The sequence below is a fragment of the Saccopteryx leptura genome, chromosome 5 (assembly GCF_036850995.1).
Source record: "Saccopteryx leptura isolate mSacLep1 chromosome 5, mSacLep1_pri_phased_curated, whole genome shotgun sequence".
In the NCBI taxonomy this organism is placed as follows: Eukaryota; Metazoa; Chordata; class Mammalia; order Chiroptera; family Emballonuridae; genus Saccopteryx; species Saccopteryx leptura.
The window spans coordinates 195,370,404-195,513,281 of record NC_089507.1 but is presented as its reverse complement, the minus strand read 5'-3'; the positions used below and the strand labels follow the sequence as shown (position 1 = coordinate 195,513,281).

Sequence of the window (142,878 nt, the reverse complement as noted above, 5' to 3'; positions counted from 1 at the left end):
CGGGAGTGTCCCGCTCCCCACTGTCCAGAGGGCGCCCTTCACTGCTCGTTTCTAATAGCCCCAATGCCATGCGGTGACAAGCGTCAGGCATCTGCCTGCCTCTTTGCCATATCCTTGTGTGAAATGACAGGCATTTTTGTAGAAAATGGGCCCATTTTAGGGCTACCTGGTCTAACCAGCCCCCGAGCCTCTGCAGGGCTGTGCTCTAGGCAATTGTTAATGCTCCCATTTACTAGAAAAAAGCTGCACCCACAACTGCCCCATGTTTTCTCTCCCTCATGTACTGAGATCATCTAAATAAATCGGTGGGTTTTACCATCCCAGACCAGGTCATGGTCATTCAAAATAGGGACTACCACTTATTTGTCTGTTGGAGAAATTTGAATCAGCTCATTGAGTCTACAGCCATGCCACCCTGAAAGCACCTGATCTCGTCTGAATCGACTCATTGAATATTTATTAACTCCCCTGCCCACCTTACAAAATTACTTATTAGACAAATTAATTAGTGCAATTAAAATTTGAAACGGAAATGTATAAACAACTTAAACTAATATGTTTTCAAGCGTGTGCCAATCTGGCAGGCTCGTCTTTTCTCTGCTTCAGGAAGATTCCATGGGGGACATCACCAGGCAATACTTTGGAAGAACAGTTCTAATGGTTTCATGGACTTGAAAGTACTGAAATGGAATATCTTTTCTTAAAAGCACCATAACTCAGTCTTATCACTAATTCAGACAGCATGTCCCCCAATTAGGAAGGTTAAACCATATATCACAGGCTGCATATAAATTGCCAGATTAAACAGAATCATCTTAGTGGTTGGTAGCCAAGGAATGACATTATTTTCTCCAACTTTTTCAACCGAAAGAAAGAAAAATCCAGTCCAATTTAAAAGTAACAACTTCAGGAACATATTTTATTTATTTCGTGACCAGTAAAAAATGAAACATCTTTCTTCTTTATCCACCTACCCCTTTGGGGAAGTCATGTTTTGTGCAAAATCTCAAAACCAAAAAGCAGAAAATGCTATTGAAGGAATCCATGAATTTCCAGAGGACCAGGGCCCAGTCAGAAAGAATGCTTCCTGACCAACGGTGTTTTTATTTTGCAGATGGGGAGGGGTCCTTTCTGTGACTTCAGTTGGGTTCAGAATTTCGCCTCAATTCCAAGTCTAAGCTCTTTAGTTGCATCTGACAAAAAGGCGCTTCTATATTTTACCACAGTTTTGAAGGGAGAAATCCATATTCTTGTGAGCTCCCGGAATGGCTTGGGGGTAGCTGACCGGCCGGCTGGCGGTAGAGGGTATCAGTTTAATGTCCCTGTTTTCAGACCATCGGGGGCAGGTTATGTCCACACGCCATGTAGCCACAGCGCACCTTTGATGCGGGCCCTTGCAGCCTCCCGTCTGGGCAAGCAGCTCACGCTCACGCTCAGGGCCAAGTCGTCAGGACTCCTGCCGGCTATCTGCAGAGCAGCAATTTTCTTTTGCTGTGCTTTGATTTTCTCCATCCTGGCAATTGAAGACAAACAGAAAACCGTTTTTTCTTCTTACCAGTTAGGACACCTTTGCCGTATTGTTGGTTTCTATTATTGCCTGTTTCCCTGGACCCAAGCAGAGGAAGAGATGCCCAAACTTTTCCCAGTAGTCCTTGGTTCAGAGGGGCCACATCAGCCAACACCTCATGCACCCGTCAGACAAGGTCTTGTTCTGGGTGCTGCATGGGGTCAATGGGGAGAGGGATAGAGGTTGACCCTCTTTGCTGTCTGTCCCAGAAGACGAGGCACACGGTGCCAGTGGGGCATGCTAACCTCAAAAGACAGCAGTGCAGAGGAGGGTCTGGGGTTGGGAAGTCTCGGTGGGCTCTGGATTTTGGGAATTCAGACTTGAGCAGGCAAGAAAATAGGGTTCCACCAACTTCATTTATGTGCATACCATGATTTCTCTGCTAGTATTTCATTTTATAATTAATTAAAGTCAATTCACTTATTAGACTTAGCCTCACCCTAGGCAGTAATCTCCTTGAAGTCATTCAGTAGATGATCTAGACATCTTCCCCCAAAGTGCATTAAATAAGTTCTATAACTTTAAGCAAAAAATACCTTTGTGTATTTATCATCTAAAACCTCCCTGGATACCACCTGGGTGCATGCATTACGGTGCTTTGAAGGATGAAGCACCCTTCAAAGTGCTGGCTAACCAGAGTAGCGGGTAGCTCCTCTTAGCAAGGGAGAGCTTGAATGAGGCTTAGACCCAGAAAAGCAAGTGGCTCTTTGAGGGAAAATGAGTTGACCCAAAGCAGAGTCTGAGCCATTAAGAGTTGAAAGCATCAACCTCCTCATGTAAGAACTCATGAGGTGATGGGACATCCCAGGGAGCCTCACGTTTCCATCACTCTCAAGAGCACTGCCTTTGTTTTCTGAGTGAGAAGAATCAGTTTATAATTTCTGCCGCCTCCTTCCACTGATTGACCCACATTTATAGCTTTATAGCTTGTTAGTGCCCTATACTCCTAACACTGACACATTTCCAGTCTTACTCTTTTCTTAGTGAAATTCAAAAAGAAAAAAGAAAAGAAAAGGGGAGAGGTCTGTATCAAACACAGGAGTAAACAACAGGAAGATGGCAGGTCCTTTGGAACGGCTACGCGTCCGGGGGGAAAAGAAAGGCCAGCTCAATTATTTCATGGTGCCCAGTTGGGACTTTGTCTCATCATCTTCACAGTGCTCCAGCAGCTGGCTTAAAGACAGCTTTGACAACTCAACATCCCTAGGTGTGCAAAAAAGTAAATTTAAGGAATCTTCGTAAGCCTAGGTAGCATTTCTTTGTTGGTAAAACGTCACTGTCAATTTTTACACCAAAAGCCAAGACGAGTTGTATCAATCATTCATATAACAAGACTTCTAACTGACTGCTCAAAAGGAACCCCTTTTTCTTATCTTCCCAAAGAGCATAATCCTGAAGAGCATACAGACCAAGTTTAGTTCAACAGGTGGAGGACGGGATACTCAACAAACCGTGGAAATTGCAAATGGGAACGGATGCTCACAGCGTGCTGAAGGAATGTCTGTGCAGGGTGAGAAGTTGCGCAGGGTGAGACGTCATTGAGTTTGAGGGGACAGTTTCCTTGGTGACATATCTAGTTCTGGAGGATTGGTCTACACTACTGTGATAGAAGGTGTGACACCCTCCCCACCTTGACACCGAATCTGTCCCTTTAGCACAGATTGTTGCTCCCATCAGTGAAGGAGCAGACCAGGGCCGTTAGATGATCAGTTTGGTACCAGATGAGGACTCTGTCCCTTGGAGGGATTATCAGGTAAACTGGGCAAGCACACATTTCAGCAAGGACTGAAGCTGAAGAGGTCCAGGAGCTCAGAGAGGTTCCTGAGCTGATGCTGGCCTGGCTGATGCTGCATAGAAGTTAGCATCCTTCGCTTCGACTCCGAACTGAACTAGGTCCCTCACATGTGATTATTAGTACTCACCCAAAGGCTGGCAGAGAGAGAAGCTGGTCCTTTGTACTTGCCCTTTCTCTGTGCTTACAAGTCAGTATCTCCTAAGATCTCACCGCCCTGCATAATAGAACCCCTAAGGAGATGACCAGAACTGAGTCCCAGGCTTGGGAGGAAGCAGCATGTGGTGGAAGGCACTGGGAGGAGGGGCAGGAGCCAGCCCTGCTCTGCGCCTAGCTCGATGAGTCACTCCAGGCGGGTGACTCACTCAGCCCAGCTCACTCTGCTCAGGGGAAGGCTGAGATAAGGTGGTCTGAGGCTTTTCTGATTTCTCAAATATCATGATTCTTTAACTACAGCTTCCTTCATGTCCAATTGAACCTCTGAAATTGGATGTCTTTATTCTGGGTTTCCTGGTACCTGCATACTAATGCTTTGGTGTCCTCCAGATGAGCTGCCATGTCAAGGTGCTGATAGTCAGGAAGATCCGTCTCTGGATCAGAGAAAGGTGCAGCACTGCATCCCGAAGTATCTGGGGGCTCCCAGGCTGTGTCCTCAGTGGTGGCTGCATGGAAGACAGGAGGAGCCAGGCGTCTCGTGGCCAGTGTCTGGGGAGGCCCCCACTCTCAGTGGGAAAAGCCAGGTCTCATTTGTGTAAACCCTGCCTGCTTCCTTTTGGGCTCCTCTTTGCTCCACTTCCCACCAACATGGTGATTTTCTAGGGGAACAAAGAAATGAAGCCCTCCATTGGCACTGTCCCCTCTCTAGAGCCTTAGCCCACCCCCCCCCTTTCCTGTTCTCTGAGGTGACTCATGCCAACAGCCACCCTGGCCTTCCCTTTGGGGTAAACAGTGGGTTGATTGACAGGGGTGGGACAGGTAATCCATGGGGCTTGAGAGCCTTCCATCTCAGCACCGCAATGGGGGGTTTAGAAACTTACTCCCCGTGGCCACAGCACTAAGCCCTGGAGCTCCGGGCTTGTCTGTGAAAGATGAGAGATGTGTTCTCACATATTTTCTTGACAGAGAGAGAGAGAGAGAGAGAGAGAGAGACTGAGAGAGAGAGCGCTTAACCCAGGATGTCAGTCAGAGGCAAGAGTTAAAATAAACACATTGCTGCTTTCCCTCATTCATAAAAGGAAGCCAGTTACAGCTGCAGTCAGGCGGAACCCAGGGTTCCTCCCTCTCCTAACAAGCCAGTAGTGAGTGGCGTGGCTGGACTTTCACAGACTCCATGGAAGTGTTGTTGGCACAGACTGGGAATATCCCCAAGCCCAGAGGCCATTGACTGGAAGTCACCACTGCCCTTGACATTACCTTGGGTCTTAAGGAAGAGCCTCTGATGTCTCACGCCCTCTCTCTCCTTTTCGCTTGGTTCTGGATTTTCCTCAGAGAGAATGGATGTTTTCCAGTTTCTGCTTGGGCTTTCCTCACTGTCCCTTCAAAGAGATGTCTGGCAAAACAACCCAGTGCAGCACACGAACTTTGATGGAATCCTGAGTCCTAATAATAGTAGCAGTACGAGTAGTAGTAGCTGCCACCCATGATACAGGAGCAACTGGGGGCATCAGAATGTAGATTGGGTATTAGAGGGTTTGGGGGAGTTAGAACATGATTATGTAGGTGACTTCTTGGTGTCTGCATCTTCTAGTGATTTCAAAAAGTACACACACACACAAATATGGATAAAGCAATGATGCCCCCCCAAAGTAGCTCTAAATCTAGGGATGGGAATATGGGTGACCACTGTACTATTCTTTCTACTTTGCTGTGCATTTGACCATTATTTCCTAATAAACCATGTGGACTCTGCACCAGCTGTGCCCAGGTCCACTCCTGGGCTGAGCTGGTCAACGTCCTGGGGACTAAGCAGATTGGTACCCCTTTACTGTGCAGTACATGCTGAAACTGCGGACCAGGCAGCAGTGGGGACAAGTAATGCATCTAGGGACATACCCATGCCAACCTGCAGTAGAGAAACCTGGGGAGGCCTCAGCATGCTTTTTGTCCGCACTGTTCCCCATCTTGGCCTCACTAACCAGTGTCACCTTTCATTTGACTTCGTAGTGGTGGTGATTGTGAGTATGGTCATCAACCAGAAGAGTAGCATTTGGCTGTTCAGCCAAAGAGGTCTAATCATCCTCTTCCCGAAGAATGTATTTTGGGGGTGTGTGTAATGCAGAGGCTATGGAAGAATCTTCTGTGCTAATAAGGACTGAGTGTAAGAAAATGTGTGGCCACAAGCTATTGTGTATCCAAGAGTGGGGCACTGCCCTTCTCCTCTCTCATTCCCAGCGTTCCCATCTGCAGAGTCAACAAATCATCTCTGAAGACTCCTTCCCGATGTCATGATCTGTGATTTTTTCTAAAAGAAGACCTACTGGCCATTAGAAGGATGAAGTCCTAAGAAGTAGTACCCTAAAGGACACTGTAGTATCTGCACTCACGGAGATACAGTAAGATGAATTGGCAATACGAATGTCACCATCCCAGTAAAGGCTCGTTTCTCTGACAGGCAGTAAAGTCTCAGGCAGTGAGGACCAGTACTCTGAACAATGACCTGATGCTTTGAGATCTCCAAAGAATGACTCCACTACGCTGGGTGGAGTTCTGCTATGCAGCTGAGTCGAAAGTTGCACGTGGGGCATGGCAGATCAGACCCGGACCAGCACTGGGGGTCTGGAGATGATAGTCCGGTGTGTCCTCAACTGGCTGATGGTCCTGGGCTGTCCTCTTACTTCTCGGCCTTCATCCCTCACGTGGAAGGAAATCCCAAGTCTCACTAACGCGAGAGGGCAGCAGGGAAGAATGCACCAGATCATCTCTTGAGACTCCTGACAGTTTTCAGACCCACGACTTCTCTAGCCTTCAGATTACTCGAGTAATCCACTTTGCTCCATATTCATTCAAATGCAACTACATTTTGAAATGTACCAGGCCAGTAGGGCACGTTGTATTACAATGAGCAAACTCTATGTCATTAGCCAGATCATAAAGCATGCTTTCTATTGTACTTCCTCCCCTTTGCCTCTTGATTTCCTTTAAGTTCAGAACTCTTCAGCATCAGAAGCTACCCCAGAAAGCACAGGCTGCATGGTGCACGGCATGTGGAGGGTCATGTTACATCTTCCGCCTTTGGTAAGCATGTCTTTGAAAAAGGCCTTTCAAGATGACTGTTGGTTCTGGCAGTACCTTTTTTCAGGGTATTAAGACAGTTAGGCTAGGAAAACAAAGAGCAGCCTTGAAAGAAGGACTATCCCAGCCTGGCAGGAAAGTGTGCACAGCAACCACCAACACCAAGCAGGCGATCGGGCGGTCCTGAGGCCCGAGGAGGAGCTCAGAGGAGGCGGCTTCCATGCAGCAGGAGGTGTCAGGGAGCTGCCAGGTACACAGCACCCGTGACATTGCTCCGTGTCATTCCCACAGGAAATACCAGGGAAAGCACACACTAGAAATGATACTGAAAAAACAGCTTTCACCATATCCGAATAGGACCTGGAAGATCGAAGAGGTGAGTAAAAAGCAAAGATGATGTCACTTGAGAGACACAAACATACCACCCACAGATCATCTTAAAATAGAACGCAAAATATTATAGGTTGGGGAGAGAAACCCAGTGTGCAGGAGACCTTCAGAGACTCGTGACGGTGCCCAGGAGACAGGACACTCCTGTGGCGGGCTCCTTTGTGAAGTCAGGCTCAGCAGGGTACAATGTTCAGTCAGTAAAACTCCCTCTTCTCAAGTGTGTAGTTCTGTAAGTTTGAACAAATGCATATCCTATAACCTCCACCACAGTTAAGATACAGAATACTTCCGTCATCCTCAACGTTTCCTGTGTCATTTGTATTCACTCCCATCCCTTTAAGGAACTATAGATCTATTTTCTGTCCCTATAGCTTTGCCTTTTCCAAAATACATAAAGGGCACCAGATACCGTGTCCCCTTTGTGTCTGGCACAATGCTTCTGAGAGTCATCCATGTTATTGCACACATCAGCAGTTCATTGCGGAGTGATATTCCATTGCATGGATGTGCCACAGTTTATCCGGTCACCAGTTAATGGACATTTGGGTTTCCAGCTCAGCGATTATGAGTAAAGCTGCCATAAACATTGGTGTACAGAGTTTTTGTGGAACTGTTTCCATTTCACTTGGGTTAATACCCGGTAAGTAATGGCTGGGTCCTATAGTAAGTGTATATTTGACAGTATAAGAAACTGCCTTCCAAATTGTCTGCACCATTTTGCATTCCCACCAACAAGGAATGCGAGTTCCTGTTGCGCTGCCTCCCTTCCAGCACTTGGTATTGTCAGGTTTATGGTGTCTTTTTTTTTTTTTTAATCTTAGCCATTCTACTAAGTGTGTAATGGCACCTCATTTTAATTTAATTTCCCTAATGACTAATGATGTTGAGCATCTTCTCAAAATGCGCTTATTATCTTTTTTGATTAAATGTTTGTTCAAATCTGTTGCCTATTAAAAATTGTGTTGTTTTCTTCTTATTGAACTATAAAAGTTATTTATGTATTCTGGATACAAGTCCTTTATCAGATGTGTATTTGCAAATCTTTTCTTCCAGTCTGGGGCTTATCTTTTCATGATCTTAACGGAGTCTTTTGAGGAGCAGAATTTTTTATATTTTGATGAAGTCCAGTTTATCAACTTTTTTCTATTATGGCTTATAGTTTATGCGTCCTATTTAAGAAATCTCTCTGCAATCCAAGGTCACAGAGTTTCTCTTATTTTTTAATAGAAGTTTAAAAATTTGGGGTTTTGCATTTAGATTTATAATCCATTTCAAGCCCACTTTTGTATATGATATGAAGTGTAACTAAAGGTTTTTTTTATACTTTAGGGTTTAAGGGTTGTATTTTTATTTTGGTATGGACATATCCAAAAATGTTCCAGCACTGTTTGTTGAAAAGACTATTCTTTCTGTTAAGTGAAATAAACCAGAGAGAGAAACAAATACCATATGATTTCACTTATATGTGAAATCTAATGAACAAAACAAACAAAATAGAAACAGATTGATATTTACAGAAAACAGATAGCTATTAGAGGGAGGGGAATTGGGGGATGGGTGAAAAGTAAAAGGATTAAGCAAAAATCATAATAATAAAAAAATAAAACCTCATAGACAAAAAAGAAGAAAAGACTATTTGCCTAACTGGTGGTGGCACAGTGGATAGAGCGCCGACCTGGGATTCTGAGGTCCCAAGCTCAAAACCCCGAGGTCTCCAGCTTGAGCACAGTCTCATTCAGCTTGAGTGCAGGGTTGCTGGCATGAGCATGAGATCATCGACATGACCCCATGGTCACTGGCTTGCACCTGGCTTGAGCCAGGGGTCACTGGCTCAGCTGGCACGTATGAGAACCAATCAGTAAACAACTAAAAGTGATGCAACTACCATGTTTCCCCGAAAATAAGACAGTGTCTTATGTTAATCTTTGCTCCTAAAGACATGCTAGGTCTTATTTTCAGAGAATGTCTTATTTTTCCATGAACAGGAATTCACATTTATTGTTAAACAAAAAGCCAACATTTATTAATATACTGTAGTCATGTCATCACAAACATCAGCATAACCAACCAAATTCTGAATTCCATCAAGATTTTTTGTTTGTTTGTTTGTTTTCTGAAGTGAGAAGCAGGGAGGCAGTCAGATGAACTCCCACATGCACCTGACCGGGATCCACCAGGCCTGCCCACCATGGGGCGATGCTCTGCCCATCAGGGACGTTGCTCCAGAGCCACTCTAGCACCTGGGGCAGAGGCCAAGGAGCCATCCCCAGCGCCCGGGCCAACGTTGCTCCAATGGAGCCTTGGCTGCAGGAGGGGAAGAGAGAGACAGAGAGGAAGGAGAGCGGGAATGGTGGAGAAGCAAATGGGCGCTTCTCCTGTGTGCCCTGGCCAGGAATCGAACCCAGGACTTCCACATGCGGGATGACGCTCTACCGCTGAGCCAACTGGCCAGGGCCCATCAAGAATTTCTTGTGACTCTATTTCTGTGTACAACAATCTACCCTGTTTCCCCGAAAATAAGACAGTGTCTTATATTAATTTTTGCTCCTAAAGACGCGCTAGGTCTTATTTTCAGGGGAGGCCTTATACTTCTAAGCTTGAAAAAAATTGCACTAGGTCTTATTTTGGGGGGATGTCTTATTTTCAGGGAAACAGGGTATGAGTTGATGCTTCTCATCTCTCTCCTTTCTGTCTGTCTGTCTGTCTGTCTCTCTCTCTCACAAAAAACAAACAAAAATACTATTCTTTCTGAACTGTTTCACCAGTAGCACACATGATCTTAATGACTGTACTTTATAGTAAATCTTGAAATCAGCAAGTATTAGTTCTTTCAACTCTTTTCCTCTTTTTATTCAAAATGTTTTTGGATATTCTAGGTCCTTTGCTTCTCTGTATAAATTCATCAATTTATTTTTTTGAAGAAGAGCTTCCTGGGGTAAGATAAGGGTCTTTTTTTCCTGCTGAGTTTCTCTGGTGCCTTGAACAGTGCCTGGCACATAACAGGTGCTCAGTATTTTTGATTGCAAGAATAAGAGGGTACAGACAGCCGACACCCAGTTAACATACGATACATGACTTGAGGGAGGCTTTGAGAAAGTCACAGAAGACAGCATGACTGCCTGAAAGCCATTTGGCAGTTTCTTAAAATACTAGATGTTCATTTACCGCATGACCCAGCAATTCTACCCCTCAGTATTTTGTTGTTGTTGTTGTTGTTGGTTTTACAGAGACAGAGAGTGAGTCAGAGAGAGGGATAGACAGGGACAGACAGACAGGAACGGAGAGAAACGAGAAGCATCAATCATTAGTTTTTCATTGTGCATTGCAACACCTTAGTTGTTCATTGATTGCTTTCTCATATGTGCCTTGACCGTGGGCCTTCAGCAGACCGAGTAGCCCCTTGTGGGAGCCAGCGACCTTGGATCCAAGCTGGTGGGCTTTTGCTCAAACCAGATGAGCCTGCGCTCAAGCTGACGACCTCAGGGTCTCGAACCTGGGTCCTCTGCATCCCAGTTCGATGCTCTTTCCACTGCGCCACCACCTGGTCAGGCTCTACTCCTCAGTATTTATCCAGAGAAATAAAAATATGCGTTCACAGAAACCCTGGGCAAAATGTTCATGGGAGCACTATTCATATTGTCTCTAAATTGGAAACAACCCAGATGTTCATCAGCTTATCAGTTATAATCAGATGTGGAATATTCCTACAGTGGAATAATACTCGGCAATAAAAAAGAATGATCTACTAAAACATGCTGCAACCTGGAAGGACCTCAACAATACTATGATGAACAGAGGACGCCAGACGCATAAAAATCACATACCATATGATTCCACTTAGATGAAAATCTAGAGTAGGTAACACTAGGCTGTGATGCAGAAATCAGGTCAGTGGTTGCCTGGGTGAGAACTGACTAGTGAGAGGGATAAGGAACGTTTCCAGGATGATGGAAGTGCACCCACCAACACTGGTTGAGTGTAATAATTAAGATTTGAATGTTTCACTGTATGGAAATTGTCAATTTTTTTTTTAATTAAAAAAAAGTCATAGTATTTCTTCTTCAAAGGGAGCAATTCTTGGGCCCGTGATGATGCTGAGAGGAATTGAAGACTCACAAGAGTGCGTAGGGCAGGATCTCAGTTCTTTTTTTTTTTTTTTTTTTTGTATTTTTCTAAAGCTGGAAACAGGGAGAGACAGTCAGACAGACTCCCGCATGCGCCCAACTGCCCGACCGGGATCCACCCAGCACGCCCACCAGGGGCGAAGCTCTGCCCACCAGGGGGCGATGCTCTGCCCCTCCGGGGCGTCGCTCTGCCGCAACCAGAGCCACTCTAGTGCCTGGGGCAGAGGCCAAGGAGCCATCCCCAGTGCCCGGGCCATCTTTGCTCCAATGGAGCCTTGGCTGTGGGAGGGGAAGAGAGAGACAGAGAGGAAGGAGGGGGAGGGAATGGAGAAGCAAATGGGCGCTTCTCCTATGTGCCCTGGCCGGGAATCGAACCCGGGTCCCCCGCACGCCAGGCCGACGCTCTACCACTGAGCCAACCGGCCAGGGCCCAGGATCTCAGTTCTTACCAGCAGAAAATAAAGTTGGGGACAGGGCTGAGCTGGGCAACATCTTCAGGCTTTAGCACTCGGCTGATCTCCACATGGTCCCCTGCTCGTATTCTCAATGAGACTGTTCTCATCGACAAATACTTGCCATTGCAGGGAGGCCACAAGGTGAAGCAGGAAGTCACCTGTGAAAATGAAGGAAGGGGTCATGGCTCTTGGCAGTGATGCCCTCCCCCCAGGGGTCGTGGGTGCCAGAAGGTCCGTCTTGTGAGCACCCTGCACCATGAGAAGCCACCAGGCCTGCAGTGTGTTCAGGAGGCTGACTTCATCCTCTTCCCCTACATGGGAGTGTCCCCTGTCACCTTCTCCTTGGCAGGGGACGTAGGACAGGAATGCTGTTGTGTGTGACTTTCCAGGAGTCACCAGGAACCCTGAAAGGTCACAGAGCATGCTGCACCTCCTGGAACCCCTGACTTCGCTCACAATGTGACTGCAGAGCCATAGGCCTGTTGTTCCATGAGGGGCACATATTGGATGGATGGGTGAAGAAATGACGACATGGATTTTTCATAGAACCGAACTCGGGAAAAGCTAAGAAGCAAGTAAAGATAATGAAAACTTTGACATTCTGCAGTTCACATGTACGATGATGCAGCCTGTTTTCAAGAAGATGGATGTTTTCTAGACTAAATGAGAAGGACATACCCCTCCCCCCAAAAATGCAAACGGGTAAGTGCTAACTTACAAAATCCAAATTTTGGAGAGAGTCTTTCTTTGAGAAGACATTTGGAAATCTTATTTGCAAGTCAGCCTGTCCGCTTTTTATTTAGTATCTAACTAAACCTCTGGATTTTAAATCATCTGTTGAAAGTCCCATTCCACCCCCATCCCATCAGAATAATGCTTATGAATTAAAATTCTCTGCGATGCAAGCATTTTTTAATTAGATTGAGACCTTGGAACCTGGTAACTATATTTCTTCGCTGAGTACTGTCTGGGTGATTACAAGAAGATGAAATGAAGAAATAGCAGAAAGAAGATTGGCAAAGAAGAAAGACTGAAATGGCACTTGGCATGTCCTAGGTTCTCAATTGCGGGCCCAGTCTGAAGTTCCTGACGTGAAGAGGCAGGCACTCAGACACCATCGGTGCTCACAGAGTTACAAATTGGCATCCGGCAGCTTGGCAAAGTCTGGGAGATACAACCACTTAATGAGATTTGAATGTATTTCTGTACTTGTAGTTCTCCATGGGTAATCTGTAAAGGAATGAGCAATTTTCTTTTTGTCTTCATTATTTTTCTAAAGATCATTGAGTCTATGTTCTATTAATGCTTCTTTCAAATTATATGGAATGACTAAGATATTGGATATGATTTCAGGGTCAGGAGAAGGACTTAAAAAAAATTGAGAAGATGCTGGGATGTGCTTCAATACCCTGGCAATGACTTACCTGGGAACTCTGGTCAGGTGTGCTCGTGGTGTCTGGGGGTGCTTGCTGAGACCAGCGCTGGCCCGCGCTCCGCGCCGGGGCGAGGTGGTCACTGTGAGGTGCGTGTGGCCAGCCCGCGTGGCACTCCCCACGCTGGAGTTGGGGAGCAAGGGTTGGTTGGGCAAGGCTGGAGAGTGGAAGACAAGTGTAGGAAGGGGTAAAGGCCTCAGCACCAACCTGGGAGAGAAAGAGGGGGTGCAAAGGCCGGAGTGGAGGAATGCCCGTGCGGAGGAGAAGACAGAAGGGGAGACGTGAGGAAAACGAGAGAGTAAGGGCAGGCCGGAGAGGAAGGGCGCAGGTGAGAGAAAGGATGGAAGAGAGAAAGGTAAGAAGAATAGAACGGGGGGTGGAGAGGAAGGGAGGAGGGGAGAGGGGATGGAAAGCCACAGGGACTCAATGGAGAACTGTGACGAAGACAGTAGAAGTGTTTTTAGGGAAACTCGTTAATGAACCAAAATTGTATGTGCTAGGGGGATAGTATCTATGAAGAGAACAGAGGTTTTCAATTTGACTCCGGGCAAGAGCTTTGAAATTTTACTCTATTGGGACAAGACAGCCCAAGGAGAGGACTGCCCAGGTTCAGGCCGACAGCCCAGGTCCTCCTTGGCCTGTGCCACCGAGAGTGTTCACCACAATCAGCACTCCAGCACGGCGCCTGCGGCGCAGCCTACCTTCCTTTCCTTTCCAGCCTCAGCTTCCTCATCTGTGCAGTGGGAGTACTGGCGTCGGACCGACTTAACCTGCTGGATCTCTGTGAGCCAGGGAGGTGGGAAACGCACGGGGATTGCAGAGCGCGCACGGTCCTGTCTCCTGCTCTTCTCCTTTTCATTTGCCTTATAGAGAAGTTGCCGCAGCTCTTCCTCTCAAGGCCAGCCTGGGTGAGCTGGAGGCCCTGATTCTCCGACGCAGCAGTGCCAGTCAGTCAGCCCCTAGCACAAGATGCCCCAGGGATCAGGCAGATCGTTCCCGAGGCCCTGCTGCCCGCAGTGCAGGCTGCTCTGCTGAAGGGCTGGAGGCCTGGAGACCCTGTCCCCCACCTGGGGACACCAGCACATCGAGGGGCAAGTCGGCTTTCGCCAGAACTCTGCATTTCCACTACAGAGTCCAGGGAAGGCTTGGCTTACCTTTGCAGAAAGCAGGAGGTAGCCTGAGGCACAAAAAAATGCTGAAAGATAATAAGACTGACAAGAAAATCACAGGATCTGAGCCAGACCTTGGCAGTTGCTTTTCTCTGCTGAAGATGCAGCAAATAAATCACCCGATACATTGGATGAGGGAGTAGAAGCCATGTGCTGCCCGGTGACACGGAGGATGGCCACCAAAAACTGAAATGCCGGGTGAAAGGTGCCATGAACCTGATGTCAGGGGCAGGATGAGCATCTCAGTCCTTGGGGCCAGAAGGCCGCTGGGGTTGGGGACGGCTCGGGTCTTGGGTCCACTGATTGGGTTTAGCTTCAGTGCTTTTACATAGCACATAGCACCCCCATAGCCCAGAAGTTCATTGCAACCATTTGATGTGTTAGCAAATTGCATAAACACAAGGCCCAGTTTGTTAGAGACGGTCCAGAGAAAAAAATGGAGCTGAGCCTGTCAACCACAGGTGATGAATCGCAGCTCCTCAGCCTTGCAGTGTGTGGGAGATTTAAAAAGAAGGGCAGGCAAAGGGCAGAGCCCACTGAAAAGGTCCTGGCAGTGAAAGCAAGGGGTTCTCACTGGCCAAAGCTGACGAAGTCTGAGCGAGCGCCAGTGATGGAGGCAATGGATCGAAACATTGAAAACTCACTGGGTGCCCTGGGAGGGTCCTACAAAAACCAACTCCTTATTTTGAAAAATAAAGCATTTTTCTTGCCTTTTTATTTTTAACATAAAGGCTGTATCTCAGGGAAATTGAAAAGTTGATGAGAAGATACTTCTCTTCATAGAAATTTTCCAGTTAATGAAGAAGATACAATAGAACCAGAATATCACCATTTGAAATAAAATTGTGGGGATGCAATCAGCAAAATCTAGACTGAAAAAATCTACAGCATTTGATCCGGTTCCTTCAGTAAATTGCAGGGACAGAAAGAATCTATATAGATTGAGAGCTTGGAAGATACATCAACCAAGTAGCCAGTTATAATATGTGAACTTATTTGGGTCCGAAATTAAACACTTTTCCTTTTAAAGTTATGAGCCAATCAGGAAAATCTGGACACGGATTGCATATTTGATTTTGAGGAATTGTTCCCTTTTTTAAGTGTCAAAATGGTATTTTTATGGTTTTTCTGAAGAGTGAGCATTTTTTAGAGATATACACATAAATATTTAGCATGTTGGCATTTCCTTCAAAATAACCCATGGGTGGGGAATAGGGTGTGGGGGTGGGTAAAAAAATTGGCCATGCATTGAGAATTGCTGGAAATGATGAGGGACACACGGGTGTTTACAATACCATTCTCTCTACTTCTGTATATGTTTGCTGTTTTCCTTGTTAAAAATTTAAGAGTAACAATGTAGGAAGTGGGAGTGTATGTAGAGATGTCACCTGAAACCCAAACTTGTAAAATCCATAGTTGATGAAATAGCCCGTTGACAACCTCAAAGCATTCCATAGCCCGTTGTCAAGATGTGCTTGAGTGACGGTGTTGGAGACAGTCCCGGTGAGGGGTTCTGGCAGCCCATTGCAAATCCAGTGGAATCTCTGATGTCAGTTCACTGTCACATCCAACGTCATGAGGAGCAAGATGGCGAACTGGCTCTACTAAGCAAAGCAGACCTTGAGTCAGCGCTCCTCGGGACAGGAGCCTTGTTTCTCAGGGCTGTCCGTTAGGCAGACAGTGGAGATTTTCACCTGTACTGTCCATCCTCAGTTCTCCAATACAGAGTGGTGTGGGTGATCAAAGCCATTCACCCTCCCAGCCACCTGCCCACTCCCAAGAAAAGGTCACGTTTCAGCATCAGCTCTTAGGAAGAAGAGTGACTGCTTCAAGACCCAGGCTGTTGGAAGGACTAAATAATATCCCCCATGCTTCCCAAACCTCTCCTTTCATTTCCTCCTATCAGAGAGGCTTTCCACAACCACCAAGGCATTGATTTTCCAATTGATCGAGGTGGAGAATACTTCCTACAGTTATATGACTCTTGACAAGTGGGGAATAAAAAGCCGATCATAATGAGTTCATTTACTTTGCTTGATTATATTACTTTATAACACAATATGTATACGAACACACCCTTTCAAGGACAGATCTCTCTCTCAGCTGCCAGCTCTTAACAAGGCTGCCCGTTAATGTTGAAATCCATCTTGCCGCATGATGTGTGAATTTAAAAATCATCCTTAGCGGGCTTCTTCTTCTTCTTCTTTTTTTTAACACCATGCTATGGAATCTTTCCTGCAACCAGGAAGACTTGATTGATGAAGTAAGAGCCACTCAGATTTGGGGATGGGATTTATAGAGGGTGCTTGTTGATGAGCGATGGGGGGAAAATGCAGTGAAAGCCTAATTGTTGGTTATAAATATGCTGTATTTTCCCTATTGATTATCTGACACTGAAATGAAAAGGATCACCTTATTAGCTCATATTTAGCCATAAGTATGCCCTGTGTGCTTCAACCCAGGGCGCTTGCAAGAGACTAATTCTTTGAGATGAAGAGCAAGGTCTGTTCAGCGCTTCAGACAGTTCGAGTGCCGTCCCTCCGCCTATGCAGATGCCCTTGGACTCTTCACCGCCTTTCATGGACCTTATAGAGATGCTCTGTTCGGACCGGCCTCCCGTGGCTATGCAGAGGCCTCCTGTGCATCCCCTCGGCAAATTAGGAGATGGAGACTAAATAGGACTTCTGTTTGAGGAGCTGGATGGCTGGCCCGTCCTTTTCCATAAGCTTCTGGGGACAAGGTCTGGAGTTGAGTGGTAATCAACCAAAGCTGACACTTCTTAAAATAAAGTAAAATGTCTTACAATGAAATCCCAGCTCTCCAGAACTCCCAGGAAATGAATCATGGGGGCTTGCCCATGGTGACTCAGAAGAGAGCAGAGCATTTGCCCCCTAGAGCACTATAGAGCCTTGTTGTTAGTCTTCTTGAAAACTTGTTTAAAAAAAAAAAAGTATCCTGCCCTTCCCTTTCTTCTCAACAGTGTGTATGGGACACAATTAGTTCTTTGGTGACGAGTGAGGTCACCCTTCCCTCGCCTTCTGAGGTGCAGCCTGATTGGTCACAGGGCTCATCGCCCATGGTCGGCTTGTGTGTCACTATGAGAATAAGCTCTAGAGCTGGACCAACATGGTCTGCCTCTTTCTGTGTGACTGCGGCCGAGCCTCCGAGCCGTCTGGATCTCACGGTCTCCTGTGAGAAAACCCTTCTTATAGACAGACTGAGAATTTGGTGAGCAAACTTAGCGGTCATCTTGGGAGGATACAAGGAAGCAGCGTTCCGGGCACACAAGTACTAGCCACTCTGTCATTACCATCTGAATTCTCTGCCAGAGAATCTTGTCCGGCCGCTTTTGCTCCATGCATGCTTAGACAGTGGTGGTGAGGGTGTCCTTTTATTTGCTGTGTGTTTTCTCTTTGTTCTACTAGACCGAGGCCTGGAAAGGCTCAGGCAGCTGAAGTGAGGGCAGTCGGTGTGCATGCTCTACTCTCTCCTGCCGCTGTGGGCGGGACCTTCTGTGCTTGCTCTGTGCTCCTCAAGTGTGATCTGGCAGGGTGAGATGCTCCGCCAGCCAAGTGTGGCCCTTCCATTCCTTTTCTGAGTGACCTTGGACAAGTCATTCCACCTCTCTGAACCTCACTGTCCTCCTCTGGAAAGTGGGGCTACAACTCTTCAGCTACAGAGAATTAGGATCTCAAGAGACAATCACTGTAAAACTCCCAGCACTTGGAAGAGGCTCCCAGAAGGTAGCAATTAATCACCCCATTTGTACAGGCAAGGCGCCACCAGGCTTCGATTTTGGCTGTGTTGTTTAATTTTCACTTCTGCTAACAGCCCGCCTTTAATGTCACCTCTGTCCTTATTCATTCCTGGCTTTCTGAGCTGCCACGGAAACCTCTCTAGGCAAAACAGTAAAAGTGAATAAGTTGCAGCCGGGTTCATTCTCGGTAATACATAACTTGGCCACTAAAGCAATTACTTAATGGAATGTTCCCTGGGAGGGGAAGGGGACGCTGGGCTCGTTGAGTGGGTGTCCACCATGTGCCAGGCCTGAGCCAAGCACCTCATCTCACCTGATCCTCCCTGACACGTGGGTCCCGCAGATTTGCACTTCTCTGACATCCCCATTTGTCTATATCCACTGACTGTGGCCATATTTCACCCCTACCTTGAGACAAGGCCACACCCTGCCATCACATTTCTTTAATACTTCGAGCCACTCTGCTGGGTCCATAGGCTGCAGGGAGAGTATAGAGTTTTGGGCAAGCTTGGCCATTGAGTGCGTTCTGTTACCTTGCCACACCTGAGGGGAGACAGAAATGATGCCAGGGGTACTTGGTGGTGTGTCTGTCCCAACTGTGGACCCCAGTGACTCAAGCTGTAGGGCTGCTGAGGAAGGCTCTTTGGCCGAAAGACTCTGAGCAGAGCCCTGCCTCTCTGTTTCCCCATCTGTAAAAGACCAGGATAGAGCAGAGACCTTGATTCTTCTTTGTAAGTCTTCAAGGTGGACTACTCTCTTCCTCCCAAACTAAAACCAGGAGGCCCAAGGGTGGGAGCTCCCCATTAAAAACAGGATCACGCTTTTTGGTGAGAAGAGGGAGATAGTGAGGCAAACTTTCTTATGTGCCATGACCAGAATCCACCTGGTGACCCCTATCTGGGGCCAATGCTCGAGGACCAAACTATTTTTAGCACCTGAGGCTGATGCGCTCCAGTGGAGCTATCCTTAGTGCCCAAGGCCATGCTGGGACCAATTGAGCCACTGGCTATGAGAGGGGAAGCAGATGGTTGTTTCTCCTGTGTGCCCTGACAGAGAATTGAACCCAGGGTGTCCATATGCTGGGGCAACGCTCTATCTACTGAGTTATCAGCCAGAGCCAGGGTCACCTTTTCAAACTCCCAGTTCCATCACCCCCATGGGGCTCATTAGGCCTCAGACTAGCCTGGTAAGCCCAGGGTTGGAGAGGAGTAGCAGGCACCATGGAACAGAGCTCACCTCTGTGCAGTCTGAAGAATAGGTAGAGGGCACAACCCACTGGAGTTGGTACGCCATCTCGCAGACCAGCACTGCATGTGCCAAAACAGTAGACATGCATGATGCCGATGGATGTAACTTGGAATGGGAGCAGGGAAATCACCCCCGGGATGTACAACAGAGCATTCATCAAAAAAGCCTAAAAGTAAACTGTTGAAGCCTGTGGTGCCTTAGCTTGTTTTTAGTCCCTGTCTGTGATCAGAGCATTTCAGATTAGGGGGGAAATGGGAGTTAAAAATACACCCACTGGACCTTCATTAAGAAGTCAACGCCGTGCAGAACAAGGGGGAAAGTTCTCACAGTCTGACTCTAATGCCCCAAAACATGAGAGCGCCTGGTCCGGAAAGGCCACTGCCCTCCCGCAGTGTGAACCAGATAGCCACAGGGACACAGCATAACGATGCGGATTTCCAGGACGCGCCACAGAAACACTCGAGTTCCATTAACCATTTCCAGAAGCTTCAGAAAACCAGCAGTCAGCTCGTCAACTGCCGAGTCCCAATCACTCGTTTCCTTCTCTGAGGGGAAGAGAAAGGCTTTAACTGGCTACCCCCCACGATTTTATGGGTCTAGTTTCTTGTTGAAAACAACGTGAAGACCTCTGCATTTAAGAAGAAATCAGAAAAACAGAAAACTAGGAGGTGCTAGCTATTTTTTTTTTTTGGCTTTTTTTTTTTTTTTTTCAAACAATGCTGTTTCCCAATAATACCCAGCCCTTGCAGCAAGGCCTGTGCATCCCCAGAGTGACTCCCCACCCCCTGCTCCCGGAGTTGCTGTATTGCCACCCTTCGTTAACAGAGTTCTCCCTGTATTCCAAATACCTGTTAATATTGCTGTTTCCCCCTTAGGCCAGCGTTGGCAAACTGTTTCTATAAAGGACCACAGAGTAAATATTTCAGACTTTGCAGGCTGCATGGTGTCTGTCACATTGCTCAGCTCTACTCTTGTAGCACAAAAGCACCTTCAGGCAGCACCTGGGTGGGTTGCTTTATCTACAAAACCAGGAGGGTTGGGTTGGACCCAGGGCCACCGTTTGCTGGCCCTGCTCTAGACCGGGAGTTCCTTGAGGGAAAAGACACCAATTATTTCTCTTTATCTCCTCAATGCTTGGCACAGTGCCTCGCACATAAAAAGGTACTCACTATGTAGTCAGTGCTGGGTGAGTGAACGAATAAGAAACTGCCCAGGAGGAGTTTCAGTTTAACTCCCAAGAGTTAAACTGAATGACTTACCCAAGAGAAGTCATTCTACATTTGAGACTTAATAATGTCTTTGAGAAAGATGACAATTTGGTAGAATGAAAGAAACTAGCACTCAGAATATGTCAGGCGCTAGATGCCCAACGTTTATTTCCCTCCCAACCACAAGCTGAATCAAACATAAGAAGGATCCCAGTCAGTTGTAACCAGTTGGCTCCCCAAATTAGCAAAACAGACTCCAGGAACCTTTGTCACTTTTAACTTGCAGGCTATGCTTTAATTAAAAGTGCAATGGCAACTGTCAGCCCAGCTGTTAGCAGAGTTGTCATGGAATTCTGTATCCAAGGGTCCAACTTGCATGAACGGGCTTCCCATTTGGCGTGGGAATAATGACTTGGTTGTTGCAAGAACAAGCAGGCAGGTGGAGGGGGATGACATCCTGGCCACCGTACTTCTGGAAGAGTCTGCAAACTAAGCTGAATAAACTGGGGAGAGTAGGCCGAGGTTGTGTTGTTGAATCAGGGAATTAAGTCTGCAACCTTTCTGGACTTTTTGTTTTAATAAATCAACTGTTTGCCTGAATGCGCAGGATTCGTGGCAACACCAGAGGGCAAGCGACCCCAGCCAGTGTCAGTATCATGCAGACTTTTTGGGGAAAGGGGCATCTCAAACATGCTGTTGCCTTCTGCCCCGTGCCATTCTTCTGTGGTTCCCACTCATTCTGCAAAAGATGGCTGGCTTTGTCTGCAAAGTTCTGAGTTGCCTCCTTTTCCACACTGGGTCCTAGGCTAAAAACCAAAGGCAGAATACTCATCGGCATTTAAATATAAACAACCAAGTACCAACTTGCTAGCCTGCTTCATTAAAGCATATAAGTGAATGTGTTCAAGACACAGGAAATACAGGTAAGGGACAGAGCCAAACAGAGACTTGGTCATTAGAAAAAAGTCTGTTTGGCCTGGTTTGCGCCGCACTGTTGGGAATCATCTCTGTGCTTTTTGCACATTTTGGGGGCACAATTGACTCCAGAGATCAAGCTGGAAGAATACATTTTCCTTCACTATTTAGTTCTTACCTTATCTGAAGTTTCCAAAGTGAAACTTTAAGCCTGAATCGAAGGACGGGGGGAGATCTCTCCTCTGTTTATAAAAGTATTCCTTTTTTATTAAATTTCTTTAAACAGCAAACTCTGATAGATTTGTAAGCATATATCCATTTATTATATTGACTGGAGAGTGCATGTGCTTATTTAAAAAACAATACAAAAGGTACGAAAGGAGTACAGTGAAAGTGACTCTCCCTCTTGCCTCTGTCACCTTCCCCCACGGCAGGCACCACTGCCGGAGTCTCCTGCATTCTTCCAGGGCTATGCTTGCCGTGTGAGTGCGTGTGTACGTATCTGTGTGCAGCGCCCTGCGCCTTCTCTCCTCACTTGGCAGTCTGTCTTTAAGCCTGTTCCATTCACTAGCCACGGAGCTGCCTCGTTCTCTTTATGTCTGAAGAGCTCTGTACTGCTGAGATCCCGTCATTAGTTTGGCCAGCCCCCCCACCCCCCCAGCGATGGGCATTCATTCCTTCTCTGCTGGATTGTTGCTCAGGGCGAGGAACAGGGTGACCGAGCAAGGTGTGTCTTAGCAGATGCGCTGAGCGCAGAGGCGGAGGCCCTCAGAGGAGAACCCCCCACAGGAGAGATTTTTAAGAGACTCGCAGATCTGACAGGAGATACAAGTCTGTTTCCTTCGTGTTGCTGGGGATACAGATCACAGGGCACTTAGGTTGGAAACACAGTGGGGGCTGGTGCTCATGTTACGTTACCATGGCAACTCAGTCCCCAAACATAGTCAACCACCTCTGAAAATCTTCCCCCTTCACACCCTTGCAGGAGTTGACCCCATGGGGCCCAGGAGGCCTCAAAAAGACATTTCTCCCCGAGCTTGTCCTCTGTGCTCCATCACCCGTCTCCCAGTACGTGAGCTCCCAGGTGCAGCTGCCCACCTCCCGGGGGACCCGTGAGCTTGCAGCACCCTCCCTCTGCCTTCAGCGCTCTGAGTTCCCACACTGGAGACGAACAAAGCAGAGTAAAAGCCAAAAACAAACCATATGATGTTGACAAAAAAAAGAGAGTATTTTACAACCCCTGGGGAAAAAAAAGAATCAAGCTGTGGTATTTTGCGTAATTTTTCATGGAACGTGTTAGGAGTGTCGCTCGGTTTGATCTGAAAAACAGGTTTGGGCCTTAAGAAGACGGCGGCCTCTGCTTAATTTTTCTTAGTAAGAAAATGAATTGCTTTGGCAACATACCACCTTTAAAAATAAGAATTCTGCGAAATATTCTAACATATTAGTGACTCAGTCTAAAAATTAGGAAACTTTTAAAAGCCAAGTTTCACAGCCAGTGTCTTAATTTAGAGTACAGAATGGTAAAAACGAAAATAAAACAAACCCTCGGGCATGTAGAACATCAACTAAGCAGCTGCTCTGCACGTGAGCCACTCTGGACCCTCCTTAAAGGAGGCCTAGCAGAAGGAGGCCCAGCCAGAAAAGGCACCAAGTCAGCCAGGGTCTGGTCCCTTCTGCAGCTAGAGGCTCCTGTCCTGTCCCCTGACCCAGCAGAGACCCATGAGGTCTAACTTCCCCCAACCTCTAGAGAACACCTACAAATGGATGACTCAGCAAATAGAAAGTAAATGAATTCCCATGCCCTGACCAGAGTCCATCTCTGAGTCTATTAGCAGGGTCTCCAAATGCTCCCTTGGGGACAGCAGTACCTGTCCGATGTGCCCTTGCATTTAGTGGGAATATTATGCAGGTAGTGGGCTTCAGCAAGTCTTCATCAGAGTAATTAACTTGAAGGGTGCATGCCAGCAAGGAAGCAGGAGGCAGCAGGTAGCAGAGTCTCAGCAACAGTTCCAGCGACTCAGACTGCTCCAGGCCTTGGTCTTGGAACCCTTCCAGGGGGACAGCCTCCAAGGGGGAGAAGCAGACCCCTGCCTGAGTCCCACCTGACAAGAAAACCATTATTGAGAGGCCCTACAGCCCTTTCTATTCATAACCAAATGGTATTTCATTGTGAGGGACCCAGGAGGGGCTTAGGTGGGCTGGCTTTGGGTCCACAGGGGTTCTTCTTCACGTGGGCTCATATGACCTGAGGAAGCCCGGCACTCTTTCAGTAAACCGTCTGGGGCATGTGCTCTTGATATGAACTCAGACTCACAGCTGAAATTGAGGGTGTGAGCTGTAGATGGTGTTTGTGAGAGTCTAGAGAAAGCCCAAGGGGATGGGTCAGACACCCTGTGGTTTCCAGTGCATGGGCTCGGGATCCCAGTAGAGCAGGAGCAGTCCGGCAGCAAAGTCTGGATGGATCCCCACCCATCCCTGGCCTCCGGGTACTGACCTTGAAGCCTTGGAGCTGCCAGAGTCACCTCCACAGACCTGGAGGAGGAGCTGCGAGCTTTGCAGAGGTGCCCAGATAGCGCAGGACCAACTAGAAAAGCCCCTTCTCCCCACTGGCCCAAGGTCCCAGACCACCCCCTTCTCAGGCTCCCTGGGACCCCCACGAGCAGCTCTGTTGGCAGACACAAGTCCTGGTGAGTCACTGCTCTATCTCTCCTGCAAGTTTCTAAGAAGGAAGCCTTGGGGCTGCTCTCCATCCAACAGCACATCTGCTGCTGATCCCAGAAGCCATGATTTCTGGCAGAACTGGGCCTGTTAGCAAATCGACCGCAGGAGCTATGCGTACCAGCTTCAGAAACCCAGTTCTCACCCCTCTTCGGACAGCCCCAGGGCGTAGTTGAAAAATCCAGCAATGATGAAACTGATAAGTGTAGATAGCGATAAGGACCACCATTGAATAAGAGACCATGACCATCCAAAATATGTACTTCAGGATCCTTCTCCCTGAATTATAGCCCATCAGCAATTCAGACGTGTCCCCAGTGAAATGCACTACAGGTTGTTAGAGAAACGGATAGGCAGTAGAGCCAGCCAGGGAGGACCTGGCTACAACCAGAGGGCCAAGGGAGAGTTTGGAAATAAGAATTCCTGGTACAAAATCTTTTTTCTCACAGAAATGTTTGCTGGCTGGAGCTCAAGCTCATAGTTATATGAGGGTCTAAGCAGGTGTTTATGAGACACCGAAGTGAAGTCAGGTGTCTGCGCCTTCAGCTAAGTTATCTGCAGAGAAGCAAAGCTCAGAGCTTGGGAAGCGCCCACCTGGACAGCCTGGAAGCCACTGGGTTGAGGTTCTGTCTGTTGAGCGGTCTGGATGGTACTGGAAATCCATCTCTCCCTCTTTCTGTCTCTCGTACACACACTCTCTCCCCCTACCTGTGTGTTGGGACAGCTGGCTTATCCGGAGCAAAGTGTTGACATATATAGTTGTTAATAACGCCGTCTCACCTTATTGGTAAATGCTAATGGGCCGCGCTGGTGGCTCTCCAGGCCTCCACAGTCCTGTCTCACTGTGAGAGCCGCTGGATTTGCCACTGGGCCATCCGAACGAGGTGGAGGAGGTGTGGGGGCCAGCCGCACGAGTCCAGTCCCTTGGACCTGCTTAACTTGGCGTGTTCCTGGGCCTTGCTCACTGGGAACGCTGGGTTGCAAATGCCAAGGCTGCTCGGGCAACCAGAGTGTCAGGGTGGGAAGGGCGTGAAGTCAATGGGCCTCGCCTTCTGTCCGGTCCCTGGGGGTTGCTGGGGGCCGCTGGGCTTGTTCCGTCTCTCTGCAGACTTCATTCTCTCCCCTTCCTGACTGTGCTGCTGCTACTGGAACCATCAGCCAACCCTGCCTGACATGCGTCCCATGACTTGCTTGATTTGGGGTCAGACCCTTAGCTGAGCGACTGCAGGCATGAAACGGGAGCAGCAGCCACACTCCCCCCATGGGCACAGCGCTGGCAATCTCACATTGCACGGCCAGGGGTGGGGCCAGAAGGCCGAGTGCGGGTGGCAGGGCCAGCAGCGTGTAGGGGACAGGGACTGGAACGCAAGGGCCTGGAGCTCCACCATGTTCCTTGGTGCAGAGCCACCCAGACAGGACAGGGAAGACGTGGAAGCTCTTGTATACCACCACTTTGCCTTCACAGCTGATGACAGAGAACATGGCCCCACAGGTGCAGATCCAGCTCTTGCCCAGGAGCGCCCTGAGGAAGGAGCCCAGAACACCCACCAGGACACCGTCAAGCCCAGTGCCGGGGGAGGGTGGGGAGGAGTCAGGCAGGGCACCCAGTCGGCCCTCTTGCTCTCTCCCTAACCCCTAAAGATGGGCCAGTGTCCTAGGGCCACCAGCCATAGTGTTCCTGTCTTTGGGATTTCTACCATGTTCCCAACAGAAGCTGGCATGGCCTGCAGGTTTAACTTCTCTTGTAGATAAGAACAAGAGAGCTCCGGGAGTTCAGATGCTGAGAGAACTGGGCCGCAGGCAGCTGAGGCCAGCTGGAGCCCTCCCTGCCACCTCTGGCCCTGCCCGATGGCTCAGAAGGTAATGGACTCTCAGAACCGCAGAGGGTCAGAGGGTCTCCTCCTGGGCCCCTGCTCCTCCCCACAGCCGGGGTCTCCTCCTGGGCCCCTGTTCCTCCCCACAGCCGGGGTCTCCTCCTGGGCCCCTGTTCCTCCCCACAGCCGGGGTCTCCTCCTGGGCCCCTGTTCCTCCCCACAGCCGGGGTCTCCTCCTGGGCCCCTGCTCCTCCCCACAGCCGGGGTCTCCTCCTGGGCCCCTGTTCCTCCCCACAGCCGGGGTCTCCTCCTGGGCCCCTGTTCCTCCCCACAGCTGGGGTCTCCTCCTGGGCCCCTGCTCCTCCCCACAGCCGGGGTCTCCTCCTGGGCCCCTGCTCCTCCCCACAGCCGGGGGAGTTACTCTTTCCAGTATGGAAGCCATGGCTCAGACCCCATCCAGACCCGGGAATTCTAGACCCAAAGCCTTGAAGGACAAAGCCCAGTGCCAGAAGAGCTCTTGACCGACGTGGCACTTCCCAGACAGTGGGCTGTCCTGGGGTCCGGCCCCAAGCTTTAGGGAGTGATCTGAGCTTCCTGGAACCACTCTCTGTGAGTTTATGGGAAGCTACCAGGGGCCAGCTGGAGACAGACCAAGAGCATGGGTCTGGGGCTTCCTACCTCTCCTGGTAAAGGATGGGATGCCCGGGAGGAATGGTTAACTTCAATATATGCACAGAAGTGTCCGGCAAAGCTACTGGGACAGGAGGCAGGCCATCCCCAGGCCTCACCCTCACCACTGGTTTCTCCACATTCTTCCCTCCGAGCCTCTTCCCTTCTGCCAGCCTCTGCCTCTCCAGGACCTGCTGCCGCAGCAGCCACCAGAATAAAAATGCATAGAGACTCTGCAGTGGAAAACAAACGATAACTTTATTGCTTACACGCAGCCTCCCTGGGACATGAATCATGACTTTCCATTCTGTCACTGGGGCCAGGAGCGGAAACAGGCTTCTGTTCCCTTCAGTGGCCTTGTCGTCGAGGGTACGTGGGCCGCAGAGGCCCAGGGGGAGGGCCGTTGGGGCATGGCGGGACAAGTCCATCCCTGTCCTGGGCACCTGGTTCTCACCCCCTGCGCTGCACCCACAGCACGCACAGTATCAGAGTGGAGGGGTTCATGTGGTCCATCTGCCCCCACATTTTGCAGAGGAGGAATTTGAAGCCTAGAGTGAAGACAGACGTACACAGGTCCCACTGAGCTCTGGTAGAGCTGTGGGTCTTTTCTACAGGTCCTTTCCTTCCTTCTGTCCGGCCCCGAGAATGTGATCTTACTACAAGTATTGCAGGGGCCCCTTAGATACTCCTGTTGCCTCCAACCTGGTCTCCTGTCTCACTTGTTCTTTGCTGTGCTTCTGGACAAATCACCCTAGGATTTTACATTCTATTACCTCCCCACAACCACCCGCAACACCAACAGCCACCACCAGTACCCCCAGAGCACTGGGTTCGGGGCGCTCCGTAGCCTACACAGTCGTGTTTAAACTCCCGGGCACTTCAAGGTCTCACGTGCCCATCTACTCAGGGTCCTGTGATGTGCCATGCTTACAATGATGAACAAAGACAACCTCTGTTCTTGCATCCACTCTGCATCCGGTCTTGTAGCAGAGACCGTGGAGAACCACACACACACACACACACACACACACACACACACACACACACACACGCATGCGCGCACACACACACGCATGCGCACACACAGTTATAGCTAGGGTCAGAGCCCCAGGAGGTGCACAGAGGTCAGAGCGGTCAGGGCAGCTTCCAGGAGGAGGTGAGGACCGAGGTGAAGGAAGAAATAGTGAAGGCTAACTGAGCTGGGGGTAAGGAGCAAGATGTGAGCCTAAACAATCCTCCGTGAGGGAAGTTGAGGAAGGAAGCCAGGAGGCTGGAACCCCACAAGCCCAGTGAGTGGGGGTTATGCTGTAAGATCGGGGGTCCTGGAGGCCAAGTGGAGTGTGTTAGTCTTTACCCTAAGAGCAATGGGGAGCCATTGAAGGCTCTCTGTTGGGGATGGAGGTGGGAGGGAGAGTCCGATTTACTGAGAAGAATGTTTATAGATGCTCTGTATAGAATAGACAGGAGGGGACAAGACTGGGCAGACCAGGCCCAGGGCGAGCTAGGGGACATGTGCTCTAGGGTCAGGAGAAGGAGGGAAGAAGGCAATGGGCAAGTCCAGAGGAATTTAGGACAATGCAAGAGCATCCTGTGGTGCATTAAGATATTGGTTGAAGGTGGGCGACAACTTGCTTGTAGAATGTGGCTGGACAGAGACACCATTCACTGAGGCAGGACATTCAGGGAGGAGACCAGACTGGGGGGACACCCTGAGTCTGGTTTGGGGCAGGCAAGGCTGGAGGGCCTTGAGGGCGTCTGGTTTCAATCCCCACTTTAGCTGATGCTCCTTTTTAGCCCAGAGCTACTGACTTCACACCAAAAAATATATACTTAGCCTGGGATATTTCTGCAGCCAGAACGAACTTTCTACCACCTCCCTGCTACAGAGGCCTCAGCCTGTCCTTCCGTCCGGCTCTTCCTACAGGAGGCCTTGCCAGATGAACCAGCTTGCCCCTGCCATCCCTTGTTGAGGCAGTCAGGTGAGACCTAGACACCCAGCTCCCATCTTCCAAGACAAAAGCCAGCAAGAAACACCTCCCCTCATAGAAGGGGTTCCAAGTCTACTTCTCGCCCTACACCTGACCTATTTATTCACACACACATCGTAGCGCCTGGCCTGGATGCTAAGTTCTGGAGGACAGAAATCCAGTCTTTGTAAGCTCGGTAGCATCCACAGCCCCACGGCCTAGGGACTTGCTGGAGCTGTCACTCAGCCCCAGTGTTAAGGATAGCCTCAGAGCCTCATAACACCTCAGTATATGCATTCCAAATAGGCCACAGGAGGCACACGCTAAAACACCATTCCATCTCACGCTCCGCGCCGAGGTCGAGCAAATGGATCTGTGCAGAAATGCTCTTTAAAATGCATTATGTGCATGCGTTTAAAGAGATGCCCGCTGCTAGGTGAATTTCAAAAAGGAGCAAGTGGGTGATGAACAACCTCGAGTTGTTAGCAGGCTGAGGAACAAGGGGCTGTCTGTCTGCTGGTAAATAAAGCGTGGACACGTATCACCTGCAGGGCTGTGCGGGGAGGGGTCCCTAACCCGTTGGACAGGAAAGTGCAGATTCCCGTCCTGAAGATGGTAAGGTGCTCATCTGCGTGGAATGTGAAAGGAGTCGGGGTCAGGAGTTCCCCTTCCATCATGGGGTGGGTCTCAGCTTCGTGGCTGCTATGCAGAGAGGAAACTTCGGGGAGACCACTTCAAGGTGTGGACAAGCAGGTGTGATTGGCTTTGGGGTTTGTGTTTCTTGAGCTAATCCAGCAGATTCTGTTTCTGAATTCTGGTGTTCTGGGTGGCACCGTGAGGCAGATGTGAGGCAGTTCTCTCCTAGCCCGCCCGAGTCGGGGACGGACTCAGTGAGGGTCCTCTGTAGCGTAGTAATTCCACCCCGTTTCCTCTCTTCCCGGAGCTCTGTCCGGAGCTCTGTCCGAAATGAAAACTGGGACAAGCTCGTGGCAAGCCCTTATTAATACTCTCTCTGTCCCGAACGCTATGGTGGGCCCTGTGGGAAGAGATCAAAGAACCCCTGAGGCCATTCTCACACCCCCGAAGCTATCACGGAGCCGTGCATTAAGTCCAAAGTGGAGACTCAACACCGAGCAGATGAAGACAGGAAGGCGCTGGGCTCAAGGAGGGACAGATTTAGTGAGGGGTTTGCTGGGCCAGCCACACCCACGGTTTCTCTCTTTGGGGGACACAGTTGGCTGGAGGCAGGTTTCCCTGTCTGTGCATTACAGATCTGAGCCGAGATGCCATTGGGCCTGGGCACACAGTTGTCCTGGGGTCTACACAGAAGCAGATAGAAGATAAAGGCTAGGCCTGTCCCGCTAAGGTGAGTGGAAGTGTGCTCACCGTGGAGCGAGTGGTGTGGGAATTATTCATACAGATGATTTCTTCCAAGATGGATGGCTTCTCATCTGGCCTTGGGAAACTGGGTTTGTGACCTCAGGCAAGTTCTTTGCTTCCTGCCTGACCCCACCCCTTGTGAAGATGAGCAGCACCTGCCAGACAGTCTCCCTGTGTCTGTGAGTGCTCACCACACCTCCCACTTCACTGTTCCAACCCAGGAAACAGCCAGACCCGCAGAGCGCTCGCGAGGGGCCGCGGGGCAGGTCTGGTGTGCTGCCCGCTGGCGCCACCCTGGCTTGCTGAGCTTGGGATTTCCCTAGAGGTCTGTTTTAACTCAATGTCAGGCACATTTTCCCAGCAAACTTCCTAGCTCTTCCTGCTAAGGAGGCAACAGAGCACGTCGTTATGACAGACGCACTTGGGCCGCACTGCCTGGGTGGGAGTTCCGGCTTTACTACCCGATCCTGGTGTAACCTGTGTGGGTGACACTCCCCTCGGCCCCAGTTCCCTGGTCTGGAAAACAAGGATGATGATCATGTAAAACACTTGAGTCTTATTGTTGCTGTTACTGTCATCACGATGACGTTTCAACTGCAGAGTAAAGTGCGCGGTTGCTGGACGTGTACGTCCCCGCCATGTCTTACTTGGTCGTCTTTGCTGCTCAAGGTCCAGAACACAGCCGGCTCCATGCTCTCGCTTTGGCTGGTGACCTCACGGGGAGCGCCGCCAGCTCTTCTCGCTTTCGGAAAACACAGCTTTCAAGGCCTAGCCACTGATAGGATCCCACCTATTAGCCTGCTCAGAGGAAGCAGTCCATGGGAAGAAGAGACTGTGAGCTGGACTGTTTAAAACTGAGGCTGCTTGTCCCCAGGAAATCCTGCCTCTGAGAGCTCTAGATCAGTGGTCCCCAACCCCCGGGCTGCAGACCGGTACCGGTCCATGGGCCATTTGGTACCGGTCACAGAGAAAGAATAAATAACTTACATTATTTCCGTTTTATTTATATTTAAGTCTGAATGATGTTTTATTTTTTAAAAATGACCAGATTCCCTCTGTTACATCCGTCTAAGACTCACTCTTGACACTTGTTTCTGTCACGTGATACATTTATCCGTCCCACCCTAAAGGCTGGTCGGTGAAAATATTTTCTGACATTAAACCAGTCCATGGCCCAAAAAAGGTTGGGGACCACTGCTCTAGACCATTGAGTAGGAATCCCTTCCCTGACACCCCAGCTCCGCTCAACCCCCCGGGGCGGGGGCTGCTGCTCTCTGATTTGGGGTAGGGCCATAAGCCACCAGTGACCATTTAAAACACCCAGACATTATTATTTAATACAGGGGTCCCCAAACTTTTTACACAGGGGGCCAGTTCACTGTCCCTCAGACCACTGGAGGGCCGGACTATAAAAAAACTATGAACAAATCCCTATGCACACTGCACATATTTTATTTTAAAGTAAAAAAACAAAACGGGAACAAATATAATATTTAAAATAAAGAAAAAGTAAATTTAAATCAACAAACTGACCAGTATTTCAATGGGAACTATGCTCCTTTCACTGACCACCAATGAAAGAGGTGCCCCTTCCGGAAGTGCGGTGGGGGCCGGATAAATGGCCTCAGGGGGCCACATGCGGCCCTCGGGCCGTAGTTTGGGGACCCCTGATTTAATAGGTAAGCAATATGAAATCTGTTGTGATATCTTACATTCTTTGGGCCATATAGCAAGTGTTCAACCTGGTGTGTTTTGCTCTTGTGGCACTGCAATTTGAATGTTAAATTTTCATAAGAAGTACTTGGCCTGGATTTCGATTTCATAAAATTTAGAGTGGAAAACAGATCCACACACCCAAGTTGTTCTAAAATTTCAAGTTTTCCAATAACTGAGTCAAGTGTTAGGTTTTGAAATTCCATTTTAATTCAGTAAAATGAAACATCCGTTTCTCAGTTGCATGAGCCACATTTCAACGGCTCAAAAGCCACTTGTGGCAGGTGGCTGTTGCCCTGGGTGGTGCTGATGGAGGATATATATTTTTTTAATGTTTATTTTTTTATTGACTTTAGAGAGAAGAAGGGAGAGAGCAGGAGAGAGACAGGAACATTTGTTCCTGTATGTGCCCTGACAGGGATCGAACTGGCAACCTCTGTGCTTTGGGACAATGCTCTAATTACCCGAGCTACCCAGCCAGGGCAAATGGAAGACATATCTGCTGTCACAGAAAGTGCTGCTTCCTGGGCTGTTCTCCAACATCGCCCGAGGGGCCCTGGAAAGTTGAAGAGCCTGATTGGCGGATGAAAAGAGGGGGCTGAGGACAAGGAGGGTGGGGGACCCCTAAGGAGTGAAGTGCTGCCCTCTTTGAAGGAGTTCAGCCGATAAAGTCCCAAACAGGGAATTCAGAAACAGCTACAGAAGCAGGTTTGTTAGAAGCATGTGGAGATGGCTGAAGGAGCAGAGTAGCGACCGAGAGCAAGCAAAGGACAGTCTTGTCCCATCGCAAGCACTCGGAACTCTTTGGCTTGAAAAGAATGTGTATGCGTTACTTCAAGGAAAAGAGAAAGAGCAATACTAGCTTCCTTAACTCATATAATCAGAGTAAGATGTTCCAAGATGCAGTAACACGGGAATGGATTACGTCAGGTTCATCTGTAGGTCATGACTTAAATGATGGTGCAGCTATCAATTGAGTAGTATGCAGCAGTTAAAAAGAATGAGGTAAATCTAATGTACTGAGGTGGGAAGATGTCCACAGTATATCACTATGCGGAAAAGATAACAGCAGCTGTACTGAGGATGACCTCACGCTTGGTACAAACATGGAGGAAACTTGGGAGACTCTGCCTCAAACAGCTGTGGGAGGCAGGCTGTACTAGCAGCTGGATCATGGATACTTTCCCTTCATTTATAAGCTATTTATTCCAGGATTTAATTTTTTTTTAATAAGCATGGATTTCTATTGTATAATCAGAAAAGAGCTTATGCTATAAAATATATGAAAATCAATTTAGAGGAAATAAATGTAACTTTGTTTCCTAGAGACCACCACTTAGCTCAGGAAACTAGAGGGAGGGGGCCTGGGTGGAGTCAGAGGAAGAAGGGGCGGGTCCATCATCCTCTTGAAGGAGGTCAGCTTGGGAGTAAGAGTGGGGCCATGAGAGGGGACAGTTAGGAGCTGGTTTATCTCACTCTTCTGGTTGGGTTGCAGATAAAATACAACACACCCAATGACACTGGAATTTCAGATAAATGATGGGTAATTTTTTTTGTACAAGTCTGTCCTGTGAAATATTTGGAACAGACTTACACTGAAAAAGTGTTTTCCGTTTCTCTGAAATGCGACGTGACTGGGAATCCTGTATTTGCTCACCCTGGCAGCCCTGTGTTCTGGGGATCTGGGCCCTTTGAGAACTTAATGAACAAAACTGGCCCTCTTCTTAAAAAGTACCCAGTCCCTGATTGCAAATAATTCCAGGGATTTCGTGGAACCTTCTGAAAGTTCATCTGTGAGTTTGGACCAGGGTTCAACAAACTTTGGCTGCATAGCGCCAGCCAGATAGTAAATACCTTCAGGACAAGCAGCCGTGGACGATGCACACAGCCGGGTGTGGCCACGTGCCAATAAAACATTACAGGAAATTCAGATTGCAGTTCCCATAAATAATTTCTGTGTGTCAAGAAAAATCTTCTTCTTTTGATGTTATTATCCAACCATTTTAACATGTAAAAACTGTTCGTATCCGGCTGGCCAGACCCGGCTCCCAGGCTTGCCAACCCTGGTCTAGAGCCCCAAGAAGGACGCCCGCTGGTCCTCCTCCTGACCCCCGTGTTCTGTCTGTCCCTCCTGCTTCTGCAGCCCAGGGGCCTCCTTTAGAATGGGCGGGCCGCGCGTGGTGTCATGTCAGCTCTTCAGAAGGTGTTGCTGGGGTGCTTTGTAAGGAGACAGTTGTCATGGAAGGTTACAGAAGGGCTGATCCCAGTGTGGTCTTTCTCTGGTGATTAGAGCACAAGCGGACCCTGTTCTCAGGGCTCCTGGCAGCATCACAACTGCTGGAGAGGAACATGAAAGTGGTCTTTGCCGTTGGGTGGCCAGAGGAAAGATGGTCTGCAGGGCCCTTGCAGCAAGAAGAAGAGGACACCGGTGCGTCCCTGGGGTGGGGGTGGTCGGGTCCACGCAGCATGGGCACAGGCAGTTCTTTCTGTTTTGCCCTTGGCACTAGTGGGTCACTGGGGATATGTCCCCAGCTGGAGGGTGGCTTTCATGGGGTGTTTAGGAGAAACAAAGTGAGCTGCCTCTCCTGTCTGTTTCCCTCACCTCTCCTTGAACCACTTACTTGCTCATTGCTGCCGATCTGCTTTTCGGTAGAACTCACCAGCCATCCTCTGTCCGGCTTGGCTGTGTCAGACCCTGGGCAGGTCATGTTGGATTTGTGGCATGGGAGCACCACAGGCTAGAGAATGTGTGATTCCCAGTGAGGGGAGCACAGGCGTGGTGGACAGCGTGCTGGTGAGCACAGCAAGGCATCTCTGAGGCAGGTCCTACTGCGCGGGCCAGTGAGCCAGCAGGGCAAAGAGCGGCCTTTGCCCCAGGCTGGATGGACTCAAGTCAAAGATCTGACCCCTCGGGCAGCAGGGCCTCCTTCACCCTGGAGCTCGAGTGCCTGGGCTGCAGCCAGCCCCGAGGAGGGCTCAGCATGCACGGTGGAGCGACTCATTGTTTCATCAGTCTGGAGACTCGGACCTTATTCACGTTGTTCTTAAGGCGTCCAGACGCTCTTCCTTTACGAGAAGGGGCCTTTGAAGGTGGCTGCTTTTTAGTGCCCTTTCTTGATAGAAGAAAAAGTGATAATCTCCCCTCTAATTGTTTTTACTCTTTTACTGGTCTATAAATCCCCGAGCTGGGGATCCGGTCTTTCAAAAAGTAGTAAAACCTATCAATGTGTTAACCGACTGGAAAGAAGAGTCCCTATGTGTCTGAACATTGTTTATATTTATCCAGCTCCCTGTTTACACACAGGGTTTTCTGACACAGGATGTCTCTGGTCTTCCATAGCTTTGCAAAACAAGGCAGTACAAAGTATTTACTATTGATCCCTAGCAAGATACTAAAGAGACGCTCTCTGGCTCGAACCAACAGACGTAAAAAGGCTATTTTTTTTTAAAGGCTGGACAATGGGATCTACAGGTTCAGTGGGTGACTCTGCTTACTTCCTGCTGCACTTGTCAGAGGCTGGCATACTGGCCTACCTCTCATGGAGCCAGCCATAGGTGTGGGGAAGAGTGTAACCAGCCACAGAAACACCAGGCAGCCAGTGGAGAAGCATGGTACCCGAATAAAGCAGGGAAGGGGAAAGGAGGCATTTGGGGCTAAGGTACTAGATAGGTCGTCCCGAGGTCAACATAGAGCCAAAGCAGGAAAATGAGTAGGGGAACAGACATGCTGAAATTTCATTAAGGGGGGTCTTGAAAAATCAACCCGTCAGGATTGGATGCTTGTTCTTTCTAAGTGGTTTTTGAATTTCCAGGGATTTTTTAAAGGAAATAAATAATTCTATAGGTTCTTTTCCCAATCACTGGGCTGCCTTTAAAATTAACCATTTATCTGGCTCTCCTCTGATTGGGATCACGTCCCTCCTCAGTCATTCTGAAGTGCTATTATGTCGGCTCTTACTTACGTAGCCACACACAATGTAACTTTGAAAGGTGAAGGGAAAAAAAATTAGCATTTCCAGTGAACTGGGAAGAATGCATCTGATTTCAAAATATGTGCTTAAAAAAGAAAAGGTGCCCCTAAATGGATTCTACCAACGAGAGGGCTTCCTATGCCAAGCCCAATCTGTAACGCATGTCTGGAAAGGGACAGCTTCACGTATGGTTTCCTAGAGCAGAAGGAAGTAGAAGACCCAGGCGTGGGCAGAAAAGCTTCTCGGGGATTCCGTCTAGCTTCAGTTTATCAAGCCACCCACTTTTAAGCCGTGCGCCCCCACAGAGGAGTGAATTAATGAGCAATTTATGCAATGAATATATATTTTTATTTAATTATCTAGGTATTTCAGACGGACGTGCTTCTTCTGACTTGAACCCTCCAGATACTTCTCCGAAATTTTAGCTTCACTTTGCATGTATAATTAGAGCCTCAAGTTGTTCGGAGAACAAGTCTCAGGTGCTGGGATGTTTCTCCGCCCTCCCACCCTCATGCAAATCAAGGTGGTTTCTCACTGCTCAACCTCCACTGTCCTCTGAATCCTTTTGAAAGAAGAACCCATTCTGGAATTATCCTTAGACTCCTGTCTCCAAGGCTGGTTTGGGGGAGATTTAATAAGAATGCCAACCCTGAACCCCATTCCTGGAGACTCAGAGTCAGCAGGCCTGAGGGCCTGGGAACCAGTGGTTTTAAAGGTCCATGTAGCAGAGTGGCCAAGCCACCCCCTCCCTCAAATCACCCACAGTGTGAAGAAAGCGCTTGGTTAGGGAAGTTGGCTCATCTGCTGCCTTCAAGGTGATCTGTAGCCCACAGGTGGTCCTGAAAGCTGACAGGTGTGAGCAATGAGAAGGTGGGTTTTCCTATCTCACAGAGCAAATTCAGCTACAATTTAGATCTCCAAGAATGTGGGGGATGGAGCAGCATGCAGGAAACAACCTGAGCTAGCAGTTTTCAGCCCACAGGTCCCTAACCACACCGGTCTCATGCTTAGGCTCCCATAATTATCCTGGCCTCCAGGAAACAGGGGCTGGGGCACTAGATGGTGTCATTCCCAGGCCAGGGCTTAGCAGCGTGGCAAGGTCAAGCTTATCTCCCCCTACCTTTATCAAAATGGATGGTCAGGTAGCAAGAAACCGTATGTGGGGACCACCAAGAAGACTGAAACTATTGACAATTCTAGGCAGCAGATGCTGGTTGTTGGAATGTCTTTTCCTCTCTCAAAAGTAATCAAGTGATTCTACCTGAGAGCAAGGAGCATGGCAGGGGAATCGGAAGAGGAGCACAGACATCATCTCTATGGCCATGGCCACCAGACCACCTGGCTAATGGCCCTCAGGTTGTTTCAAGATAGTGCTGGGGTCTTTTGCAACTGCCTCCTGCCTGTTCTCTTCTGGGCACCCTCCCCAACCAAGCCTTTTAAAAAGCCAGAGGAAGGGAATTGGAGGGGTCTGTTCAGCCTAATCTAAAAATGCCTGATCAGTAAGAAAAAATGGACCCTTTCCCTGTCCTTCAGCCTCTGATCCAGCCCCTCCTGGTCTGCTGAGTCAGGAGCCCAGCATTGATTCCCAGATCCCCTTTCCACTCTGCCCCTGCTTAGGAGTAAAGGAGGAGAGCCTCGTTCTGAGACTAAGATGGACTTCCTGGCAGGCCTCTCATCTCCCCCACCCGAGAACCTTTCAGAACTCGAAACTTCAAGAAAGTACAATAGTGGCTGCTTCTTCCAGCCTTTGCCACATTTCCATTAGCACCAAAATCACCGCCTTTAGAGCCCCGGCAGTGCCCAGGCCAGGATAATTATTTTCTCATTAGTTCCATTCACATTTACCTGCGACCTTCATTAGACACTGGTGTATAAAATGGTCATCTCTCCGTACACCCAGCCAACTGGACCCACAGCCCTGCAGGAGCATGCCTCCCACCTTCCGCCCACGCCCACTCCTTCCAACATAGTGAACAGGCAACCAGTTCTGTCTCTCACGTGTATTAGGATAAAGCGGTCCCCAAAGGGCCCTGGAGAAGGTAGCTTTACACCCTCCCTGGAACCCTTCCTCTGTTGCCTGAAAGTCTCACTAGCACGGTGTTTATCTGGGTTAAGAACTGCCTTCTTCCTGTGCTGGGCACATGCATGGGGAGGGTCACACAGGAATAGGGAAGGGGCTGCCCCTGCAACCCTGGAGGACAGCCAGAGGAAGGACCTTTTGAGTCCTCATGGTTCTGCACAGACTCCACCTGTCCCTGGATCCAATTCCCAGGGAGTCGGCATCTGAATGTCCACTTGTACATACCCATTCCACAGCGTTTACTGAGGCCTGCCTTGTGCCAGGCACTGTCCTACTTCCTGGGCTTCAATAGGGAACCAAGGAAAGCCCCACCCCCATAGGTGACAACTTGTGAAGTTGCCAGCATTTGGCTGTCTTTGACCTTCGAGGCCACCGCTGATGGCCCCTTGGCCGCACGCATCCTTAGGCGCCCATTCAGGGAGCATCTGGACGGTGTGCCCCCTCGCCCTCATCAGGACGTCCAGTCAGACTGCACCGAGTCCTGTCTCCAGCATTCTGTCTGTGTCACCACGGGCACGGAGCCCAGCTTCTCCAGGCCACCACAGGCATCACACCAGCCTTTTCCTCATTAGGGCAGGGTGGGTGGGGTTACGCAGTCAGCAGTTGGCCGTGCTGTTGAGTTTGGGTTCTGTGTTCTCCATAGTAGAGCCGTGGTGGCTCTTTGAAACAGTCTACAGTACTCATGTCTGTTTCATGCCTTGAGCCTCCAGTGCCATTTTCAGGATTGTCTTAAAACCTCAAAAACCTTCCAGAAACATTTCCAGACCAGCTAGAAACTCTTAATTCCCAAGAACTTGCCTTTCCCAAGCTCAATCCTAAATCAAAGTTGGACAGAAGGATTAACTAGGCTTTCTAGCAGAAAATAGCTAATAAAAAGGTCTCCCAAGAGCTCATACACAAGAGAGCAGGCTGTAACTGCTCCAAGTCAGCAGGCACACATGAGAGTCGGGGTCTGGGAGATGCTCCCTCTACTTAGGAGTGACTACACGTGTGGCTGTCAGTCCACTCTGCTGGAATTCTTTGTCCCAAAGAGGACAAACCACTATGCTGTCCACTGGAGCCCCTCCCATGTGTCTCCACCACATAATCTGCATCTCATTGGCATTTAAGTCCCCCCTTAAAGCAATATGGCCATCTCATCTGTTAAACAGCTTTTAGACCATAGGTGTTCTGTGGGGTGCTTTATCACAGGACCCTGAGAATGGGCTATAGGCAAGTGTTGAGCCAGCCAGCCCTGACACTCACTAAGCCTGCCTTATCAGCTTAGGATTTGTGGCACTTAAAGCATAATTGACATCAGAGAATGGACAATACATTCTAAACGGGAATGGAAAACACATTCTAAAATGGAATGGAAAGTGAAGGTCATCTCTGTATGGAGGCGGACAGACCCAGCAAAGGAGCACAGTGTACTTTGGGGAGCCGTCCCCCACCCACCTAATTACAGGACACCTGGCTTTGCAGCTCGGCACAGTCATTGAAAGCTCATTGCAAATGCCTTTTTTTTTCTTTCTCTCTTTTCTTGATCATATTGAGTCAGGGAGCCCAAAAGCCAGGTCATTGGGTAAAGTAGAATTGCTAGGGCGAGAGGGTGATGCTTTGCAGAGCTGTGTGTCCCAGATTTCAGCCACCAGGTCCCAGCTCTGTGGTCTGTGCATATCTGCAGGCTTAGCTGTGCCGTTATTTACTTAATATTGTTTTGCTCTTGCATTACTTAAATAAATGATTTGGAAAGGAACTTTACACTGCCACAGTGAATGGAAAAATCTGCATCCCTTGCCACAAAAAAGGGAACTATCCAGAAAAACAAGTCCATGCTTATCAGCACGACAACCACCGGGAACGGCTTCAACCCTCACATCCTCATCGAGGGACGTGGTGGTAGGGATGACACGAGCACTGGAATCCGCTGTGGCCCAGACTAGAGAGTGTTGAGGGCCACACTGTAATCTGGAAGGCACCAAATTGTTACAGAGTATTAGCAAAGCAAAGAATCCTTAGAAAACAACTGCCAGATGAAAAACTTTGAGACCCAGAGAGGGGCCTGGGTCTCCCCACGGCGACACACTTGGGTTTTGTTTCATAGGAACTCATCATCCCTTCCCCATGACGTGTTTTTCATAACAAATCAGCACTGTATTTTTTTCTTAAAGGAAATTTAATTTTATATAGTTATTTCTGAGCACTTATTTCGGGTTCAAAAATCAAAACATACAAAGGGTGGGGAGGGAGGTGTCCTGTGGCCTCCCGTTCCCCTCCTGGGAGGCAGCCAGCCTGGGGGGACACTGAGTATTTACAAGCCAGTGCATACGTGTGTGTTTTTTCCTTTTTTTATAAACACAGATGGTAGCACAGTATAAACACTGTTCCCCGCAGTGCTCCAACAATGCAATGACGCACCTCCCTTCACTATACAATGAGCCTCCTGCTTCTGTTTTTAGCGCTACATGGCCATTCCATTGCAAGGGAGGACTGGGTTATTTAACCAGTTCTGTATGGCAAGTAGCTATGTTGTTCCCAGTCTGTTGCTATTACCAACTGCTCTGCAGTGAATCAACCTGTGTATCCATCACCGCCGGCCTGGGAGGAGACAGCACAGGACAAATTCCTAGCAGTGCGATTAGCATCATGTGTTTTAGAATGTTGTTTCGAATGTGTTTTGTCACGTTCCCAGCTCTATGGGACGGAGGTCTGGGCCAAGGAGGTCAAGATCAGGGAACATGAGCTCTGAAGACTTGCCTTTTATTTTCTGTATTTCAAGAAAATACCTTTCCCAGCTTCAGTCTTTACAAAGAAGGATAATTCATTTTGAGCTGCATACCCCCTGACTGGGTTATCTATGAATTATGGATTTTTAAAAAGACAGGAAGGGATGTGAGATATTAAATTTCCAGACTGGTTTTATTTCGTCTTACTCAATTTCAGGTTCATCTTCTGGTCCTGACTTAGGCGCTGGTGTGCAAAGTGGCTGCAGTAGCACCTCTCCAGCCTGCCTGCAAATACTTCCTGGGTTTATGTGCTCCCAGGACACTCCCGCGCCTTCTGCCTGCCTGTCACTCCTTGTAGGAAAATCTCATGGGACTTGTCTAAAGGACACAGGGCATAAAGGACCCCTCGAGGGGCTGTCTCGAATCGGGTAGCCACAAGGGAAGATGAAAAACATGGGCAGTGATGAAGCAGAATGAAGCAAATGAGCATTCTCATTCAGGAGCCTGTACAGTTCCCGTGAGGCTCTCTGTTCAAACACTGAGCACGACCAGCCAGTGGTTCTGCCCCAGCCGTGGCCTTGGCACTCCTGCACCAGTCCATTTGGCCTTGACTAAAGACATTTTGGGTTGTCATGACTTGGGAGAGGACAGATGCTCTTATCATCTTGTGGGTACAGGCCAAGGATGCTGCTGAACAACCTACAATGCCAGGATCCTCCCGCCCCAAAAGTAGCAGAAAATTACCCCATCCAAAATGTCAATAGTGCCCGAACTGAGAAAGCCAGCCCTAGCCTGGCCTTGAGATAAAATAAAAATGGCCTAGGGACTAAAGGCTACCTTTGAAAGGGGGAGCACCCAGTCCTTCCACCCTAAGGGAGGATGCATGCCGGACCCAACCTATTTCTAGTCTCAGCACATACAGGACCCTCGAGGAATTCCTGTCTCCTAAATCTCTATGCTGCAAAATGTATGCATTATCCCAGGGGGCAATGTGTGCAAGAGCAGTATCTCAGTATCTCAACCATTTTTCTCTTCTGAGCCTAGCTTTTACAGGACAGTGTTACCTTCTATTCCTATAATATAATGCAAGAAGGACTGCTGTCCTCACTGTCCAGATAGATACATTTCCCAAGAGCTGTTCCTGACAGCTGGTAGTGAGGGAGCAGGATCAGAATCACTAAGTCTTGAGGCCCTTCTTCATTTTTACAAAATGAAAACAGCTCCTTTTCCTTTCTTATTTTAAAAATGATACATGCACATTGTTCCTTAAAAAAAATTCAAACAGTACAGAAAAACATAGGGAAGAAAAATACCCCCCCCCCCCCCAATCCTTTCACCAAGAGATAACCAAATGGAGATATTTTGGTGCTTGTCTTTCCAGCCCTTTTCCTGCCCATGGGCACGCACATATTTTTTCCTGTCTAATTACATAGGTCAGGGGTTCCCAATCCCGGCACTTTGTGGGCCAGATCATTCTTTGCTCTGGGGGCATCCTGGGCATTGCAGGATGTTTAGCAACATCCTTGGCTTCTACCCACTAGATCAGGGGTCGGGAACCTGTTTGGCTGAGAAAGCCATGAACACCATCTATTTTAAAATGTAATTCTGTGAGAGCCATACAATATGTTTAACACTAAATACAAGTAAATGTGTGCATTTAATGTAAGACCAACACTTTTAAAGTACAATAAGTCTCTGAATTCTTTTTAATAACGTTGTTATGCTGTTGCTAACCAATGATGAATGAAGTACTTCTTACTATTAATGTGACTTCTGGTGCAGCATGGTTTTGCTGATGGCTTTGTAGTCTGGTTGATATGTGGTGAGGTTAAGCTTCATGCAGGCGTTGAGACTTCCATCCGTTAAACATGATCGTGGGTTGGTCTTAATGTTCTTTAGATGTGAGAAAGACTGCTCACATGCATACGTAGAGCCAAACATTGTCAGTACAGCAATACTCACATGCTGCAGTGTGTAGTATGTGACCAGAAGCGCATTCCAAGTTTTGACAATCAGCTGGTCCGCGGGTTGAAGTTTTTTCATTTCTCCCCACTTGTGTTTGCTCACCAATTCTGCTTGCTGTCGTGCAAGTCTTTCCAAATCTTCATTCAGACTTGAACTTATTCACCCACATGTCTGAGGCCTTCAGGTCAGCAGCTTGTAGCTCAAAATCTCTGACAGAGACACCGGGGATGTAACTCAGGTCGGTGCTGTCCACTGCACACTCGTGTAGATGGGTCATGAACTTAAAAAGACGAGTGCGCTCACGAAATTCTCCAAAGCGCGCTTTGAAGGACTGCAGGAGATTAGATGTGAAGCCCGCTAGCTGCTGGAGATCAAGATGTTGAGCAGGGTCACTTGCTGTGCATGCAACTTTAAACTCTCCCAATTTTTCAAAGTGTAGTAAACAACCTGTTTCAATGTCAGCGATGAAGAGTTACAGCTTGTTTTCAAATGCAAACACTGCTTGTTGAAGGGATAAGACTGCATTTCCAATGCCTTGCATTTTCACATTGAGGTGGTTCAGATGTTCAGTCATGTCCACGAGATAGTAGAACTTCAGGATCCACTCAGTGTTAGCTAACTCAGGATGCTCGATGTTTTTCATTTCAAGAAAAGTCCGGATTTCGTTCACACAAGCCGCAAAACGGCTGAGCACCTTCCCTCTTGACAATCAACGCACATTGCTGTGCAGAAGCAGACCAGGATAATTATTCCCAACTTCATCCAGCAGTGTTTTAAACTGGCGATCATTTAAAGCTTGGGCAACAATGAAGTTGACCACCTGAATGACCAGCAACATCACCTCACCAAGCTGCTCGCCACACATCTGAGCACAAAGCGCCTCCTGATGTAAGATGCAGTGAAAATTTAGGATGGGTCTCTTTTCATGTTCACGAAGAAGTGGTAAGAATCCTGTTTTTCCCCACCATGCACGGAGCACTATCAGTACACACCAAAGTAAGTTTATCCATCGGTAGATTTTTTTCTTTAGCGAACTCAATGAAAGACTTGAATAAATCCTCCCCTCTTGTTGTCTCTTTCATAGGCAAAACAGCAAGACTTTCCTCATGTAGTGTGTCACCAATAGCATACCTTGCAATCACGCTGAACTGGGATAAATGGCTTACATCTGTTGACTCATCCAAAGCGAGAGAAAAGAATGGTGCTGCATTTATGTCCTTCACTTGTGTTGCCTCAATTTTTGTTTTCTTTTTGGTATTTTTCTGAAGTTGGAAATGGGGAGGCAGTCAGACAAACTCCCGCATGCACCCGACCGGGATCCACCCGGCATGCCCACCAGGGGGCGATGCTTTGCCAATCTGGGGTGTTGCTCTATGGCAACCAGGGCCATTCTAGTGCCTAAGGCAGAGGCCCACAGAGCCATCCTCAGCACCCGGGCCAACTTTGCTCCAATGGAGCCTTGGCTGCGGGAGGGGAAGACAGAGACAGAGAGGAAGGAGAGGGGGAGGAGTGGAAAAGCAGATTGGCGCTTCTCCTGTGTGCCCTGGCTGGGAATCGAACCCGGGACTCCTTCATGCCAGGCCGATGCTCTACCACTGAGCCAACCAGCCAGGGCCATGTTGCCTCAATTTGATTTGCCATCATGATGGTATGATCGTGAACAGTTCTTGCCGACAGAGGCATGTCTTTTATTCATTTGATTATCTTGTTTTTATCCGAAAAGTCATCAAAAAGTTCATTGGCAACATCAAGCATGAATATTTTGGCATACTCCCCATCTGTGAATGGCTTTCCGTTTCTCACAATTGCTAAAGCACCAGCAAAGCTAGCTGAATTCCACTTACCTTGTTGGGTCCAAACACGGAATTGCTGCTGACTAGCTTGCACTCTGCATAGTAGCTCTTGACATGCTTTCTTCTTGCTGTCTCCCCCAATGGATATTTCAATGCAAATGTAGTACGGCGTGTGTTGAAGTGCTGCTTTGTATTTGACCGTTTCATTGATGCAATTTTATCATTGCATATTAGACACACTGCAGAACCTGCTCTCTCCACAAAGGCCAATTCCTCTGTCCATTCCTGCTATAAAGTACAATACTCCTCATCTTCTTTTCTTTTAGCCATCTTCTTCATCAAAAGGGTTTCTGCAATTAACTAGCCGACTACTTGATTAAAAGGAGGAAAGTTTACTTCCTGACCTCACAACCACCCATGTACGTTATACATTATCCAATAAAAATTTGGTGTTGTCCCAGAGGACAGCTGTGATTGGCTCCAGCCACCCGCAACCATGACCATGAACGGTAGGAAATGGATTGTAATACATGAGAATGTTTTATATTTTTAACGTTATTATTTTTTTTTATTAAAGATTTGTCTGCGAGCCAGATGCAGCCATTAAAAGAGCCACATCTGGGTCGTGAGCCATGGGTTCCCAACCCCTGCACTAGATGCTAATAACATCTCCCTTCCCCTAAGCAGTGACAACCAAAAATGTCCCCAGGTATTGCCAAATGTCCCTGGGGAGCAAAACTGTCCCTAGTTGAGAACCACTGAGATAAATGGTATATACTTACTGTCCTATATATACCCAATGTTTAGAGAGAGTTGGAGAGAGAGAAAAAAATAAGGTTTATAACTTTTTGAGTCCTTTGGTTTTTTGTGGCAGAGTTGAGGTCAAGGCTAAACTCTGGTATTTACAAGGTAAGAGATTTAAGTAAATTATGTGACTCTTCTGAGCCTCAGTTTCCCCATCGGCAGACTAGGACAATGATGGGACATCTGTGCCAGGAATGATTCCATGGGGCTTATACAAAAGCTGAGCCTGGCTGGTCTCACTGAGCCTCCCTGGCGTTTCCTGCAGTGGGGTCCCGGGACAGGAAGGAGGCTGGCCCCTGCACAGGGTGGGGGAGGCCTAAACGCGATTTATTCTGGGCACCCAGGCCAGAGGAGCAGTGAGGGGGCTGGCACAGACAGTGTCATGAGGGTCTGTGTGTGGGCTTTGTTTTTTAACTCAGTTCTTCTGGAAAACAGATAAGAACATGTCTACTTCAATCTAGTATCTAGGTTTTTCTTTTCATGTAAATTTTGGTATCGAGCTTCCGATATTTATAAAAAAAGAAAGACAAATGCACTAGATCAGGTGGAGGTTGAAGTAAACTGGTTTATTCCATTGTGGGGCAGACTGTCAGACTTTCCCAAGCAGTGTATGGGTTCGATGCTGGTGATGAAGAGGGCACATGGCTTCTTGTTCCTGGCTGTCCCCACCTGTTTCTTTATGGACTCCTCTATCCCCTGGGCCTCCCGGCCTGTTTGGACCAAGGTCTGCATGTAGAAGGGACTCTGCCTTCATGGATCCTCAGTGGTTTTGGCTGAGCCTCAACTCCATAAAATGATCCCCCAACACACAGATCCGATTATGTCAACAAGTCAGCGCACCCAGATTCTCAAGACAGTAAGCACAGTTCTTTCTGTCCTGTCCCCTCAGTTGGCCTGGCCTTCCTCAGTTGCTCCTGCTCCCAGGCTCTCTCCCACAGGGCCTTTGCACATGACTTACCACCCCTTCATCTGGACCTGCCTCCTTCTTCCTCCTCCTTCCTCCTTGGGATCTCAGCCCATCACCTATTGGGGCAGGGCTCCGCACATCTTCCTTTCAACAGCCTGACATGTGATTATCCAATTAACATCTGTTCCCATTGGGCTATAAGCAGCCTGAGGGCCAGGGCCATGTCCAGTTCTGTTCACTGTTGTATCATCAGTGTTTTACCAATACCAGGGCAAGTCAATAGATGTTTGAAAGGATGGAGGGAGGGAAGAAGGAAGAAAGACCCTTACCTCTTCAAGAGTGTGATTTCTCTTTACCTTCCATATTCACGTGGTATACAAACCTAAGATCTTTCTGCCTCCTCCCCTTCTTTCCTCCTGGGCTGAGGTGAGCATCTCTCATTAGTGGATGGGGAGATGCATCCATTCTAGCCACCTGTGATGGCCCCTCCACTGCCAGCCAGCAAGGGGGAGAAGCGATGACTCAGCGCTTCCGCAATATGAGTGACCAAGTGGCCCGCTCCAGCCTTCCTGAGGAGCTGTCCTCCGCCTGTGATGGAGAAATTATGTGAGGTGTAATTTATAGTAGAAATCAAATGAACATTAATTCTAGTGAGTCAGCCATGCAGAAAGGGCACGGCAGCTGTGGGCGTGGGCTGTGGCTGAGGATGGCTAAATGCTTAATCAAAGGGAGAGTGCACTGCCTGCCTGCTATTCCTGAAGTTCGGGGCAGTGGGCTGGTGCCCAAGCCCTTCTTGGTGGCTGCAGTGGCTGCAATCACACATCCACACCATCTTGGGACTCCCAAGCTCGGAGGACACTTGGCTAATAACTGTTCAAGCTCCCTCCCTTTACAGATGGGGCCGTGAAGACCAGAGGTGACACCACACTGATTGCTTGTCCAACCTCAGTTCCCCCTGCAGTACTCACCCATCCAGCAAAACTTGGGGCTGCAAAGGTTTATGTATATACACCTATTTCAGGCAAACTTTTCATGTTAGACCAGTTTTAGATTGCACTAAGGTTGCCAAGTGGCAGTGTCTCCCATTGTATTGCCATGGTGATTAGTCACAACTCAGAAACCAGTATCAATCCATCGTATTCACTGGCCTCCCCACAGTATTTGGATTTCCCTGGTTTCTCCCTGACATGCTTTTTCTCCCCCAGGATCCCAGCCAGGCTTCTGGTTGTCCTGTCTTCTTAGCCTCCTGACTGTGTCTCTCACATTTCCCTTGGTTTGATGGCCACCTGAGGAGTGCTGGTAGATATTCCATAGGATGTCCTGGTAACACTTATCACATCCAGTCAGGATGTGATACCTGCAATGACCTACCCTGCTGTCTACCCAACTCCTTGCCGATGGTGTCACCTTTGCCCCTGGCTCGGGTGCAGCTCCCATTCCCCGACGGCCACGTTCTGTGCTGTGCCCTGAAGTGTGCCCAGGCTGACCGAGGGCTCGTGTCCACTCCTCGCTGTGCTGTGCCCTGAAGTGTGCCCAGGCTGACCGAGGGCTTGTGTCCACTCCTCGCTGTGCTGTGCCCTGAAGTGTGCCCAGGCTGACTGAGGGCTCGTGTCCACTCCTCGCTGTGCTGTGCCCTGAAGTGTGCCCAGGCTGACCGAGGGCTCGTGTCTACTCCTCGCTGTGCTGTGCCCTGAAGTGTGCCCAGGCTGACTGAGGGCCTGTGTCCACTCCGCGCTGTGCTGTGCCCTGAAGTGTGCCCAGGCTGACCGAGGGCCTGTGTCCACTCCTCGCTGTGCTGTGCCCTGAAGTGTGCCCAGGCTGACCGAGGGCCTGTGTCCACTCCGCGCTGTGCTGTGCCCTGAAGTGTGCCCAGGCTGACCGAGGGCCTGTGTCCACTCCTCGCTGTGCTGTGCCCTGAAGTGTGCCCAGGCTGACCGAGGGCTTGTGTCCACTCCTCGCTGTGCTGTGCCCTGAAGTGTGCCCAGGCTGACCGAGGGCTTGTGTCCACTCCTCGCTGTGCTGTGCCCTGAAGTGTGCCCAGGCTGACTGAGGGCTCGTGTCCACTCCTCGCTGTGCTGTGCCCTGAAGTGTGCCCAGGCTGACTGAGGGCCTGTGTCCACTCCTCGCTGTGCTGTGCCCTGAAGTGTGCCCAGGCTGACTGAGGGCCTGTGTCCCCTCCTCGCTGTGCTGTGCTCTGAAGTGTGCCCAGGCTGACTGAGAGCTCGTGTCCACTCCTCGCTGTGCTGTGCCCTGAAGTGTGCCCAGGCTGACTGAGGGCTTGTGTCCACTCCTCGCTGTGCTGTGCCCTGAAGTGTGCCCAGGCTGACTGAGGGCCTGTGTCCACTCCTCGCTGTGCTATGCTCTGAAGTGTGCCCAGGCTGACTGAGGGCCTGTGTCCACTCCTCGACGGCCTTTCTCCACAAATTGTGTCGAACCCTCTATATCAGAAATTTGTCTCTTCTATCCATTTACTTAATTATTGAGAGTGGGCTGGTCTCATGGATATGGATTTGACACACTGCATTCTAACCCTGGACAACCTTGTCACATTTTTGCCGGAGCCACTGGAAGCTCTTGGTGGCTCCTGTGTCCCTTGCCATGCCCCACTGGAGTTTCAAGCACTGCCTGAATTGTGGCCACTGCACTGTGCTGCAGACTCATCTTGCAAGCCTGGCCTGGCCCAGGAATAAGCAGTTTACACAGAGCCTGGTGCCTTTCATTGGAAAATAGAGAAACCAGAATCTGAGTGCAGGGAATGCTGTTGTTACTGGGGTGTCATTGCTTCTAGGCCTCCTCAGAGCCTTGGACGAAGCTTGGAAGTGTATGTGTGCATACTAGCCACGTACACTGATCTAGAACCCTCTCCCTTTCCTCAGCAACCTGCCCCACTCTGTAGGTCATCAGAACCCTTGGGAGGGCAGACATTCTTTACCTCTCAGCTGCCCTGGGGCAGTAGAAGTCAGGTTTAAAGAGGGCAACAGGTGATGTGCTAAATCTCTTACTGCTTATGCAAGTCAAGGTAAAACTTCTTAGCTAATTGTGTACCAGTAGTTCTCTGCTGGGGGGTGAATTTCCCCCATAAGACATTGGGCGATGTCTGGTGACATTTCTGGTCATTAAAACTTGAGGGGGATGGAGGCAGGGGATGCTGCCAAACATTCTACAATGCCACGGGCCCCACAGAGAATGACCCAGCCCCAAATGCCACTATTGCCGAAGGTGGAGAAGCCTTTGCGTGTCAGTCTGTCTTTTTGCTCGGCCCATCCACCCTGCAATGACCTAAATGCCTACTCTGTACTCAGTGCACGAGAAAGACAGGCTCTGCTCCTTGGGGTTTACTCTGGTGTGGAAGACAGGCGGTAAGAAAACAAGCATATAATTCTATACGCTAAGTGCCATGAAGTAGGGAGCAAACTGTAATGAGAGAAATGACAATGGGGACCTGACTGGATCCAGGGTGAAGGGGGAGTGTCAGACCTTCTATGGAACACCAGACCCACAGCAACAACCATGTGTCAAAACCAGTGATGGGGAAGTGAGCAAGACCCGCACGCGTAGAGCTGGGCCCCATGCAGAATGAACAGACACCCACCACGCATCCTCCCTGGGTTTATCAGGCACTCACTGTGTGTCCTGCATGGAGACAGGAGCGGGACAACCTGAAGTCAGCAGGGCAGCTCTGGCCCATGGCCTCGGAGCTCAGTCTAGGAGGGTCCGGTACAGGTACGGGATGTAGGGGCTGGGGCTTCTGGGAGGTGAGTGGGCTGGCCAGGCCACAGTAGGAAAGCCCCCTCGAAGGGCAGGAGCATGCTTGGTGCAGTCTGCAGGCCGCTGTGGTCCAGAACGTCGGGACTCGATGGAGAATCAGGGGCTCCAGGCCAAGGTTGCGGGATGGGTTGTAGTTCAGGTTGTAGGAGCCACTGTGGGCTTTTCTCTTGTCCAATATTCCAGGTCTTGCCTCCGAACCACACAGCCAGTGGGTGCAGCACTGCTCAGAGCCTTCAGGAAAGCCTCCACCCAACCCTCTGAACCAAGCACAACAGGATTGGGGGGGGCCCTCCGGAAGAGTCCACCATCACCCCACACAGGCTGTGTCAGTGTGCCCCCTTCCTTGATTTCCTGCTGTGGCTCAGGGCCACCCAGCCCCCCCAGCCCCACCTCACACGGGGACCTCTGGTGGTCCTGAATGGACACATATGTCACAGAACACTGATAGGGTACGCCAAGGTCTTACATGATCAGAAACCAAGGACCCCGTGGCACCTTCCCTGTGGACCCCCATTCAAACATCACATTGAAATCTGCCTCCCACCTGACCTGTGGTGGTGCAGTGGATAAAGCATCAACCTGGAAACGCTGAGGTTGCCGGTTCGGATCCCTGGGCTTGCCTGGTCAAGGCACATTTGGGAGTTGATGCTTCCTGCTCCTCCCCCCTTCTCTCTCTCTCTCTCTCTTTCTCTCTCTCCCCCCTCTCTATAATGAATAAATAAAATCTTAAAAAAAACAAAAAACAAAAAAAAGAAAAAAAAAAAAAAGAAACCTGCCTCCCAACCACCTGCTCCCCTTCCCAGTTCAAAGACAGCACTCTTTACTGAAGAAGCAGCTTTGGAAAGCATTTACCAGGGCCTTGGCAGCAGTCTTGGGCACCGTGAACTTCATCCCAGCTCTGGCACAGCCTCAGCGCTGACAGCTGGCTTCCTCGTCTCACCTTCCAAAGGCTTCTCTCGAAAGGTTCTGTCACTACCTTGATTTCAGTGGTGGTGGTAGGCACGTGGTTCTGTGTGGGCCTGGGGGAAGAGTCTATGGACAACTTTCTAACCTGAGCACTACGACCAGGGAGAACTCTTGCTCGATTCTGGACAAAAGCTGCCAATGAAAAAGGTGCTACCAGCTCACTCCGAAGCAAGTGGCTGGTTGTTCCTGGTCACAGAACACCCCTGGCTGCCCTAGGCCCGCGCTTGCGGTGTCCCCAGCTCTCAGGGGCCGCAACGCCGACTCTGGAGATCTTAGGCTCAGGAGAAGTGTCCTCACGGGCCTGGCGAGTCTGCCAGGAACCCTCGCTGGGAGTGCAGTAGGGAGTTAGAAACGGGTGCATGCAGCTGGAGCTGGGAGAGGAAGCCTGAGGTGGCCAGGACAGCAGCGTGGAGAGCTTAGGAAGCCCTCACCCTCCGGCACTGTCCTCAGGGGCCACACATCTAAGCACCCTTGTGTCCTAGACAAGTAGCCAGGGGGTGGACGAGTCCAGAGCTACATCAGCCCAGGTCACTGCCTTCAGTGGGCTCACTTATTAGGTAGCAGTACAAAGGTCATCTGAACTGTGCATATGCTGTTCATTTATTTACTTATTTTGTCACAACAGATGGCCTGATAGAGCTTGGTGATTAAATGGTACAGTAAATACTTTACTTCAGGTGGCTTTGGTGCTATGGCAGCCACCATGAAGTAGTCAGGTCATCTTAAAGAAGCCCAGTGGTAAACCCAAAGTAAGTTTGGACAAGGTATTTCTGATAGGCCACCTGGCTGGGCCTATTCAAAGCCAGACATAACTCAACTCTAACTGGTATTTGCAGATAACATGATGTGGAAGCCCTCCAGAACAGCTGGGTTCTGGTGAAGGGTGAAGATCAGTCCTTCCCTTCCAAGACCTTGTTCACAAAACTCTATTTTCTTAGCAAACCTTTCCTTCAGAGGGAAGGTTAAGTCTCCATCAAGAAGAGGCTGAAGTATTAAGATCTCAAATCAAGGAGGCTGCGTCAGTGGGTCTCAGCGGTGCGGACTAGTGCCATGGCTTTACAGGGGACCCAGCTGCAGCAGGCACCAAGGACGCTTGCAAGCAGAAAGGCTTGGAGTAGAGAGAAAGAGAAAAGGGGGAGGAAAGGGTTAACAGGATAAACAAAACCACACGCAGCAACACCCCAGGTCATTCCCAGGTGGCTCTTCCATGTGATGTCTTTCTTCCAATGGCCAAATAGCTATTAATGCAACTTATATTTATGGGCAGTCTTTAGGCTATTGTCTGTTGTTGATTTAAGAGAGCAGTCATGGTTTTGAAAACGTAGCCCCTTTACTGATGAAGGAGAGAGGGCAGTTAATGAAAAGGGTTGAGTCGCAATCTCCAAAGCCTTCCTACGTGATCTTAGACAAATCACCTGCCCAGAGTCAACTTCTTCAGGGCCCCCAGCCAGGCAAGGGTAAAGTGTAAGAAGTCAAGCTTAGAGGAGCCTTTTCTGAACCCCTTCCCGTTGCCCAGAGGAAGGCAGTGGAGCCGTGGCACTCCTGTTGACCCTGTAGAGCCGGCACAGGGAATGCGGGACAGAAGAAGGCATGGGGCAGCTGAATTTATGGCCTTGTTATTGATAAAATGATAGAGCTGGTGGAAACCCATTATATTTGTACCCAATGCATTACAGACAAGAAAACCCATACACCTGTGACCACAAGGCCAGACCCAAGAGTAGCTCCAACAGGGGCCAAAGGGGCAGTAGGAATCCCCACCCCAGGCATTCTCTGGAGAAAGGGGCCCTTGAAAGTACCATCAGGATCATTACTGCAGCTGCGCCATCTGGTGGTGAGGGTCTGGGGCACTTTGTGCCACCACTGGAGCCCCAGGAATATCAGTCGCCCAAAGAGTAAGACCATGGGGTACTGGGGACCTCCAGGATACCTCTTTCTGGTGCACCCTCAGTGAGCACAGACTACCGCCACCTACCTACCTGGCTGACACCACTGGCTTGCCATTTTTGTTAGGGGACTGGAGAAATGGCTCCAGGCACTGACCTCTCAAAGTTTACTTTCCTCACCTGTCTGAAAAAAAAACAAAAAACCTAAAAATCTGTAACACCTTGTTAAGAAGATGAAGATGGCTGTTCCCTTCAGAGCGCCGAGTGGGAGGGACAGGGCTGGGGGAGGCTGGGTCACTGCGCACACGCTCACCGCTGTTGGTCTTCCCGGTACCAACATGGACGCTCATGGTCTTCCCGGCTGTTACAGCCCCTCTCCCACCCAGACCTCTCTCCAAGGCGGCCTCGCCCTAAGGCCCTGTGTGCTCCAGGCTGAGTCCCAAAGGGCTGAGGAAGATTCCAGAAGTACCAGAGAACTTCTTCTACATTGTCAAGAAAGAGACCTCAAGAGGAAAGCCCCCACCCACCTAGAGTGGACCACCTCAAAAGCAGACCCCAGGTACCCCAGCTCAAACTCATCAAATCAGTCAACTTTGACCCCCTCTAACATGTCACCAGAGTGCCGGGAGGCTCCAGAATATTGTCTCAAACATACTCTTTGTCACCAGGCCAGCTGGCCCCCAGTAGCTCCTCCCATCTCTGACAGTTCCTCCTCCACACAGGAGCAGAGAAGATTCTAAAAACCGGGTTCAGAGCAGAGCTGAGAGCTGTCAGTGCTCCCACTGCCCTCCCTGTCCACCTTGTCTCCTCACCGGCTTCCCACTGTCCCTGGGGCCCACAGCCAGCTCTTCCCACCCCAGGGCCTCTCTGAAGCCTGCCCCATGGCGGGACCTGACTCAGCCGAGTGTCATCTCAGGCCCTCCCTGGAGCCCTCTCATCCGCCAAGCAGCATTCGAGGGGAGTGGTCTGGAAGAGGGGCTCTAGAGCCCACCGACCACCTGAATTCAAATCCAGACCCTAACACTGTCCAGCTAGGTGGCCTTGGACGAGGCACTGGAGTTCCCTGTGCCTCAGTCTCCCTGTAAGGCAAAGATTAATGAGTTCATATATTCCTCTAATGCCTAGGATATGGCAGGTGCCACAAAACATGTCAAATAAAGAAGGAACAAACAAGAAGGGTTCTCTGGGCCAAGAGTAAGTTGGGGGCAGGCTGTGTGTGAACCCCTAACCCCAGTGTTCCTCCACAGGCTTTTCAAGAGGAAGGGTCCCCTCAGCCTTCAAGCAGGTACCAGGAGGCCCAGCCACAGGTACCGCTGCCGTGGTTTCCTCCCCATGGCCTAGACAAGAAAGTCGGAAGTCTGAACCGCAGAAGACCAGGAAGAGCTGCGCTGGAGTAGGAATGAACTCAGGAGCTGCCGGACCCCAGGCACGGCACCGGGAGAACCTGCAGCTCCCTCCTTCCTGTGCTGAGAAGTCATGCCCAGGTTCCAGACCGCTCTGGTCCCCTTGGAGCCTTCCTGTGCCCCCACCTAGCAGCGACTGAGAGGGTCAGAGATGCAAAGATGTTGGCATTGCCACAGTAAATTGCCCAAACCCTACTGTGTTTCTGTCCAGGTTAAAGGGCCAAAGAGAGGAAAGTGGCAGCTGCACTAGCTCCTCAGCTAGGCCAAGGCCTCGTGCAAGCTTGTTCTCCCCCTTCCTTCACCCCTTGCCCCCAGCCCAGGCCCCCAGTTCTATGAGCCCGTGAGCCCAGATCTCCCAGACCAATGTCAGAGCAAAGTCAAGGAGGCCCAGCCAGCACCTCAGTGTTCATTCTGATGGCCCTTGTTCCTTCTGAGATAATAATAGCTCCACTTGACTGCAGGGGAACAAGTGAAAATGCCGGCAGAGGCCAGGCCCCACTCAGGGATGAGTGACAGGCCAGGTGGCTGCGGGCCCCACAGTGGTGGGTTTGTGGCTTGCCGACAGGGGGCAGCCGCCCCTTGGCTATGGCAGCCTGCGGACAGGCAGATGGTAGTCCCGGGTGAGAAGTCCAATCTCTTGGTAAAATCTTCTAATAGCTAAATATTGGTGGCACCATAATTCAAACTTTTTAAAAAGTCCTGTGCTATTGAAACACAAGTGTCTCTGCATGGGATTAGGTCTGGAGTTTCCAACTCCATCCATCATGGCAGTTTTTCACAAACTTGCTGTTAACAGCGGCTGCCATTTAAGGTTGCCTTTCTGAGTGTCAGGTGCTACCTGTCTGATCTAATTATCCAGGAACCCGGATCCTTTCCTTATAACTCAGCAAGTCAGGGAGTTGCCCCAGGCTGTGGGGTAGACAGTGGGGGCTGAGGTTGGTGCTCAGTCCTGTTTGACATCAAAACCAGGGACCTTAATTACAGGCTTTAGTCCCCAACCTGTACTTCTGGGCTTGGGGGCTGGGCCCCTCTGACCTCTCCTTGGTGTTTCTATACATGTCCACAGCCCCTACCCTCTCGCTTACTCAGGGGACCTTCCTCCACCTCGTCACAAGACCTCATGTGCGGCGTCTCCCAAGCACTAACCCTACACCAGGGGTCCCCAAACTACAGCTCGCAGGCCGCATGCGGCCCCTTGAAGCCATTTATCTGGCCCCCGCCGCAATTCCAGAAGGGGCACCTCTTTCATTGGTGGTCAGTGAGAGGAGCACATTGACCATGTCATTAGCCAAAAGCAGGCCCATATTTCCCATTGAAATACTGGTCAGTTTGTTGATTTAAATTTACTTGTTCTTTATTTTAAATATATTCCCATTTTGTTTTTTTACTTTAAAATAAGATATGTGCAGTGTGCATAAGGATTTGTTCATAGTTTTTTTTTATAGTCCGGCCCTCCAATGGTCTGAGGGACAGTGAACTGGCCCCCTGTGTAAAAAGTTTGAGGACCCCTGCCCTGCACAGTCTCCTGACCGGATCAGGCCAGGACGAGGCAGTGTCCTCCAGCCCCCTCCCCTCTAGCCGCTGCCAACTGGGCTTCCATTCGGCCTGTGACATTTAAAACTATCTGTGCACCCATGGCACGGAGAACCCAACACCCCAGCTGTTGACAGAGCACTGCCTCATTTGGTCCGCACATGCCCGCGCTTCCAGTAAAAGCGTAAGCTGACCCAGAGCTCGGGGCCATCCGAACCCTCCGTCCCAATCACGCCAGCCCTTATTTGGCTCCCTTGTCAAGTGTATTGTCAGCTCGAGCCCATTCCTGACCCTACAAGGAGAAGGCAGGCACAGGCTTGGGGGGCTTGAGCAGCAGGGGAAGGTATGGGCCATCTGTGTGCCATGAGAGGAGCACATGCCTGGAGCGTGGTGTGATGTCCACCACAGCTGTCCCTCTCCCTGGCTTCCCATCCTTTGGGCCCCAAGGCCCTGCTATTAATATAGTGCAAAGAGGCCTGCAGCTGCCGTGGCAAAACCTTTCCACACAGACGGCGACAACTGACATCATACCGATTTGGGCTCCGTATGTTCCAAACGTGCATTCTTTTAAAAAGCACAGCTGAGATTTGCCTGGTCACTAAAAATGTGTCTGCTTTGCTTTGGGCATTGGGGAAACCTCTACTGGTCACTTTGGGCCTGTTAAAGGGGGCCTAAGAGCTGAGTGGTGGTTTTGGAGACTCCGGGGCTCCCAGGAACAAGGACGCACTGGATCTGTGCAGTGATTTCGGGAGAGGAGAGAAGAGGGGTCAGGATCCTGGCGCGTGCCCCATGGAAGGAAGAGGGCATCGAACACATGAAAGAGGCACTTGGAAGGTTGGGGCAGCCGGGAGCAAGAGTGGCAGGGCTGGTGGCTCCACAGCTGTGCTGGGGCTTCCAGGCCTCGTCGCCACTTCAGTGTGCTTCGAAGTTTCCACAAGTTTAAAAATATACATGTGAAAAAATATTCAACAAATGTCTGAAGAGGGCCTAGTGTGTGCCAGCAGTTCTGGGCACCCTTTGATCTAAGAAAGGTGAGCAGAGGCCTGCCGTGCGGGTCAGGGACAGCTCGGCCAGGGAGTCATCCCCTCGGGCCTCAGCACCAGGTCCATTCCCCAGATGCCTTGGGTGTTTCAGCTGTCCCAGGCCCTTGACCCATAGAGACAGTCTGAACACATATTTAAAATTTTAGTATTTAAAAATACTACTAGTACTGTAACCATCCAGCCCACCCAACAAAGAGCACAGCCAGTGGAGTTCAGCTCCAGAACACCCTTCTTCCTCGTCCACCTTCTCCACCAGGTGACCAGACAGGATCTGGGCCTTACCGTGTGCATGCTGTGAACATTTTAGTTTTATCACATGCATGTAGGCTTAGTTTTGCTTTTGGACTTAATGAAAAGCCTATCTTACCACATATCTGAACATATATTTTTAGGCACTGGTTCTTTTCTGGCATTTTCTAGCATCCAAACAAAAACAGAGAACAGACTGGTGAAGACTCACCTTCCCCACCCACCCCCCAAAAAAGAGGAACACCAGCAAGAGGTAAAGGGGCTGAGCTTCCGCCTCTGTGGTTGGGGACACAGCTCTGAAGAGACCAAAGGCGTGGGGTCAAGCCCCACTGACAAGCCCGTTTCTTGGCTGCATCTGCGAACACAAACATGTGAAGTGACGGCAAATGTCATAGTAAAGGCAGATCAAGACAACTACATTTGTCGATTTATTATTAGAAGCCAAATGTCATGGAAAGAAAACGTGCCCTGAGTAATTTAGTCCTGTTGAAATTCAACAGGCCCCAGCTGGTTGCAACCAGAACCGCCTGCCATTCCTCAGCTAAGCGGTGCCTGCTAGAGACTGGCGTCAAGATCAAATCTGTCCCCTTTGATGGTAGTTGTCTGTTGGCAAAGGCAACAAGAACCTAGTGCACAACAGAGACGCTGACATAGCATCCCCCCAAGGGTCCAAATGGTGTCCCCTAAGCAGGTGGACAGACTTGGCCCCTGCCCATAAGTTGGTGAGAAGAGAGTGTTGGACTAGGTCACAGTGGTGCCCAAGATGATTCGCAGGGGATAAGAGCCAACACCGTCCGTGTGAAGAGCTATGCCTTGATCTTCATGAGTATTTAAAAATACTTAGCTAGAGGCCAAGTGATTTGGTGTAATTGTCACTCTCTTTTAAATATGCTAAAAAAACTAATAATAGTAATTATATTATTTCATGTTCTTTATGTATATATTATAATGTTAAAACTATATTATTAATAATAGTCATATCATCAAGGAAGGCCAGGGTACCCACTCAACCTGGTTTGCCAGGCAAGTACTGGCTTACCCATCATCGCAGCATCCCCTCCAGCTAGCGCTGCCTTTCACGCTCAAAACTGTCCCATTCGAATGACAAATTCAACTGTAGCCCTCATTTTACACCATGACTGACTCGTCTGTGCCCGCAGGGAGCAGGGCAGGGAGCAGACAGGGAGGACAGGGGCCCTGGTTTCAGAGTCTGGAGAGCATTCTTTCAACTGTGGCCATTCCCAATTTAAACTGTTTAGACCGGGGGTCTCAAACTCAACTCAGCAGCATGTGGGCCGCAGAGCAAGATCACAGCCATTTGGCGGGCAGCACTAGGTCTACAAAAGGCAACTGTTACGCAACACTTTTCTCACTGCAGTTGAAAACAAAAAAAAATCAGTACAACAAGCACAATCGTACATGCAGTTTACTCAGTGTCACAAAACGACCAGAAACTGTAGTTCGCATCACAACTGCCGTTAACTAAGCTAATACCTAGTTAGGATGCTAGAGAAATGAAAAATACAAGTAGGCCCCTAGGCTTACTTAATTTTATCCAAAATATTTTGAACTTCGTGGATTAGTCTGTGGGCTGCACAAAATTGTTCGGCGGGCTGAAAGTTTGAGACCCCTGGTCTAGATCCAGGCTCAGAAGAGGTCTACCATTCAGGTTCAAAATGACCAGACGAGGAGAGTGCTGTGACCAGAGCTCTGCCCGAGTTCTCGGACGGACACCGTTTCTCCCAGCACTCAGCAGCTACCTGGGGGCCGGAGGGACTGGACCAGACAGACCCAGGCACTCGGCTGCTCCTTCTAGTACCTTTCAGTCAGGCTTTCCCCGCACCTCTCTGTGGCGGAGCTTGGAAATGCATTTCAAAAAAAGTTCTACTTTTTTATGTGACCGGTTGGATACAAAAATGACAATACCAAAGCCATGGCCCCACAGGGAAATAGCTCCGGGCCCTACTCCCAACGTGTGTGACGCTCCTGCTAGAGGGTGGAGACACTGGTGGCCTTGTTCTGAAGGGCAACTGAGTCAAAGCTCCATGTCTACCTGTGACCTAGCAGTTGTACTGCCTGAAGTCATCCCTAGAGAACGCTTGTAAGCATGTCCACAGAGGAATGTGCCAGGACAGGGGCGGAGGTGCCGTTTGTAAGGGACCAAATGCCCACAGGGAAGTGACTATGGAGTCTTCTATTCAGATCACAGATGATGGGGTGACCATTCAAAAGAACAAGGGAGCTCTTATGTGAGCCAGTGCATATCTCTAAGATATGCCTGCCGAGTGACAGGCCACAAAGTGACATAGACACTACTCATATTTTTTTTAAAAGGCATTTCTCTGGAAACTGGTCAGTATATGTGAAGTTGGTCATCTTGGAAGGATTTGAGAGATCGAGATTAGAGACTGTGGATAGCAGAGTGTCATTAAAGCAAAATTTAGTCTTAGCTCTAGTTAAGTATATATATATTTTTAGTATTTTCAATTTGTGATGTATCTAATTCATATATTCCATGTATAATTGAACGTTACATTTTTAATAGTAATGGCTAGGAGAAGCAGCTGTTATGTCACAGTTTCATAAAGTAGACATCTTGACAAAGGGTCTGGAGAAACATTGGCTTCCCTCTCTCATACCCAATCCCCATATTTGGGGGACCAGCTTTAAGTAATAACTGGTACTTTTGGAGTTGACTGGACTTTTGAATAATCAGTAGAAAAAGAGTGTCACCCAATGACCCTAGCCACTCCCTTGCCCCGCCCTTGCCATCGCCATGTTGCCAGGCTTGGTGGTAGGGCATGGTATAGTTCTATTTCCAGCTTCCCGGACACTTTTAGCCAGCCCTTTCTTGCTGCCCTTCAATAAGGAGCTGGCGGGATGTGCATTCTAAAGCGATCAAGAAAGAATGTGAAGCTGTAGACAGTCTGCCTGGATGCTGACAAAAAATAGACCTGCTATCAAGGGGGTGGACATTTGAGCCCTTGGTCCATGTCCCCTCTCTACATGAAGACTTACTTGGTGCATAGTGAAAAGGGACTGAACTAGGACTATGGACAATTCTGTCCAAGAGATGGTTTTGCAGCTAACCAACCAATTTCAATCTTTCTCGGAGCCTCACTTTCCTCTCTTGTACAATGACGGGGCTAAGACTTCATCTCCCAAGTCCCTTCCAGCTCTCGGATGACTTCTTTCCACAACTTTGGTTGGAACTCAACTCGGGATGTACCTCTCTGTGCCCTCCTGACCACCAGGTTGTCCTGCTTCCACTGACCTCTAGATCCACGAAATTTTTCTGTGTTGTTGACAATTCCTCACATGTGGTCCAAAGGCATTTCCAGCTCGAGTCAAACACAGGACTCACAGTTGCCTCTCACCCCACCCCAGGTCTCTTTCAACACTTCTCTGGCTCAGAGCAAGGTACTGCCTTCTGTCTACTCCCACCTGGGCATCATCCTTCATATAGCAAGTTCCCCACATCTATTTGTCACGAAGCTGTTAGGCAACCTCATAAATAACTCCCAAGGCCACTCTCGCCAACCCCATTTTTATATATTTCTAGAACCAACCACCTCCCTAGACCCAGCTTTCATCATCTCTAACCTACTCTCAAATTCCATCCCTACCGTGTGGCCAGAGAGGTTTTTGAAGTAGATGATTTGAATACAGCAAGTCCCAGCCATTAGAACAAAGGTTTCCCATTGTTCCTAGGATGTTCAAGACACAAGACTATATTTTGTCCTGCCTACATGGCAGCCCCTGCTACCCTTGCAGACTCCTGTCACTCTGTGCTCCAGCTCTGCTGACCTCTGCCAGCTGTCCTAACACGTTCACTCCTTTCCAGCAGAGGGCCTGCGAACACATGATTCTACACTTGGAATTCAGCACCCCAGCCACCGGTGCTCAGTCTTCAGTTCACAGCGCGAGTGTGCACGGATCATCTTCTTGGGAAAGTATTCCCTGACATGCCCCAGTCTGGGGCAGCTTCCTTCACTGTGCGCTCTGAAAAGAACGAGTTTCTTTTCCAGTGCTCTTAGCTCAGGTTGTAACGAGACCCTACTTACTTAATGTGATGATTCATTATTTCCAGATCCCCTACTAAATGCACCGAGGGGAGAGACAGAGTCTGATTTAGCTCACTGTCATATTCCTAGTGCCTGGCAGTCAGTGGCCTACAATGGAGATCAGCGAAGATTTGTAGATCAAACCATGGCTTCTAAGACTTTCCATCTAGAGGCCACTAAGAGGGAACTGGAAATTCATATAGATAAAACCCAACTTAACTGGCCTTTCTAACTTTCTATTCCTTTTTTTTTTCCTGCCTAGGTGGACTCCTCCCAGTCCTCATCATCACTCTCTTGACCTTTACCACTATCACCACTGTCACCAGCACCAACACCATCACCACCTCCACCAGCACAACCAGCACCTCCACCACCACCATCACCACCGATACCATTCCCGCCATCACCACCAGCACCACCACCATCATAAATGACAGGTGCCAATGACAATTGAGCTACTGCTTCAGTTTGCTTGTTATTGACCATTGATGGCTAGGCACTTTCTGTTTATTTGTTTACTTGATCATCTCCACAACCCTGGAAGGCAGGTTTTCTTGAAGCTTAGAGGAACTTTATTTTGCAACTGAGAAGACAGAAGTCCAGACAGTTAATGCCAGTGGTCAGCTATGAAGCAGAAGGAGGTAAGATGTACCCCATGTATAAGATGCACCTTAATTTTGGGATCCGAAATTTGGAAAAAAAAATGTATTACATAAAGTTATTGAACTCAAGTTTTATTAATCATAAAATTCACACAACTCCTCATCACTGTCAAAACTCCCATCCATTATCTTGTCCTCATCTGTGTCTGATGACAAATCACTGTCTTCAACAATGAGAGCAAAAACAAGTGCAAAAAAGTGGGAGATACAAGTAAAAAAATCTACAACCACTGTATAAGCTGCACACAGTTTTTAGACCCCCCCCCTTTTTTTTTTATAATAAATTTTTATTAATGGTAATGGGATGACATTAATAAATCAGGGTACATATATTCAAAGAAAACATGTCTAGGTTATTTTGTCATTAAATTATGTTGCAAACCCCTCGCCCAAAGTCAGACTGTCCTCCGCCACCCTCTATCTAGTTCTCTGTGCCCCTCCCCCTCCCCTAACTCTCTCCCTCCCTCCCTCCCATGTCCTCCCTCCCCCCACCCTTGGTAACCACCACACTCTTGTCCATGTCTCTTAGTCTCATTCTTAAGTTCCACCAATGTATGGAATCATGTAGTTCTTGTTTTTTTCTGATTTACTTATTTCACTCCTTATAATGTTATCAAGATCCCACCATTTTGCTGTAAATGATCTGATGTCACCATTTCTTATGGCTGAGTAGTATTCCATAGTGTATATGTGCCACATCTTCTTTATCCAGTCTTCTATTGAAGGGCTTTTTGGTTGTTTCCATGTCTTGGCCACTGTGAACAGTGCTGCAATGAACATGGGGCTACATGTGTCTTCACGTATCAATGTTTCTGAGGTTTTGGGGTATATACCCAGTAGAGGGATTGCTGGGTCATAAGGTAGTTCTATTTGCAGTTTTTTGAGGAACCACCATACTTTCCACCATAATGGTTGTACTACTTTACAGTCCCACCAACAGTGAATGAGGGTTCCTTTTTCTCCACAGCCTCTCCAACATTTGCTATTACCCGTCTTGTTGATAATAGCTAATCTAACAGGAGTGAGGTGGTATCTCATTGTAGTTTTGATTTGCATTTCTCTAATAGCTAATGAAGCTGAGCATCTTTTCATATATCTGTTGGCCATTTGTATCTCTTCCTGGGAGAAGTGTCTGTTCATGTCCTCTTCCCATTTTTTTAATGGATTGTTTGTTTGTTTGTTGTTGAGTTTTATGAGTTCTTTGTAAATTTTGGATATTAGGCCCTTATCTGAGCTGTTGTTTGAAAATATCATTTCCCATTTAGTTGGCTTTCTGTTTATTTTGTTGTCAGTTTCTCTTGCTGAGCAAAAACTTTTTATTCTGATGTAGTCCCATTCATTTATCTTTGCCTTCACTTCTCTTGCCATTGGAGTCAAGTTCATAAAATGTTCTTTAAAACCCAGGTCCATGATTTTAGTACCTATGTCTTCTTCTATGTACTTTATTGTTTCAGGTCTTATATTTAGGTCTTTGATCCATTTTGAATTAATTTTAGTACACGGGGACAGGCTGTAGTCGAGTTTCATTCTTTTGCATGTGGCTTTCCAGTTTTCCCAACACCATTTGTTGAAGAGGCTTTCTTTTCTCCATTGTGTGTTGTTGGCCCCTTTATCAAAGATTATTTGACCATATATATGTGGTTTTATTTCTGGGCTTTCTATTCTGTTCCATTGGTCTGAGTTAGACCCCCCTTTTTTATGTGCGTCTTATACATGGGAAATATGGTATATACCAGCCCATCTGACCCCAAATCTGGCTTTCCTCAGTCTTTCTGTTGAGTCCTTTTCACAGGGTACCATCTTGTGGGTTTTTTTTAACCCACCTAAATACTGTCAGAGAGAAGACATTAAAAGGAATCTTTTTTAAAAAAGAAACTCAATTAGGCTTCCCCCATTCCATCCCTCTCACATAGTAAAGGAGCAGAGTACTCTTGCTCACATACTTTCAGAGAACATGGCGAGGTACAAAGGAAAGGTAAAGAAACTAGAAAAAGAAATAAAACTAAACGACATGACTAATTAGAATAAAAAAGAATAAACAAGCCTGACCAGGCTGTGGCATGATGGATAGAGTGTTGGCCTGGGACCCAGAGGACCCAGATTCAAAAGCTCCAGGTCGTCGGCATGAGGAGGGCTCATCTGGCTTGAGCGAGGGGTCGCCAGCTTAAGCCCAAAGGTCACTGGCTCTACTGCAGCCCCCCAGGTCAGGGCACAGGTGAGAAAGCAGTCAGTGAACAAACAAGTAAAGTGCTGCAACAAAGAACTGATGCTTCTCATCTCTCTCCCTTCCTGTCTGTCCCTCTCTCTCAAAACAAACAAACAAACAAACAAAAAACCACAAAGAATAAACCAAAACTTATTTTAAAGTGAAAAAAGAAGTCCTGAATTACCAAATACCATAAAACTGTCAAGTCTAAGAGGGCACCAGTCGGAAGTCCCTGATTTTGAGATTTCAGACAGTGCTGAAGTTTCAAAAGGAATGTGGGGTGCCGACCTGGGTTTGCCAACTTTTGTTGTTGTTGTTGTTTTCAACAGGTTTATTAGTAAAGTCAGTTAGAAAAAAACAAAATTAAACTCTTTGAAAAACCCTTTAAAATCTTAAAACAAAAACCCCAAATTACAATTTTCATTTAAAAATAAATGACACTGAAATACTAAAAGGCAGGAAGCTTAGTCCCTTCCCGGAATAAATGCAGCCTGATGGAAATCCCACTAGGTCATTTTTATTTTTTTCATTCACTGCGGGTTGGCCTTTGGCAGTCACCGACTTAGTAAAGCTCTTTCCCTCGTTCAGGAATCCCTTTCTACGAAATCCTCTAGCAGCTGTCTGCTAGAGCAGGCCTCTGGTTGCCTCATAAACCAACCAATTCTAAAAGTAGCAGAATATGAGAAAAATGCACAAAAATCAATACCATTTCTATAAACATGGAATAAATAGCCTGAAAATATAATGAAGACAGAGAGCCTGTTCACAACAGCTACAGAAGTATCAAATACTTGGGAAATAGGGTACATGGGCACACATATGACATAATAGAATTATATAATGCAAAACACAAATCCTTAATGGGAGAAATAGAAACTCAAAATAATGGAGAGATCATACTTCTGGTTTAAGGCTAAATGCAGAAAAGACGACAATATTTCCCAACTTAATTTATAGACTGAATGCAATTTCAGTCAAAATATCAGCCAAGTCATTACAGAACTTGATAAAAATGGTTTTCAAATTCTTTAGAAAAATTAATGGGCAAAACTATCAGAATTCTGAGATAACGTGCAGTAGAAGGTACTTGCCCCAGCAGATCTTAAAATACAGTATAAAACAATGATCAATAAGGCGGTAAACCAACCACGGTGAAACACTGCGAAAGATGCCACAACTTAACAAATGGAGCCGGAATAAACTAGCTACCAATAAAAACACACGTAACCCACATCATCCCACAATAGTCTGAGGATAGATACGTGTTTTTCAAAACCCTCTTATCTCTACTGTAGACAGGGTTTTTTGTTTTGTTTTATTTTTTAATGAATTAAGCAACATCAGAAAATTTCAAAGTGACAAAGATGAAGATTTCCTGACAGTATTAAAAAAACAACTTTGTAATTCCTATATATTTTATAGGGTCATCTCAAGCCCCATTCCTAGGGTGCTTGTAATCAAAAGCACATTTGGAATAGATTCCTCTTATTCTCTAATCGTGAGTGTGTGTGTGAGTGTGTGTAGTGGGGGGATCTCCTGTCTGGGCTCCCTAGCCAGCGCCCTGCCTGCCCACTTGGCGCCCATAGGCCCCACGCAGACCTCTTGCCAGTCCTTAGCTTCCTACCTATCCAATCTGTCCTCAAGGGTAATTATGATTTGGAAAAACAATGGCTTTCTCTTCCTTCTTTCTCCGGAGTGAAGAGCTGGGAGGAAGTAATGGCTGTTTTATGAAGGAATTTCTAGACCAGCAAAGGGAAAACTCCCAAATTACATTGATTTTTAGCCTAAACAGTGGATGGAGGAGGGAAGGCTCAGAAGTCATCACCAGCCTAAGAGTTTTTATTTCTGATTTTGAGTAGATCTATTCTTCATTCTCCAGTTTCATGACATTTTCTTTAACATGTGCAGTGTATGTCTAGCCGTGGGCCCTGCTGGGACCTGTATTATTTTGGCCCTGAAAGTGACTTTGTCAGTCATCCAGGCCAACATCTCCGGAGCCTTACAGGCAAGGGAGGAAGGGTGGAGAGAAGAGATGGAAGTGAACCAAATGCCAGTGCCTCGGAAGAGAGGTGGGCCCGTTGGCATGCACCTGCTCTGCCGGCTGCTAAGCATTAGCTGAAGCAGGTCAATTTCCACACACCTGTCTGGCTGTCAGGGTCCTGCAACCTGAGGGGGCCACACACCCAAACACCAACTGCCTTTTGGAAAAACAAAGCAAGTGCAAAAAACAAATACCATAGAATTCTCTCTAACTTAAAGCAACGCAGAAGTGAATGAAACTGACTTTCCCTGGTTATCAGGATGGACTGATTACAAAGCCCAGAGTCATTTGCCTGCAGATAATTGCCTCAATTCTCCACTTCACTTTGCACATATAGAAACAGTCCCAATCTACCAGAGCCTCAGTGACTAGACATGTAAAATTGGTCTAATCATATTTTGAAGAGCTGGAGCTGAAAGGATTTCTATGAGTGTGTGCCTGAACCATGACACCAATAAGACTCACTCCCCCGGCTTGCTGCTTGCTCCCCCACCAAGTCTGAAGCGGTGAGTCAGAGCCTCTGCAGATGAGAGAAAAACAACTTGGAGGCTCTCTGTCAGTGCTGGTGGCTGGAGGAAAAGGGGGGATGACCAGGAGCTGGATAAGAGCTACAACCCCGAGCCCAAAGATTGAGAATTGAGTCACCCTCTGCAATCAGCAGGGTTTCTACCCGCAGTCCTCAGCTACAGGAAGCTGGTATGCAGGGCAGAGGGAGACAGCTGAGACACGAATCACCTGGGCTGCGGGCATCTTTGGACACTGACGTCTCAGCTGGCCATAGGAATGAACCAGGCAAGCTAGAATGTATGCTGGGACTAGGCAGATGGACAGAACCTGGTCCCAACATTCATACAGGACAAAGCCAGCTGGAAAAGCTGAGTGCTAGAGCCAAAGCAGAGAATGGGAGGCGCTATGCCCACGGGGGACCTGTACACCCAAGCTTACGCTTTGCCTGAGTGAGGGAGCTTCCAGAAGCTTCCTGTTGGATCAAGAGCTTAGAAATTGCTCCTCCCCTGGCAGAGGGAAGGAGGGAGGGAGGTAGTGGATCCATGGGAGAACCTCGATAGAGAACATGGTAAAGGGGAAGGCCACACCAATCCTGGGAAGACAACTGCTACCAGCTCTGTACATAGGAATCTGCTCCAGTAATGATCCTACTCCCTTTCAAAATGCAGGGCACAGATAGAGTATTGTCATCCCAACAATGGCCTGGGCAGAACCCAGTCGTGTGAAGTATTTCCCCCATTGTTTGCTTGTGGTTCTAGATGGCATTCCCCCAAAATCAGAAAATCAGGAGCTCCAGGTTGTCACTGTTTCCTCTGGGGAGAGCCTGTTGATCTCAGGAGTCTGAATCATAGCATCTGAAAAATGACCCAACGTGTCTGCATTGTACCCAGACCTCCAGGGGGTGGGTGGGAGGGGCATAGCCAAATTCTCAGGGTGGTGGGGCCTTTCTGGCTGATTGCCAGTCAGGGGGTGGGGAGTACCTCAGCTCCTAAATTCACTCCTACCCAAAGGAAAGTGTGAAAAGCCCTCCTTCTCCACAAAGTCCTGTCCAATGATTTTCCAAAAAATATGCTCAAGAGTAATTATACCCCCTCACCTGGCAGAGCAGAACCAATCTTTTATCTTGTATCTCATCTTGGAAAGTGTGTTGGGACCCATGACAATAGCTTGGTAAGCATTTTGAGAACTACTGTGTGCACAGGGCTCTGCACACAGTAGGCACATGGGAACAGGTGGATGGAAAGCAATCTTCCCACGGGTTTTTAAAAGAGCTCTGGCCAAGTAGCTCAGTTGGTTGGGATACTGTCCCAACATGCCAGGGTTGTGGGTTTGATCCCCGGTTGGGACACATAATCAACCAATGAGTGTTTGGATAGGTGGAGCACAAACTGATGTTTCTCTGTTTCTCTCTCTCTCTAAAAAATCAGTAAATAGAAATTTGAAAGAAAAGAAAATCTCTAAGTCAGACGAGAGAAACCCATGCCTTTCAGAAACCCATTAGATAACTCTCTCTGACTATAACCCCGATTACCCAACTTTCCTCTGAGGTTTATTTAGCTGGAGCAAGATGTATTCTTTGAAACCTGTTGGCGATCCACTTTTGAATATCTGGAGGCATTTCACACTGACATGCTTGTTATGTTGTTAAATGGCAGTTGTTCACTCTCCATTACCTCCACCTTCCCACAATGCCTGGAATAGTGTTCTGGTCATAGAAGTGACTCAACACATGATTGCTAAATAGCCAATATCATGTATAAGTTCCAAGACTGCTCCAGAAGGGGAGGAGGCAAAGAAGACCAATATAAGAACAGACAGACTTGACTCATTTCTTCACTTCAAATAAGTTTTGGCACAGAGCCTCAGAGCCCTACCCTGGTTACAAAAGTTCCACAACATACACCTGTTTGCTCATGTCCTGAAGCGCCACTCAAGTATTCCTTCCTGTCACTGAGCCACTGCACTTTCCAGGGCTTCTAAAATAGAAGCGGCGTCGGAAGAGCCCCCAGCCCCTCTCCCAGGGCCTCCACATGCCTTTCATGGAATCAGAGCCTGCGCTGCATCAGGTTCCAGCACTCTCTGGCTCATGAGTCCCATGGAAAACATCTCCGATATGGGGTCATCTGTCCTTTGATTTAAGACTGCTTCTGACAAAGAGCCAGCCACCTCCTGACAGCCACTCCATTTCAGAGCCCTAATTGTTAGAATATTCTTCCTTGGGCTGAACTGAAATTTGCCTTTTGTAACTGCCACCCATCAGTTCTAATTTTGCCAGTGGAGTCACATAAAATACATCTTAATGCCTCTTCCATAGGACAATCCTTGAAGGGGCTGAAGACAACAGTCTTCAAATTCATCCAAATAAGCACCTTACTGTCCGATACTGTAACAGTGGGAAACGACGCTTTCCTGTCCGACAGGTTTAGGGGCCCCCTCCCGCACAGCCCTGCAGGTGATATGTGTCCACGCTTTATTTACTGGTAGACAGACAGCCCCTTGTTCCTCAGCCTGCTAACAACCCGAGGTCGTTCATCACCCGCTTGCTCCCTTTTGAAATTCACTCTGCAGCAAGCACTTTTTAAAGTCATGCACGTAATGCATTCTAAAGAGCATTTCTGCACAGATCCATTTGCTCGACCTCAGTGCTGAGCGCGAGACGGAACAGTGTTTCAGTGCGGTCCTCCTGCTCCTCCTGGAGCCCGTGTCGGATGGATGCCAGAACTGTCTGTAAGTGCGCAAAACTGGGGCTTGGAGATGCAGAGCCTTATTCAATGTCCGTTTGCTGATTAAAATGCATCTTGCAAACAACGTGCTTTACTAATGCAAAATCGAGTCCAAAAATATGTATTATGTAATCACTTTTTTTTTTTTTTTTAAACACAAGCAATCTCAGTGTATCTGTGTAAGTGGACCAGCTCTGGGCTGCCCCCTCTGTTACAGACATAAAGCACTCCCTCTGAAAAACAAAGTACTTTCCAGTGTAGACTGAAGAAACCTCGTTGCTGACAGCTGGCATGTGTCTCCACCCAAAGGCTACTCACCAGCACCCACATGTTCCTGACTTTTCCCCCAGTGTGCCCTGAAAACCACCTCAACAATGTCTTTATGTTCCATACACTGTCAGTGGGGCTGTGCTAATTGAAAGAAATAAAGCAGGTGGGTCATTATGAGCAGAACTTTTAAAACACCCCCCTCATAGCAAAGCAATCAGGCTTTGAGATATACAGTTCCAAGTGCCCCTGTCTGGTGTCGCATAATAATATCCACATGGTGACTGGAGCCATCCAAGCACTTGTGATAATAAAACCATTTCTGTTTCTCTGAAAAGCGTTAAGAGTACAGCACAACTGCAATATAGACATTAGCCTTTTATGGGGTTTGCCAAATCAACCCCATTTCATTAGACCAATCAGTATTTTAATGCTACAAACTAACTTGGAGAACACAGATGTAAGATAGACATAGCCAAGAAGCTAGGTCAGGAACATTCAAGAATGCCCACATCCAGGATGCAGAAATAAAACCTCAAAGCATCAAAAGCAGTTGCTAGACTCTCACTCAGCTCGGTTTGCAAGGCTTAATGCGGGCACGGTGCTGAAGGTATGAGGGCAGATCGCACCATGCTTAGTAACAGCTGGGGTGCATGACTTCAGCCATCAAGAAGTTAGTACCAGGAGGGAAGCAGAATTCTAGGAGGTAGTGTTGACTCAAAAGCAAAAAGAAAAAAACCCCATGTGTCCCCCATGAAGCAACCTTATTGACATTTCCATGGATTCTAGGAGATGGTTCTGCCTTGAGCTCCACCACCGTTGGTACGGTCACTGTGGTCAGCGGTTGCTGCTCACTTTATGAGGGAGGGCAGGCACAACCCAGGAGACGCAGCAGTTACAGAGGGAACTCCAGAGCTTCCAAAGGACCATGCTTTCTTGAGCAAGGATCACTCCAGGGCTCCCCTCAGGGACATGGAGCTCATTTGATTTTCCAGGGCAGAGATCCGTGCTAATTTCCTCCAACCATTTATTTAGCCTTTGGGGTTCAACAATGTGCTCTAGGAGTGTTTAGCTGTCCCCTAACTGTAATGCTCTGGTTGATCAGTTGTTTTCTCATGTTGAATTCAAGCTGGAGTAAACAAGTGGGTGGGTAAAGAGTGGTTCTGAGAGGTTTAATGCTCTGATTTACCGCAGAATAACCCTAAACATCTCTCTCTCTTTTTTTCTCTACCTTCAGCACCTAGAACAGAGCTTGGCATTCAATAACTATTTGTTGAATGAATTAATTTTGTTGAAAACCTATCTATGAGAGAGCTTTAAGAGATACCCAATGAGGTTTCCTTGCTGGCTGACCACCTTGAATCTGCCGCCACACACACCCACAGGGGAGAACTACTTGTACCTACTGCATATTAGTGCAGGAAAGACTGCGCTGGAGTGGTGGTTCCAGCTGCTTGAAGTCTGTTTTCAGCATGTGTTCTCAGCTAAGGCTCATAGCATCCACCCTTGGGCTTGCAGACTTGGGAACCATCACTGGTCTGTGGGACCCTTCCTAAGGAAGATGCTTATATGTCCATGAGGTAATTAGATTGAAATTGCATGGTGGTGGTGGTGGGGGGGGTGGGAAACTTCTCAAATTAGTCACTATAACAGATCTGCCAAAGGTGGTTTCATGATTAATGACTGCCTGAGGTTACCATCCTCAAACTATTAAACCCTTGGAAAATACCCAGGGTTGGATCATTAATACTCACGTGCAGATCCTCATTTCCCCTGAATGACTGCAATCTGCAGTTTGGTTGAGCTGCGTCCGGGTTTGTTCATTTTTAAGGATAACACTGGAGAAGCTGGGGAGGGGGTATAGACCCCATTGGTAATCGATGCCCAGATGCCCAGCTGCCGAAGTACTCTAACCTGTGGCTAGCTGGCTGGCTCGCTCGTTCGTTCCTTGGCACCCACCAGGTACCCCCGCCTCTCGCTTCGCTCAAATCCTTTCAAACAAGGTTCCCTCCTGCCACCTGCCGGCCCACTAGGGTCTGCGCCACAAACTTGGTGCCGCGCGCAGCTCGCCGGGAGGCGCCCCCGCCTCCTTACTGCACATGCCCGGCAGAAGTCCTGGCGCGCAACTTTGCAGAACCTCTCCACCCGTCTCTTCTAGCCTCAGTCTCCTCTCTCCTCTCTCAAGCGAGAGGACCAGCGGAGGCACCTCTCCCGAGTCTTAGACTGCAGAGTCTAAGACTTCGAGAGAGGAGCCCGGGAGGAGATAGACTTTCCCTTCCCTTTCGCCATCCCATCTTTTTGCTCAGAGAGGCAAGCAGAGGCGCGGAGCTTTAGAAAGTTGAGTGGTCAGAAAGGTAGGTGCTTCCCTTTTTTGGCCTTACACTGAGGTGGGGCTGGGACCGCCGGACCCAGCTTCTTGCCTCGTAAGGTGCACCTTTTTCGGCTCTAGCAGCCAATGCGCACCGGAGCCGTTCTCTGCAGAGCCAGAGGGCGGGTCGGCTTCTTGGTGTGCGCCTAAGAGAATGGATCGCAGGTCCCGGGCTCAGCAGTGGCGCCGAGCTCGCCACAATTACAACGATCTGTGCCCACCCATTGGCCGCCGGGCAGCTACCGCGCTCCTCTGGCTCTCCTGCTCCATCGCGCTCCTCCGCGCTCTTGCCACCTCCAACGCCCGCGCCCAGCAGCGCGCGGCTGCCCAGCAGCGCCGGAGCTTTCTTAACGCCCATCACCGCTCCGCCGCCCAGGTGTTCCCCGAGCCCTCCGACTCTGACAGTGAGCACGAGGAGACGGACCAAGAGCTGTCCCTCCCCGAGTGCCTAGAGTACGAGGAAGAGTTTGACTACGAATCCGAGACCGAGTCTGAAATAGAGTCCGACTTTGACACCGAGACCGAGACCGCCCCTACCACTGAGCCTGAGACCGAGCCCGAGGACGAGCGCGGCCCGGTGGTGCCCCGGCAGACCACCTTTGGCCAATCTCTCACCGAGCGTCTCCACGCTCTGAGGCTGCGGAGCCCCGACGCCTCCCCAAGTCGTGCGCAGTCCAGCACTCAAGAGCCCCGCAGGCCCAGAGAGGGGGAGGAGCCTGAGGACAGGGATCCGAGGGACCCCGAAGAGTCCGAGGAGCCAAAAAAGGAGAAGAAGCTGCAGCGCCGCTGCAAGCCCAGGAAGCCCACCCGCCGCGACCCATCCCCGGAGTCCCCTTCCAAAAGGGGACCCATCCCCATCCGGCGCCACTAATGGAGGACTCGGTCCAGATTCTCCTGGTTTTCTTTGATTCAGGTTGGTTGCTCACCTCGAACTAGGGAGCCTGGGGTCGGTGTGGGAGCCGTGGGAGGATGGGAGGGAATAGGAAAGGCAGGTTAGGAGGAAAGTGGGAAGAGAGCGGGTTCAGCTAGCCAGCTGGGGAGGGAGGCCAGGGCAAGCTGGGAAGGGCTCCCCAAATCTCTACAGGGCGCCGGAGGGCATCCGGATGGCCAAAGGCTTGTTGGACGGCAGGGCGCTTCTCGCACCCCGCTGGAGACAGCCGGAGGTCTCCGAGATGGTGTCCAAGACGCACGGCTGAATCCCGGGCGCGCCCGAGATTTCTAACTGTATACCCAAAAGGCACGGGTAAGTCACTTGTTTTCTACGCTTTTTTCCCTCCTAGAGAGCCGAGTCGCAAACCATTTGGCTTTAGCGGGTGCCCAAAATGTGGTTAGGAGGTGCACGCGCCAACTTTCACAAAGCCAGAGGAACCAGGCTGTAGCGACACAGTTGCAAAGTGCGAAAAGTAATCAGACCAGGTTTGGGCAAAATTGCGCGCGGCGCTTAAGACACTCGGAGCCCGGCTCCCAAGTCCCGGTGTTGCCAATTTGGAGCCTTGGGATCCTCTGTGCCAGTGCCCCTGACGGCTTTGTGCCAGTCCTGGCGGCCATGACCCCGTCTCCGGGTGCTCGCGGTGCCGGAGACCGCCACAAAGAGCGTGCGCACCTGCCCGCGCGCCCTAGAACCGACCTCTCAGAGCGGCAGGCGGTTCCTCAAGATTACCGGTACATGGAAGGGCAGGCAGAGGAGGTATGGAAGCCTTGAAAGGTGCCTCTACGGCTACCAGGGTTGGTGGCGAGGGCTTGGTCACGTCGGGTATCGCCAACCTTTTGGCGCAGCTGTTCTAGCGGCGAAGCTGGTTGCAGTTTGGCTGGAGAGATCCGGGCTGTTTGCGCAAGGTCCTGGGGGTGGAAGAGAGGGCTGAGAGACCCGCAAGGTGTTGACTTAAGGAAAGGTAAAGCGGAACAAGGAACAGTGCTGTAGAGGGGGTCGCGTCGATCACCGGGACAGTCTACAAAGCCTCCCGAAAGAGCGCGGCGCTCGCCAAGCTGGGGAAAGGTTTTGGATACGATGCAAGTCTTTGGGCGATCGGTCGAGAGCGGGTAGGAGCCGGTGGCTTCGGCAATCTCTGGGCGGGGAGAGGGGGCGCTTATCGGCCATTTTCATCTCGGGTGAAGCCAAGTTTGGAATCTAACCTGGAGGTGAAACTGCTCTGGTATCGGAGCACAAAACTGGCCGCAGTCCGGTAACACATGGTCGGTGGAAGTGTGCCATTCTCGCCAGTCCTGGGGGAAAGACCGATAAGTGAAATGTATTTACAAAACCTTCCCGATTTGTAAATTGATCTCTGTGCGCGCAGCTCGTTTTTTTGTTTGTTTTTCTTTTCTTCTTCTTCCCTCGCTGGTTTGAACTATTCTGATGAGAATGTTTTGGGGAAAAGGTGAAACGTTTTGAGTCGCGTTCTTAGAATCCTAAGAAAAGGATGCGGCCAGAGGAACACACTTTAAATGGTCTTTCGTCCAGGTCTTTCCCCAGGGAAAGCAGCACACCGGGACTTAGTTGGACTTAGTTGTGCGCGGCTGCAGCGGGCTCGGGCTAATGACTGCTGGCTGCCTGAATGCGGTAGTGGTTTTCACTAGTAAATATCCTGCGGGCAATTTGTTAGCAAGGGGTTTCCCCAGGCAGCGTGAAGTGCCAGAAGTCTGGAGGCTGCCGCGGGCTTGGAGGAGGGTCAGGCGGTGCCCTGCCTTGCTGGTGACTTGAAATTGTGAAATTGCCTAAGTGAAGTGATACTCTCCAAATTTGAAATTCCTGCTTAAACAGTGATGCTGTGTTCCTTTCTCTGGCACGAAGTGACCTGTTTTTCCTTTGGTAACGTCTTAGCTGCCTGAGTTTACCAAGTTAAAGGTGTCTAGTGACTAGGCAAAAGCAACCAGGGTTCCAGTTGGCTTTCGAAGCATGCTTTCCAGTGTGGGGGGTAGTTTTACAGATTGGGTCATCTGGGGGAACGGTTTTTCTGCACGGCGAAGGTTTTCTCTGGAGAAAGTTAGCATGTTGTCTTGTTACAGAATGAATAAACAAGTTTCCAAAACTGTCCTCAGTGCCTAGCCCGTACCTCTCACCCTCGTCTTGGTCTCTTTTTCAAACAGAAGCCTGCATATGGGGAGGTTGGCTTTCTTAACTGTAAGCAATATACAAGTTCTCTATTGGGGGGGTCCCCATCTAGGAACACACAAATAGTTTGCCATCTTTCAAACACTCTGCCACAAACCACCCGATTGTGAAAACCTGTTACCCACCCCCATACCCCTTTCACCCCTCCCCCTTCCCCCAACTTCCTCCTTCCAGCCCGGCTGCAGAGTGGAAAAGCCATTAGGGATTACACAAAACTGAGGAATATGCCAAACCTCTAGGAAAGCGCCCAGGACCACCTGAGGACAGGATTTTGCTACATAGACACTCCAAACCCTTTCTACTGAGGAACTTGTGTTCAGCCGACTGCCTTCTTTTCCAGAGACATTTCTGGCAAGTTCTCCAAGCTTTCCAAGCTCACTAGTCTCCCAAGGGGTCCTTTGTCTCACCTAGCTAAACTGGAGTTAGCATTTGAATGGGCTCACTTGCCCTTTCAACTTAGGTGGGAACGGGTGAGGAAATTTTCCAAAAAAGCAAGACTTTAGAGTTGACTACATAAGTGACTTACCAGCCAGTCATATTTCAAATGGAGGCAGAGAGAGAGGAAAAGAAGGAGAATAAAGTTAGTTAAATGTGATGCTATGCTCTAATATTTAGGATTTTTCCTGTCACTACATCAATCATTTGCTTAACAGAAATTTGCTTTTTCTTGGACAAAGATAAAGATACTCTTAGAACCGAACTTTCTGAGCAATGTTCAAATACTGCATGGTATCAACAATCTGTTGTGGGTTTACTTCTTAAGTTTGGCAAACTTTATGTTTATCAGAATTCAAGAGTTGGGAATTTTCAAGTTTGAAATTGTCTAAGGTAATGTTTCTTTAATGAACTAGAAGTTCCACCCCCCTGAATTGCTTGCAGCCCTTTACTCTTTAGCCCTCAAATTTTAGCAGCTGTGATAAGAGATTTAATGAAGAAGCGAAAACTTAAGTGTTGGTAAGAATGAGGTCTTTTAAAAAAAGAACCTGCGTGGATTTTACTGAATGTGTTTGTATTATCACTGCTCTTCACGCAGAGGGAAGGTAAGGAGAGGAAACTGAGCAGAAACCATGCTCCCCATGGTGGGACAAGTATGTCTCTTAACAGAAAGGGAGCTTCCAGAGGCAGGTGATGTCATAGCCCAGCAAAGGGAATGAATCTCAAATTACATCTTTAATCCCCAGGCTCCGGATTGAGGGATGGAATTCCTAATCCTACTCTGCAGGGTTTTGACACTGACTCTTTTCTAAATCTTGATGCCCAGAGATGGGCAGTGCAAGATCTAAGGCAGCGGTTCTCAACCTGTGGGTCGCGACCCCGGCAGGGGTCGAACGACCAAAACACAGGGGTCCCCTAAAGCCAAAAATATGTATTTCCAATGGCTTTAGGCAACCCCTGTGTTTTGGTCGTTCGACCCCCGCCGGGGTCGCGACCCACAGGTTGAGAACCACTGATCTAAGGTCTAAGGCCCTCCTAGTCCCAGTCTGTTCAGTGGCCTTAGATCAGACCCAGCACCCCTCTGCCTCAGCCTCTTTACGTGAAAAACGAAGTTGCTGAATGAGATGTTCCCAGCATCCCTTTCAGCTCCACATGCCTGCAGGTCAATTCATTTAAGCCCAGGGTTGCCCTGTTTGACTCTTTCAATAATTTTAACACTAATGGAGCCAAAATTCTTTTCATAGTTTGATCAAATCAAAAGCATCAGTTGTGAAGAAATCTGTTTTGTCTTGATCTAATCTGAGTTTGTCAAATCTGTTTTTGAATTGGTGGCAAACTGACTTAAGGAGGCAAGTTAGAGAATTGCAGTGTCCTGTGACTGGCCTATGAGAAAAATGGACAGATATTTAGTGTTGGTCTCATGTATGCTTGTCTCCCCTGCCTGCTCTCCCTACTTAGTGTCTGGGAACAAGCTTTTCAGGGTAGAGGCGGGCAGCACACACCAGCAGACAGACAGCAACGCTGACCAGCTGACAACCAGTGGTAACTGACCACAAGTGTTGGATATGTTCTTCCATAACACCTCTAAGTGTCCTGATTAGGCAAGGCCTGAAAACACTGCTCAGAAGCTGCAGCTAGTTGGGATAAGCCAATTTTCTCAACCTTTTTTTTTTTTCATTATCACTCCTTCCCAGGAGCTTTTTCAGACAATTTTTTCTTAATCAAGCCTCTCCCATGAAATCTGAATACACATATACATTCCATACATATGCCCCCAAAACCAATTCTGCAAATGCATGGGATAAGCAAAGCAAATGTTTTAAAAGCAAACTGGTTTATGTCAAATTAAGTGATTTAACATCTCATTCTTGTTTATATTAATCTTTTTTCTTTTTTGCCACATATTACAGGGCTATATAGGTGAATTTTACTGGTTTGTTTTCCATTTTAAAATCTGTTTTGTTTTTGTTTTTCCCCCAAAACTCCTGGTTCTAGTGTCTAGTTAATTCATAAAGGCAGAGGAGTTTGTCAAACAGCCTAGTGACCTAAGAGTCTGCAGGGCAGGGCCACTGTCACCTGTAGCTAGCACTCAGCCCTACAGGCAAGGCGTGGTAGGACTCAAGGCCCCTGCACCAGCCCACCAGCTCTCTATCCCAGGGTAGGCTCAGGAAGGCTGCTTTCCTGGCTGTGTGTGTGGACGTGGCCAGTTTTTACTCCACAGGCTTATTTTAGGGTCAGCATGTTACAAGTAACAGGTGGGCATGGCTATCAGGAAGGCCAGAGTAAAGAAGGCCAGACTGCGTGGGCAGAGGGTAGGTGGCAGCTGTGATGTGGGGGCAGACCTGAGAATTGCAAAAGTAAAAGGCTTTAGCTCTGGGGGGATTACAGGAAAACACTGGAGGATGCAGAGAGATGAGGACACCGGGGAATAAACAGGAGATTTGGAGATGGCAGGCACAGAGCCCATCAGTGTTAGGGGCTATACAGAGTAGTCCGAAGAAATAAGAGTGTGGGAGAAAAGGGTTAGGGGACCCTCACGGCAGTCTTCAGCCAGGGCAACGTCAGCATTTGTGAGAGCGTTCTAATAGCCAAGGATGGCCGTGGAGGGCCACTGGTGGAGAGATCTCAGATGTACTACCCTTGACCTTGCTTTCCCCAAGTCTTTACAGACCTGGTCTAGAAATTTCAATTCTATAGGTGCAGTAGAGTTTCCATATATATGTAGCCCAAATGCTTCAACCAAACAGAAAGATTTAAACCCTAGGAAATCTTGCTTTATAGTTCAAACCCTAAATCTTGGATTTCAGTTCAGGGAGAGGCCCCGACTCTCAACCCTGAGGGGTCTGAGGGGTGTAGGGCTAAGGACTGCTAGCCAGGTGAAGAAGACGAGATTCTCACAAAAGCTGGTTTGTGAGTGCCCTGGCTATGTCGCTGTCTCAGTTAGACTGCATTAGGAAAATTCACTCTGAGTAATTGGGGTTCTCTGCAAAGGTGAAATATACCATTCCCCTTAAGTGCAAATTACATTGCCCAGAGCCCTCAGGGTGCCTGGAATTTCCACCAGGAATTACTGAAATTTTAAACAGATCTTCCACTAAAGCCAAATTTATCTTCCGCGATTCCCCCTCTCCTCCCCAGCCCCCACTTCACAACTCTCTTAATCTCCCCTTCCTGTGGCACTGTTCTTCTCTTCTGGAATGGCTCCTTCTCCCTCAAAAATCTCTGCTGCATCACCAGCGAGTCTGGTGAAGGAGTCCACAGACTGGAGAGTGTCCGGACCCACTGTACGAGCAGTGGTAAGATGACAGCCTCTAGCCTGGCTGCAGCAGAACTGTGGAACCCTTCCAAGAGGAGAGGAGCACAGCCAGCGTGCTACAAAGGCTTCTGAATTTGTGGTGGGGACCCCCGGCCCCTGGGCTCCAGCATGGGGCTTTTGAATCTGAGCAGATCAACTATTCTCACTCTAATCACAGCGCTGCATCCCACTCTATTATCAGCACTGCATCTGCTCCTAACTCTCATCCATTTGAGGCATTTTTCCCCTCAGCTGGCATTTGCCTGAAACAGCTTGGTCACGCAGACCCTCCTGCAGACAGCAGTAGACTGCTGCTGCCTCCACCGGCCAAGGCTGGCAGAGGAGATGCCGGAGGTAGAAGGAGGGATGCAGTGCATCGTAACTGAACAGTAATTAATTGAACAGCTTCAAGTCATATTGCTACTCAGTCAACACTCAGAAAACATTTGTCACTGGAGGCTGAGGAATGTCAGAGTTATCTGAATTCTCTTTCCTGTGTTCTATCCTTTTGCCATTTCCTCACAACCAGAGAAAAGATTCTCCTTTTCCTTATTTGAAAGAAACCCACTGACAAATGATGACATGACTGGGCTTCAGAGGCTCTTCTGCAATGACACCCCCAACCCGCCACACCCACCAATGCCACAGCCAAAAAGGATGATTTTTCCTGGTTTCTGCTCCCTTCCCCCTTGCCCACCTCCACACCCTCTCAAAGGACCCTTGTCTACGTTGCTTTGTCTTTCCTGGATACAGGGATGAATTATGAAAGAAGGTTGACAGGCAGCTGCTTAAAATTTGCATGTGCCTAGTGCATTTGACAGCGAGAATCCTCAAATGTGTGTTAAAAATTGTTTGCTGATTGTATGTGCTGGTGTGGAGCTGTCAATATATTGGTAAGACTGAGTTTGGGAAGTCCAGGGTGCCATGTGGGGACCACATCCCTGTAGGTGACAATGGGGCTGTTCAGAGTCAGCAGTGAAGGAATACTTTCTTTGAATTTCAAGTCAGTTATTTACAAAAAGCCAGCTTGCTACCTGTGGCACCTGAGTATTTTGGTCTGAACAGGCTTCCTCTCCCGAGAAATGCAGTTTTACTGAGACATACTGGCATTTCTCATCTGTTCTTGGTTCATCGGGTGTAGAAAACTGCTTCATTTTCAGCAGCTGGAACTCAGAGAACCCTCACCTGGATTCTGACAGCCAGTCCTGTCCTCTAACGACAGTGTCTCACTGTAGCCCTTCACAGTCACACACTTCCTGTAGGTGCAGGGTTCAAACCCTAGCACGCAGCTTTGGTCCTTCACCCCAGTTCAGCCTGCTTTCAAGAACCCTGACTAATCAGTCTTGCCACCCAGCTCCTGAGCTGCACGAACCCATTGGCTGACTTTTCTTCCCTCGTTCCTCCTCAGTCCTATGAAATATTTACCTCTTTCCCTAATAGAAAACCCAAATTAGAAATCTATGCTTCGGATCATTTACTATTGTAAAATTACAATGGCAGATCCTAAAAATTATGCCCCTGGTGGGATTAGGCCTGGACTAGGCTACCCATTACTCCTCATCACTGGTCACTTCCATTCAAGACAAGGTCACATTTCTGTTTTAAGTTAACAAAATCACCAGCCTTGAGTTGGCTCACCAGTCAACCCACTAGCTGATCACCCCAGCTCTTACCATACCAGGTTCCTCAGGTCCCTGCGGCCAGGCCACACTTAGGGGTTCTCTGGAGTCCCACTGCTGATCTATATTGGAGTTTCAGCTTTGAACCCCACTCACATTTGGGATTTTTAGATTCTGGTGGCCAGACACTACAGAAAAATAAAAAGTGGGCAAAAAGAGACACATCAGAGTTAAATACTGGAATTTTTTTCTTCCTAGACCTAATTTATGTTTAGAGTAAGATGGTTTCCACTCAAGGTTAAGGGTCCTTTCTTGGCATATAGCAATAGTTTCAATCGGGGGGCAGTTTTGCCCTCCAGAGGACATTTGGCAAAGTCTAGAGACATTTTTCATTGCTACAACTGAGGGGATGCTACTGGCATCTAGTGGGTAGAGGCCAGGGATGCTGCTAAGCATCCTACAGTGCATAGTTACCACAACAAAGTACCTGGCCCCAAATGTCAACAGTGCAGAGACTAAGAAAACTCCATCTAGATGAAATAAACCGACCCGTTCTTATTCTCCCCTTGGGGTGCACCACCAGGCCTTCCCAGCAGCATCTTCTCTCCTGTGGTGGCTGCCTTCCCCTCCACAAGTTTTAAGATTCTGTCATCAAATATATTTCTCCCCTTAAAGGAGAGATCCAGCAACTTCATATCCTAATAAGGATGACTGTCACTTTGAATTTGGGATCCTCACCCGCCTTCTAAACTTCAGACCCATCCTCCTAAATAGGCTGTAAAAACCTCCACCAAAGTGCCCATCCTTCCTTCGCCTCTGCCCTGTCTAAAACCAAGTTTGCTCTGCCACCATGCCAACTACTCCCCGGATCTTCCTTTTCCTACTCATGTCCGTCACCCAGGTGTCAAACATTGGCAGTGCCGCCTTTTGTGCCGTTCTAGCACATAAGTTGCTAGAGGGTTCTTTGGGATTGCTTGAGTCCTTTTTTTCTTTCTTCACCAGTATGGGTCTCCCTCCCTTAAAGGTCATGTGGTCATGACCCACAGCCCCTTGTATTTTCTTCCTCCAGACCATTCTCCACACTGCTTCAACCCTTCCTGAAACTAGCCTCAAATCCTCACTTCCATGACAAAAAAACCCATCAACACTGCCAACACCTCCATTTCCAATCAAAATAGCCTCAAAAGTGCTTGTCATGATACTTCATGATATCCTTGGAGAGACTCCATCTAATTTTTCCTGCTTTCTATCCCACTGCTCCTCTGAGAGCCCACACAGTGGCCTGCTTTCTCTCCCCAGCCCTGTATCATGTTCCCTACCACTCTTGTTCATGGTCCGCCAACACCTCCCATCCCCCACCTTTGTTGACCGTCCGCCAACACCTCCCATCCCCCACCTTCTATTCATAGTCAAGCCCTCTGTCCCTCTATGGAAGCCCATTAGAAATGCCATTATCTCCATCAAGACGTTCAAGGTCTCCCCAACTGAAGGTATTTTCTTTCATTTCTGTGCTGCTATCCCTTAGAATGGAGGACTGCTCATCTGCCTAACCCTTATCCCCTCAAAGCATGCGTTCTCCTGATAAAGAACCAAGATCCCAGAAAGAGCGTGGAACAAAGGAATTCCACAGCGCCACAGGGGTGTCGAACAAAGAGATCCCACGCCCGTTCCTTCATGAATAGTGCTTTATAAAAGAGCGACCACGGGCGAAAGCAACCGTCCCTTTGGGGCCCCCATCGCAGCCTCCCTGGGGCTCCAACCGCAACATCTACTAACCTTACACCTTGGCAGAGCTCAGCATCCCCGGGGCCTCAACTCCATATCCATCTAGGGCTGCTCATCTGCACCAGGGCAGTCAGCCCTCTCTTTCCTCAGGGTCCTGGCCCTCTACCTCCAGGCTCTGGAAATCTTCGTCCTCTCCCCTCCGGCGGTCCCCCGTGTTGGGTGTGTTTGCCCACCGCCATCAGTGAAACCAAGGGCTGGCCCCTGAGAGCCCCCCGACCTCCCCTTCCAGTCTCGTGAGTTTTGTTGTTAGAAAGAGTGACCCCAAGGTGCCAGATGGCCTCGTGGTGGCCCAGGCCTGACCGCCATACGCCGCTTCCAACCACCCCAACAGCACAACCTCTTCGGGCGTTCCAATGCCGCGCCCCTTGTTGGACCTCCCACTCATATCCGGTTTCCGGTCCATTGCCCCCTGCTTATTCGCCAGGCAGCCTTGATTGGCGTGACCCCAGCCCAATGGCTGACCCAGCTCTGGGGTTTGGATGGGTGTGAGTTGACTGTTGGAACCCATTGGGCACTTTGAGTAGATGCTCAAATGGTTGAGACATTGCGCATGGGTGTAGTTGGCCAAAGTTTGAACCAAAGTTAAGTGTTGTCATTTGGAACTGTGTAGATCCACACAACTGAGATGATACACCTTTGGGGGTCCCCAAATGTTACTCAGGATCGGACTTTGTCAGTCTGCCTCCGCGCAGCGCGGCAACACCCACCGATGGCAGATGTGGGGGCAGTGTTGCACTGTGGCTGTGGTCTTCTCGTTCTAAAAAAGAAGTGTTAGATTTAATGAGATTTGATGATATGTGGTTCTCCCGCCTGGGACTCGCCGATTCAGCGATCCAGGTGGCGTGCCTCGCTTGCCGCAGCCCACCCTGTATTACAGTCATCCCGCCATCTTTCCCTACCCGCAGACCAGGTGACCACCTGTCCACTGCCTTGCACCTAAAGGTGGCTTGCAAGCCCGTGTTACCCACTAGCAAGATAGATCTGATGCCCATGTCCCAGGTTTCACGTGATCCTCAAGCAGCAAATTTTTCCTGGGAATCAAATCCCCCTTCAGACCTCAGAGCCAGAGTAGTAGTAAACACACACGTGAGGGTCCCACCCAAGCAGTGTGGGCATTTACCCCCGCCATCTCTGAGCCCACCACGCACCACGGAAACGGGAGCGGAGACAGGAGCCCAGCCGGCAGCCGCTGGGTTTGTGAGCAGGGTTAGTGCCGCCTTGGCAGGCTCTAGCAGTTGCAAAGTAAGCGGCAACCTGGAGTTAACCATAGCGAGAGGAGAGGGGCTGGAAGGGAGCTGGAGAGAGACTGGAATGGGGCTGGAGAGGGGCCAGAAGAAGGACCTGACTGACGGACCCTGCAGCCGGTGCCCAAGGCAGAAAGCAGCGCATCGCGGCAGCTGTTGCCGGCACCGCTCAGCTCGGCACGGCACGGCACGGCACGGCACGATGTGTCTTTGGGTTCAGTGTGCATAGGGTTGACCACACTCTGAAATCACCCTAAATTGGTCATAAATCCCAGCTGGGACCCCCTTTAACCCTCCTGTAGACTAGTAGGATCCCCAGAACTCTGAGGCCTGTACTCTGTGGGGTCCCCATGCGCATCCGCCCCCCGCCCCGTTCCATGTGCCGCGGCTACCACTGAAAGGGTCTCCATGGTACGTGCCCGAGACCCTTTTACTCCTTGAATTATTTGTCCACACAAACGGGGAAAGAACCCAGCCTTTGCCACCCTCAGCTACTGCAGAGACCCCCCCACTTCCTCTCGAGAGCGTGGTGGGGACGGGGGACAGTGAAGTCCTTTATAGGAGCCAGCCGCGGCAACCCGAAAAACAAAATCTGCAAAAGCAGTAGAAAGCACCCCAAGGCGTTTTAGAAACTTTGAGCACAAATTCGGCACCCCCTCCTCCCCTCGCCTCCTGTTCTCTCTCTCGGTGGGCTCACGACCACCTGTCGCATCCTCGTGCGCGCCCTCGCCCCCTTCCCGTGCGCCCAAACCCTCGCGCTGCGGATTTAGGACTCGGGATTGAAGGCTCTCCAGGGCTGGGGGCTGCGACTCTTGGATTTAGGGGTATTTTGAGGTGATGAAACCTTTATGTAGCCCCCGCACCCCCGCAGGAGTGTCCGTTGTGTCTGGGAGGGAGGGATTCAGTTACTGCGCTCAAGCAGCCGGGGCCCACGTCTTGCGTCACGTGTCCCGCAACGCAGGAGAGCTCTCTCTCTCTGGCCAGGGGAGAGGAGAGGAGAAAGACTTCAAATCAGTCAGGGAGAGCAGTGGAAGGAGCCAAAACATCCCTGCGCTCATCGCCCCCATACCCAAAGTCCGGGGCTCCCGGCGACAGAAGCCAGCTTCCGCAGCCACCTGGGCACCCGGCCGGCGTCCCCTGGTGGCAAAGAGAGAGCACTGCGAGCGATTTTCGGACCGAATCGACACGCTCCTCACATCCAAGCAGGCGGGCTGGCCTGGAAGACAAGAGAGAGACAGAGACAGAGAGACAGAGGAGGGGACAAGGGCAGGCCAAGGGGGGCGTCAAGGTCAGGCCTGAGGGGATAAAATGTGGCCAAGAAGGAGCTAAGACTCCACTAGCAACAATAGAGTTGCTTCCACCACAGTCTAGGGTTTGAGGCCCTGAACCCCCTGACCTCACAAGGGTTGGCAAGTGAGGTTGGAGAACTTTCTAGGTGATACTTTGATTTTTCTTAAATATTTTTTTTTCACCCTAGTTTGGTTGGGTGCTCCGTCTTACGGGGCCCCAAGTTTATTTTAAGAGTCCGCCACCGTGTTATGGGCGTGCGCAACTGCCTCGACGGCAATAATATGTCAGGACAACTCGATATCCCCCTTGAACTCGGGGAGCAGCCCGAGCAACCATCTTTGGAGGCCTCAGGGGCAGCTGCCCCCAGTGCTGGGCCTAGCGCAGCCGAAGAGATGGAGACCCAACCGCCTCCCAGCGAGTCCATCCCCCACGAGATTGAAGGTGAGGTCTGTGGACCCCCAGAGGTCTCCAGGCCCAACTTCCAGGACCTCAGCGAGGCCCTTGAGGAAGGCAGAGCCCATGGAGACTACAGCCCACCTCCTGAGGAAGCCATGCCCTTCGAGGTCGAGCAACCCAACTTGGGAGGCTTCTGGCCTACCCTGCAGCAGCCTGGAGACACCAGTGGAGCCCATGCAGGCCTCCAGACCTTCAGCCCGGCGCTCGTGGAGCCCAGAGTCCTCGACGAGGCCAGACCAGGCCTGGGAAGCTACAGCCCTCCACCTGAAGAAGCCATGCCCTATGAGTTTGAGCAGCCTGCCCAGGCAGATGGCAGCCAACCTCCCCTGCAGGTCTCAGACCTCGCTCCAGGAGGCCCGGGTATGGGGGTCTTTAGTGCTCCCCCCGAGGAGCCCCAAGCCCTCAGTGCTGCAAACGCAGGCGTTAGAGGAGGCTGCAGCCCTCCCCCTGAGGAGGCTATGCCATTTGAGTTTGATGGAGCAGTCTTCGGGGACGACAGCCCACCCCCCGGACTCCCCCGAGCTAACCTACAGATCGACGGTGGGGGCAGCCAGCTCGCGGCAGTCGCGGCGCCGAGTGCGGTCCTCCTCGCTGCCGCCGAGGACGAGCCCCCCCTCTGGGTCCCGGGCGCCGTCAGCAGCTCATCCCGAGAGGCTGTCAGACCTCCTCCACACTCCGTGGGAGACGGCCCCCCGATGGAGATCTCCGGACCCCCGATCAAGATTGGCAGCACCCCCGTTGGGGTCGACGACGCTCCCGTCAACATGGACAGCCCCCCAATCGCGCTTGACGGCCCGCCCATCGAGGTCTCCGGAGCCCCAGTTAAGAGAGAGCGAGCAGAGGGAGAGAGACCCCCAGTTGAGGGCGAAGCAACTGAGATGGAAGGAAGCTCGGCCACCGCAGCTGCGGAGGGAGGAAAAGTCCCCTCTCCCGGAGACGGAGCTCCTGCCGCCGGGGCCGCGCTCGCCTCCGGGACCGGCCCTGCCGCCGGGGCCGCTCCCGCCGCCCCTGATGCTCCAGACGCCGGAGGAGCCTCTGCCGGGGCAGCTTCTGCCGGGGGAGACGCTCCCGCCGCAGCCGCTCCAGCCGCCGGGGCAGCCGCTGCCGCTCCAGCCGCCTCTGGTGCTCCCGCCGCCGGGGCAGCCCGTGCTGTCCCAGCCGCGCCCGCCGCCCGCGGAGCCCCTGCCTCCGGAGCGCGCCCCAAGCCCCGTTTCCTTAGACCCCCCAGCCCCGAGATCCAGGCTGCCGATCCGCCTACTCCACAGCCTACTCGCGCGTATGCCTGGCGGATCCGGTCCGAGCGCGGCCGCGACGACGACGAAGGGTCGGTCAGCAGCAGCGATGAGTCCGATGACGGGACCTTCGGATGCTACCGCTGCCTGCAGCCCCGGCGAAGCCGCCGCCGCCGAAAGCCCCAGCGTAACTTGCTCCGCAACTTCCTCATGCAAGCTTTCGGAGGATGCTTCGGGCGAGCCGAGAGCCCCGAGCCCCGGGCCCCACGCAGCCCCAAGGTCAAGAAGATTCCTCTGGCCGAGAAGCGCAGACAGATGCGCAAGGAAGCCCTGGAGCAACGCGCTCAGAAGCGCGCAGAGAAGAAACGCAGCAAGCTCATCGACAAGCAACTCCAGGATGAGAAGATGGGGTACATGTGTACGCACCGCCTGCTGCTTCTAGGTAATGTGGGGGACTCTGCCCGTGGGGAGCAGGGCCGCCCGGGGACCCCGGAGGAGGTGGCAGGGCTGCCCGGTGGGGCTCGGGGCCTGGCGGCGGGAGGAGGGTGTCTGGGCAAGGCCGGCAGGGCCGGCTAGGAAGTTCCAGTGAGGGGCCCTAACTCTGCCCCAGTAGTGGGAGGTGGTCTTGGGTGGTCCTGGGTGGTCGAAGTATATACCCTCCAGGGAGAAAAGTGGTGCCGTACAACACTGAGGGTCGTTTCCAGCTGGACAAACCAGCGCCAGCGGCCGTAAGACGACCCCGAATCCTGGGGTGGGGGAACGGCCAGGAAGGCGAGGGCCGCAGGTGAGCCCGGAACTGCTGGGGAAGGGCCTCGGGGTTCCTCCAGCTGAGCTGGTGAGGCCGTGGTGGCTGGCTGGGGTCGTTGGGGATGGCGCGCCCCGCCTCGCCTGGCACGGCTGCTTGGAGTCAGACGGCTTGTCGTTGGTGTGTGTTGGTGTCCATATTGTGTCCGCCTGTGCATGAATGCTCAAGTGTTCCCCAATTCCCATCCCTGGCACCCCCAAACTACCCGCCGACTGTGTACTTGTACTGGGAAACGGGCTGTCTTGTGTTGTGCGCCATAGCGCGGGCAAAAACTTTGTGTTCGTACACTCTGGTGGTACCTGTGAGCTGGTGCTCTGCAGCGGCGGCGAGGAAAATGCGAAGAGAAGGTGGTGGGACATTTGGTAATACGTTGGGACCCTGGCCGGGGGGTGAGGGGGCCGCCTCCTGCTGGCCTCCATAACCTTTTTTTCTGTATGTCTTTCTCTCTTTTTTCCCTTTGCGCTAAGCGTTTCCTCACTTCTCATTCGTTCGCCAAACCCTCCCGCCTTTACGGTTGAAAAACCAGACACTCAGGTATCTGGGGCGTCAGGGGCTGCACACATAAGTTCGGTATTCTGCACACACTCGGCTCACCTGACGGGGGGGCGGGGGCGGTAGAGGGATGCGGGAGGGAAAAACACACAAACCTGCTGTAAGCAAGTCTGGATCCAAACCACACGGGACTGGTTCCAAGGGGGTGGGCGTGGCTGTGTTTTAAAAATATGAAATAATTTTTTTTCCTAGGGACAAGCCAGAGGTAAGCCAATCACTTACACTTACACACTAGCGCAGCAGGAAGGGCTTGGTTTATAAAGGGGTTGTGCGTTGGGAGTGGACTGCCAGCTTGTGTTTGAAATGCAATTAAAATAAAACTTGAAAAAAAAAATGCTCCGAGTGTATTTTAAGTGTGTGGACAAAATGTGGTAAAACTGACTGTGACTTGTGAAATGTGTAAATATCTGCATATGAATCTTTTCAAGCAGCTTTAGGTGGGGGCAAAGAGGCTCAAAGGTAAGATCCTCTCCAAATGGGCTGACGGTTAAAAAAAAAATTGAATATATCTTGTATCAATAACCATGTGAGAAAGGTACTTTGAGGCTCCTCTGCCTGCCCCCGCCCTTCTCCAGAGGCCCCGCCCTCCCACAACAAGACCTCCCCTATCTTCAAGTCCTTCCTTGGCCCCGCCCAAGCTCCACCCCCTTTGCCTCTTCAAGACTCCTTTGGTTCAAATCTGGGGTGTTGACTCCTTGTGCCACAGTTAATCAAAGCAGTAATTAGCAATAGTCTGAATGCGTGGCTGAAGTAGAAATTTCAAAAGTAAAACTCCAAATCTTCATTTATTTGTTTTTTTTTCTCTAAAACCTTTCAAGGGATTTGAAGATCACAATTTCTAAGGCTTTGCTAAATGTTAATTATTTTATAATGTGTGATGGTTTTAATTAATGATATTCTGGACATGTAAGCTTTTGTGATGTGTGTCTCTCACAAATCACAGTTTAAAATGTGATGGTCATTTATGCCCACCCAAGGAGATCAATGACATCATCATTTTCCCTAAAACATATAGAAAGATATAGTTTAAATTTTAGATATCCCAGCTGTACTGAAGCCACAGAGCTTCAAATGACAACACACTGTTTTTCTATAAACAACTGATTTTGGCATAACAGCCCTATTTCAATATTCCAAGCATAGCTCTGGGAAGCAAACCTGTGAAGGAGATGCAACTGAGTGCAGACAGGAGGGCCCAGTGACAGTGTGCCCTTGGCCCCTAATGGGTACTAATGGGTAGTGCCTCTTGCCTGCTGGGCTTCAGTTGCCTCATTTGTGCAATGAAGCTCTCCCAACTGGTCTCCACCAAAGTCTCCTCTACTCAATGTCTTGAGCCCTCTCTTCTGGGCGGGGCACAGTCCATTCAAATCAGTACTAGAGGCTTTTACCATAGGTGATGCAAATGTCAACCCAGCAGCAAACTGCCTTTGTCTGGGGTCTGAGTCTTACAAATATTAGAAGTTTCCCTTGTTTTTTATGAGGGGAAGGGGGAAATTAACCTTAATGCAAGAAATTTATCATTGTCCTGGCTCTGCTCCCAGGGTGGTTGGTGGTTCAGGACACCAAACCTCAGGCCATGTGTAGCACGAACTTGAATTCATATGGCCAGTCTTATAGTTTCTGACCAAGTTTCATTTTCCCCAGGTGCCAAGAGAGGTACCTACCCCATCTGGATCTGAGTTATTCACTGGGGGGAGGGGTAAGGATGAGGACTATTATTTAGGACAAGACTCTTTACTAACATTCTAGTCCTAACATATAAAACAAGACATCCCTCTTCCCATCACTGAAAATGCAGACTAAATGACCATCCTTTGATGTGGCTCTGAATTTGTGATATGCAGATTCATCTGTTGCTTTTTCAATGTGTGTGTGTGTGTGTGTGTGTGTGTGTGTGTGTTTCTGTATATATGTTCTCTGTTTTTATTGCCCACACAGCTTAACATTACAGGGATTAAAAAAAATAGTTGACATAGAGTATTATATTAGTTTCAGGTATACAACATTATGATTAGACCTGAATATACCTTATAAATCGTGAATATACACAATAAGTCTAGTAACCATCTATGGTTACTATGATATTATTGACTATGTCCCTGTACTCTATTCAGGGAATCTTAAAAGGGAAAGGTAGGTAGGTAGGTAGGTAGAATCAATAACATGATAAAAATTCTAGAATATCAAAAGAGTTGAAGCCTTTTTCTTATTTCACTATCCAGTGATTGTTTCCATGTTTCTCTTGCCCACTGGATAATTTTTTTGTGGCTTAAACATTTTTGGAAACCTAATTTGGGTGTGATTCCCTCATGTTTTAAGAATTGAAGGGGCTGCTAGATTAGAATTTCTTAGTTGCTGCTGCATTTATTAAAATTGTGCAGAAAAATGCTATGTGTAAGAATGGCCATTCTGTCATGACACTTAATTTATACAGTGAATCTCAATTAATATTATGATAATTTATTTATGTCACCAGGTGCAACAGTGATGCATTGCAGCCATCTTGCAGAGCACCGATTTTTTTCCCCCCTAGTACACCCATTTTCCATACCCACTGAGCTTCTCAGTCCAGTGGGAAGGGGGTGGCTTGTTGGGCCACAATGTTGTGGGGGGTTTTGTTTTGTTTTGTTTTAATCCCAACCCTTATTATTATGAGCTTTATTCTTATCCAGTTTTGTTTAGACCACAACATTTTTAGAATTAAGAGAGACTTGTATCATTTTCCCTTTTTCTGTCTCCCAGTAGTAGTAATTCGTGCTTCTCAAAGGTCAAAATTCTTTCCTGTCTTTTAAAATCCAATTTCCCTTCAATTTCTCTCAAAAACTATTTTTTTTCCCTATAGAGGTAGGTTAAATTTTATAATTTACTCACATTATATATTCCATGAAAAACCGCGTGAAGCCATTTTGTAAATTCCCTCCTGACACAGAAGAAGGGAGTACACAAACTGCTCTCGAGTTATTAGTCACCAGTAAATAGTAATGATTCCACATAATGAGAACACATTCTTATTGTATTTTTAAAAGCCTTTCATGGAGTCACATTTGTCCTTTGAAACAGCCCTGGGCAATAAAAACATGATAGGACCCCATTTCATAGGCAAATAAACCAAAAGCTCAGAGATTAAATGTCAGGGGCTTTTGCTCAAAGACTGCAAGGTAAGTGCAGGAATCCATGCTTATCCAACACTGTGGTAATGAGCTGTAACGTATTATTTAAATGTAAAGCATGATTATTGTAAGTGTACTGTGTGCTCTTAAAATCCCTTGTCAGATGACAGGTGTCCAGCAGTCTTCTGCTTTCTGAATTATAGCCAAACCCTGACAGATTCCTGGTTATAAATGTCCATTGAGTGTACGTGAAACATGAACTCCCCCCATTTCTGAGATACCTGTCATTGCTATGGTGATATTTAGTTTCCACCATTTGCTTTAACTCATCAGCCAACACTGCAGTTTTAGCTTGTCTGTTGGGCTTTTTCTTTCTTTCTTTTAAATGCAAGTTTTTATTTGAGTCTTTTTTAAAATCTCTCCCCTTCCACCCTGTGGTTTTCTTTAGGATCTAAAGCTTTCCTACTGACTTGAGTTTCCACTAAAAATAATAATAACTTTAAAATGCAGTTGTTTTTATGCACTGCTTCCCTACATTTTTAGTGTTCTGATGTAATAGACTATTTAGAAGCCTGCCTCAGATCTAATGACCCTATTAAAATAACTGTTGCCCAGTATCCTTCATAGTGATTTTTTTAAAAGTATTTCTTCCTTTTAGTCAGGAAGCATAGTGAGAGTCAGTGCATAATCTTAGGAATCACTTTTGGTTTTCCTGTGGGAAGGCTAGTATTAAGCAAAGAAATAAATTTCTTTTTAGGAAGATAATCTAATTGACTATATTTGAAATTTCCCAAACTGGCCATGCCTCTTCTTTTTAGAGTCGATCCCCCCCCCCCCAAAAAAAAGCATACTTCTCACCTCCCAGCAAAATGGCGGCTCTTAAAATGCATAAGGTAACTTTTAGTAGGCATATGAACAGACAATGAAAATTGGTCTCTATGCTTCTCAGTTTCTTTCACCTGTGGCAAAGTGGGGTTTTTCCAAACCCATCTTTGGAATGTGAAATTAACATTCCAGTTGTCTATTTTAAAATCAAATTTCTTGGGAGGAGGAGCAATTTTCAAAGCAGAAGGTAGGGCTAGTTGATACCAGAGGGTTCCCAGCTTCAATGAGAACAGGCAGTCCAGGAGGGAACTATAAGCATTGGTCAGTCTAAGTAACCTTCTCCAGCCCTGGGGGCCCCTACAGCAATAGGAACTCTGAGACTCTGGCCCTGCTAACACCCACCTTAACAAATTTTATTGAATTAAATTGAAAGGGTCTTTGTCCCATCAGAATCCTATTCTGGCCTGTGATCAACCTGGACATAAGATCCTGGTCTTTTCAGGAAGTGAAAGAGAAATGGGCCCGAGTCTGCCTTTTGGGAGTCCCACAGAAGCCCCCACCTGCAAGGCCTAAGTGGCTTTTAGAAAAGTGTCAAAGACGAGTGAGAAACCCCAGCGATGACTGGCCAGCCAGCCTATGAACAGGGGAAGGTGTTTCCAGAAGAGTCAGGAGGACATATCATTTTCCTTAAGTCTGCTAAAAGGAAGGCCAGATACTAGAAGTGAAGCTACCCTCTAGAAATTGAGAGGAGCCCCCAAAAGGCTGACTCCAGCCTGGCACCTGGCATGTGTATGTGCCCAGTAAGTGAGCAATAACCATTATTTTTAGAAATTTACTTTTCCTTTCTGACCTTTTTGCTCCCAGTGAAGTTTTTGTTTGTGTTTTTTGTTGTCTGTGTTCCCCATAAGAACTTACAAGTTCTAAGAGTCAAGGGCACCCACTCTTCCTGTCTCTCTGTTTCAGAGTACACTCTTTGCTTTGTACACTCTTGGTAAACAAAGGTCAACCCAAGCAGTAGACAGGTGACCGCAACTTGCCACATTGATGATTGTGTGAAGTCACTCTGGTGAGTGTCATGGCGGAGAGAGGGTGAGAGAACTTTTCTGACTTGTCCTGAAAAAGTGTCATCTGTCCCCTAACCCTATTAGACCTTCTATGGTAAATCAACTCAATATACTGGGGTTGAGCCCAGGGACCTGAGCACAGATTGTTCTATGGTTATTACACGTGCAAAAAACAAAGATTGTCTTTAGTTTCCTTCCCGACATCCAGATGGTGAAGCAGGCCAGCCCCTGGGAATGGAAGATGAAACCTCCAAGAACAAGGTAGGGAACAACTCGAAAAAGCAATGTTGGACTTTTAAAGTGTGGTTGATCATCACGTGCTTGGAGGAGATAGAGCACTCCGGTCTCAGACAGATAGGTTGCGCAGGAGATATGTAGGTACCATTCCAGTTAGAATGATCGGAGCAGTTTTACATAGGCGGCGACTGGGGGCTGTAACAAGGAAAGGATGTTAGGTAACTGATCTGTGACGGAGCAGTGACAATTAAGGGAGGGTGGCTCTGTTGTACTCACTTAGAGCACAAATCCAAAATTGCATCGCAGAGTAATTTGTTAAACCCTCAAGAGAGTTTCGTGAGCATTTTGACTAGTGGAGTTCTGCCTACGGAACTTGAACATTAGCTCTTACTAAATGTTTCTTAATGATTCAATCTGGGGCGAGGAGAGAGGTAAAAAGGTACCCATTGTTATCTGATCCCGAATTTATGATGAGTCAGTCAACGTTTCCGACGTTGTCACACACATTTCATGTGTGGGACAGAGTCAGTACCTTAAACTTCCTTTAATGAGTTGATAATGAGAAGGAAATGTCTTGTACCCACTTTCTAAGGAGTGCCACAGTCACGCTTCCACAGGCTCAGCGCCACACTCAGTGTGGATTCTTAGAAGGAAATACAAACCTGGGCCACGAGAGCCTCTGAGCGTGCGCCCAGGTCTTGCTTCTCCCCTCAGTCAAAAGACCACATCACCTCTCTCCTCTGTCCTATTGAACAATTCTACCTTTCATCAAACTGATTGCTGATATGCAAATGACCGTGAAGATTTTTTTTTTACAGGGCGCCTGCATTCAGGTAAGTTTGCATCTGTAGGATTTCTGAGGAGAACAAGGCTTAAGAAGATGCACAAATACTAACGTCAGGCATTGTGACGTGGTCTAGGACCAGGAAGGGCTGCTAGCCAGGGCTCTGCCAAAGGAGACAGGAATGAGGGGGCTATGACTTAGCTGCTGTTCATCTCAATGCTCCCGACCTCTGGAACCACAGGCCTGGGCCTGAGTTTCCTTAGCTATAAAAGTAGTTGATGGGCCCAACTGAGGAAAAAAGAAAAGAAAGAAAGAAAGGAGGAAAACACCAACCTGTCAATAATAGACAGAATTACTTAGGAAGCATATACGTACTTCAATTACGTGGCCGCTTGAACACATCCTTTTAAATAGATGCCATTTTCTTATCTATAGTTACAGGTGGCAACTCCTAAGTGTCCAAAGGACTTAAGCAGAAGCCCTGTGGGGGTCCACGCTAATAAAACATAAGGCTTTGTCATTACACCCTGAGTTTTTTGGCTTTCATGGGCTTTTGAAATCTCAGAAAGTGTCCATCTTAATCCCTCGTTGCAGCTCTCAGTAGAGGTCATTAGGCCCACAAAATGCTTAATTAGCTGGTCCATAAAATCAGACACACGTTATCCGGGGTCCTCCAGCCCACTGCCCTCCTCAGATGTGACGTTTTCGTGGCTGGCTCTGGAAGGGCCTGGTGGTGGTGAAGGTGAGCTGCTATTCCAGGTGGCCACTAGATGGTGAGGCAGCCTAAGGCACGGGAGATGTCGCATCCCTGGTAGGAATGTAAGGGGAAGGGGAGAGCCCGCGAGGAAGGAAGTGTCTCGTTTCACATTCACCCCCAGGACAGGACGAGACCCAGATGTGATAGCCCCCAAAGCTGCAGTCAGACCCAGCCTCTTATTTTTAAGCTGTGATTTCTCCCTGTTGGCTAAATGCTGGGATTTGGGGAGCATTGTGGGGGACAGTCCTCCACAGTGGCTCCACTGACATTTTGTCATGGGGGGGGTCATCTTGTGCACTGGAGGATGTTTAGCAGCATCCCCGACCTCCACCCACTCAATGTCAGTAACACACACAAAACCCACGCCCCTCCCCATACATACACAAGGTGACCACCAAAACTGTCTCTAGTCATTGCCAAATGTCCCCCCCCGGGGGGGGGGGGGGACAAAATCATCTCCACTTGAGAACCACTGCCCTAACATTCTCAAGTTCTGAGGAAGGTAGAGGTCAGATATGTCATACCTGGAACACCTTCCAAAGGAAGGTTATCTCCAGAGGGAAAGGTTGTTGACCTCAGTTGTAGTAACCAGTCTCAACTGTTTATTCCAATGTTAGGGATCCTGAATTGGAATTCAGGGATCCTGAATCCTCAGTAGAAGCCATTTCCAGAAATCTCAGAAAACAACCCAGATGACCCAAATGACCCAGGTGACCCAAAATGGGACAGAAAAGGAAATTATTCTAGAAGGCAAATAATGAATTGGTCTAAGCCTCTGATTAACTAAGACAGCTAATCAGTGGGTTGGGATAAGTTAGGTCTGAAATAGATTTTAACCCTTAAGTGATCACATTTACCATTCAGTGCTTCTTCAGAGGGCTGTGTATATAGCAGGCTGGGGATTCTCACTCTGTGCACTAAATTAATTCATTCTACATTGTAGAGAGGAACGCCAAGATAGCCAGGACTGGCACTCAGGGGGCAGGTAGTTGCTGAGGTGGCAGGTGCCTCACTCTGCAGGAGTCCCACAAAGCATTAATGGAAACTTATAGGGGCTGTGTGGGCCCCAATGCCTGGGTCGCTTTAGTCCCAGGCCCATAGGGAGTCAGCCCATTGATTGGAAGTCACCCATAACTTTTAGCAATAGGTATTTCCAAGCAGGAAGTTACCTTGCAGAGGTGGGTAGGGAGGGGCAGTGGAAGGGATGCCTGTGGATGACTGTACTGAGAAAGGCAAAATAAAATCTTTTAGAGATAAAAACATAGTTGTGCCAGTAGCAGTAATGACGCCAGGATATTTCCTGATCAAGAATCTTGCACTTGGTCTTTCATAGGACGGTTGACATCCCCTCTCCCCCATTGTAGGGAGGATACTATAGCCAATAACCTTGGAATACTCATAACAGGACTAAATAATGATTTTACTTCTAAACAGTTACCTAATCCCCCAACATGCACCTTACCAGCCTCTCTCCCAAGTAACCATTATGGAAGAAGACTTGATCGCTTCTTTATTATATTTTGAGCCTAAAATATTATATTTTTGCTCCCAACTGGTTTTTTAATCGAGCCTTTAAATATTACAGATTCATCAGGGATTTAATTTTTTAAATAGTTTTTTTTTTTTCTTGGAGAATTGAAAACTTGTGGTCTTTAAGTTCATTGTGAAGTATAGGGGCAGGGAACGACGATCCAGACATCTCTATCAAATCTAAACAATTTCATTTTTACTATTAGGATTACTGTAGGTAAGGGATAGAGTTTTTGATAAGTTATGTATTGGACATGCAAAGTTTAAAATCTTTTTTTTTTTTTAATGTTCCAAGTTCAGCTAAGCAAGTTCCCTTTAAGTAATTAATACCTTCTTATTGCAGAATCCTCGACATTACCCAAGGCATGTTTTCTGAATGTTGATTTCAACATTCTGCCGGGACCAAGTGCAACATCCTTCCAAGGAAATGCTTAGAAGGCTCCAGGCCGATCCCAAAAACAAGTGCCAAACATGAGGAAAATTTTTAAAGTTGCATTGTCAGAAAACTAATAGCTACTTATCATTCAACATTTCTGTGACTTAATTTCTTCCTTTTTGCAGCTAAAAGGGAAGCATATTAGATCATTTTTGTTTTGCACACCAATGGCCTGGACAGGTTTTAAGATGGACACTTGAAAGAGGGTGCCCTTTCCAAATGGGAGCCTTTGGAAGTTTTCCTGAAGGATCCAGTCATTCTGGACCCATCTTAGGGAGTCATTTATCTCAGGGCCGCTTGCCGTGGGATGAGCTTCTGGTGATTATTGCTTGCTATCTTCCTACATTGCCTTAAGGACGGATGGAGTGGGGAGCCCCAACTTTTCTGGAGGGTCCTAGGAGGGTGGACAGAGAGCACTGGCTTAGATACTAGAGGGTTCTCATTTCTGGGACCATGGTTGAGTCTAGACAACTATTCAAGGATTCCATGAATTTGCCAAGTGACATCCAGAAAAGGCCAATTGATTCTTAAACTTTTTGACAATGCTTCATTTTGTGACTATTCTGCCATGGTCAGTGGAGGGACTTCCATCTGTTGGTTTAGTATTCAGCTTTATGCATAAAGAGGGAATGACCCCAGGTGAGCAGGTAGACAGGCTTGAGAAAGGAGATTCTAGATAGAGACAGACTCACAGTCGGTCAGCAGGGACATACCCAACACCCTTGCAGACGTCTTATTCTAACACTTAGGTTGACAAGGGGCAGAGACCTCTCTTTCTCTCTCTCTCTCTCTCCTTTCTTTCTGGCCCTAAAACCTTGGTTTTCCAGAGGGTAGGGTCTGACTTCAGGGATTACGACAGGCTCAAAGCTGGGGGGCCTACCTTCCCTTCTCAGGAGGAAGGCTATCAATCCGGCGGCCTCCCTGGAGAAAAGGGGCTGGGCCCGTGCTCCCCAGAAACCACACAACTCAGGAACGGGGGCAGAAGCAAGCCTCCTAGCAAATCCCTCGTTTCTTCTTTGATTTCCCTTTTCTTCTCTCTCTTTTGAGGTTTCTTTTAAATTAAGATTCGTATTTGTATAAGGGGGAGGTTCTGAGCAGGAAATAACTTTTTATTCTTAGGGAAAGTGGTGAGAACCCCAAATATTTAGGGCTGGGAAGTAGAACAGTAAAACAAAGCGAGGCTGCCCAGAATTGGCTGGCAGATGGCGCTCGGCCTTCACAGTTGAGAGCCTGGCTGGTAACTGGCGAGCAGGCGCCCGCGGCACAGCTCCGCCCCCTCCCCGACCCCCTCCCAGGGACGCAGCCCCTGCTCCTTCAGCCCCGGGGAGAGTTTCAAAGGGTTTCTAGTTGAGCAATTGACCTCTGGGGACAAATCCTGTCACTGTAACTAGTTTCTCTGTAGACCTCAGCCAGTGCAGGACAACACATGGTCAGTGACCTCCAAATTCCAGCCCACGCACCCCAGCTCTGCTGGGAACCAGTTCAGAGACCTTGGGCCAGTGGCTTTATCTTCCATTTTCCTCATCTGAAAAATCAGAAAGATGTCCTTCTCACTTTAAAAACTTTTTTAATTTGCTAATGAAAAAGTTTAATTAGAACAGGTATGCTTCCCCACACACATATATACACACACACAGTTGTCTAAAGCACCCTTTCAAAAACAACAGATTGTGCAGGAAATTTTAGTCTGACCTTTCTTTTGTCCTTTGGTAAATAATAAATAACTTGTGGGTACTCATCCCTGGGGAAATCTTTGCAGGAAGCAGAGGTGAGGGGTGCGTTTTTCCCCCACCCTAATAGAGAGCTAGGAAAGAGATTCAGAGGTGGGCAGAGAAACCCAGGGAGCCTTCCTGGAGGAGTTAGCATCTGAGACAGTATGGGAAGACACAGGGAGGTGAGGGAGTAGAACTGCAGGTGGTTATTGGTGCTGTTTTACAGAGAAGGCATCCGAAGAGGATGGATCCTTATGGTTTTTTCATTCCCTGAGAGTATCATTGGCTGTTTCAGGGTCTCTGACATTTAAGGCTAGTTTCATTTTCCCCCCCTTCTCAACATCTCTCTACTCCTCAGTGCTGCAGGTCCACCATGCACGAGGGGGCCGTCTTCTTAGTGAGGTGTCTTCCCTGGCTAAGAATGGGACCCCAGTCTTCCTCTCAGGCCCAGCATTGCACTTGGGGCAGGTCACTTTTGTCTTCTTTGACCACATTTTCAATGGCAGGGAACTTGGGTCTGATGGCCAGGTCCTTGGTTCCAGAAAGAACAGGCACCCTTGCCATTTCTTTCCATCCCTGTCCCCTCCCTTCCCTTCAGCAGCTGTAAAATAATGACATCATCTCTTCGAGAAGGGCCTTCCAAGTCCTGCAGTGACAGCTTATTCTTCTTCTAATCTTGACCTCCATACACCATTCTTAGATGTGTTCTCTCCCCTCTTTGATAGTTGAAAAGTCAAAGAAACCAAATAAAACATTAACTTCAGGCGAAAGCTTCCCCCAACCCTGCTGCTAAAATTCTTTAAGCTAACAAACTTTATTTCAACATTCTTCTCTTAAGCCCATAATATTCTAAGGCTTCTTTAAAGCCTCTCTGGTTCTCCTCCCTCTCCACCCTTCCCAATCTGTAGCCCTGAACCTGAGCCAAGGCCAGTGAACACAGTTTACCCCAGCAACTGTCCCCCCCAATGTTGGGGTGCTAGGGAAGTAGGGCAGGTGGATCACCCCTGTTTCTCACACCTTTTCTGTCCAGGAGAGCTCCTCCCCCACCAGAGGTCAGCAGAGAGCTGACTGGCTCACAGGAAGTGGGACCACTTAGAATTCTCTAGATGAAATAGAAGAAGACCAAAAGGAAAAAGCCCCGGTTTTTGGGGGGGCGGTGGGGGGCTGTATCTTACATCTTAGGGTGGGCTTTCATCCTGTCTTGGGCCTTTGGAGGGTTAGCTCTAACATCAATCCTGCCATTGTGTGGTTTGGGGGAGACAGAGGGCTTTGATCTGTTCGTTTGGTGGGTTTCTTTGCCAGTAGCCATGCCACCCAGCACACACACACCTTTTCTTTATAAGGGACCACATCCCCTTGTAACTCAGGGTGTTCCACTTGGGACCAAATTGCCCACTTTTGCTTGTAACCAGACTTAGAATCTGTTTTGCCCCTGGCCCCTTTCCCATTTTCTTACTAGAGTTGTATGTATTGTTTAAAGGACAGATAATATTACAGAAAATCCCCTTACCCCACCTTTACTCCGCCATGACTTGACTTCTCCTTACCCCTCTTCTTTACCTAGATGAGTGGCTGTTTCTAAGGAAGATATTAACGAGGGTATGCGAACATTTTTGTATTTAGTCCACACACACACACACACACACACACACTGTTTCCCAGGTTTGCCCATATTCTCCATCGTATCTGTCACAGTTCTTTCACTTGCCCAGTCCTTTCAAAGATGGAGCAAGAATCTGAATCCCTTTCTTTTGTTTTTCCTTCTGAAATCCTAGCATCCTTGTGAACTAACAGTAGGAAGTTAAAAACCAACTCCCCTTAGTCAGGTCTTCATTGTCAAAAGAGAGAGAAGAAAAAGAAAGAAAGAGAAAGAAAGAAAGAAAGAAAGAAAGAAAGAAAGGAGAGAGAGAGAGAAAGAGAAAAGAAAGAGAGAGAAAGAAAGAAAAGAGAGAGAAAGAAAGGAAAGAAAGAAAGAAAAGAAAGAGAGAGAGAGAGAGAGAAAAAAGAAAGACCAAAAGTGCATTTATCTCCTAAGAGATAAGTAAATACGGAGACTAAATGTTTTGAAAGAAAGGAGGGAAGGAAGAAGAAAGGAAAGAAAAGAAAGTCTTTGCTAAATTTTGCTCTAAACACCAGATGGGGTTCCTGCCCTCGAGGAACTTCTAGTTTAGAAGGGAGGATTGGGTTACAGTAAGTCATGGAAGTCGCACCAGGCAGAGGCTGGAGGGCTGCCAGTGCCCGGCCCAGTGCCCAGCGGCCGGCACAGCTGAGCAGCCAGGCTGGGCTTGACTTGGAGAAGGAGTGCCAGCGGTGGCCCAGCAGTGCAGGCCAGGGGTGTCATCCCTTCCCCAGCCCACTGCCCCGTGGAGTCGCCTGTGGTTCCCGCAGCCCACTCAGTAGGACAGGAACCGAGAGGCTGGCATGTTTGCCAGGGAAGAGGCCGCTGCCTCCCTTCACCCTTGTTTGCGGAGCTCTGACCCTTGCCCTCTCTCCCACAGCTTCCCTGAATGTTCCTCTCCTACTCCTGAAATGATCATTCCATTTTTGTTTTTTGTTTAAATTACTAATAAGCCCCCTTTTCTTGCACAACCGGATTTCCCAAGTGTTTTCACATGCTTGCCCCACTTAGTCGTTCGGTTGGTTTTAAGAACTCTGGCACACAGTAGACCACTTTGTCCTTAAAAAAAAAAAAATTAAAAAAACACACCCAATCTTCATGAGTTTTTTGATTCAATAATTACTTGAAACAGAACAGCAAATCCTAAAGTTATCAGCAAACACCCGGTCCGTTATGCGCGTGTCTCCAGTGTAGAGGAAATGCTTGGAAGTATACAGGTTGATGGCCTCCAGAATTTGGCCCCAGCCAGACCCAGTATATAGGCATTGTTTTCTTTTTTTCCTTCCTTCCTCCCTTCCTTCCTTTCTTCCTTCCCCCCACTTTGGAAAAACAAGTTTTATTCTCCTGGGTATGATCATTAGAGAGGGGAGACAATTCTTTTCAGTGAGGAAGGGAGGGGAAAAGGGGAGGTAGATTCTGGGACAACATGGATTGCTCCGTGCTGGGAGGGGGTGGTGCTGAGAGTGCACATCGCATCCCGATGCAAATCTCAGGCTGGAAAAAACGGGAATAACACACCAGGCCGACCTTTAGTTTCCTGGCGTTGATGGGGAAAATGTTCCATCAGCTGCCTGTGTCCTGTGTTGATTCATTAGCTCCAGTGAAAAATTAAATCAAAGTCTGCTATTTGTTTTGATAGGACCCCCTTCTCCCAAGTTTTTGCCTTCTTTTAAAAAAGAGCAAAACAAAACAAAACATGGTCCACAAAGGCAGAAGCAGTTTGCTAGGTTGGTTGCCCACGCTTCTATTTGTTCTCAAGGTTTAGTTTCTCTCCTCCAGGAAGAGTTCACTTTCCCAAGCGCCCAGCGTTAGAAATGTGTTACTAATTGATTTGAACTAAAATTTGTATTGCTTTGAGACTTAGCAAAATTGCTGATTAGGGGCCAGTGGAGTGTGAGGGGGGGACAATTGCTGTTCTAATAGTCAAGTAAAAGGACTCGCCACAAAAATGTTTATGAAGTGGGCCTTCTGTGATACTTAGGCATTGTTGGGGGTAAAGGGTTGGTGGTGGTTCTTCAGAAAAGAAGAAAGAAAGGTTGTTGGGAAGTGTTTAATGGGAATTTAGCATAAAATGACACGCCTAATTGAGGAAAACCATGCTTCCAAAATGAAAACAGTTGTCACAAATTAATTTTTCAAATGTTTGACTACTGGCAGATCTGAGGTTTACCTCATATGTAGATTGTGTCCAACTTGGCAAAGAACATGGACTACTTGCCCAGTTCTCGGTGCATAGGCACCCATTTTTCCTTACAGATAAGTTGTTTCCTAATCTGGGGGTTAAACTAGACATCAAAATAGCCCTGTTTCCTTTTTGCCTTTCTAGTAGCCTCTCTTAGCTTGCAGTAGCTGCTCCTGTGTCTACCAAGCCTCCCAGAAGCATGAAATCCTTGCTGGGTCGGTGAGTTTGCCTTCATTGGGGCATTTTCATTTATTCATTCATTCGTCCATTCAATATATGTGTATTGAGAGCCTAATACATGCCCTTCCCCTCGGGGAAGGCAAAGGTATAAGACATTGCTGCTGCCTTTGATGGTCTTACAGTCCAAACAAACCCACATGGTTCACAACACTGCTGAGGAACTAGGGAGTAGATGAAGCAGCTAAGATGGGCAAGATTGTCAACAACTGACTTCAGCAACCTTCTGACACTTCCCCCAGCCTAGTCAGCAAACCAGATCAGGGCTTAACCTAAAAGTATTGTCAGTCAGGATAACTCAACTGCAAAAGACCCACGTGAGTCGCAACCAACAACCACATGGAGATATCAGACAGGCACAGCCATTCAGGTTTCTGTGTCAGGGTGAGGTGAACATTCAGTGATGGGCCATCTGCAGCCCCACGTGGTGCTGGTGATGGTGAGGCCCCTCCAGGAGGTGGAGTCCAGGGGGTGACCCAGTGGGGCGGCAGGGAACTCCAGCTTGTTCTCTTTCTCTTCTCTGTCTGGAGCCAGACATGCCTTCCCAAGATCTTGTAGGACTGAAAACCCTCCCACTCAATCTTCCAGTCTTCTGGAGCTCTCTGGGTTTGTGTGGAGAGGGTGGGAAGAGAGAGAGAGTTTATAGTTTGAAGCAAGCAGTGGAGGTATACTGTGGAGGGCTTTTCATCTTAACTTCTGTCCTCCATCTTAGCTCTTGGGCTGCCCTCCATTTTAGCTCTGTCCTCCATCTTGGATCCTGGGCTGCCCTCCATTTTAGCTCTGTCCTCCATCTTGGATCCTGGACTGCCCTCCATTTTAGCTCTGTCCTCCATCTTGGATCCTGGGCTGCCCTCCATCTTAGACTCTAGAGCTGTGGGCTGCTGCTTCTTCTGGTCCCTCGTGCAACTAGATACTCTGTACTGAAGAAGCACAATTCATTCCCCTTTGGAAAGAAAAACATTTTTAATTCCTGAGTTTAATCTCCAACTCCCCTTTCACAAATACTTCCAAGTTATCTGTTCATTACCTTTGGACTGGCCTGTCTTATCACGGGGCCTCCTGGAAGGCTCCGCACGCGCTCCGTGACCTTCACTTATTTCTCTGAAAGCGTGTGTGTACAGATAGGTAGGGAGACGTTTTTCACTTTTAGATACAAGATGAGGGAGGGGCTGGGCCGAAGGTGTGTGTGCCTCTGGGACAGGGGCCGGTTTTGTTCCATGAGAGAGAGTCAGCTCGGCAGGGTTAGGAAGTGGCACTTGTTTGTGGCCATTTAATACACTTACCATCAGGAAAGCCACGTGCAAACCCACTGTCAGGACGTGCGCGGTGGCTGGCGGGCCCACTCAGGGAAGTCAGCGGCCCTGGTGGCTGCGAAAAGCCCCCATTACAGGTCGCAGCGCGGGGAATGCCCCGGCGCGGGGCAGCCACTGGCCCACGCCCGGCCTTGGGGCAGGACACCTGAGAGCAATGGCTCCCGTCAGGTGGAGGCAGCTGCTCGGAGCTCCCAGAGGCAGGCGCCCCCACACCTGGGACTGGCTTCCGAGGGGTGTTCACAGGAAGCCGGGACGCAGCTGAGAAGTGGGGATTTGGCCCGAGCTGCCTCACCTCCCTGCAGGTGGCTGTGTTCAGTTCAGTTAATCCCATTAGCTAGCAAAGGCTTAAGGGCTGCCCTTTAGGGGCATTTACATTTTAATAAAGAGCTCTGTGAAGTCCTTCAAAGTAGAATGCGAACAGGACAGGGGAGGGGGGCGTTGCATCCGCGGGCTTCCCGGGCCCCTCCCGTGTCCCCAGCTGCGCCCCGGCTTCCGGAGCGCAGCTCCGCGGTGCCCGCCTGCCCACGCACCCCGGCCCTCCCAGGTACCGCACCGGCCTCGCCGGGCTCCTCTTGGCAGGTGAGGGGGCGGGGGGCATCTGAGAGGCTCATTAGTCCAGATGGATGAGGCCTTCCGGTGCCTGACTCATCCCAGCTCAGGTCGATAAGGACAAGCCCCATGTGTTTCTGCAGCGTCCACGGCTGTGACAAACAGAATAGTCAGGAAATAAAAGGCTTGAGTGCTATAGGGTTGCTTTGCTTTCTTTTCTTTTCTTTTTCCTTTTTTTTTTTTTTTTTAAAGTGGGGGTGGTCGGAAAAGGGAGCAGGAGGCAGGCAGCTGGGCCGACAGATAATCAAGCAGCAAAAACAACCTTGCTTCTGGTGTGTTACATAAACAGCGCCCCAACTCTCCTGCTCCCGCCTCGGGGACACCTGGGCTGATTTCACACCTTCCTTTCTCCGAGGGGCTCTGACAGCTCAGCGTCAGTGCAGGGGGAGGCCTGGGTCGGGTCGGAGTTGCCAGCTTTTAGCAGACCCTTCTAGAAACTCGGAAGCCTGCCCATTAAGATCCCCGGTATACTTCAGAAGGGGCCTTTCTCAAGAGGCATGATCTGTAGGAAAAGGAAATTAAGCTAATTTTGAAAGCTCCTGACATGCGAGTTTCCTTTAAGTGTGCATAGTTGAAGGCTGAGATGAATACTAGGAATTATTCACAGACTATATAGATGTCAGAAGCCCAAGGGCTGGGCTCCAAACTCCTCAGGGCCGTGGCTGCTTTTTTCTTTTAAAAATTTTTTTCTTAAACATTATCGTGCTCTCCACCTGAGATGCCCTTTCCAGAAAGTTCTGTGGTGCCCTCACAGGATTAGTGCCGTTTTCATGGCCAGGACGTGAGAAAGGGACACTGCGGCGTCCGTGACAGGCGGGCGGAGGGCACCTCGTGCCGCCTGTGACTGGGAGCTTTATTGCAAACACAAACATGCAGGTCGTCACGCTTTCCCTCCGAGCCTGAAAGGCGCTCGGGTTTTATCTTCCCAGATCCAGAACCTGTTTACTTCCTTCTAAACAGTTTCCTCCTGCCCCTGAGATCAGTCAGCAGGGAGGATCAGCCTCCAAACCCTGCTAAATGGTGCCCCCTGACAATGACTCGCAATTAGGAGACCTGCGTGCGGCCCGGAGCAGAGGGGGCCAGGCAGCCACTCCAGCCGGGAACATGGCTTCGCGGCTGGGGCATTATTTCCTCCCCACCCTCTGCTCAGGACTCGCCTTCTAGATAACATTTCCATCACCAAGGGGCCTGCTTTCAGGCCAAGGAAGGACCACTTTAGCAATGAGAGACGAGGAGAGGGAGAGGTTCATTCCAACCTCTGCAGGAATCAGCGGCCATCTTCCCTGACAGCACAGTTAATTAGGATGAAAGAACAAGATGTTTTTGAGTTTTTACAGAACAGGCTTGTGACAGGGGGAAGGGAAGGGACCTCTGATAGTGATGTTAGCTGCTGAGCCTCCAGAGCACAAAGCAGGCTGCCACCGCCAAGTGATGGACACACAGGGAGAGAACGCACCAGGTCCCTTCCTACTCCTGGGTCCCCTCACCAGTTCTGTGGGTCACACCTAGCTCTTTGTCGCCAGAGGTGAATAGCAGATGGGAAGGGCCCATAGGGCAGAGCTGAGCTGGGTGTTGGCCTCCCTTCCCTTCTGTGGGGTGAGCTGTGACTTGAACCCAGAGGGGGGGGGGCGGTGGTTTAGCTTGAGTTCTGCTCCATCGGTTTTGAAAGCAGTGGAGGGGTTTCAAGTGGTCACACACATTATTGTTGAAGATGATGGATTTTTTTTTAAAGTCAGGTGTCTGGTTCAAATGGACATTCAAGGGCCTTGCAGCTGCAGAGGAAGCCCCGCAGGCCTGGGAACTCATGTTTGATGAGCATAGGCAGTTTCAGGGGTGAAAGGGCACGGAGAACCAGGTGTCCGTAGGTTTTGTGCAGCTGGGCAAGGATCAGGCAGAGGGCCCGTTTCTGCCTGGCACTCTCCGGGGCTTGTCTGTGGTCCCTGCTCTGACCCTTGGCGTTGAGCCCATCAGCGGCCCCCCACTGGGTTGCTGCAGCCCCTAGTGGACCTGGCATTGGGCTTGGCAGCGGTTAGAGGGAAGGAGTGAATCCTAGACTGTTTCAGCTGGAAAGAGCCTTGATTCCAGGGAATGGGACCAGAGGAGAGTAGCAAAGTGCATCCGGGTTAGCAGCGGGGTCCCTAGGTATGGAGGAAGAAAACAGACATAGAAGATGTCACTTTCCTGCTACCTTTCACCCTGTCTTCCGGGTCAGGACCTGTCATGCCAGGCACCAAGGTGTGGGCTGCCCAAGAGCCTCCAACACAGAAGTGTACAGACCAGGAGAGATGATTTGAACCTGGTCTCGGCTACTTTTGTGTGACTACAATACACAGTGTCTCTGGGAGAGGTGATTTCGCCCCCAGGAGCACCCCACAGTCTGGGCTTAAACACTGATGGGCAGCCCCCCAACTCCCGGAAGGCCCCCTAGGCAGCAACTTCTCCAAAATAATTCATGATTTTCTGGGGTTCTTTATTTCTCTGACTAAATTGTCCTGCTGCTAGAGACACTTCTGATTTTGATAGTTATTAATGGGCAGCACATAATGAAACAGCAGGGACTTAGGGCTTGGTGCTAGGTGAATTGGGGACATTTACTAGTATAGCCACTTTATTTCTTGCACTTAGCAAGAGGATTAACAAGCAAAAGGCAACATCGGTAGACCCTTAATGGCGGGGGGCTTGCCGATGCAGCCATACTGCAGGGACCTGCAGGAACACAGAGACGCCTCCTTTCCCTGGGCAGCTGCTGGCTCCCCATCCAAACCGTGCCAAGATGCAAATCCTCGCTTCATCCGATCCACGGGGATGCTGCCTGCTGTAGGGATGGAGGAACCCTGGCCCAGCTGCTTTCAGGCAACCGGTAGAGGGGAAAACACTAGCAAAATATGTTTAAGTTCATTTTCCCGATTTCCACTTGGAAAACAGTATAGGGAGCTGGCAGTTCGGGCTGCAGGCAAAAGAATTTGAAGGCAGCATTTTCCCTTCTGGCCCTTGGGTACTGAGATATTTTATTCGAGGGTGATGCTAGTTTGGAGGGGGAAACAGGAAGACGCAGAAGCTTGCAGAGTCTGTGGTCAAAGCCAGCCCACTTTAGGACATTGTGCCTTTTCAGAGTCAGAATAAGGAGCACGTGTGAGGATTCTGTCCCCCCCCCACCACCCTTAGAAATAAATAGGCACTTTGGAACAGCAAAATATCCTGTTCTTTGAGAAACATAGTAAGGAGGTGATCGGTTAATGTCAGGCGGTGGAGATCATAATCCTGTCTGAAGAATTAGTCTCATTTTTCATGTCAGAATTAATATTGGTGGAGAGTAGATGGCTTCTTAATTTAGACCATTTACATTTTATAGAGAGCTGGAAAAGAGGACTCCGAGCCACTTTCTTGTAGCAGCAGACAAATAAAGTAGGAACAGCAATATAACCTTAAAAAAATAGCAACCACGCTTTCTGCCGTGGCTTCGACTGGCAAATTTTGTATTGTTCAGCACAACCTGAAATCTCGGGTTTTCATTGCTAGGAAAATGTAATGCTTCCTCTTATTGTAGGGCTTTTTATCACTGCAAAATTTCCTATTCTGGTGACCTCTTTGACTTCAGTTTTTGTCTTCTTGACACTGAAGCGTCTCATCAATTTGGTCAAAAGTTCAATTGTGAAAAATCGTCTGGCTGTTTTGTCTACTGATGGCCAGTCTGCCTGACTATGTGAGAGACTCGGCTTATCTGAACACATACCCCAGAATCACCCCAACACCAGCCTAAATGCCATACACTTATTGCAGGGGTAGGGTGAGAGAGAAGACCAAGATGCCAGCTATGCTCAGACGAGAAGGCAGAGTGGGGACAAGCTGTCGGGGTCTTGCTTTTTCTGCAGTGGCCACTGAAGGCTGCAGCAGAGAGAGGTGGGATGCAGCAGCAAGCTAGCCCCAAAGGCAGGCACAGAAAGGAGAAATCTCTGATGGGGCTCTTAGCAGCATCGTTGTCAGGGTCAAGACGTGTCTGGTTTCTATAGCCATCTTAGAATTCAGAGGGAGCTGAAGCCACCTGCCCTCATTTTGTCTGAGGTTACAACGTGCTCAATCCAGCCATTGAAAAAGAAGTGTTTTAGAGAAAGGAAAAAATGCCATGATTCGGTTTCTTGAAAAAGTCTACACCGCCCACTCACCCATTCTTTTATCTCAAAGTCATCAATCTTTTTTCTCTTCCTCATGTGAGGAGCAAATTGGGCTCCAGTTCTTCCTGGTTCTTTAACACAGTAAGCCCACAGGTGGGGGCACCGGGCTGGGAGGAGAGGCAGAGGAAACACCCCACCACCACCACCACCACCACACTTGGGTCTTGTGCTGTTCGTTTCTGTTTGCAAACGTCTCAGCCCAGAGCAGAGCACTGGTGTTGCCCCCAATTGCTGCTTCTAATCCATCTTATTTTCCCTTTGGGTGAGGCAGGGCAGAGCCCAGAGGTACTCAGTCCTCCAAAGTCAACCAGCCTTGATCCTTTATTTTTATGTTACAGTCACAAAACCTTGAAAATGTGTTTTCAGCAGTTTACCACATACTGAGAATTTCAGGGGGAAAAAGGGGGCAAAAATGGACAACTTAGATTTATTAGTAGCCCCATTAAGCAGACCTCAGAATTCTAATATGGGGCTTTGCTAGACAAATCAGTGTCACCTATCTACAAGGAAGAGAGTGACAGCTGGGTGATTTCACAGAATTATCAGGTTTGGGGAGGAAGGTTAAGCAAGGTTTCAGTTACTGTAAATTAGATTTTTGTTCGTTTCCCTGGGTTTTGTGCGCTGCTAGTAGCCTTTTCATTTGTAGAAATGCTGTTTTGCTTTAGCATTTTAGAAATTATGCACGTATCTTCCTCCCCAAACCCCTTCTATCTTCGGCAGTCGTTTTAGAAATTAAATTTTCGTTGTAGAGTTCTGCTTTGTAGTCTTCAATCTCCTCTTCCTGCTTCTCTCTCTCTCTCATTTCTTTTACAAAGCTCTCTTCTCTGCCTTCTGTACCCCAGTAAATCTAACAGATACATGGTTATGCCAGGTTGAAGAAAACATTTACTTAACACATTTTAAGATGTACAAGGTAAATGAAAATATAAAGGTACTTTCTATCAAAGGTTAAAATACTGTGTCCTTGGGGATCACACAAGTCAACCATTTGGGCTTTTTTCATATTTTGTATTCATCTAAGTCATGGTAGCTCATTGAAAGGATGTATTTAGAATCAATATTGATTTCATTCATAGAAAACCATTTAAGAAACTCACTTTTAAGGCTGAGGATGACTTTAAATTACCCTGCTCTGGAGTGCCCCCCTGAGGCATGGGTTAATAACATCATGGAAAGGTTTCAGGGTCAGTTAGGTTTCCCTAGATTTTGGGATGCTTTTTAAGTATGGGTACTTGGAGTGTTCATTTAACTTGCAGACTAGGTGTCTTTGGGTCCCAACTAAGTTTTATATCAACTTCCTTTGAAAGCTCCTTGCACAGCTAAGCTTTCTGAAGTAGCTCCAGGGAGCCCGTTTATTTAACAATTCTGGAACTCAGAGGTAGAGGTGATCTTTTCAGAATAAGGAAGCAAAAATCTAACAGTGCTTTAAGTTGGTTGATGTCTTCAACCATCGTCTTATTGGAACCAGTCTTTAGAGTGGGGGATTTGGTATAGCTTCTGGGGCTGATTCTCCATCAGCCATCTGTCACCATCTTACCAGAAGATAGGAACACAGGGCCTTTGTGGTCAGTGGAGTGGACCAAGGAAAGCTTTGTCTAGGACCCATCCTGGCTCCACGGAACACAGCCCAGCCTCCGTCTGTCCCTTAGCAGACCGGGACACCCTGTGGGCCCTGTGCCGCCAGCCTCTGTCTGTCCCTTAGCAGACCAGGACACCTGTGGGCCCTGTGCCGCTTGCCCGGGCCGGCCTTTGACCTTTCAGACTTGCCCTCCGACCAGCACGCGGACAGTCAGAACAGAACTCCCCAGGTCTGCTCTAGGGCCCCATTTGCCTTCCTTCACTGTTGCCAAGTCCCTGATCCAACCTAGGGACTCAGTGCGACCTTTGCCCTGTGGCCCCATCCACCAGGTGTTCCTGTCTTGTTTTTGTGAAGGGCTAGTTTCCTCGAGTTTTTAGTTCTTGGTGTTAGGTCACTGCAACCCTGGGATAAAAATAGGTATAATTAGTATATTACAGATTAGACTTTGCATTTCTAGCTTTGTGCTACTTCCTCTAATAACACCAATTTTGGTGACACATTTCCTAGAATCCCGGACTTGCTTCGATTGCTAAAATCCTTCAAAAGCCGATGATAGGATAGACCTGTTCGCTTCACAACCTAGAAGAAGGGTCTGGCCCCGACCAGCTGTCTCAGCTCCCGCTTTCTCTCTCCCTGCCTCCCCAGGTCTGTCCTGACTTGTCTTGTTCTCTGTTCGTACAGCAGAGAGTCCATTCTCCCCAAGGTGGCCGTCTTTCCTGACAGCTGAGCACACATGGTCTTCTTTCTGTGTCTGTGGCAAGAGGCCCTTTCCTGGCTGGCTCCAGAGTCCCCATCAATTAATCTGGTGGGGAAATTTGAGTTAGGCATCGCCATTTTAGCTAAGCTGGGCATACATCGGGGACACCTGTCACTTAAGCAGTTGTCCAAATCCAGCCCTTAGGGTCACAGCTGTAGCATAATTTCAGCATGAGCAAGCAACTCAGTATTTCATGTTCCTCAGAAAAATAAGTCATTCCACGCTGCTAGTGTTCACCTGTTAACCCTTGGTGGCTTTCATAGAAGGCGGGAGGGGCTGTCTCCGTCCTTGGCTGGTTTAGGGGCACACTCTTCCGTCTGTTGAAAGACCATTTCTTACTTACCAGAGCAGCATGTCTTCATTCTGCTGCAGCCGCAGTCTTGGGTTTGAGAAGCAGACTTTCTTTTCATTTCATTAGTATTTTTTACTGATTGCTGCTGATAGGCGGCTTCTATTTCTTCCTTGTTTCATGCTGTGAATTAGCCTGCCATCATTGGCAAGTCTTTGTTGTGGGGGTTTTTTGTTTGTTTGTTTCTTGGCAAATCTTAATGTACAATTAAGGGGGGGCAGTAGCTCACCCTTAAGCAAATTTTTTCATTTTATATAAATAGCCCCAAAAGCAACATACCTTTTAAATTTGTCCTCCCAAAAGCTAAGACTCCTGCCACCTGAGTCTGGATAAGTGAACTGGCCATCTGCAATGAATTTGAAAGCTGAGTTGTCTGCCTTCTGAAAGAAATGGGCTATATTTAGTATTTAAAGCCAACCTGCTTTGTGTTCTTTGTAAAGTCAGTGACATTCTTTCCATTTTTTCGGTGTAATTAGCACAAAAGGAGCCGTAATCTGAGAAGGTAGCAGAGACTAAAGCAACCGAGGGACAGGAATGTTCAAGAAAGTGGGCAGAGCCAGCTTTCCCAGCCCAGGGGCACGCAGAGACCCTGAACCGGCTGTGGGAAGGGCTGAAGTTCGTAGCTCAGGAAATCATCTCCTTTCCATCTGATCCCCAGAATGGATGCCAATGCTCGATGCCTTAGCTGAGTCATTTTTCTCCTCCTCCCAACGTCCAGAGGTTGACCAAGACCTTAGAAAGCCCAGTGCCACCCAGGCTCTGCGGGGTTGTCGAGCGGGCTCCTGATGGGCCAGGGAACGTGCTGTGAGCACTGCCAAACCCTCAGAAAACTGCTGAGCGAGGGAGTGGGGTGCAGCCTCTGGGATCCCCAACAAATTCTTCACTTTGACCAAACCGAGGACAAATGGAAGTCTACCTGGGAGGACAGCTGGGGCTCCAGTGTAGGCATGTGGGGAGGGGGAGGCCACCTCCCTCATCGAGAACCCTTCCTTTTGTGCCCCATGATTCTTTTCCCTCAAAATAAAACTCAAAGGAATAGGCAGGGCTAAACTTCAATGACACATTCTTCCATTTAAATTTAAATGTATGTGGGTAAACTCCAAGGTGAAAAGATACCTACATTTCTAGATGAATTAAACAGGTGACTAATTGTCACGTTCATTGCTTAATTTGGGGTTTACCAGTAGCAGATGGAGAGGGGGTTTCGGTTCCGAAGGCAAATGACACCCACAGCCCAGTCACCATCGCTGTTGTCTCAAACTGAGGCTTAGTAACTGATTGCCAGGCTGTTTGAAAATGATCGGCCACTTTGGTTGGTGCGTAAATGAAATAAAAACCCAAGAAATAAAATCTGTATTTAGCTGTTGTTTCATTAGTATATATGTATACACAAAGCAGCACTTAAGGAAAGGAAATGTATTACCTGATTAAACCACAGCCTTTATTTTAACTCTCTAAACTCTTATGTGATGGGGGCTAAATATGAAGAATTGAATACAATGAAAAAACTAAAAACGTTCAGAGCAACCCAAGGGCTTCTGTTATCTCAGGAGATTGGGTAGGACTGCAGCTGTCTCTTGATCGCGCCAACTTGCTGTCTGGTTTTTTCCTGTTGTTGCTTGTTTAGTAAGATGTTGGATCAAAATGTGATATAAATAAGGCACCTTGTAAATAAAAACAGAAGTTAGCTGGCCTGGACCTATCTTTAACTAATCCTCCCTGCATATTTCCCATCCTCAAGGCCAAGCTGTATGTTCTAGCAATAGGCTCTCCTTCCCTTCATCCTCATGAAAATAGTCCCCCACCCCAAGGGAAGTTACAGATATTTTAAGGAAAATTGGCTTTCTTGGCCATAGAATGGTGACACTTTCTCTTCCTTTTTTTTTTTTTAACCCACTTAAGATCTCCATTAGTGGGTCCATTGGTCTATGGTCATGTCATTATGCCCCTAATCCAAATTGTCCACCTGGAATCTTCAATCAACGCTAACATGTTGGCACCATACCATTTAGGTTTAAGTTTTAAAGGGAATACAGCAATGTGCTAAAGCTCTTTTTTTGTTGTTTCTCCCTTTTAAGGTAGAAAGTGACTTGTTCAAAGTTACTCCCACCCAGTCTGGGGGCTGGCTCCTGGGGTGTTGTGAGAAAGACACTAATTGCCTTGGGAACTGGGCCTCAGGAAGCTCCTCTTATAGACGGGGCCCGCCTTTCAGGGCCAAGAAAGGGGCGCAGGCTCAGTGGCTTTCCTACTGTGAGCCATGGCTTTAAGTAGATGCTTCTACAGCATCTCAAAGCCACTGGCTCAAGAAATCAGGTCCAAACACATCGGGCAATGTGCCCCTACATTGTTCAGATTAGAATACATTCTGAATTTTAGAAAAAAACTATTTTAAAATTAGTCGATGTATATTAAATAGGCAAATTTCATGTGGCAGTGTAGTTAATTCCCTGATTTCAAGTGTCCTGTAACAGTGTTGCTGACTTAAATATTGTGTTTCGTTTAGAATAAAAGTTTAGGGGTACTTGTGGTTGAAGTTACTAGCTAGTAAATATGACAAGAAAAAAAAAGAGCCCTAGATAAGTACTACTAAAGTTTGAAGAAATTTATGGTCCTAAGGTATAGAACCTTCTTTACTTGGAATTAACTGGGCCTAGGAAAAAGCTTCTTATAATATTCTCCTTCCTCATCTATACAGCACAGCTTTCAAGTCACATTCATTTACAAACCACACTTGCAGTCCATTCTAGTTAAATAAAAGTGCAGAAAGCGCTTTAAAGACAAAATAGCAGAATAGAAGCACTAAATACTATTAAAACCTTAGAGCTAAGCCTGACCAAGTGGTGGCACAGTAAATAGAGCGTCGAATTCATATGCAGAGGACCTAGGTTTGAAACCCTAGGGTCACTGGCTTGAGTGTGGGATCATAGACAGGACTCTTGGTCACTGGCTTGAGGCCAAAGGTCGCTAGCTTGAGGCCCAAAGTCGCTGGCTTGAGCCAAGGGTTGCTGGCTTGAGCAAAGGGTTACTTACTCTTCTGTAGCCCCCTGGTCAAGGCACATATGAGAAAGCAGTCATTGAATAAGGTGACACAAGGAAGAATTGATGCTTCTCATCTGTCTCCCTTCCTGTCTGTTCTTATCTATCCCTCTATCTCTTTCACACAAAAACACTTACAGCTGAGGTTTCTGCTTCAGTGGAAACCTATGTATTGTTTCCTATGCTATTAAAATAGTATTATAATTATATTTTCTCTGTGCTCTTACAAAGATCACAACTAATGGAAGACCAAGAACACTCTTGTCCAAAAACTGAATTATATCATTAAGTGTAATAATATTTCCAAGATTCTAAGCCATGGCAAATCTATTGCTTCTAAAAGCAGACAAGGCATTCTCACTCAGACAGGAAGATACAAAAGAGCCAAGGAACACATCCACCATTGAGTATGAAGTTTGCAGGACCTCAAACTCAAACTCCAACATGTGAATTCATCCATTGTTGTCAAATATGCAGTGTTGGAAGGGATTATTGCTAGGTTGTCTCTCTGTGCAGCATGTGACACCATCTGTTTGACCAGGCTGTATCATTCAGTGACCTAGTGTTTTAGGTTAGGGTGTGTTATTATCCCAACTTGCTGGCTTTGGCATGAAGCAAGTCACCTGAGCCAGGGACCTGTGCCTTCCCTGGGTATTTCATACCCAGGACATTCTGGCCCTTTGCCACTCTCTGGAGCCTGAAGTTTTGACCACTTTCATCTCCCCCTGAGCCAAATGAGAGGCCCCTTCCACTGCAATAGTCTCTAGCCTTGACTGTTCCAAGAATTATGCTAATATATTGTTCTACTCTTAAAGCATAAACCAGGTACTTAAAATGGTAATGACCTAGTAAAATAAATTACTAATTCATATGAAAAGGTCACACATGGTGGCCTTCAAATTAGAAAGACTTTAAAAAAAAATTAAAACTTTTAATGCCCGGCTAGGTCAAATGCAATACCAAAAACTGGAGACGGTGCCAGCTCACCACGCCAATTAAGTAAAATCTCATCTTTCCCTTTGTGTGGGGTGAAAACAGAAAGCTGAACAGACCACAAATGGGCTTGTGTTCCCGAGCTCTTAATATCATTTGTTTACCTGTAAACCCTTGATCCCACCTGCTGTCATTTATTTACAAAGTAAATGCTTTATTTGTCCATCAGTGGTTGGTCATAATAAAATATAGGTGAAACCTACATTTTTAAAAAACTTCCTTTTTCAAGGATGGCCTGCTAGGTTAGAAGTTAAAATGACTAAAACCCGACCTTGCTTTATACATTGTGCTTTGCCAGGGATATGTATCGGTATGTGACATGGGACAGATTCAGTCCTTTCAAAGTTTAGGTATGATATGTCTCTAAACTGGGAGCTGGTAACCAGGCTCAGAGATTTCCAAATAAGGAGACTGTTACATTCCTTGTCTTAATGTGTAGCTACTGGCAGAAATATCAAGGTTGTATTGGTTACTATTTACCTTGTTCCTCTTAAATACAATGTATTTGTGCTTTGACACATTAGAAGCAGGAAGGAAGATGCTTTTGAACAAATGGAGCATAACAAAAAAATTCTGATCTCTTCCGGACTTCTTATAAGTCTTAACCAACTTTTTTTTTTCTAAGACAACTAATGAAATTCAATCAAGAAGTTTTCATTTAATATATATGGCTATAAAATTTAGGCCCTGTCTTCGAGTAGTTTGTAAGCTACTTGGTGGGTGATTGTGAGTCATGATCTCAAAGTCACGTAATCATTGATTGCAAGGACCTACTGTGACTTGGCTTCCCAGCACATGGAGATCTCTCAGTTCAATATTTTTAATCTGCTGTTGTTTACATTCGGAGCATCACCTAATCACCCAGAACAGTCGTGCCTTTGAGCTTTTTTTCAAAAGAAGGTGTATTTTTGTGTGGAAGAGAGGCCAAAATCCAAAGTGTGACAAAGTCTCCGTTTAGTTCAGTTTGGATGTAGGGGGAGGGCAAGCACAGCTTTGAAGCAGAGTTTAAAAAGTCTGAGGCTGCCTGGGGCTACGGCCTGCAACTTTTGCTTACTGTTCTGAATCCCAAGTGTTCTTTGGTGACTTTGAATTGTTCTCCGTTGTCCATTCAGATCCAGAAAAAAAGAGGCCTGTAGACTGAGTAGGGGTGTACCTGAAGGAACCAAAACAAACAAATAAGCAAACTAGTTGATATCTTCACGTCACACCTTTTTATTTGCATATTTATTTACTTCCTTAGAGAAACTTTGTTGTTCCACTTGTTTATGTATTCCTTTGGTTGTTTCTTGTGTGTGCCCTGAGGAGGGATCGAACCTGCTATTTCTTACTTTCGGTTGAGCAAACGGAATAGTCGTGTTGAATGGTTAATAGTGTCTTTCTATTTTCAAAGAAAACTTAAAACTATTCACATTTTGTTCCAAGGCCTGTGTATCAAATAATCACCCAGGCCCCTATATATGTTAGGTGTGCTTCCATTCTTTCTTTTTTTCCCCCCAAATTTGAAGTTTTACTAAGTGTTTAGAAGTTTACTAAGTGTCCAAAAAGTTTAAAGGTGGGAGAGAGTTTACCATTACTTTGTCAACCTGAGTTTATTGGCAGGTAAGCCTACCAGGCAGCAAAGGCAGTTGCCATGTCTTAGCCTGTTCACCTACCAGACTACTCCAGCACCCTGGGCATAAGGTGGGCCACAGGGACCCAACATTTATTGAATGAATGAATTATACCCGCGCAGACCCCAGAGTGGCAGCCTTCGACTCAACCACGGTCTAGGAAAAGTGAGCAGCAGCCCAGGGGTTGAGAACTTGGTGTCTGTCCTCTTAACCCAGTGCTCTCTGCCACACGCTAGTATGGGGGCGAAGTGGGGTCGGGGACACTTGAGAGTTTTCAAACAATGTGCAAACAGATTCGTGTTCAGTAAACTACTTTTCCTTCTGCTCCAGAACCCACACGCGGCGTCCAGGCCCGGCCTCGGAGAACCGGGACACGCCGGTCCACCACCTCTCCCGCCTGGGAAGACAACCGTGCCCGGACTCCACGGGCTCCGCAGCCTCTGCCAGCGCCGCTCGGCTCCCGTGTCGCCGGCGCGCTGCCTGCCACCTGCTTCTTCTGAGAATGCTAGTTTTGCGTCCACATAGCACCTCTCCTCAGACCTGAAACCCTTTCTAGGCGTCGCGTAGTCAGGCGCGCCGACACCTACCTCGGCGGGCGCACGCCGCCGGAGGGTGGGGTGCCGGCGGTCCCGCGTGCGCTACCGGGAAGCTGGAGGTAAGGAGGCGCGCAGCAGGGATAAGCGCCGCCGTCGCACACTTTGCACGCCGCCCAGGGCTACACCACTCACCGAAAATTGGGAGGCAGGTCTGGGAGGCGGGGTCCGGCGCCCACCAACTTGGGCGCCCCCGTGCCCCCCACTACTGCGCCCCCCGTGACCCCTGCCCACTTCCGCGACGTCCCCACAACGGCATACACCCTAGGGGTGCGTGGCGGCCCGTTTGGGTGCGTCCTCGGCCGGCCGATTTTTCGGCTTCCCCTTCGCTTTATAGGGGCCGCCGCTGTGGGTCCGTCCTCTGAAGAGGTTGGGGCGTCATCGGGCTGGTTAGGAGCGCCGGTCTTAAGCGGGGACACTCAGTCGCGTCGGCACCGCGGAGCGGGCTGCGTCAGGTGGCTGGCCCTGTGTGGCGCTCGCTGGCTCGCCGGCTCTCTGGCTCGGGCTGCGGCGCCGCGGCTGGAGCGAACCCCTGTCCCGGCGCGGGGCAGCGGCGGGCGGTCGGCAGGCACTGCCTTGCGTGTGAGTGCGCCTCACTCACATGTAAGTCCGGGCGCCCCGTGGCTTCCCGCGAAGTGCGAGTAGCCCGGCGCGGGCAAGAACCGCCGGAGCCGGGACAGGGCAGGGGTGCCTCGGCACTGCCGCCCTGCCCCGAACCTCCTGGGCACCCCCCAATTCTCTCTTTTCTCTTTTCTTTCCATTGGCACCCACAAGAACCAAGCCAAGGAGCGCCTGAGGGTAACAGCAAACTCGTGCCATCGCGCCTCTGCACTTTTCTTTTTTGAGTTGTTTGACATTTCTTGGTGGTTTTTGGTTTCTCGCTGTTGTTGGGTGCTTTTTGGTGTGTTCTCGCCCCTTTTTCGTTTGCTCATCCTTTTTGGCGCTAACCCTTAGGCAGCTAGCCCGAAGCCCGGCAGCCGCGTTCCGCGGCCCCCGGGGCAAGCGCATCGAGCATCGCAGAGGAGTCCCCCGACACGGGGCGCACGGGGTTCGGCCAGGCCGAGGCCGGGGGCAAACAACGCGCCCGGGCAAGGCGGGAGTCGGGCACCCCAAGGTGGCTAAGCCACCATGCTGAAGATGGCCAAGAAGATCAAAGCCAGGGCGCTGGACAGCGAGAAGAAGACGGCAGCGGCTGCGGCCGAGGTAGCTGCCGAAGCTGCGGCGGCGGCTGCAGCGCTGGCAGAGCCCAAAGAGCCACCCGCGCTGCGGAAGTTCGGGAACCCCAAGAAGATCTTCAAGAACCCCAAGAACCTGCCGCGCGAGGTGCCCCTGGAGAAGTTTCTGTCCGAGAAGGAGCGGAGAAAACTCGAGAAGAAGCTGCTGGAACAGAGGCGAAAAGAGGAGAAGAAGCGGGAGAAGGAGAAGAAGAAGTTGGAGAAGATACAGAAGAAGAAGAAGATGATGAAGAAGAAGGGGTCAGAAGCTCAGGAGCAGCCCCGCGACCCGGAGGTCGCCGCCGCTGCCGCTGCCGCCGCCGCCGCCACCGCCGACGAGGGCGCCGCGGAGGGCGCCGCCGCGGGCGGCGCGGGCGCCGGCGTCGGGGGCACGAGTAGGGCTTGGGCCCGGTGGGAGTCGGACTCTGGGGACGAGGACGACGCCTACTACTCAGTGCCCCGCGTGGGGGGCGTCGTGTGGCGGCCAGGGCCGCAGAAGGCCGGCGCGCTGAGCGCCCACCTGCCCTTCGTGGTGTTCCTGGTGTTCTCCGTGCGCAGCCCCTCGTGGGTGCTCAACTTCCTGCTGCAGAAGCGCACGGAGCAGGGCCGCGGCTGCGGCTTCGTGTTCGGAGCGACCTGCTGCTTCCGAATGTTCCTGGGCTGCGCCTTCTTCTCCTACTGGGGCGGCCGCACCAAGCGCCGAGGCCGCGGGCGCTCCGGGGCCACGGGGGCCTTCGGCTCGGGCCATGGCGCTCGGCGCCGGGGGCGCGACGAGAGGCTCATCTGAGCCCTCTCCCCCCGCCCCCCACCCCGTCACCACCACCAGACACCACCATCGCTGTGTAGTGTGGAGTTTTATTAAGTCTTTGTGTGTGTATGTGGACACATTTTCCTTTTCGGTTGCTCTGTCCTTTGGTTCGTGCTCGCCTCGCTTTTTCCACACTCCCTTCTCACTGGCTCTCTCTGTGACTCTCTTTTCGAAAATTTTCCGAAGTCCGGGCTCGGGCCCGCGCTCCCTCCCCTTCCGCCCACCCCGGCCCCTCGGCGGCGCCCGCGGGAGGAGGGGGGCGGCGGCCTCGGGGGCCGCAGGGCGACGCGGCCCGGGGGGTGGAGCGTTGGCGTCGTGCGAGGGGTCGTCACTGGCTCGGAGCCGCCCCTTCTCCCCCCCCCCCTGCGGCTGGCCCGGTTGGGGCCCGAGCTAGGGGGGCGAGGGGGCGGCTCCCTGGCCTGTCCCTGTCCCCGTCCCAGGCCGGGCTCAGGCGGAGGGACCCCCCTTCCCGGGCACCCGGGGGGCGCCTCCCTCCGCCAGCTCCCGCCCTCCCCGGCGCTGCAGCCGCTGCTGCCGCGGCTGCTCCTCATCCCTCCTCCTTCCACCCCCCTCGCCGCCGCCGCCTCCTCCTCCCCCCGCTTCCCCCCGCCCGCCGGGGCCCTTTTGGGTAGGGGCGGCGGGCCCGGGCCGAGGCAATAAGAGCGGCGGCGGCGGCAGCGGCGGCAGCAGCTCCCGCAGCTCCTGCTCTGGTCCGCTTCGGCCCGGAGCGGCCATCAGCCCCTTAGGCTTCGGCTCGAGGGGCGGGGAGCAGCGCGCTCTCCGCGGTCCGACCGACACCACCCTCCCCGCGCGGCCCGCAGTCCGCCCCGCTCGCTCCTCCCCGAGGAGCTGAGCCCGCGCCCCGGCCCGCCCGCCCGGCGCTGCCCCGGCCCTCTCGGCCCTCGTAAGGCCGCCCGCGCCCGCGCCCGGCCCGCCGCCGCCGCCGCCGCAGCCCGGCCGCGCCCCGTGCCCCGCCGCCGCCGCCATGGGCTGTCTCGGAAACAGTAAGACTGAGGACCAGCGCAACGAGGAGAAGGCGCAGCGCGAGGCCAACAAAAAGATCGAGAAGCAGCTGCAGAAGGACAAGCAGGTCTACCGGGCCACACACCGCCTGCTGCTGCTGGGTAAGGGCGGGGCGGGGGGCGCCGGCCCCGGCCCGGCCCGGGGGCCCTTCGGGGCGCCCCGCAGGCCGCGCGCGCCGAGCCCGTCCCCCGCCCCGGGCGCGCGCTCCCGAGTCCGCCGCCCGCTCGCGGGCTCTGTCTCTGGGGGGCGAGGCCGGAAGGGGGACCCTGGGGCGCAGATTTGGCCGGGTGGGGTCTCAAAATGGGGTAGGGGGCCGTGGCAACGCGAGCAGGGGTCCCCCTTTCCTGGTCAGCTCTCTGTCTCTTTCTCTCTCGCCTTCCCCCCCCCCTTACTCTTTTTACTCTGTTTTTCTGCGAGGCCTACACGATGCCAGGGGCTAGGGTGTTTGTTTGGGAGGGTTGGGGGAGCCCCACTGAGCTCGGGAGACTGCGACAAAAAAGAGGGTTTCGGGGACAGGAAATGGGGTGGCGGGCAGAGGGAGGGGGACCCGCCTCCGTGGGGTGTGTGATTTGTTGGGAAAGGGAGAAAGAAAGCAGGGCCAGAAGGGGAGGGGGTGATGCGGGGTGGGGGCGCCGCGGTGGCGGTGGGGGCCTCGCCAAGGGGAGGCTTTGGCTGGGGAAGTGGCCGTGGAGGGGGGGGCGGGTGACATCAGCCCCTCGGAAGGGATCGGAGCGGTAAAGGTGGTGCAGTGAGGGGGAGGGGGCGCGGGCGAGTCGTGGCGCCGGAGTGGGGGGTGGGGGAGGAGGGAGCGCGGCGGCCGCTGGGCGCGACTTGTGCGATTCGGGCAGGACACACTGTGTGTGCGCGGAGGAGACGTGTCCCGGGCCAGGCCGGGCGGTGGAAGGAAGGGAAGGAGAATCAAATAAAATAAGACCAAAAAAAAAAAAAAAAAAAAAATGGAGTTAATACGCTAAGTGCCCAGTGAAGCCAAATGACACGTCATTTTTACAGTATGACCTTTTTTTCCCCTTCCAGACATGCAGGCTTTTTGAAAAGCAAAGAAGAGAATTAATTGTAGCAGCGGTCCTCACCCCTCCCCGCAGGAGCGCCCCCCCCAAACCATTAACACACACATTTTCCTGTTAGCCAGTCACATTGAGAGTGCTTTGTGAAAAAAGAAAAAAAAAAGGCATTCACAAATCAGAGCTGGAAAATGACATTTGTCTGTAAATGGCTTCTTGGTCTGGAAATGGCGTTTTTTCTCCTTTTCAAGGTGGGAAGGGGTATTGACAGCGCTTTAAGGAGAAGACTTTTTCCAGGTGGAAGGAGATGAAAAGACGTTAATTAGTTGTTTGCCAAGTGACATTTGGTTGTTTGGTTCTAGGTTTTCTCTTTTGATTGCGGTTTTTACTCTGGCCAAAAGGGGGGGGGGGAATATAAAGAGGTGACCTTTCCTCCTTTTTCTTAAAGGTGCTGTTTTGGGGTAAAACATTAAAATAAAAGCATTAAAAATGATTGAAATGACCAGAAGACTTACACAAGCATTATTTAGTATGGAAGTTTTCCACTTCCTTAGTAATTTTGGCTGAGTTAATTGGTGAATTTGCTAGGTTAAGACCTAGATCATGGTCACATTTCAATAAAACAGCTTAATTATAAGGAATAAAACAAAAGCAGGTTATTGTGTGTGTGGTGGTGTTTGGCTTTTTTTTGGGGGGGTGGGTCATGTCTTTGTTCTCCTGGGTCCAGATTTATGTAAAACAAAATTACTAATTAAGTTAAAATGAGTGGTTTTTATGCATTTGCAATTTCAACAATTAAATGATGCATATATTGAGGTCTTATCTTAAACTTCTAAAGGTAGAAATTATACAATGTGATTAATATGCGTAAAATTTGATTTCAAAGCAGGAGCCTGGAAAATCTAGAATCTTTTCCTAGGAATATTATCTTGTTAGCTGAACACTAATTTAAAACAAGTGTGATGCTAATAGTACTTTAAATTCCTAACACCTTTGTGCAACAACCACAAAGTGTCCACTTCATTTGACACTGTTACTTTGCACACACCTTGCATCATTCTGGGCTAACCTTCCTCAGGTGTTCTAGTCTATATGGCTACATTTTATCACAATTTATTGATAGCCTCTGGCTCAGTTGTCTGCAGCCCAGGCCAGTGCACGCAGTTTGCATTTTTAAATAGAGATTCTCACCAAATAATGCCCCCCCCAAACAAAGAGGAAACAATGATGTCCAAAGTCCTCTTTTTAATCCATTTTAATTTCATGACAAAAATTGAATTACAGTACCACGTACTTTCATACATGTGGAAACTGAGGCACAAATTGGTGAATGTAAAAATGTTACGCATCCTAAATTGAATTATAGTACCACGTACTTTCATACATGTGGAAACTGAGGCACAAATTGGTGAATGTAAAAAAGGTGTTACGCATCCTAACACCTCTGAAATAATATTGCAGATTCTGATTAATATGTTTTCATGGAATCTCCTAACAGTGCCTTTAATTTTTTAACTTATACTAGTTAGACTTATTTAGAGTGTTTGCTTTGAAATCAATGTTTCTATGGAAACACAATTTAACTTTTTACAGGTATTGATTACAGCCTTGTAAAAAAGCAAGAGAAGGAGGAATGCTTTGCTGATCTCTGGGAAGTAAAACAAAAATAAAGAAAAGTAAAAGTGAAAAAGGATAAAAATCCAAACAAGTTTGCGGGGAAGGAGGGCAAAAAAAAAAAAAAAAATCACATAAGAATTATTTGTGAGGGAGAGTGCATTTGCAAAAAAGAAAATTAAAAAAACAGCAGTCCTCCTTCTAGCTTGGAAATGTGTGGGTTTTTATTCAATGTTGTTACAAATATAAGGTGATTTAAAATGGAGGCATGTGTCCCTTTACTTTAATTGGGAAGGGCTTGAAATCTTTGAAAGTGCAGTAGTTTCCAGGACTACTCTTCCTTATGATCAAAGTCTGGTCCTTTTTTTTAAAACTCTTCTTACAGTTGGTGAATGTTAATATAGTTGTTCTCCAACACTATATTTGATATTAAAATGTATTTTTCTAGAAGATGACAAAATTGGCAATCTTCCATCCCCTCACCACCACCTCCCTCCAATAACATAGTTGTTGAATCCGGAGAGATTTTGTATCTTTGAAAAGATACAGTTTGAGGGGAAAGGATGGTGGATAATTGGATAAAACGCCATGTTGCAGTTTGAGGGGCTGATTTTTCAGTAGCCCAAGGGGAGAGAAACTTGGCCAGAAAAGCAGCTGCATTGTGACAATGTTTGGGAGGCAAGCGCTGCGTCAGAACGTGACCTGGAGACTGCAGTATCTGGGCATTGTTTGTGGATCCTGGGTATTTTAACCATGAAACATCTGACAAACAATGAATTATGTGGCTCTGCACACTCACGTGTGCAATTTACCAGTGAATTCTCAGGTTTCAAAGATTGTTTCACAGTTTGAACTTCAATCCCCCCCATGACAAAATTGCGTCATTTTTTCTTACTCCCTTTGCTTCTCCACCTCACAAATTTTAAAACAACCAAAAAGATTCCCCCCCCCCCCCCCCAAACAACAAAACCTGAGAACAGCAAAACCTTTAATTCTTGTTTGTTATTCTAATGGTGAAATACTGCAGGGACACAGAGTTGGACATTGATTTCATTTTTTATGCGTCGAAATGTCAAGAAATATTGCAAGTGTGCTATTTTGTTTGTTTGTTTCCTTTGCGTGTTTCTTCTGTGGAAAAAACAGCAGTCCTCTCACAGCCCAAGTGTGTAAAATGCCTCCTTCATAACCTGAGACTTACTTTCATTTTCTAGGTGCGGGAGAGTCTGGTAAAAGCACCATTGTGAAGCAAATGAGGATCCTGCATGTTAATGGGTTTAATGGAGAGTAAGTGTCAAAGCTGTGCCAGGTCCCAGGACGGGAGCGCACTTGATACTAACCTTTAGGAAGTTAGGTAGCTTGGGGGACTGGGCAGCCAATTTTCACTTAATTTTTTGTCTGCATATTAGAAAACCCTAGGAAGAGCTCTTCAGAGACTCCCCCCCCCCCCTGTAATATTTGGTGCAGCAACAAATAATAGTAAAGCACTTATTTTTAAAAAATTCTCCCCTTCCCTGGGAAAATAGTGCCTTTTTGGCCCCGTGACAGGACCGCTGCATACTTTGGTGCAGTAGGTCTCCAACATGGCTGACACCGGCTGGCCCACCACCCCCTTAGGCCACAATTATCACTGCAGAGAACCCCCCCCCCCCCCCAGCAGATTTCAGCGCAATGCACCAAGGCAGAACATTGTAAACTATTAGGGAAACATTATTTCAATATTCTCTCCCAAAATAAAGTTGGAAGAAGCAGCCCTTGTTAATAATTCCTCACCCCCCCCCCCCCACTTTGGAATTAATATTATTGACAAATCATTGTTTCCTTTTTAAAAAATCAATAGTCTTGCCTGAAGAAACGGAAAGGGAACATTTAAATGAAGGAATGGTGGGAGTTAGGTACTCCTGCCGGATTAAGGGGCACTTTTGCCTTTCAAATGTCCTTCCAGGCATCTTGGTATAGGACAATGTGGCAATACCGCACTGAGAATAAAGATGAAAAGAGCACGTGCATATATTAGGGATGGAAAAAATAAACGGGGGGTCACACTTGCCAAAAAATGGGAAGGGGAGCGTTCAGTCTAGTTGGAGAATTATCTATTCTCCTCAGACCCCAGCTCAGTTGACCAGCCTCTGTATTCTTGGGGTGAGAGTAGTTGACTCCCCAGGTGACGAGCCCCTGAGGGCACTAGTTTGCCATTATGAGCTGGTTAGCAATTCCATTCCCCTTCCTAAACCTGGATTCTAGTGAAAAATTTATCCCTCAGTTGCATTCTGTTAAATTTCAGAAGGGGAGACGGAATCAAGGTGGCGTAGTTTAATTCAGTTGTACAACACACAAAACCCGAGAACCTCAGAAACCAGTAAAAAAGCCTTTACTGTCCCTGAACATCAGGGAAAGCAATGAATTTTATCACCTTTCAGAGGTTAAAGAACTGCACCATGCAGCTCTTTACCAAAAATTCTAGAATTTCTTAGAACAAATTATCCGGGGTGGGGGGGTGTAAGAAAAGAATGACATCATACAAGTGGACATTTTAGTTTAGGGTGCTTTTTAGACTTTAACTGAATTCAGAAGGAGGGGGTATTTTACCAATTTTATGGCTGACTCCCGATGAGTTGTCAATACGCACATATATGCCGTTAATTAAACAAGTCACGTTCATGCATCAGGAGCCACTTCTGAAATTTTTAATTCCTTACACACCCCTTCAGTCAAGTCCTGCCACCAGAGGTGGTCATTGGTCAAAAAACAACCTGAAGCAGACTTCTAGTTAAATCAATTTGTCATTTATAGAAAAATCTCGCATTTCCCCGGTGCAACTTAATGGGGAGCGGGGCCTCACACGGTTAGTTAAGCAAAACTAATATGACCGTGTACCCTCTAGATAAATATTTTGATTGGAACTGGACATGGCAAGCGTTTTTAAAAGGATGCAGCAGACCCTGTTTACTTTAGTTCAAGTCGGATATCCTTGGGATAATTTAAAGTTACTACTCTACTGATTGCCCAAAATTTTGAAAATTTTTTAGGGAAAGGACTCCTCTCCCTAAGTGAGCCAGTCTGTAATGCAGACCAGGCATTTAAAACAGAACTTCTCCTTTCTGTTTTTAAAAAATAAAAGGGGAAGCAATGGTCCCAGTTTGCCTTCTTTGTAGAGGAAGCCATAGGTAATCTCCAAGGATGTTAAATTTAGCCTGTGAAAGTGACATACAGGGGAATTCTTAGTATGAGTCTAGAAACCTTATTTTTATCTTGTCCACGGAGCCTCCTTTTTTCTTTTTCCTCGCTGTGGTATTGCAACAACAACAAAAAAAATGGTTTCCTTCTTGGCTAGGTATTCCCTATGAAATTGGTACGGCGTCCACAAAGGGTGGCGGGTCTTTGCCTCCTCCCGTAAACGTGTGCTTCATTAGTGCTGGCTGAGCTGTTCAATTGGCCTTACCTACCTGCAGACTGCGTGCCGGCAACCTGTGTAGAGTAACTTGTAATTCTAATCTGACTTTCAGAAACGGCAGTCAAATTCAGATTTTCCTAACTCCTAGCTAACTCTCTTCCTTACACTGAGTTCCACGGGGAGAAAAAAAGTGCCATTAACACTGGCTGAGCTAATATAATCTAATCGATGACAAAACCACAGACGGTTTAGCCATGCTGCCCTTCCCGCCTTCGGGGGGGGGGGGGTGCCCACGTTCATGAAGATTAGGTTTTTGAGAAGTGGATTTCTTTCGTTTGGTTATATGTTTGAACTCCACATATGGTTTTAATTGATGGCAATTTAAGAAGAACAATTATTTATAAATACAAACATTTTACAGGTAGTTTTTCAGACTGCAGGGAGGGAGGTCTTAATATTGCACCTCGTGTCACGGGCACAAGTCACCCGTGTCCGTGCCTTTGTTCAGATACAACACTGAGGATTGAAATCTGGGAGCGCATGGAGGAGCCGCCTTAGTTGCTGCTATATTCTCAGAAGAGTTGTGAGAAGTCACTGCTTTGGCTCTCTGATGCATGTACATTTAATGAAAGCACAAGAAAATAATTATCAGTCCCTCCTGTCCCCGACCGGAGTCTCCAGAGGGCTCTGCTAATACTGCAGCCAAGGTGTGGAATTCTCCCCTCCAAGGCCCGCAGCCCCAGGAGACATTTCAAGTTAGCCAGAAAGGCGACCTAAGAATTAGCGGGATGGCGCCCCTTTGCTGAAGAATGTAGCGAGGCTGGGTGGGGATTTTGTGAAATTGCCGTGCCTTGCAGATTAGGTGAGCTTTCAATCTCTCTTTAAAAGGGGCGGCGAAGAGGACCCGCAGGCTGCCAGGAGCAACAGCGAAGGGTAGGCACATTCAAAAACAGAAAAACTTTTCAACAAACATGAAGCTCACACTGGGAAACTGAGGGCAGAGCCCCGGGAAGGAAACAAAAATCATTTAAGGGCCATCATCCATCTTGGTATACGTTTGCAAACGACATAGACAGTTTCATAACATGTCACAGCACATGAAGTGCAAAACTTTTTTTTTTTTTTTTTTTTTTGCCATCCTTAAAGTATAATTAGATCCAGCTGGGGGAAAGTTATAGATTTCAGCGTTAGACGATCAGTTTAGGATTTCGAGTTTTTCCTTATGGTTTCAGTTCCATCCCCCCAGCCCACCTCCCAGCTCTTTATTTGAATCTGCTACTTGTTTTTAAAACTATCTACTAAATTCCATCCACCCACTGGTGGTCTGGTTTTAAATTTTCAGACCTCTCTGAAACAAATTTTCTCTATTAAAATATATGGTGCTGCACCGCCCTTAATTTTGGGGAAAAAATACTCAGCACCAGGGGGTGGGGGGGTGGGGGGGTGGTGTAGGTCACTGTTACAAATGATCTTGAAAAGCCTCTGGTCTTTTTAAAAGTTATCAAATTAACTTTAATCCGGGGCTCTAGCTAGCTAGTGGACAGGAAATGAGTGATGGCGTCCATCTTTTTTTCCCATTCATTATCAAGCTGTTTTTTTTTCTTTCTTCCTGCCTCCCCACTACCCATCACATGCCAACATGCACACGCATGCATGCCAGGTAACCCGCTCGAAGCCGTGCCTGCACATTCTGCATGCTGTCATCTGGCAGCTATTTCTCATGAGACCATGCAGGGCCATCCACCGAGCCTAGGGCATCTCAAAGAAATAGCTTCTGTGGCCGGGGAGGGGCGGGGCAAAGGAGATTGGGTCCGGACAGAGTAACTGACATGTTTGTTCATCTGTTTTTTTTAGAGTGTATTACCCCTAGATGATGGCTTCCCGTTTCTCTCCTCTTCCCGGCTATTCCCCACCACACTTTGCATGCTGGAATTGCCCCGTCCTAGGAACTTCTAATAAGAATACTATTCTGTTATGGGGGGAGGGGGAGGGGGAGGGGAGGGGCCCTACCACCTAACCTTTAAAGATAACTGAAAAAAAAAAAAAAAACAGCAAAAAAAGACAAAAAAACACAAAAACAAAAAAATGAAATAAGATCCTTAATTGTCCCAAATGTAGTGTAACATCCAAGTTAGGCATCTATGTAACGTGACTGTCAGTTTACTGTACCAAAAGTTGGCATTGAGAAATGATGACCAGTCCTTACTGAGCAACCTACTGTGTACTAGATGCTGTGCTAGCCCCTGACCCCTACTAATACCTGCCTGCACTTCTCTCTCTGACTGTTCTGCAGTAAATATAAGTATTAACATGTGATAAATAAAACTACTCTGCATGTCTCAGCAGTCCCTGTCTGTCTTCTGTCTCTCTTCTTTTGCCTGTCTTTCCCCATAAAAGCACGAAGATAGTACTGAGTAAAACTTACCACTTAGCTGGGGTCTAGCCAGGGTCGGGGTGGGGGTGAGGGCTCTTAGCATTTGAACCAAGCTCCTCTACTTTCTACATAAAGGGGAGGAGGGAGGAGGGAGGAGCTGCAAAGTCCTGAAAGTACTTCCAGCCCCTACTTTTTAGCCCATCAGACTTTTAGCAGTTGGTAATTATTTTGGCCTTAGAGACACCTGAGGAACTTTTCTCTGAGTTTCATACTCTGTTCGGTTTGTTAAGCGATAGTAAGAGTTATGAGAAGCCTGCCAGCCCCCAGTACAATATCTCCATCTACATAGTAATTGCTTCAATGGCAGAATTTTATGTTGGAGTATTACACACCCGAATTAGACTTCGGATTCCTATTTTAGTGGTTTTATACTTGATATACTCCCACACCTACTCACATACGTAGATGAATACTGAACACGTTCTCAAAATATCCATATTTAAGACGGGAACTTTTCCAATTATCATACTACTACTTAGACCCAAAAATCAAGCTGAATGAAAAAACCTGGAAATCATTTTCTCTGCCTGTATGTATATTTGAGTACTTAGTACCCAGACACGGCGAATTTTAATAATTGTGGGACCCTAAAACCAAAGAAAGGTTTGTGGCTCTCATCGTCGTGGGTGTGGGGCTTGTTTTTAACGAATAGGAGTGGATTTGTCCTGTAGGGTCTTAGGTCCTGAGTTTGAATCCCTAAGTAAACATTGGGGGGCAGTCAAACAGGTGTCCTTTTAAAATGCTGACGCCTGCCTAACTGATGAGAGACTTCTAGCCCCGAGTCTGGATAGCCTTCCTGGTTTCAGGAAGCAGCTTCAGGTTTGCCCAAACAAAGCAGGAGAGTCTCCCAGAGGGGTCAGGCCTCCCGGGGTCCCTTCAGTGCAGGGTGGAGGCCCTGAGGGTCTGGGGTTCAGTGGCAGAGCTCAAGACCCAGTTCCCTCCTGGTTTGCAGCCCACCCCTAGTTACATCTGCTCCTCAGGTTCCCCAGAGCGTAGTACTCGTGTGTAAATACATGAGGGGCTGGATTCCTGGCTCCGGCTGTCCTGCCTCCTCACCCCCCCCACCCCCCCCTCTGCTGAGAGCAGCTCACCTGATAAAGGAGCAGTGTGTCTCCGAGGCCAGTTCAACAGGAAGAGGGCCGATCCTGGAAAGGGGGTGAAAACTCACTTAGAAGATGAGCCCCCCCCCCCAATACACAAATGTTTACCTTGAAAGAAGAAAATGCTCAAGGAACATAATTAGAAATAGGAAAGACCAGGTTTTTGTGAGGCAGGGCTGTTGGCAGATGAGCACGTGGCCCCCTCAGCTCCATGGCCCGGGGTTAGGGTTAGGGTTAGGGTTAGGGTTAGGGTTAGGGTTAGGGTTAGGGTTAGGGTTACTAATGCTCGGGCCAGCTCTGGCTGCTGTTAACCATCTTTACATTCCCTCCGTATTAACGTTCTGTCCTCTTCTCCTGAGTGGTTACTACTTCCATCCTGTGATTAGGCAGAGCAACCAGATGAATGCTTTAAAATTTGGGAATCTCTATATAGACTCTTAAGAATGACAGCAAGAGAAAGATAAGCCCTGCCTCTGAGACTCAGTTTCCTCCTCAGTCACATCTCAGGACCTAATACCCAGTCAGTGTGTTATTTCATCCCCCATCCCCAGAATCTTAGAGGCATGGTTGGACATGGCAAGATTTATGCCCCAAGCTCTAGGGGTCCTTAGCCCCTAAAACAAACTTAGAAATCTCCCCTGGCCCAGCCTCACATGAAGGACAGTTTTGCAAACATGTGGCATTTTGATTGACATAATGGGGCGCAGACATTCTGTGGTGGGGAGACCCAGAATCCCAAGGTGTGGCCTTTAACCACCCAGGCCCTTCAGTAGGTCCAAGTTAAAAATTTTAAGCAACAAAACCCCTAACCTCTACTTAGAGGGGGACACTGTTCCAAACCCACCCCCCCAAAAGCAAAAATCCCAGATCATAAAGACTTCTGGGAGCAGAATCTTACCCCTGTCCACCTTGAAGGGTCAGTGTGTGTTAACATCAACTAGAAACGTCACGTCAGTTACTGCATTGCTGTTGGCTGCAGTGACATACACAGTGACTAAATAAAACAAACAGGGCTGCCCAGCCCTGAGATTTAATTAACACACCACCTTATGCATAAGCCCCAAGTGGAACCATGAAACTTTCTCCCCAGCCCCACAGTGACCTCAACAACCCCCCCCCCCCAACACACATGAAGCGTGTGGTGGGGGTGCGGGGAGGCTCTAAGCAGATGGTTCCACATCTTGAGGGAGTGAATGAGCAGGGTCCAACTTCTGGTACAGTAGCCTTGGTCATTATCTAGATGCCATTTCATTAATTGGCCCCAATTGGGCGTGTCTTCCAGACATAAATGGGAGGTGGTCACCTGAAACCACCTCTATTCAGGAACCTCAATCTGCACAGATCTGAACCCACCCCTCCTTCAAGAACAGAATACTATGCTTAGTTGGAATATCTTGACTAAAGTGACCATGTTAGTCAACATGATGCAATATGGTTTTTTTTTTCTTCTTCTCAATCCCACTGTAGTGAGAAGGCCACCAAAGTGCAGGACATCAAAAACAACCTGAAGGAGGCCATTGAAGTACGTGCTTGGGTTTTTTCTCATTCTGTTAGTCCCCTCTCAGACAGTGCTGCCCCTGACCACTTGCTCAATCACTTGCAGACCATCGTGGCCGCCATGAGCAACCTGGTGCCCCCCGTGGAGCTGGCCAACCCTGAGAACCAATTCCGTGTGGACTACATCCTGAGTGTGATGAACGTGCCGGACTTTGATTTCCCTCCTGTAAGCTCTGCCCTGCAATGCGTTGCCTTAGCCCTCCCTGGGCGCTAGACAGAGCCCGTGTCGCACAGTGCACACCTGTGTCCAGCAAAACACATCCCAGTGATGTCAATTTTTAGGGAAAAGTTAAATCCATAAGGATCCTTAATGTTTAAAAACAAACAAAAGCCAACTAATCATCGTTAGGGCATTGCCCAAGATGGATGAGCAACATTCTATCACCCCTTGGCTCACCCATCCCCACAAGTGGAGGTCAGTTTAATTCTAAAAATCTCACTTGATTAGACTAAATTTTTATGAGAGAAAACGTCATGAGTGGTGGCACCCTTAATTATCCCCTCATGTGCAGCTTGTGACAAACAACATATGTTAAATACGGCACAGACTTCAGTGGCCGTGAACTGAATGTACCCTACCACCCTGGGGATGAAGTGCCAGCTCTGAGTTTTATACGAGGACGACACCCTTATTTTGAACAGTTGGCCCTGGGGTCCTAGTGGCTGCTGCGGGGTGCGGGCTCTGCCTCTCAACGTGCGTTCTGTGCCCGCCTGCAGGAGTTCTACGAGCACGCCAAGGCTCTGTGGGAGGACGAAGGAGTCCGCGCCTGCTACGAGCGCTCCAACGAGTACCAGCTGATTGACTGTGCCCAGTAGTAAGTGACCTCGCCACAGCACCACACCACATGTGCACACGTGCGGGAGACACAGCCGCAGCAAGTCACTTGCAAAGGAGTCCTTCTCATAGTGCCCAGTTATCCCCACCTGCAGTTAGAAAGTTCTTCTGAGTCATTTGTTTTCCTAAGCCCTTAATTGCACTTTTAAATGCTGTGACATTATTTTATATAAATAATGCCTGTTAGCCAAAATGATAATTACTAGCACTAAGGTGATATTCCCAATTAATTAGCTTGAGGGAATTAATTGAATTGACCCCCCTCCAACTATTTAGGGAGATAGGGCAGCTCTCACACTTTGGAAAGTGTATTTTATTTTATTGCCATAATTAAAAACGACAGAAAGCTGCCTCCCCCCCTCCTTGGTAACTGATAATTGCTTTGCTGTTGCATAGGGTTTAATAGACACGCAAGTTTGTATATTTTTACAAGGGACAGAAAAACAGTCCCTGCGACCCCCACCCCCACCCCTTCTTCAACAAAAAGTTCCTGATTTTCTCAAAAGTTTGAACGAAAAGCTGGAAGTGCTAATTATAGTAACGCAAAACAAATGGAAATCCTGGAATTGTTTGCCGTTGAGTTCTGGATCCAAGTCAGAAGGACAGGTACGAGAGTTGGAGGCTCTGGAGCGCCCGGCGAGGGGGCGCACCAACTTCACGGGGGGTTCCTTTTGTTTTAATCGTCCCCTGAGGTTTTTTTTCTCTTTCTTAATGCAACATTAAATAACTCCTGCAACTTTACTTGAAAGTGGCAACATCTCCACAGTTTGGTGGAAAGTTTTAAGAAACTTGGGGAAAAGAGAACATAGCTTATAAAATGTCTTCCCTGGCCGGAGGATTCCGACAGCCCGGCGTTGGCACTGACCAGTCTGTTTCTGGCTTCACTGCCTTTATGTTCAAGTTAAGATACTGGTACCCTGCCCATTTCTTAAGCTGCCTATTTTTATTTGTTGAGCTGGGGTTTGGTTGGCCCTACTCCAGCTGTCTCTCTCACAAGATTTGGTGCTGATGAGCTATTTATAGAACTGTGGTTCTGTTGCCATGGCAACATGCTGGCGGCCAGGGCGGCTGAGGAGCTATTTCTGGACTGGTGCTGTAATGTAAGACTGATTGGGCAAGTTAGTATATCCTTCCAGCCAGACTAACTCTAAACTGGTAAAAAGGAAAGGGGGGGAAGCTTACAGAACTTTAAATAAACTTCTCCCCCCCTTTGGGATTTTCTTTTCTTATTAGCCCACTTTAAAGCAGCTCTAACCCCCTACTCCCCCCCCCCCCCCAAAAAAAAGCTAGGTTTAATAATTTTCTATATTAATTAAATTAATCCAATCTTTCAAGCTATTTTTTCTAGTGGTGTCTCTAGTCGAGCAACACAAAAGCACAAAGTTAAGCTGTGGGGAGGGAGGTGGGAAAGTTCTGTGAAAAGCTTCCGGGTCATAAATGAGAGTCACTGAGACCCCGGACTCTGGGCCTGCTCCCCTGTCAGTACCCATAACCTGGGTGGCCCTGAGGTTTTTAAAACTACAAATTGCCTATCTGGACAGTTCTGTTTCATGGACTACCACATCGGCCAGAAGAGAATGTTATGTTGGTTTCCTGTTCCTTATGCTCAGGGCAGAAAGGATCCCCGTGTGTCAACCTCTATTGTTCTTTAATGAGATTCTTAAAAGGCAGAAGGAAGGAATACCCTTTCTGAGTAATGCAAGAACATCTCATTTTTATTAGTCCCTTGGGGAGGCCATTGGGCACAACTGAACACCCCCTTGTATCTTTCCTTCTCTCCCAGCTTTCTGGACAAGATTGATGTCATCAAGCAGGCCGACTACGTCCCCAGCGACCAGGTACGCAGTTCTCACAGGCAGAGACCCCTTGACAAGCTCGTCGGTTCTGCTCTAGATTGGCGATTTTTATTTCAGTTGGTTTTGGTGAGGTCTGTTGACTCTGATTTTGTTTTAGGACCTGCTTCGCTGCCGTGTCCTGACTTCTGGAATCTTTGAGACCAAGTTCCAGGTGGACAAAGTCAACTTCCAGTAAGTGAATGGTTCCCTTTATTAAAAAACAGAGATAGTGGAGCCCGATGTCCCCTCTGGCAGTTGTAGTGGTGGGTCAGTGTTAGCCCTCAGAGTGACCAGGTGTCCTCTCTCCCACAGCATGTTTGACGTGGGTGGCCAGCGCGACGAACGCCGCAAGTGGATCCAATGCTTCAATGGTATGGAAGCTGTGGGCTTCTTTCCGGTTTAGGGATGTTTTGCTTTTTTAATTGTGAAGGCTCATTTTTGCTCTAACTCACGTTGCCTTTGTTTTCTTGTGCTGAAGATGTGACTGCCATCATCTTCGTGGTGGCCAGCAGCAGCTACAACATGGTCATCCGGGAGGACAACCAGACCAACCGTCTGCAGGAGGCTCTGAACCTCTTCAAGAGCATCTGGAACAACAGGTCGGTAGAGCAACCCCTGGGTTCATCTCAGGCCCCTCGCAGAAGAAATGCTCTTTTCCTGGACTTTAACCCCGATTCCCTCTTTGTTAGATGGCTGCGCACCATCTCTGTGATTCTGTTCCTCAACAAGCAAGACCTGCTTGCTGAGAAGGTCCTTGCTGGAAAATCAAAGATTGAGGACTACTTTCCAGAATTTGCTCGCTACACTACTCCTGAGGATGGTATGTATGACCTTATGCAGTTCATTGGCACACATTTCAGCTCATTAGTTCTATATACGCTCGTGTGTATGTTAATTTCTGAATTTAAAAAATCACCTAAGTGAACAACCTTCAAGAACAGCTAGCTCCCCATGCACACACACACTAGAGAGGGCTCTGTAGGGGAAGCAAGAAAACCTTATTTCCACTCATTGGCATGTGGAGAAACCCAAGAGGGTGAGGAGTGGCAAGATGCAAGCAGGCTAGCTCCATCTCTTAATTATATTAAATAACGAAATATTTCTCTTCTTTGCAGCGACTCCCGAGCCCGGTGAGGACCCACGCGTGACCCGGGCCAAGTACTTCATCCGGGATGAGTTTCTGGTGAGTAGACTTGTCTTACTTCCCTCTTTGACTGCTCTTATTTTGGGGGCGGGACTTGACTTCATTCTACATTTGGGGATTGAACCATCCAGCACTCCAGTTTCATTCCAGGGTAGCCCCGTGAGTTTTAGCCTCTGTGCCCCTTCCCTTGCTTTGGTAAGGGGTCCTTGGGGGCAGTTTCTGGCGAGGAGGCCTGACCAAGTCTCTGTGTTTGTGCCGCAGAGAATCAGCACCGCCAGTGGAGATGGGCGCCACTACTGCTACCCCCACTTCACCTGCGCCGTGGACACCGAGAACATCCGCCGCGTGTTCAACGACTGCCGCGACATCATCCAGCGCATGCACCTTCGCCAGTATGAGCTGCTGTAAGAAGGGAACCCCCAAATTTAATTAAAGCCTTAAGCACAATTAATTAAAAGTGATTGTACACGCAGTCAGTCACCCACCATAGGGCATGACTGACAAAGCAACCTTTCCTTTCCCCATTGAGTGATTTTGCGAAACCCCCTCTTCCCTTTCAGCTTGCTTAAATATTCCAAATTTAGAAAGCTTAAGGCGGCCTTCAGATAAAGAAAAGAATTAAAAAAAGGCCACAATGGTTCCCTCTCTCTTTCTCTTTCTCTTTAACTAAAAATAACAGCAGCAAACAGAAATAAATATTGTCTCGTGCAGCATTAAAAAAATTCAATAAAAAATAAATGTGAGCAAAGTTTGTGACTCGTTTGGTTTATTTGCGGTTTCGAGCAAACACTGACCCTAGTGTTCATGAATTGGGAAGCCCCGTGTTGAGGTGACAAGGCCCCAGGGTTATAAGTGGGTGTAAAAGTCTTGCCACCTTTTTTTTTTTTTTTTACCTAATTTTTGGTTTTTTGAAGACAATTTTTCAGACAATACAAAAGGTCCACCCCAGCCTCCTCCCCAGCACATGCTTCATAGAAACCATTACGCCCATTAAGAATTCTGTACTTTGATCTTTGTTGCCCTAGCCAAAGAGTCCACCAGCTTACACCCCAGTGTCTCTCTACCCAGAATCTCCCCAAAATAGGTAGGACCAAGAGCTATCAAATACCAAGAGCTAGAAATGGTATTAAAACAACTGGAAAAGGTTAAGCTCGATCCCTACCTCATTTCCATACACAAATGAATCAATCCCGTTTAAGTACAAAATAGCCATTTAGAAATAGCCATTTTTACAATTAAAATCTTAGTTTATAAATTATAAATCTTTAAACATGACCTAGGATCCTAAAGCCATAAGTGGGAAAAGTGGGAGGGGGGTTGGGTAGACTACACAAAAGTTAAAATCATATGAAAATATGAATGGGTGTAGGGCCTGGATAAAGATCTAACAAGGTTTAATTTCCCTACTAAGCAAAGAGCTCTTAAGAATTAATAAGCAAACCCATCACAAAAAATGGGCAAGGTACATGAACAAGCAATTTCCTTTAAAAAAGAACAAAAAAATACTGTAAAAATTTTAAAAATACAAATAACATTGGGGGGAATGTGGGACCTCGGTCATAAATGAAATACACATAAAACTTGGGTCATTGTTGGGACTGGGTGGTTGTCGGCACTCGTGGGCCCTGTGAAGCCATGATGCATGGAACTGAGGTCCACCTGGGTTCCCTAGTCTTTCATCCCCAGCGTCATCCTTTTAAGCACGTGGTTTACTAATGGTGTGGCTTCCTGGATGGGTAGGAGGAAGAAACTATTTGCCCCCAACATCAACCATTGTACCTTCCAAAACTGGCCTAATGGGACATTAACCAAATTGATTCTGTAATGCAGCCCAAAATCCACTTCCTGTTTTCCAAATCAACATTAATCCTAGCCAAATTAAACATCAAGCAAAATAAGCCCCAAGGAAACCATTAAAAGTACCAAATACACCATCTACACCATCTGCATAAACCTTCCAAAAGCTTCCTATGTAATATTTAGTTACATAAAAATTGTGTGCTTGCTGTGTAGGCTTAGTTACAAAATAACCCTCAAGAGTTCCCCCAAATTAACATATAATCTACATAAGTGCTTACTCTGCAAATACAGCCAGAAGACCAGCCCACAAATGCCCATAATCCCACAAAGTACTCCAAATAAACACAACTAATTAAAACCTGGGATCAGCTATCAAGAGTAACCACAGGACCAGCCGACCACACAAACACCCATCCAGAGCAAGGCTGTGCTAATAGAAAACAGGTTCAACACCAGTTCCACAGCCCCTCTTTCAAGATGGCCACATGTATGCCATTTTCACTTAGAAATTCTGGAAAATTCTCTAATTAGTCCACTCCACAGAAGATTGCCACAGCACTAGCCTCATGTCCACCAAAACTAGAAAATAAAGTCCCAGGCCACAGAGCAATTATGCCAAGACAATGATACCCCAGCACTACACCACCCCCCCCCGCAACCCCTCCTGCCGCTTGTGGTCAAAGCTGGCAGAAAATCTGTGAGAACTTCTAGAAGAGGGAATAAAACCACCCACTATGTGTCAATCTGCCCAGTGAGACCGAGACGGTTCAGCTGTTACTGCCATTTACCAATGGGTAAATGGATGCCTAGAGAGGCCAAAGTAACTTGCCTCAAGAGACATGGCTACTAAGTGGGGGAAATTTGGGTAGCTAAAGCCCATTGCTTGACTAATACACTCTATATTGTTGTTTTAGAAGGTACAGAAAAGAGGAAAAGGTCTGGTATTCCTTCCAGGATGCCAGTTGTCAGAAGTCCATGACCTGTGACCCCAGGGGAAATCCTGCAGGACTCCATGGTGTTCTATATAAAGTGGTGACCATGGGGTGGGTAGGTAGGTGGTAGGGTGTCGGGAGGGACTCCTCTTCCCTCAGATTTGCCTTGGTGGTATTCCTGCCTTCCTGCCAATTCACAGGGTTGCCATGGGGCCACCTCCAATCACTCAGATGTGTCTGAGGGTCTCCTCCCTTCCTTACGGTCCATCCTTTCTCTCTAAAATATTTTCTTTTCAATTTACCCTTTGACCTGGTACCAAACCTAACTTTTATAGGGCTACTTTAAAATCTAGATTCTAGGTCTCAGAAAGCCAAAAATTATGAAAAATTACATCTAAATCTTTGATTACAAGAAGCCATTAGTTTTAAATTTTTTAGCTGAATTTTATAGCTCTTTTCAAATGCAAAACAATGTATTTTCCTAAAGGTAACAATTTGTGCCATTCTTTATAAAGGTATACCAGCCAATTACTATAAAAAACTATTTATTGACTTTTAAAGAAATAATAATAATGGTAAATCATTAAGGCCCCCACCGATGAGACCTAATATGTAGACAGACTGCTATTTGGCAGAATTTTTACCCATCTTCAGTTTTATTTAAATGTGAGCAAAGCCTGACCTATGGTGGCACAGTGGGATAAAATGTCGACCTGGAACACTGAGGTTGCCGGTTCGAAACCTTGGGCTTGCCTGGTCAAGGCACATATGGGAGTTGATGCTTCCTGCTCCTCCCCTTTCTCTTTCTCTCTCTCCCCCCTCTCTAAAAATCAATCAATAAAAATAAATAAATAAATGTGAGCAAAATTATATAAAAGGAAATGCCCCTTCTATGTCAAATGACATTCTTTTATCATTATGTATGGGGTTTTTTAGACATCTTTGGTCATCTTATTATTCAACAACTGTAAAAAGAATAAGGAATCTATGCTAACCATTGGAGTTCTTCTTTCATGGAGTTAATACTCTATTGGGGGAGACGTGCATTTACCAAACAAATAATCAAAAGAATTACAGATGGTAACAAGGTTCCTGATCTCATAAACAAGATGGGGACAATGGGGGATGGGAGATATAGGGGAGAGATTCCACTTTAGATAGTATAGCCAGGCCTGACCTGTGATGGCGCGGTAAATAAAGTGTGGAGGTCACTGGTTCAAAACCATGGGCTTGCCTGGTCAAGGCACATATGAGAGTTAATGCTTTCTGCTCCTACCCCTTTCTCTCCTCTCCTTCTCTCTCTTTCTCCTAAAAAAAAAAAGAATAGCTGAGAGGGCTTCTTAGAGGAGGTGGCTTTTCTTATGAGAGTATAAGGATAAGAAGTAGGTAGATGTCCACGTACATGTAGCTAGCACTATTTTTGATTAATATCAATTATTAAAACATAATTAACATTTATGGAGCACTTTACCAACCATGTGTCAAGAACTGTCCTAGGCCATTGATATGGACTGTCTCATTTAATCATTTTGAAACCCTAAGGTATTGTGAATAATTCATGCAAATTATTCTTTTAACAATGGTTTACACTAAAAGGCCATTGCAATAAGCACTTAATTTGAGTAACTGCTACCCAAGTTCCTATTTTGGAGTTGGGTTATTTGGTGTCTCTACCATAATTTTCCCGTGTTTAAACAGTCATATACTATGAACAAGTAAACTTTTTCTGGTTTGGCTTATCTTATTCCCTATATCAATTAGGAATATGTTCAGCTGCAACTAACAGAATCTTGACTTGGAGTGGCATGGAAAAACAAGTTTATCTCTCACTTACCAAGAACTCTGGAGGTAGGTGGTTCTTGGTGTGATTCCAGCAGCTCATCAACAGCAGGATCAATGCCTCCACTGGTCTCATGTCTTCTCTCTCCTGGCTGTAAGATGCTATCATGTCCTTAGCTCAAGGCAAAAATATGGAAAGGACAGCCTAGTCAACTCTCTATCAGGAATGCAAATGCTTTGTTAGTGCTCTTCCTCTTTCACCACCTTGACATATACGTAAGTACCTAGATAATAAGATAAATAGGTAGATGGGTAGATACATCATAGTGCGCTAAACAGAGAGAAAAATGTCTGTTCAATAGCACTATTAGACACGGCAGGATTTATAATTTGGATCTTGAAGGAACATCTAGAAAGTTATGTGCAGTGCTTATAGTTTGTAAGGATTAGGGACAAAAACAGGTTAAAAAAAACCCCAAAACCTTTTAAATCATAAGAGACTAATTTGTATAATTCTATATAACTCAGTTTGAAAGCTTAGATGAAACAGATACCTGTCCAGAAATATACTGTTTATCAAAATTGAATCCAGTGGAGAAAAAAATAATTTAAGCAGACCAGTTCCTACAGAAAAAAAAGTATTGAGCATAGTTGGAGAACACAGTGGTGAAATGGCTCCGGGTTGTTTTGGAGTGGGACGCTGGGAGGAAACACAAGGGAGACTTGTGGGGTGCTAGTGTTTGTTTAATCATCATTTAGATTCTGAAATAAACACATTCCATTCAAGAACATCCATTGAGCTCTACACTTATGATTTGTGCAGCTTTTAGTATGTATGTTATATTTATTTATTTTTTTAATGAGGAAAAAGAAAAGTCACCAGACCTGAATAGTTTTACAGGGGATTGTACTAAATCTTTAAAAATCAAGTAATTCCAGCCTGACCTGTGGTGGTGCAGTGGATAAAGTGTCAACCCGGAATGCTGAGGTCGCGTGGTTCAAATCTTTGGGCTTGTCTGGTCAAGGCACATATGAGAGTTAATGCTTTCTGCTCCTGCCCCCTTCTCTTTCCCTCTCTAAAAAATGAATAAATAAAATCTTTTTAAAAAATAAAATAAAAATCAAATAATCCCAATACTACTTAAATTATTCCAGAGTAGAACAAAAGGAAAACTTCAAATTTATTTTTAAGAAACAAGTATAATATTGATTCTAAAACATATCAAAGATTATATCTAAAAGTAAAATTATAGACCAACCTCGCTTATGAAGGTCAACATGAAAATCTAAAAATATAAGCAAGCAGAATACAACATTAGATTTTAAAATAATATATCAGATTTAGTCTATGAATTCAGTTGGTTCAATATGAGCAAAACAGTAATATTTGCCAAAATTTAATATTCATTTATACTTTTAGAAATCTAAAACAATAATTAATGAAACTTTAATATAATGACTATGTAACATACATGTATATTATATAATTTGTATAGTATAATGCATATACATATATAACATGTGCATATAAACTTTTTTTTTCTCCAAAATTTCACTTAATGAGAAACCTCTAAAAACTTTCCTACAAGGTCAGAAAAAAGAAATAAGAAAGACAAGGATGTCTCATACATATCACTATACTATTTATCATTGTATTGGACATATAAGCCTATTTAAATAGACAAAAGAAAGCAAGTAGAGGCCTGAGGATTGAAAAGGAAGAAATAGAACTATCCTTCACTGTAAATAATATAATTAAATATCATAACTTCCCCAAAATATTCACAGAAAAATAATTACTAGAAAATGAGAATTTAGTAAAGAACAGGTTTATAAGCGCAACATGCAAAAATCAATAGCCTCTTAATAACAGGTATAACATCCAGAAATAAAATCAATAAACAGCTGACCTGAACAACTCTGTAGACCAAACAGACCTAACAGATATACAGAACCTTGGGTAGAAAGAACATGCATTTTTCTTAAGTGCACATGAAACATTTTTCAGGATAAATCACATGTGAGGTCACACGACCATTTTAAAAAATATTTTAATTGAATTTATTGGGATGATATTGGTTAATAAAATTATATGGGTTTCAGGTATACAATTCTATAATACATCATCTGTACACTGTATTGTGTATTCTATACCCCAAGTCAAGTCCCCTTCCATCACCATTTATCCCCCCTTTACCCACTTCTACCTCCCCCATCCCTTTCCTTCTTGTAATTACCATACTGTTGTCTGTGTCTATGAGTTCTTTTTTAAAAACAAACTTAAAAAGATCAAAATCATTCCAAGTATCTTTCCCATCCAAAATAAAATGAAAGGCCCTAACCAGTTTTCTCAGTGGATAGCGCACTGTCCCAGCATGCTGCGATCGTGGTATCAGTCCCCATTCAAGGCACATATGAGAAGTAACAAGTGAGTGCACAACTAAATGGAACAATTAAGTGCAACAATGAGTTGATCTTTCTCTCTCTCTCTCAAGTCAATGAAAACATTTTAAATAAAATGAAACTAGAAATCAATAAAAATTAGAAAATGAGGACATTTATGAATATGTGGCAAATAAATACACATTTTTAAATAATTATTTGGCCAGAGGAAATTTAAAACATACCTTGAAACAAAAATGAAATACAGCACACCAAAACTTACAGGATGTAGCAAAAGCAATACTAAGATGGAAGCTTATAGTGATAAACACCTACATTAAAAAGAGGAAAGATCTCAACTAAACAACCTAACTTTACATGTCAAAAACCTAGGAAAAGAAGAACAAACCAAGCCTCAAGTTAGCAAAAAAAAAAAAAAAAAAAAAAAAAAGAGTAAAAATCACTCAAATAAAGAATAGGAAAACAGTAAGAAAAAAGAGTTTATTTCATTTTTAAAGACAAACAGTATCAACAAACTTTAGCTAGCCTAAGAAAAAAGAATTACTCAAATTTCAAAAATCAGATGAAAGAAAAGACATTATAACAGATGACTCAGGGTTGGGCAGAAGGATCATAAGAGAATATTATGAATAATTATATGCCAACAAATTGGATAACCTAGAAGAAATAGCTAAATTCCTATAAACGTATAAAACTCAATCAAGAAGAAATAGAAAGCTTAAACAGACCAATGACAAATAAGCAGATTGAATTAGTAACCAAAACCCTTCCAACAAAGAAAATCCCAGGACCAAATGGCTTCATGGGTGAAATCTACTAATATTCAGAGATAAGTTAATGCCAGTCCTACTTAAAATCTTCCAAGATAATAGAAAAGGCAACACTCCCAAATCTATTGTATGAAACCATCCTCACCCCAATACCAACACCAGATAAAGATACCACAAAAAAAATTATAGGCCAATGTTCCTGATGAACATAAATGCAAAAATCCTCTATAAAATATCAGCAAACCAAATTCTTAGCACATTAAAAGGATCTTACACCATGACCCAGTGGGATTCACTTCTGGAATGTAAGGATAATTCAACATTTGCAAATCAATCAATGTATACATCCTATTAGTAGAATGAAGGATAAAAATTACATGATTATCTCAATGCAGAAAAACATTAGACAAAGTTCAACATCC

General features: G+C 48.0%; 2 protein-coding genes across 9 annotated transcripts; both read left to right on the top strand.

The window, feature by feature from the left end:
- The first annotated feature begins 71,230 nt into the window (after window positions 1-71,230).
- Window positions 71,231-131,021, top strand: LOC136406954 (neuroendocrine secretory protein 55-like). Its single transcript, XM_066387355.1, has 3 exons — window positions 71,231-72,380; window positions 123,688-123,760; window positions 130,866-131,021. Exon 1 carries the CDS (start codon window positions 71,622-71,624, stop codon window positions 72,336-72,338), a length of 717 nt encoding a protein of 238 aa, XP_066243452.1. The 5' UTR covers window positions 71,231-71,621; the 3' UTR covers window positions 72,339-72,380; window positions 123,688-123,760; window positions 130,866-131,021.
- Window positions 84,496-135,520, top strand: GNAS (GNAS complex locus). Of its 8 annotated transcripts, XM_066387346.1 has the most exons (15): window positions 84,496-86,377; window positions 86,599-86,706; window positions 106,641-106,652; window positions 123,688-123,760; window positions 126,756-126,800; window positions 130,869-130,923; window positions 131,005-131,124; window positions 131,676-131,773; window positions 133,577-133,631; window positions 133,747-133,820; window positions 133,941-133,999; window positions 134,107-134,227; window positions 134,318-134,448; window positions 134,744-134,811; window positions 135,034-135,520. In XM_066387346.1, exons 1-15 carry the CDS (start codon window positions 84,496-84,498, stop codon window positions 135,178-135,180), a joined length of 3,048 nt encoding a protein of 1,015 aa, XP_066243443.1. In that variant the 3' UTR covers window positions 135,181-135,520. The 8 variants fall into 8 exon arrangements, with proteins under 8 accessions (XP_066243443.1, XP_066243444.1, XP_066243445.1 ...); XM_066387347.1 differs by lacking the exons at window positions 86,599-86,706; window positions 106,641-106,652; XM_066387354.1 differs by lacking the exons at window positions 84,496-86,377; window positions 86,599-86,706; window positions 106,641-106,652 and adding an exon at window positions 117,337-117,398 and having other exon boundaries at window positions 130,866-130,923.
- The last annotated feature ends 7,358 nt before the right edge of the window (window positions 135,521-142,878 follow it).

Bases quoted from the DNA above. Each gene is read 5' to 3' on its own strand.
- LOC136406954 (XM_066387355.1), top strand. From the start codon at position 71,622: ATGGATCGCAGGTCCCGGGCTCAGCAGTGGCGCCGAGCTCGCCACAAT.
- GNAS (XM_066387346.1), top strand. From the start codon at position 84,496: ATGGGCGTGCGCAACTGCCTCGACGGCAATAATATGTCAGGACAACTC. The intron at 86,378-86,598 runs GTAATGTGGGGG...TATACCCTCCAG, and splicing joins GCACCGCCTGCTGCTTCTAG to GGAGAAAAGTGGTGCCGTAC. The intron at 130,924-131,004 runs GTACGTGCTTGG...AATCACTTGCAG, and splicing joins ACCTGAAGGAGGCCATTGAA to ACCATCGTGGCCGCCATGAG.